Genomic DNA, 103,025 nt, shown 5'->3' on the forward strand with positions numbered 1-103,025 from the left:
CTACAGGCACCCGCCACCATGTCTGGCTAATTTTTTGTATTTTTTTTTTTTTAGTAGAGAAGGGATTTCACCATGTTAGCCAGGATGGTCTTGATCTCCTGACCTCGTGATCCACCCACCTCAGACTTCCAAAGTGTTGGGATTACAGGCGTGAGCCACCATGCCCGGCCAGCCGTATGTATGGTTTTTAATGTGAGAACACACAAACATTCTGCCAGGTGTGGTGGCCCATGCCCGTAATCCCAGCACTTTGGGAGGCCAAGGCAGGCGGGTCCCTTGAGGTCAGGAGTTTGAGACCAGCCTGGCCAACATGGTCAAAGCCTGCCTCTACTAAAAATACAAAAATTAGCTGGGCATGGTGGCACACACCTGTAATCCCAGCTCCTTGGGAGGCTGAGGCATGAGAATTGCTTGAAACTGGGAGGCAGAGGTTGCAGTGAGCTGAGATCGCACCTCTACACTCCAGCCTGGGTGACAGAGCAAGACTCTGTCTAAAAAAAAAAACAAAAAACAAAAACACACACACACAAATTTAAGCTGATAAGCTTATAGTACTTCATAGGACTTCTCCTCTTAGGAATTAATCAAACATATTATATTTGCGAGTATAATTTTTTCATGAAATAGAAAAATGTGTCAACTAGCAAAATTTAGCCAGGAGCTGTGGCTCACATCTGTAATCCCAGCACTTTGGGAATCCTAGGTAGGTGGATAGCTTGAGGCCTGAAGTTTGAGACCAGCCTGGGCAACATGGTGAAACCCTGTCTCTACAAAAAATTAAAAAATTAGCCAGACTTGGTGGTGTGCACCTGTAGTCCCAGCTACTCAGGAGGCTGACACAGAAGGATCGCTTGAGCCCTGGAGGTCAAGACTGCAGTGAGCCACGACTGCCTCACTGATTTCTAGACAGTGTCAGAGTGAGACCCTGTCTCAAAAATAGAAAAAAAAGCAAAATTTTTATTTTTAGTGAAAATTTAATTTATATAAAACATGACACAGGTTTTTAAGTGAATACACATTTATCAGACATTTTCATTTCTTTTTTTCTTTTTTGAGATGGAGTCTTGCTGTCACCCAGGCTTGAGTGTAGTGGCATGATCTCAGCTCACTACATCCTCCACCTCCTGGGTTCATGCAATTCTCAGGCCTCAGCCTCCCCAGTAGCTGGGACTACAGGTGTGTGCCATCATGCCTGGCTAATTTTTTCGTATTTTTAGTAGAGACGAAGTTTCACCATGTTGGCCAGGCTGGTCTTGAACTCCTGACCTTAAGTGATCCACCCACCTCACCCTCCCAAGGTGCTGGAAATACAGGCATGAGCCACTGTGCTGAGTCAAAACATTTTCATTTCTTATGGGCTGCTTTTTATTGATATATATATATCACATAACATAATATTTACGCTTTAAAGTGTACAAGTCAGTGGTTTTTAGTATATTCACAGATATGTGCAACTATTGCCACTGATTCCAGAACATTTTATCACCCCTTAAGAGAAACCCTGTACCCATTAGCAGTGACTGCCATCCCTCCTCTCCCTCCCTGGCAACCACTAATCTACTTTCGGTCACTATGGATTTGCCTGTTCTGGACGTTTAATGTAAATGGTGTCATACAATATGTGGATTTTTGTGTCTGACTTCTTTCACTTAGCATGTTTTCAAGGTTCATCCATGTTGTAGCATGTATTAGTACTATACTTCCTTTGTATGGTTGAACAATATTTCACTGTATAGACATATCATATGTTGTTTCTCAGTTCATCCATTGATGAACATTTGGGTTGTTTATGCTTTTGGCTATTATGAAAAATGCTACCATGAATATTCATACAGATGTTTTTGTAAGGGCATATGTTTTCAATTCTGTTGGGCATATATTAAGGAGCAAAATTTCTGGATCATATGGTAATTATATATTTAACATTTAGAGAAACTGTCAAAATGTTTTTCAAAATGGCTCCACCATTTTACACTCCCACTAGCAATGTATGAGGGATTCACTTTCTCTACATCCTTGTCAACACTTATAATTGTCTGTCTTTTATATTTTAGCTATTCTAGTGAGTGTGAAGTGGTGTCTCACTGTGGTTTCAATTTGCATTTCCCTAATGACCAGTGATGTTGAACATCTTCTCCTGTGCTTATTGGTCATTTGTATATCTTCTTTGAAGAAATAGCTATTTGTGCTTTTTTGCCCATTTTTTAAATGGGTTGTCTTTTAGTTGTTGAGTTTTAGGAATTCTTTTATTTATTTATTTATTTTTTTGAGACAGAGCCTCACTCTGTCACCCAGGCTGGAGTGCAGTGGGGTGATCTCGGCTCACTGCAACCTCAAACTCCTGTGCTCAAGGGATCCTCCCGCCTCAGCCTCCCAAGTAGTTAGAACTACAGGCACGGTCCACCATGCCTGGCTGATTTTTTTTTTTTAAGACAGAGTCTCGCTCTGTCACCCAGGCTGGAGTGCAGTGGCGCGATCTCAAAAAAAATTTACTATTTTACAAATTTAATTAGTTTAATATTTTCATATCTGTATTTCAATATAATTGGTTTCCTTTGTAATCCTACACATCTTATTTTATGTGTTAAAAACATTATTCTGAAAAAGTGTCCATAGGCTCCACCAGGTTGATAGAGGTTAAAAAACCCTGATTGTTTTTTTTTGAGACAAGGTTTTACTCTGTCTCTCAGGCTGGAAAGACCTCCTAGGCTCAAGTGATCCTCCCACCTCAGGCCCCTGAGTAGCTGGGACCACAAGGGGGCGCCACTACACTCTGCAAATTTTTTAAATTTTTAGTGGAGATGGGGTCTTGGTAAAGGCAGGTCTTGAACTCTTGGCCTCAAGCAATCCTCGTGCCTCAGCCTGCCAAAGTGCTGGGTTTACAGGTGAGAGCCACTTCACCCAGCCAAGAACTCCTGATTTAAGGAGCAATATCTGCATGGAGAAACCAGAACAGTGTCCTATGAACAAATTCCCTCAGGGGAGATGAAAGTCAGTGGAACTTTTTCTTTCTTTCTTTTTTTTTTTTTTTTGAGATGGAGTCTTGCTCTGTTGACAGTGGCATTATCTCGGCTCACTGCAACCTCCACCTCCCAAGTTCAAGCGATTCTCGTGCCTCAGTCTCCTGAGTAGCTGGGATTACAGGCGCCCACCACCATGCCCGGCTACTTTTTTTTATTTTTAGCAGAGACAGGGTTTTACCATGTTGGCCAGGCTAGTCTCGAACTCCTGACTTCAAGTGATCCACCTGCCTTGGCCTCCCAACGTGCTGAGATTACAGGTGTGAGCCACCATGCCCGGTCCCTTTTCTTCTTCTTCTTCTTCTTTTTTTTTTTTTTTGAGACACTGCACTCTGTCGCCAAGCCTGGAGTGCAGTGGCATGAACACAGCTCACTACAGTCTCAACTGCTCCAGCTTAGGTGACCCTTCTATCTCAGCCTCCAGAGCAGCGTCTGGGACCACAGGCGGGCACCACCACGCCCGGCTAATTTTTGTATTTTTTTTTGCAGTGATGGGGTTTCACCTGTTGTGTAGGCTAGTCTCAAACTCCTGGCTTCAAACAACCCACCCACCTTTGCCTCCTAAAGTGCTGGGATTGCAGGCATGGGCTGCCCCACCCTGTCAAACTTTCTGAACCTACTGTACAAGGATATCCTCAGATTCACTCAGATCTTGACAAATTATTTTTCCTGTTTAGAGAAATCCCAAGCCTACCCTTAATTTTTTTTGAAAGGAAAGATCGTTCATATGCTGAAGACAACTTCAACTTTGCTTTTATTTATTTGGACTCTTTGAATGATTTTAACATCTTTTGTTTGATTTTTTCTGTTTTTTAAAAAACTTTATTGATTTTTGAGACAAGGTCTTGCTCTGTCACCCAGGCTGGAGTGCAGCCATGAGATCATAGCTCACTGCAGCCTGGAGCTCCTGGGCTCAGGGATCCTCCTACCTCCTCCTCCCAAGTAGCTGGGACTATAGGCATGGGCTACCATGCCTGGCTAATTTGCATTTTTTTTGTAGAAACGGGGGTCTCACAGCTGGGCACAGTGGCTCATGCCTGTAATCCCAGCACTTTGGGAGGCCGAGGCGGTTGGATTGCGAGGTCAGGAGTTCAAAACCAGCCTGGCCAAGATGGTGAAACCCCGTCTCTGAGGGCAGAGGTTGCAGTGAGTGAGATTGCGCCACGCACTCCAGCCTGGACAGAGTGAAACTCCGTCTCAGAAAAAAAAAAAAAAAAAGAAACAGGGGTCTCACTATATTGCCCAGGCTGGTCTTGAACTGGGCTCAAGTGATCCTCCTACCTCAGCCTCCCAAAGGACTGGGATTATAGACATGAGCCACTGCACCTGGCCTTAAACTTACATTTTAAACTTCCAATGTGCTGATTTGGGGCTTAGCAGTCTTTTTTTTTTTTTTTTCTTGAGATGGCGTCTCACTGTGTTGCCCAGGCTGGAGTGCAGTGGCATGATCTCAGCTCGCTGCAACCTCTGCCCCCCTGGTTCAAGTGATTCTCCTGCCTCAGCCTCCCGAGTAGCTAGAATTACAGGTGTCAGCCACTGCACCCGGCTAATTTTTCTATTTTTAGTAGAGACGGGGTTTCGCCATCTTGGCCAGGCTAGTCTTGAACTCCTGACCTCATGATCAACCCACCTCGGCCTCCCAAAGTGTTGGGATTACAAGTGTGAGCCACTGCACCTGGCCTCATTTTTTTTTTTGGAGAGATCTTTGTTAATTGTTTTCACCAATGGTGAAAAAAGAATGGTTGCAGATTTTATTTATTTATTTACTTTAAAAATTTATTTATTTATTTATCTGAGATAGAGTCTTGCTTTGTCACCCAGGCTGGAGTGCAATGGCGCGATCTCGGCTCACTGCAACCTCTGCCTCCTGGGTTCAAGTGATTCTCCTGCCTCAGCCTCCCGAGTAGCTGGGATTTGGGATTACAGGCGTGTACCACCATACCCGGCTAACTTCTTTTTTTACTTTTAGTAGACAGAGGGTCTCACCATGTTGGCCAGGCTGCTCTCAAACTCCTGGCCTCAGGTGATCCACCTGCCTTGTCCTTGCAAAGTGCTAGGATGACAGGCGTGAGCCACTGAGCCTGGCCCTGGTTGTAGGCTTCAGAAAAAAAGGAATAACAATGTACGCCAGATGTAGTGGCTCACCTCTTTAATCCCAGCACTTTGGGAGACTGAGGTGGGCGGATCCCTTGAGGTCAGAAGTTTGAGACCAGCCTGGCTAACATGGTGAAACCTTGTCTCTACTAAAAGTACAAAAAAGGTTAGCCGGGTGTGGTGGTACACACCTGTAATCCCAGGTACTTGGGAAGCTGAGGCAGAAGAATTACTTAAACCTGGGAGGTGGAGGTTGCAGTGAGCCAAGATCGTGCCACTGCACCCCAGCCTGGGCAATGCAGAGAGTCAAAAAAGAAAAAAAAAAGAAAGAAAGAAAAAAGAAACACAGTGAAACGCCATCTCTGTTAAAAATAAACAAAATTGGCTGGGCGTGGTCATGCATGCCTGTGACCAGCTACTTGGGAGGTTGAGGTGAGAGGATGGCTTGAGCCCAGGAGGTCAAGGCTGCAGTGAGCCAAGATTGCATCACGCACTCCAGCCTGGGTGACAGACGAAACCTTGTCTCAAAAAACAAATAAAAACCAAACCAAAATAAAACCCACAAAAAATAATGTATAGAGCTCTCTAAGACATATTGTATAAAATAACAAAAACCTATCTGCGGAATACATTCTGTACAATCCCCAATCCCATTTATGTAATAATCAAAAACAGAGTACTGCATAGGTCTACAAATGTGTATGTGTTTATACATAGAAAGAGAACTAAAACTATATCAAACTGTGTTTTTTTCTATTTTCTTTTTTTTTTTTTTTGAGATGGATTTTCACTGTTGTCGCCCAGGCTGGAGTGCAATGGCACGATCTCGGCTCACTGCAACCTCCGCCTCATGGGTTCAAGTGACTTTCCTGCCTCAGCCTCCTGAGTAGCTGGGATTACAGGTGCCTGCCACCATGCCCAGCTAATTTTTGTACTTTTAGTAGAGATGGGGTTTCATCACGTTGGCCAGGCTGGTCTCAAACTCCTGACCGCAGGTGATCCACCCACCTCAGCCTCCCAAAGTGCTGGGATTACAGGCATGAGCCACTGCGCCTGGCCTATGTCAAATTGTTAACAGTCTTTTTTTTTTTTTTTTTTTTGAGACAGGATCTCATTCTGACACCCAGGCTGGAGCGCAGTGGTGTGATCTCAGCTCACTGCAGCCTCGACTTCCTGGGCTCAAGCAATCCTCCTACCTCTGCCTCCTGAGTAGCTGGGACCACAGGCACGTGCCACCGTGCCTGGCTAATTTTTGTAGAGGCGGGATTTCACTATGTTACCCAGGCTGGTCTGGAACTCCTGACCTCAAGCGATCTGTCCGCCTCGGCCTCCCAAAGTGCTAGGATTACTGGCATGAGCCACTGAGCCCAGCCATCAAACTGCTAATAGTCTTTCCAAGAGGAGAATAAGACTAGGGGAAGGGTGAAGTGGAAAGTTTCACTTTTTCTCTATATTCCTCTGTTTATTTAAGATTATACCATAAGGATGTACTTTTTTTTTTTTCTTTTTTGAGACAGAGTTTCACTCTTGTTGCCCAGGCTGGAGTGCAATGGAGGGATCTTGGCTTACTGCAACCTCCGCTTCCTGGGTTCAAGCGATTCTCCTGCCTCAGCCTCCCGAGTAGCTGGGATTACAGGCGCCTGCCACCATGCCCGGTTAATTTTGTATTTTTAGTAGAGGCAGGGTTTCTCCATGTTGGTCAGGCTGGTCTCAAACTCCCGACCTCAGGTGATCCACCCGCCTCGGCCTCCCAAAAGTGCTGGGATTACAGGTGTGAGCCACTGTGCCTGGCCATTATTTTTAACACTAGGATTAACTTTAAAGACAGTAGAGTTACTGTCTTAGTCCATTTTATGCTGCTATAAGAGAATACCACAGACTGAATAATTTATAATGAACACAAATTTATTAGGCTCATGGTTCTAGAGGCTTAGAAGTCCAAGATCCTGGAGCCATATCTGGAAAGGGCCTTCTTGCTGCATCTTAACATGGCAGAAAGCATCACATTGGGTGAGAGAGAGTGAGAGGGAAAGGCAGAGAGAAGGAGGAAGAGAGAGAGAGAGAAAGGGAGAGAGAGAGAGCGAGAGAGAGAGAGGCACCAAAGTTATCCTTTTATTGGGAACCCACTCCTGAGATAACTAACTCATTCCCGCCATAACAGCATTAATCCATTCATGAGGGCAGAACCTTCAGGTACTAATCATTCTTAAAGGTTCCACTTCTCCAGATTGTTGCATTTGGGGATTAAGTTTCCAACACATGAACTGTGGGGGACACATTCGAATCATAGCAGTTACCCATATAGCTATTGAGCCGAATCTTGGGAATACTAAAACTTTTTATGTTATGTTATGTTATTTTTATTTATTTATTTTTTTTGAGACGAGTCTCGCTCTGTTGCCCAGGCCGGAGTGCCGCGGCGCTATCTTGGCTCACTGCAACCTCTGCCTTCCAGGTTCAAGCGATTCCCCTGCCTCAGCCTCCAGAGTAGCTGGGATTGCAGGTGCGGGCCACCACGCCAGACTAATTTTTTTTTTTTAAATATTTTTAGTAGAGACGGGGTTTCACCGTGTTAGCCAGGATGGTCTCCCTCTCCTGACCTCGTGATCCGCCCCCCTCGGCCTCCCAAAGTGCTGGGATTACAGGCGCAAGCCCCCGCACCCGGCCCTTTTATGTATGTATGTATGTATGTATGTATGTATGTATGTATGTATGTATTTTTGAGACGGAGTCTTGCTCTGTCGCCCAGGCTGGAGTGAAAATGGCACGATCTCGGCTCACTGCAACCTCTGCCTCCCGGGTTCAAGCAATTCTCGTGCCTCAGCCTCCCGAGTAGCTGGGATTACAGGCACCCACCACCACGCCTGGCTAATTTTTTTGAATTTTTCGTAGAGACCGGGTTTCACCATGTTGGCCAGGCGATCTTGAACTCCTGACCTCAGGTGATCCACCCACCTCGGCCTCCCAAAGGGTTGGGATTACAGAACGTGTTAGGATTACAGGCATGAGCCATCACGCCCAACCAAAACTTTATATGTTATTTTCTTATTTCATCTCTCCCAGTTGATTAATTAAAAAGTGTTACTTAAGAATCTACTTTGGCTGGGCGTGGTGCTCATGGCTATAACCCAATGCTTTAGAATGCCAAGGAAGGAGGATGGCTTGAGGCCAGGAGTTCTAGACTAGCCGGAGCAACAAGGCAAAACCACCCCCTCATCCCCACACACTGCCCTATCTCTACAAATTTGCTTTGCAAATTGGGAAAACAGCATCTCATAGGATTTCTGTGAGGATTAGACAGGTTAAACATGTAATATGTGTAAGACTGCATTTTGCCTATATACATAAAAAACTGGCCAGATGCAGCAGCTCACACCTGTAATCCCATCACTTTGGGAGGCCAAGGCAGGTGGATTACCTGAGATGGGGAGTTGGAGACCAGCCTGGCCAACATGGTGAAAACCCATCTCTACTAAAAATATAATTAGCAGAGTGTGGTGGCACATGCCTCTAATCCCAGCTACTTGGGAGGCTGAGGCAGGAGAATTGTTTGAACCTGGGAGGCAGAGGTTGCAGTGAACCGAGATCATGCCTCTGCACTCCAGTCTCGGCGACAGAGTAAGACTCCGTCTCAAAAAAAAAAAAGGAGTTAACATATATTAATTTTGGTTTTTATATTTTAGAACCATAGGCTTTTTTTTTTTTTTCAAGTCTCAAACATTTTCATAAGCAGTGTGCTATGGTGCTAGTGACTAAAACATTTCTGCCTACAGGGACTGGAAGTAGGAAAACAAGGAGGCAGCGCCAGTGGCGACCAGAAATTTGCACACCAGGTACAAAGGGTATTTGTCCTCAGCTCCAGCAGAGTTTCTTTTTTTTCTCTGCAACCATGTAAGGTTCTTCTAATGCAAAAGAAAAAAAAATCTGTCACATCTAAGGACCTTGAAAAGTTTTGTTTCCCTTGAGGAATTTGATATGCTTTTTCCTTATCATTCAGAAACATCAGTGTATAGTCTGTTTTCCCAGTTTGCATTGCGCCCAGTAAGTTTCAAGCCAAAATTTCTGTTTAATTTTGGAACAATAGAAACTCCTGATCGGCACATTAAAAATTTTCTTTGATCTTGATCTTCCATACCCGTTGCTGCCTTTTATTTAATTTTACATTTCCTTTTGATTATATATCTTCCAAGCTGATTAAAATTTTCTACTAGCCAAAAGGAGTTTGAGCGAACAAAAATATTTACAGAGCCATCAGCCATCTATGAGAATACCTTTTTCTTGGCATTCCACACACTGCCAGGTGTTATTTGAAAAGTCTTTACTGATGTAATAAACCAGAAATGGTTTCTCATCGGGGTTTTATTTTGTATTTCTAAGATTACAGGTGAGAGTGAACATTTTCCCATATTTGTTAACCAGGTTTAAAACTGTTTGATTGGGACGTGGCTTATACAGGGACGAATGCAGCTAATCCGACTGAAAGACAAATGAAACCCAGGAATATCTGGTTCTTACATTTTAGCTTTGACTCCGCCCCTGGGTCCCCTCACCTACCCGGACCCCAAGCAAGCCCTTTGTGTGTGTCAACCGTCAGTGAATGGGATCTCAGTCTGAAAAGCTGGCAGAATACCGTCTTGCCCCCAAATATGTGTATTATGCGTATATCCAGTGTCTGATTGCAATGTTTATGGGAAAAAGTTCCTGAATCCTAACCAAGACTGAGGCACTGGCCGTCCCCGGGAGTCTTTCCGCAGGCGCGGCCTCTGACACTCGGCCTTCGATTGGCCCGCCTGGCCCCGCAGGAGTCGGGGTAACGCCGGCCAGCCCAGCTCGGACGATGAGAGCTAGGAGTGGCTGTTTCTGCCTTTCTCTCCCCCTACTTTTTTTTTTTTTTAGCCATAGCTATGGTTACCACGTTTCTCTCCGCCTCCCGCCACCTACCAAGAAAACGACTGACCATTGGCTGCCTTTCACCAAGGCGGTAAGTCATTGGTCTCTGGTGGGACCGGGCGCTGCCCCCTTCCCCTGTCTCCTGGGTCTCTGGAGGAGCCCAGGAAGGAGGCTCCGCTGGTTCCGCTGGGTCAGGCGCTGACGGGACCGGGCTGCGGCAATCGTTAGCGGGTCATGTCGGCCGCCCAGGGCTGGGACAGGAACCGCCGGAGGGGAGGAGGCTCCGCCGGCGCTGGTGGCGGAGGTAGCGGGGCCGGCGGGGGCAGTGGGGGCAGCGGGGGTCGGGGGACTGGCCAGCTCAACCGCTTCGTGCAACTCTCCGGGCGGCCGCACCTGCCAGGTGAGTCGTGGGACAGGGTCCTGACCGCTTGCGGGCGCGGCGGGCGGGAAGGTTACTGCTACCTTTTCTTTTTCTCCCTGGCTTTCTTTTCCTTGGGAGGAGGAAAGGCAGGCCCCACGCATAGCAGAGGGACTGGGGATCAGAGAAAAGGGAAGGTGTCTTTGAGGTCAGGGAGGGAACAGGAGCACAGCGAAGAAAAGTATCTGTGCTCTGTTGAAAGCTCTGTGCTGAGAGTTGTGTTTTCTTTTCAAAGGAGAGGCCACTGTCTCATTGACATTTCCAAATGTTTCGGTTACTCGATTCCCAATCTCTTCCCCTTCCGCAGTTTGATCTTGTAAATGAAAGACATTGGCGCCTAGCTGTGGGAAATTATTTCAAAAAGGGTGCCAAGTTAAGGAGAGAAGAGGGAAGCGCATTCCAAGGAGTGATTTTGTAAAAACTACACGGGGTGTGTGTGTAAGAGGCATTCTGAAACGGAAGAAAGGGGTGGGGGAGTGTTTGGGGAGTGTATGGGAAAGAGAACCTAGAGGATTAGGGAAAACTAGTTGGATTATTAATATTTTGGAATGTTCAGAGACAGGATAATGGTGTCTAGGTTTTAAGGGGAGAAAGTGAAGATCAAAAATATACTTAGTGACACAATTATGCTGTGTTTCCAATATAAAAACAACTGAGAATTGGAAAAATGTACCCAATACAATTATTTGACATTTTGGTCTACAGTGCTCTAGCCTTGAGTTCAGATGCTTTTGAAAACAAAATAAAATCAAGTGGATATGTATGTGTAGACAATTTTAAAGAGGTACGTTTGTAATTGAATATTCAATCTAGTAGAAGGAAGGTAGGGAATTAAATAATGCAGAGAACGTCAAATATCCCACTGGGCAAGCTTATTTTTACTATGAAAAGAACTATCAGGAATGATGTGTTAATTATTCATCGTGTTTTTTGTGAATAATATTGATTATATTAGTGATATATTTGTTTAGCTGATGAGTTTTGAGAACATGATGAATTGGTTTTTTTGAATTGTGCTTAAGACTGTGCCTTATACTTCTAGTCAAAAATTATTATTTGATTAAATTGAAGATGACAAAGGGAATTTAGCACATTTAATGAGACAATTGCTTATGTTCGTGATGAGGTTATTGATGTGTGCTAGAAATGTACATTACCCCATTTATATGCATTAAATCGAGGCATTTGTAAGTAGTCATATAATATACCAGAAGTTGGGTTTGAGACGTTAATATCAGACTGGGCATCCTAGAATTGCTAAATATATGATCTTTAACATGAAAAAGAAAAAAGGAGCAATCTTTTTTCTTACTCCCAATTAATAATAAAAACTTAGATTTTTGTGTATTGACAGCTTAGAAGATGAATCTCTTAGCAAACACTGTCACCAGTTTGCCCTCTACTACTGCAATCTTTAGGTCTTTGATCACGGATTAATTATACCATGGGCTTCAAGTAGGCATTCCTAGGTTCCTAGAACCTCCTTGGTGCACTTCCTCACTTCAACCACGTGATGGCAGTGGAAGCCATGATTTCTGCTAAGGGGCTTCAGTGTGGAGCTATTTCTGCATTCCCTTAGCACACAAGACCAAGAACAGCCATTTATCCGGAGGTAAAGATAAACGTGTCTAAACTGTGAAAATTTGTAAAGCAGGGTCATCAGTCTCTTTTTTCTGCTTCCCTTTTCTCTTGACTGACACTTCATTGCGCCTTTACTCATTCTCAAAATTGGGACACATCTGATACCTCAATGTATTATGTAGTTTGAAATTCTTTCATACCAATTCTTTATTCTGCTAGGTATTGCATTTTAAACCTCTCCCTTTTCTTGCATTTTGATAGATTTTAAAAGATTTTAGGTGATGGGAAGGAATAGGATGTCTAGGCTTGGTTGACGGGCCTTGGAGATAAAACCTTTTATTTTAAATTTATTTATTTATTTATTTATTGAGATGGAGTCTCGCTCTGTTCTCCAGGCTGGAGTGCAGTGTCGCGATCTCGGCTCACTGCAACTCCACTTCCTAGGCTCAAGCAATTCTCCTGCCTCAGCCTCCTGAGTAGCTGAAATTACAGGCGCCCACCACCACGCCAGGCTAGTTTTTGTATTTTTAGTAGAGACGGGATTTTATCATGTTGGCCAGGCTGGTCTTGAACTCCTGACCTCAGGTGATTTGCCTGTCTCAGCCTCCCAAAGTGCTGGGATTACAGGCGTGAGCCACCTCGCCCAGCCAAATTTTTTATTTTTTTGAGTGTACTATAGCGGCTGGTCGTGGTGGCTCACATCTGTAACCCCAGCACTTTGAAAGTCCAAGGTGGGAGGATCACTTGAGCCTAGGAGTTCAAGGCCAGCCTGGGCAACAAAGCAAGACCACATCTCAAGTTAAACATTAAAAAACAACAACAACAACAACAAAAAACTATAGTATAGCTCACTGTCTCTCTCTTTTGACCTCTAAATCCTATTTGTCTTTTTTTTTTTTTTTTTTTTTGAGACAGAGCCTCACTCTGTGGCCCAGGCTGGAGTGCAGTGGCACGGTCTTGGCTTACTGCAACCTTTGCCTCCCGAACTCTAGCAATTCTCCTGTCTCAGTCTGCCAAGTAGCTGGATTAGAGGTGCGGGCCACCACGTCCGGCTAATTTTTTGTATTTTTGGTAGAGATGGGGTTTTGCCATGTTGGCCAGGCTGGGCTCAAACTCCTGGCCTCAAGTGATCCTTCCGCCTCAGCCTCCCGAAGTGCTGGGATTACAGGCGTGAGTCACAGCGCCCAGCCAGCCCCATGTTCCATTTTTCATCCTTCTCTACCAAGACTTCCAGTTACTGATACTTAGAACCTTTTCTTACTTTTTACATCTCAACCCTCTATCCAGCCCCCAATGAAACCAAACAAAACAACCTGGTCTTCCTGGAGTGTTCTCATTCTCCTTCAGTGATAGCTTCTTTATCCATCCAGTTATGCAAACTTGAAACTTGGGCATCCTCCTCAATATTTTCTTCTCCCTTGCACTTCAGGTGTAATCATTTACCAAGTCCGTTTCTTTTACTCCTGCCATAACTCCAATCCACGGTGCCACCATCCCTCACTTAGGTCTCCTGCAGGAGCTTTTTAAGCAGTATTCCTGCTTCTACTCTTGCCCTTCAATTCATATAGCACACCAGTCTTTTTGCAAGCCCAAATACATTCTCATCCCTGCTCACAACCTTTTTATTGCTCTTAGGATAAGGCAAAAATCTTTAACATGGCCTCAAAGGCACTGTGTCGTCTGACTTGTCTCTAACTCTACAGTTAATCCTGTGTTACGTTCTCTTGGTCATTGATCTTTTTCTGCCCCCTTGGATGTATCATGCTTCCTCCTGCCCCAGGTCCATTGCACAAGCTTTTCCGTCATCCAAGAACCTTCTTACTCCTCATTCCATTCTCTTGTTTTAACTTCTCTTCCATTAGATCTCAGTTTGATCAAAATGTTTTTTACATGGAAGCCTTCCGTGACTTTCTGACTTGGTCTCTTCTCTCTGTAACACTCATAGCATCATGTGGCTCTCCTTGGGCATACTTTACCATTTGTGTGTGATTCCTTGATATGCATGATTTGATACTCTTGAGATGTATGTGCGTATACATATACACACATATACGTATATATATGCCATATACATATACATATATTTTTAAAATTCTAAATTAATGCATTGGCATTATATATTAACACATTAGTGTCTAGTGAGTTTGGTTAGTGTGGTTCAATCCTCTAGCCACATTGACTCTGGATAGATGGTTAAAATCAGGTTCTCTCTCTTTTTTTTTTTTTTTTTCTGAGATGGAGTCTTGCTCTGTCACCCAGGCTAGAGTGCAGTGGCGCAATGTCACTGCAACCTCTGCTTCCCGGGTTCAAGCAGTTCTCCTGCCTCAGCCTCCTGAGTAGTTGGGATTATAGGTGCGCGCCACTGTGCTACTTTTTGTATTTTTAGTAGAGACGGGGTTTCATCATGTTGGCCAGGCTGGTCTCGAACTCCTGATCTTGTGATCCACCCACCTTGGCCTCCCAAAGTGTTGGGATTACAGGCGTGAGCCACCGTGCCTGGCCAAAATCAGGTTCTTTAATGTAAAGTAGTGGATTAGACTCTGCATCCATTGCGACAGCACAAACAATAGTTTGTGAAACCTTTTTTTAAGCACTTGCCTTTCTGCTGTTTTCTGAAGTTCACTAGTGATTATGTGTTTGCCTCATAGGCCAAGAAATTAATAGCTTTTTACTCCTGGATTTTTACTAACTCATAATTTCTATACACCCAGTAATGAACAGGGAATTGTGCTTTTTGTAGAATAAGTATGCAGAGAGAGCTCAGGAGCGCGGGGTTCATGGGGCAATGGAATTCAGGTAGCTGTTGTGATTTAACTGTGTGAGTTTGATTAAATACCATGATTAGCTGGGAAAACAGTTAAACATTGTTGCTAACATGGGAACTGGAAAACTGACAAAGAAAAAGAAGGAAAAATGTAACAGTTGGTAAAGCTGGGTAAAAATAATACTGTAGTCTTAACTTAAAAATTTTAAGTAAGTAATGTGTATAAAATCCAAATGATACAAAAAAGTATATGGTAAAAGGCAAGTTTTTCTTCTTCCTTTGACCCCAGCTAATTGACTGCCTTCCCTAGAAGCAACCAATGATACATTTCCTGTATATTTTTTCCAGGTTTAGGGGGGACGGGAGGGACTTTGTGGAGACGGTAGCATTCCTTTGTTTGGATGGGTATTTAAGATGTTTACAATCTTGCTAATACAAATAGTGATACAATGAATATCCCTATACATATATAATTTTTGCACATGACAGAGTCTTTCTTTAGGATAAATTTGTAGAAGTACAGTTTCTGGGTCAAAGGATATATGTTTACTGCTTAAACTTTGATAGATTCTGTCAAATTTCAAGTTTATGTTTCCCTGTTGTTGTTCGAGTGCTGTCTTCCTTGTTCTTTTGGTAACAGAGTGGGTTATCAAACGTTATTTAAATTGTCAGTTTAATAGGAATATTTTTCTTAAGTGTCTTTCCAATAGGTAGATAAAAGAGCCATTTATTTGTTTCCTTTATCTATAGATCTGTTTATATTTTTTGTTCATTTTTCTATTGGGATGGTTCGTATTGTTTATAAAGGCGGTACCCAACCTTTTTGGCACCAGGGACCAGTTTCGTGGAAGACAATTTTTCCATGGACCGGGATGGTGGGGTGGAGGAGTGGGGGGAATGGTTTCGGGATGAAACTGTTCCACCTCAGGTCATCAGGCACTAGCGACTCAAAAGGAGTGCACAGCCTAGATCCCTTGCATGCACAGTTCACCGTAGAGTTAGCACTCCTATGAGAATCTAATGCTTGATCTGACAGGAGGCCGAGCTCTGGCGGGAATGCTCACTCGCCCACCACTCACCTCCTGCTATGTGGCCAGGTTCCTAACAGGCCATGGACCGGTACCAGGGGTCCATGGCCTGGGGGTTGCGGACCCCTGGTTTATAGGAACTCTGTATTTTAATGAAATCAGTTCTTAGCCATTGACACATGTTGCAGATATTTTTCACAGTTTTTCATTTGCGTTTTGACTTTGTTTATGGTCTATTTTTTCATCAGAAATTAAATGTTTTAAATGTTTTGTTGTGAAATTTATCAGTCTTTTCAGAGTCTAGGTTTTGTGTCACAAGAAAGGCCTTTCCTATTTTATTATTATTTCTAATTCGAATTAAATATTCTTGTGTTTTCTCCAGGTACTTCTGTAATTTTATTTTTAAGTTAAATGCACTTACCCACACAAAATGTAAGTTAAATAAAGTGTCGAGGTGGGAATCCAACTATACTTTTCTTCCAGATGGCTGCCCAGTTATGGCAGTGTCCTTCATTTAGTTCAGCTTTGCCCTGCTGATTGAAATGTTGTCTATAGGTATACTTAGTTCCTACAATTTGAGGTTATTACTGGACTTTTATTCTGTTTCATTGATCAGATTACCTATTTATACCTAATGACTCCATTCCTTGGTTATCATCTTCCCTCATTCTACTTCTCAGAGTTTTCCTGGGAAGTTTTCTTTGTTTATTTTTCTATATGACTTAGAATTAGCTAACCAAGTCCTGCTCCTCTGTCCTGTTGGTATTTTTATTGGTATTGTATTATATTTATAGATTAATTTAGAGATAATTGACATCGTTTTGAGGTTCAAAAACAGGGTCTATATTCATTTCTTTATGTTCAAGAACAGTATATGTGGCCAGGCACGGTGGCTCACGCCTTTAATCCCAACACTTTGGGATGCTGAGGCAGGCGGATCACTTGAGGCCAGGAGTTTGAGACAAGTCTGACCAACATGGGGAAACCCCATCTCTGCTAAAAATATAAAACTTAGCTGTTCTTGGTGGCAGGTGCCTGTAATCCCAGCTACTCGGGAGGCTGAGGCAGGAGAATTGTTGAACCTGGGAGGCAGAGGTTGCAGTGAGCCAAGATTGTGCCACTGCACTCCAGCCTGGGTGACTGAACAAGACTCTGTCTCAAAAAAAAAAAAAAAAAAAAAAAAGAACAGTATATGTATTTATTGTCATTCAAGTATTGTTTTGTATCTATCAACATTAAAAAGTTGTTTATTTTTTTATATAGGCCTCTCACATTTCTTATTATGTTTATTCCTTGGTGTTTATCTTGTTTGTTGCTATTGTAAATGGGGTTTCTACTACTTTCTTTTTTCTTTTTCTTTCTTTTTTTTTTTTTTTTTTTTGAGATGGAGTCTTGCTCTGTCGCCCAGGCTGGAGTGCAGTGGCACCATCTTGGCTCACTGCAAGCTCCGCCTCCCGGGTTCACGCCATTCTCCTGCCTCAGCCTCCCAAGTAGCTGGGACTACAGGCACCTGCTACCACGCCCAGCTAATTTTTTGTAGTTTTAGTAGAGATGGGGTTTCACCATGTTAGCCAGGATGGTCTCGATCTCCTGACCTCGTGATCCACCGGCCTCGGCCTCCCAAAGTGCTGAGATTACAGACAAGAGCCACCGCGCCCGGCCGGGGTTTGTACTTTCTTTTATAACTTTTATGTGGTTGTTTGAATATGAGAATGCTATTAAATTTTGAGTATTAATTTTGTACCTAGCCACGTTAAGAATTCTAATATTATCTATAATAGTTTCCCAGTTGTTTTTCTAGAGAATAACAGGTATAGCTAAATAATCATATCATTACTGAGTAATGATAATTTTATCTTCTCCTTTTCATTTTTTTTTTTCATTTTTTTTTAAATAGGCCTGGCGTGTTGGCTCATGCCTGTAATCCCAGCACTTTGGGAGGCTGAGGCGGGCGGATCACTTGAGGTCAGGAGTTTGAGACCAGCTTGGCCAATATGGTGAAACCCCGTCTCTACTGAAAACACACACAAAAAAATTAGTCGGATGTGGTAGTGCATGCCTATAGTCCCAGCTGCTCAGGAGGCTGAGGCAGGAGAATCGCTTGAACCCTGGAGGTGGAGGTTGCAGTCAGCAAAGATTGCGCTATTGCACTTCAGCCTGGGTGACAGAGCAAGACTCCGTCTCCAAAAATAAAAAATAAATAAAAATAAAATAAAATAGAGATGGAGTCTTGCTGTGTTGCCCAGGCTGATCTCAAACTCCTGGGCTCAAGTGATCATTCTGTCTTGGCCTCCCGGGATTACAGGTATAAGCCGCCGCGCCCTGCCCTCCTTTTCACTTTTTTTTTTTTTTTTTTTGAGACGGAGTCTCGCTCTGTCACCCAGGCTGGAGTGCAATGCTGCAGTCTTGGCTCACTGCAACCTCTGCCTCCCGGGTTCACGCCATTCTCCTGCCTCAGCCTCCTGACTAGCTGAGATGACAGGCGCGTGCCACTACACCCGGCTAATTTTTTGTATTTTTAGTAGACACGGGGTTTCACCATGTTAGCCAGGATGGTCTCGATCTCCTGACCTCGTGATCCACCCTCCTCGGCCTCCCAAAGTGTTGGGATTACAGGCGTGAGCCACCGCGCCTGGCCCCTCCTTTCACTTTTGATACTTATTTCTTTATTTTGTTCAATTGATTTCACTAGTACTTTCCAAAAATACTAAACAATAAGATAGTAGTGGAGCTTTGTCCTATTCCTTACTTCAATCAGATATTTTTAATGCTCTCCTATTAAGATTAGATCTGGCTTTAGATTGAAGCATACATATTTTATCATGTTAAAGTATTCAGCTGTTACTGTTTTTTTAAAGTTTTTGTTTTGTTTTTGTTTTGTTTTTGTTTTTTTTGAGGCAGAGTCTCACTCTGTTGCCTAGGCTGGAGTACAGTGGCTCGATCTTGGCCCTCTGCAACATCCGCCTCCTGGGTTCAAGTGATTCTCCTGGCTCAGCCTCCCGGGTAGCTGGGATTACAGGTGCCCGCCACAACGTCTGGCTAACTTTTGTGGTTTTGGTAGAGACAGGGTTTCACCATGTTGGCCAGGCTGGTCTTGAACTCTTGACCTCAAGTGATTCGCCCACCTCGGCCTCCCAAAGTGCTGGGATTACAGGTATGAGTCACCATGCCAGGCCTAAAGTATTTTTTTAATAAATAGAAGTAATGTTGCTAATGCCTTTTCAGCATCTATGGGAATTATAATGTAATTTTTGTCCTTTGATCTATTATTGTGGTAGATTGTGTTAATGGATTTATTGTTACTGAACCATTCTTGTGTTCCTGAATTAACTTACTTTGTCGTGGTGTATTAGTATTTTAAACGTACTGCTGGGTTCTGTTTGCTAAACTTTACTTAGAAATTTTGCATCACTCCTCATAGGCGTTTTCATTTTCCTTTCTGTTTTTTTTATTGTGTTATTTTTGTTTCCACTTTTATAAAACTATTTCAAAGCTTGCCTGCCTGCCTGCCTTCCTGCCTTCCTTCCTTCCTTCCTTTTACCTTCCCTCCCTCCCCCTCCCCTACCTCCTCCCTTCCCACACCTCCTCCCCCCCTTCCTTCCTTCCTCCCTTGCTCCCTGCCTCCCTTTCTCGCTTCCTCCTTCCCTCCCTTCCTCCCTTTCTTCCTCCTTCCCTCCCTTCCTCCCTTTCTTCCTCCCTCCCTCCCTCTGTCGCCCAGGTTGGAGTGCAGTGGTGCAATCATAGTTCACTGCAGCCTTGAATTCCTGGGCACATGCCAACCTCTTGCTTTAGCCTCCTAAGTAGCTAGGACTACAGGCGTGCACCACCACACCCAGCTTATTTTTAATTTTTTTGTAGAGATAAGGCCTTGCTATGTTGCCTAGGCTGGTTGCAAACTCCTGGCCTCGAGTCATCCTCTCACCTCAGCCTCCCAAAGTACTAGGATTACAGGCATGAGCCACTGTGCCTGGCCCTTCCTTTCTTTTTCTATGCATTTTTCCCCCTCTGTGGTTAAATGGCATTGAAGTTAAAGGTTTTGTGGAATTCCCCATGAAGTCATTTGGACCTCCTCTTTTTTAGGGGGTAGAAGAAGCTCTTAGACAATTATATTGTCCAATTATATCATACTTCTTAGTTTTTTTGAGACAGGGTCTCACACTGTTGCCCAGGCTGGAATGCAGTGGCACAGTCATGGGTCACTGCAGCCTCAACCTCCTGGGCTCAAGGGTTCCTCCTTCCTTAGCCACCTGAGTAGCTGGGACTACAGGTGTACACCACCACACCTGGCTAATTAAAAAAGAAAATTTTTTTTTGTAGCAGTGGGGTCTCAATGTTGCCCAGGCTGATCTTGAATTCCCAAGCTCAAGCAATCCTCCCACCTCGGCCTCCCAAAGTGCTGGGATTATAGGTGTGAGCTACCGTGTGCAGACCAATTATATCATTCTTTGATAGTTGGCTGCTTACAATTTATATCTTTTGGGGGTAGCTTTGATAATTTATGTTATCCTAGAAAATCACCCAATTCATCCAGATTTTCAAAATTATTTGTGTGAATTGACCAAGGTATTCTTTTATGATTACACAATTATTTCCTGGATTTGCAACTACTCATTATCATTTCTTATTTTGTATTATGTGAGGCTTTGCCCTTTCTTGTTCATAACCGGCTCTTGGATTTTTAAAACTTAGTTCCAATATTTTCTTTTTTTATTAATTTTTTTCTTTCAGTTTTCTTTTTTTTTTTTTTTGAGACAGAGTCTCACTCTGTCACCCAGGCTGGAGTGCAGTGGCGTGATCTTGGCTCACTGCAAACTCTGCCCTCTGGGTTCACGCCATTCTCCTGCCTCAGCCTCCTGAGTAGCTGGGAATATAGGCGCCCGCCACTACACCCGGCTAATTTTTTGTATATTTAGTAGAGACGGGGTTTCACCGTGTTAGCCAGGATGGTCTCGATCTCCTGACCTCGTGATCCACCCGCCTCAGCCTCCCAAAGTGCTGGGATTACAGGCGTGAGCCACCGCGCCTGGCCTCTTTTATATATTTTTTTTGTTTGTTTTTTATTTTTGAGACGGAGTCTCTCCCTTGTCACCCAGGCTGGAGTGCAGTGGCATGATCTTGGCTCACTGCAACCTCTGCCTCCTGGGTTCAAGCTATTCTCCTGTCTCAGCCTCCCCAGTAGCTGGGATTACAGGCGCACGCTGCCATGCCCCGCTAATTTTTTGTATTTTAGTAGAGACAGGGTTTCACCGTGTTGCCCAGGCTGGTTTTGAACTCCTGAGCTCAGGCAGTCCACCTGCCTCGGCCTCCCAAAGTGCTGGGATTACAGGCGTGAGCCACTGCACCCGGCATTTTGATAATGTTAAGTCTTCTAGGTCATTGAACATGTTGTATTTCCATTTATTTAGATCTTGAACTTATGTCAACAATGTTTTGGGTTTTCACAGGTCATTTATGTTTTGCCTGCCTTTCTCAATTCTGTCATCTATTAATATGTCCCTTACTATGTTTTCAGTAGTGTCTGGTACTCCTTTGTGCTACTTTCAATGAAGATTTCATTTCCGCGTTGGTTTTATTTTTCTCTTCCATTTCTTTTCTGTTCTCTGTTTATATTTCTTTCTATTGTCTGCCTTTCTAGAGCTAGAATCTCTTTTCTTTTCTGAACTTGAGACATTAGTTTTTGTAAAACCTGTTGTCTCCCACCCCCTACCACAGCCACTATATAAAAGGAATACAAACTCATTAATTAAAATTTGGATAATAGGCTGGGTGTGGTGGCTCACACCTATAATCCCAGCACTTTGGAAGGCGGAGGCGGACAAAAGGCTTAAGTCCAGGAGTTTGAGACCAGCATGGGTAACATAGTGAGACCTTGTCTTTACAAAAAATAAACAATATTAGCCAGCTGTGGGGGCACATGCCTGTAATCCCAGCTAATCCCAGCTACTTGGGATGCTGAGGCAGGAGGATTGTCTGAGCCCAAAAGGTTGGGGCTGTAGTGAGCCGAGATCATGCCACTGCACTCTAGCCTGGGCAGCAGAGTGAGATGCTGCCTCAAAAAAACCCCCAAAATTGGAAAACGTAGAAAAATTGAGACAAGGAGAAAATTACTTAAAGACAGCTATATCAACATTTTGATATTTTACTTTCCTTTTAGTTCTTTATCAAGTGTTCATCTTTTTTTTTTTTTTTTGAGTCTCACTCTATCGCTTAGGCTGGAGTGCAATGGTACAATCTTGGCTCAATACAACCTCCGCCTCCTGGGTTCAAGCAGTTCTCCTGCCTCAGCCTCCCAAGTAGCTGGGATTATAGGTGTGAGCCACTGCACCCATCCAGGAATCTGCATCTTAAGATGTTTCACGGGTGACCAGTTTGAAATTCAAAAATAAGAACTTCTTGTAGGCAGAATAAATTCTGGAGATTCTGTTCGTTTCTTTGGGTTTCTTTTTAATCATTTAATACTGTGTAAATAATTACTTATCACCTGTAGGAATTTGGGATTCTCTTAAAACTGTTCTATATTTAAATGTTTTACTCACAAGGCTTGCTTATGTTTTCTGTTATTTTATTAGGTGGAATCTCTTTCTCCTCAGTTTACCATATGAAATAACATTTTAGGTTTTTTCCTAGCTGGTGGCCTATTTTACTTCTCCCTGTTATAGCCAGGCTTTCAGAAAGAATAGACTCTGTTGTTTATATTTTAATTTCTTTTTTCTCTTCAGTCTTTTGCAGTCTCACTTCTGCCTCCATCGTTCTACTCAAGTGCTCTTACTAAGGTAATAACGTCCTAATTGCTAACTCCAGTAGATAGCTCTTAGTTTTCATCCTACCCAGCTTCTCTAGAATTTGGTTTTAACTGTCTCCTATGCTAGACCCTAGGAATACATAATTAACTAAAGTTCCTGTTCCTAAAGAGCTCTTATTCTTGTATCTCTTGAACTTCCTATTAGTTTTCCTTTATCTGCCACTTAATATTGGTATCCAAGAGTATTTCTTTTGTTTGTTTCCCCTTCTTACTCTTAGTAAGATATCATTAATGTCCTGACCAAACCTACATCTATGTCTAACCCACATCTCTCTCTCTGGCCTGTTTGCCAGCAGCCTCTAGATGTTTCTACCAACTGACTGATGAGTACCTCAAATACAACATTTTCAAAAAACAATTTCATCATTTTTCCTGGCAAACCTGTTACTTCATCCTGTGCTCCTTATCCTGACTAATTTAATGGCTATATCATCAATTTGGTGAGTCAAGCCAGAAATGTGGGAATCACATTAGATTCCTTCCTTTTACTCATTCCTTATAGAATTGGTCACAATTCGATAAGGAATTGTGTTGTTGATTCTTCCTCCTTACCCTCACTCTATTTGTCCCTTTCTACCTCTTTACCCTCCGCATTTATGTCTTTCATTTTATATTTCAGCTATACAGAAGTATTTTCAGTTAGTTGCCTTAAATTCTTGGAACAAGGTAGGTTGAGAGGAGAGATTTTTAAAAACTTGGAATTTCCTGTGCTACACTGTTTTTTGATTCTGTACATACCATTTCTTCTTTCTAAAGTGCCATTCTCCTAGTCATCTTCTTAGACCCACCCTTGTATACTTTAATCTACATAGCATTTTTTCCTATTCTCTCTTTTAATCCCAGCACTTTGGGAGGCTGAGGCAGGAGAATTGCTTGAACCCGGGAGGTGGAGGTTGTAGTGAGCTGAGATTGCGTCACTGCACTCCAGCCTGGGCGACAGTGAGACTCCATCTCAAAAACAAACAAACCCACAAATGACTTATGTGTGTCAAGTCAAAGGGACATTTTAAAATCTCCATCTGCCTTGATCTCCCTTCATTTTTAAACATCCTTTTCCCTTTTGGCTTCCTGGGTGTCAGGTCTCGTTTTCTTATGTGTCCGGCCTCATCCTTAGTCGTCTTTGTCAACTCTTTCCCTTCTACCAGGACTTTATGTATGAGAGTTCTCAATTCTTGGTTCTGTGTCCCCACCCTTCTCTTTTCAACTTACTTGAGGTGTTCTCTTCCAAATCTGTGATTTTCAATATCTATCCATATGCCAATAAGTTATGCCACTTTGTAATTTCAGCCCAAATCTCTTTTGAGGGCCATTTCCTTGCTTTCTCCATATCTACAGTTACATGCTTCGTATTTCTGAAGCTCAGCAAGCCTAAAACTGAATTTGTGATCTTTATTATAAAATTGAAGGGTAACTATTGGGTAATTTTAAGCACAGGAGTGATGTGGTATGATTTATTATTTTCTAAAGCTCCCTCTAGCTGCTGGTTGGAGAATGGCTAATGGGACATGGTAACACAGATGCATGGAGGTCATTTAGAAGACTATAGAAGTACTTTCCTAAAAAGATTGTGGTGGCTTGGACTAGGTGGTATATCAGTGGTTGGAAGTGGTTGAATATGAGATGTATTTTGAAAGTAGCATTAATAGGATTTGCTATGAGGTGTGAAGGAGAGAGAAGAATCAAGATGATTGCTAACAAGGCTAGATGCGGTGGTTGACGCCTGTAATCCCAGCACTTTGGGAGGGAGGCCAAGGTGGGTGAATCACTTGAGGTCAGGAGTTTGAGGCCAGCCTGGCCAACATGGCGAAACCCCGTCTCTACTAAAAATAAAAAATCAGCTGGGCGTGGTGGCGCATGCCATTAGTCCCAGCTACTCGGGAGGCTGAGGCACAAGAATTGCTTGAACCCAGGAGGCGGAGGTTGCAGTGAGTCATGATTGCACCACAGCACTCCAGTCTAGGTGACAGAGCGAGACTCTGAAAAAAAAAAAAAGACTCCTAAGTTTTTGTCTTGAGCAATTGGATAGATGACAGTCTCATCAAATGTGATGGAACAGATCTGAAGCAGCAGGATTGTAGGGGGCAAATCAAGAGTGTTGTTTTGGCAGTGTTAAGCTTGAGATGCCTATTTGACCTCCAAGTAAGGATATAGAGTAAGTAATCTTTACATTAAAAAAAATCAAACTCAAGGGAGATGGTGAGGCTCACAATGTTTTTTGGAATTATTAGCAAGCCATTGGACTGGATGAGTTCACCAAAGAATATTTTTAGCCAGGTGCGGTGGCTCATGCCTGTAATCCCAGCACTTTGAGAGGCCGAGACGAGGTTGGGAGTTTGAGACCAGCCTGGCCAACATGGTGAAACCCCGTCTCTACTAAAAATACAAAAATTAGCCGGGTGTGGTGGCGGGTGCCTGTAATTCCAGCTACCAGGGAGGCTGAGGCAGGAGAATTGCTTGAACCCAGGAGGTGGAGGTTGCAGTGAGCCGAGATCATGCCACTGCACTCCAGCTTGGAGGACAGAGCAAGACTCCATCTCAGAAAAAAAAAAAAAAAAAAGAATATTTTTAAAAATTGGGCAGAAGACTATATAACTCTTGAAAGTGAGAAGGAAAGGAGAAGCAAGCAAAGGTCAGTGAGGTAGGAGGAAGACCAAGACTGCTTGGTTTCATAAGAGTCAAGAGAAAAACATGTTTCAAGAAGGAGGGAGAGGTTACCTTGTCGAGAGCAAGGTAGGATAAGGTTTTAAAATGGTAGACTCAGCCAGGTGCAGTGGCTCCTGCCTGTAATCCCAGCACTTTGGGAGGCTGCGGTGGGTGGATCACCTGAGGTCAGGAGTTCGAGACCAGCCTGGTCAACATGGCAAAACCCCATCTCTACTAAAAATACAAAAAACAGCCGGGCGTGGTGGCTTGGGCCTGTAGTCCCAGCTACTTGGGAGGCTGAGACATGAGAATCGCTTGAACCCAGGAGGTGGAGGTTGCAGTGAGCCGACATTGCACCACTGCACTCCAGCCTGGGTGACAGAGTGAGACTCTTTCTCAAAAAAAAAAAAAAAAAAAAAAAAATTAACAACAACAATAAAATAAAATGGTGGACTTTGTACTACCATTAGTACAATACTATAAGTAATCTTACAGGGTATAGTAGGCCTTTGTGGGCTGAGTAGGGACTGACCTATTAACTATTTATAACATTGGAAAATATATTAAGAATTTCAAATGACAAATTGATGTAATTACTTAGAATTTTGAGGTGCAGCCTAATTTTTATTAGCCTGTATATTTTTTAAGGCTTTATTTTCCCCAAATTATTTTTAAGGCCATTCCCTTACTTTTTAAAGTAAGCAGTCCTTGTCTTCCTCCTACTTTATTGACCTTCTTTGCTTCTTTCCTTTTCACTTTCAATGGTTCTATAGTCTTCTGCCCAATTTTTAAGTGGTTTTGAACACTCTGTATCATTAGACTTTTACCAGTATCAGTATTGGGCAAGCTTGTAGAACACATAAAGGTTACGCTTACTTAAAATATGTAAGTATGATTTCCTATGATTGAATGCATACAGCTTTCCTCCTAAAAGTCTTTTTCATTAATTTTTAAAATGAAAAAACATTACATAAACTTGGTAAAATCAAATAGTATGCAAGAGGAGAAAGTGTCCCTTTCACCTGAGATCCCTCGTTTTGCAGTCTGTCTCCCTAGCAGTGTCATCTCCCTAGAGTTTCTGGTCTGTCTTTCCAGAAATAGAATTTGCATATATGTGCATATAGGTGTATGTTATCTTTATATTAAAACAGAGTGCAACAACAAAGTATTCTTTCTGCATCTGTCTTTTTTTTAACTTAAAAATATATTTTGGGGATTGTTCTGTGTTAGCACATTTAGACTTATCTCATGCTTCTTCATGGCTGAAAGTATTGTGTTGTGTGAATGTGCTGTAATTTACCAGCCACCCAATTGATGGATATTTAGCTTGTTTCTGGTTTCTGTTATTTAAGAACAATCACTGTAATGTATAGTGATAAATATTGCTAATTTGCCTTTTAATATCTGTGCTTTTAAAGTTTTCCTCAAGTTGTAGAACTTAAAAACTCACACTTATCCCCTTATTTTACTCCGCTTTCCCATTCAGCTAGTCTTTTACATCCTTATGTTTTATCCCTATAATAATATTAGCCAGGGATTTATATAAACATTTACTTATAACCCAGTAAGGGAACGGATACTATTGCTGTCCCCTTTTTTATAGTTAAGGAAGCTGGGGTACCCAGGACAAAACCTTGTCCAAGGACATACAGCTAGCAAGGGACAGAGCTAGGATTTAGACCCAGGCAATGTGGTTCTAAAGTCCATGCACCATGCTGCACTCCCCTCTGCTTCCTGTCCTTCCCAGTTCTTTTTGTTACTAGTACTGTAATTGAGGTCCTCACTGGTGTAAACTGGACTACACTAAAAATGTTTTTTTTGCTATTCCTAGTCTTACTTTCCTAACCCATTCTCTATATTTAAACAAGATTAATCTTCCTAATGCACAGCTATAGTTATGTTGCTTGTCAGATCAGAATCCTTCAGTAGCTTCCTGCTGCATTTAGAATCCAGCCCAATCTCATGCTCTTCCCTTTTATATTTGCTATATTCCATGAATTTGTTCCAAGCTTTATCTAGGATGTGAGCATTAAAGCGTCATAAGACATAATAAGACTGGATAGTGAAGTGAAATTAGAAGTATTATGACTCACAAAAAAATGAGATAAGTGATCTTTGGAGTTGAATGGTGTTTTTTCTTTTGAGTTTTTTCCCTTTTTACCCATAGTAGCTCCTGCCATATGGTTTCATCAACAAACTGTCAACTCAATTAATTTCAATCAGATGTGTAATTGATCAAATGCTAACCACAAATATTTTGGTGTCACATAAAACAAATTCCTTAAAACACACACATACACACAAACCTAAAACAGAAATATGGAATTTCTTTTTTTTTTTTTGAGATGGAGTCTCGCTCTTGTCACCCAGGCTGGAGTGCAATGGCACAGTATCGGCTCACTGCAACCTCCACCTCCCGGGTTCAAGCAATTCTCCTGCCTCAGCCTCCCGAGTAGCTGGGATTACAGGTGCTCGCCACCACGCCTGGCTAATTTTTGTATCTTTAGTAGTGATAGGGTATCACCATGTTGGCCAGGCTGGTCTCGAACTCCTGACCTCAAGTGATCCACCTGCCTCGGCCTCACAAAGTGCTGGAATTACAGGTGTGAGCCACTGTGCCCGGCCATGTTATACTTTTTAAAGCAACTTTTAAAATATCAGATATTAGATATTAAAAATTTGCTAATTAGTGACTATTATTTGCTTTTTGCTGGATTTAGTCCAATATAAGCTTTTATATCCTTCAGTCAGCTCTAGGTATTTTCTTGGAAGGCATTGCATTTGCCAAGAGAAAATGACCTGAGAGAAGGGAAAGTGAGTTCATAAAGAAAAGTTGTGTCTTCACCTTTTTTTTTTTTTTTGAGACTTACTCTGGCTCTGTCCCCAGGCTGGGGTGCAGTGGTGCAGTCTTGGCTCACTGCAACCTCTGCCTCCTGGGTTCAAGCAATTCTCCTATCTCAGCCTCCTGAGTAGCTGGGATTACAGGCGTGCACCACCACGCCTGGCTAATTTTTGTATTTTTAGTAGAGATGGGGGTTTTACCATGTTGGCCAGGCTGGTCTCGAACTCCTGACCTCGAGTGACCCACCTTCCTCAGCTTCCCAAAATGCTGGCATTACAGGCCTGAGCCATCGCCCCTGGCCTCAATTTATTTTTCTAAGTGAAGTTTTACTGGAGATAAAAAGGAAGGAGATGATACTCAATTAAGAAAAACAATCTCTGGCTATAGTTAATATTTCAAGATAGGCACATTCACATCGATACATATAAAGTACAAATGCAGGCAAGATGTTTGGTAAATCTTACAGAAAAAAACCCATGTACAGTAAAAAAAACATATATTTTAAAATGAACTTTTATCTTTTAAATTTTTCCCCTTGTCCGAAACTTCTTAGAATCATAAAATGTTAAAATTGAAAAAGACTGCTGGGCATGGTGGCTCATGTCTGTAATCTCAGGAGTTTGAGACTAGCCTGGGTAACATGGTGAAACTCCGGCCCCATCTCTACAATATAAACAAAAATGACCCAGGTGTGATGGCACATGCCTGTTGTCTCCCTATTGGGAGACAGAAGCAGGAGGATTTCTTGAGTCCAGGAGTTCAAGACCAGCTTGGGCAACATAGCTAGACCCTGTGTCTACTTCTCCCACGCCCCGCCAAAAAAAAGAGTATTTATAAGTGCTAAGCATAGAGTAGATACTCAGTATATAAAGGTGTTTGGCATAGAGTAGATAATAAATGTTGATTATCCTAAATTTAAAAGAAAGTCATTTACTTAACAAGTAGGTCACTGTTAGCTCAATGTATGCCATTGTGAAATTTTAAAAAGATTCCTCTTCCAGGTAGACATAGTCCCATGGGTACATTGGAGAATAGAGTGAAGGCTGGATTTAGCCTCCCTTAGACACTTTGCCTGGAGCTCTTGTGCAGCGATTCCAAATACAGTATTAATTTGCTTCTCTTTTGAAATTCTTTATAGATCCTGAATTGTATATAGGAGTAGGACTGTACCACATGTTGTAGCCACCTAAGTCAGAATTCTTGGATCATTTTCTCTGATTCAATAGTTCTAATTTTTTTTTTTTTTTTTTTGAGATGGAGTTTCGCTCTTGTTGCCCAGGCTGGAGTGCAATGGCGCGATCTTGGCTCACCGCAACCTCTGCCTCCTAAGTTCAAGAAATTCTCCTGCCTCAGCCTCCCGAGTAGCTGGGATTACAGGCATGCACCACCACGCCTGGCTAATTTTGTATTTTTTTTAGTAGAGACGGAGTTTCTCCATGTTGAGGCTGGTCTTGAACTCCTGACCTCAGGTGATCTGCCCGCCTTGGCCTAATAGTTCTAATTGTTAAATATTCATAATTGTTTTAGATATATCATTTTTGAATGTAAGCTATTCCATATTGGCACCATCTTTTTTTTCTTCCTTTTGGTTTTTATTCAATTTTTATACCTTTTACTTTGAGAATTGTAGATTGATTTACAGTTTTAAGAAATAATATTGGCTGGGTGCAGTGGCTCACACCTGTGATCCCACCACTTGGGAGACCGAGGCGGGCAAATCACTGGAGCCCAGGAGTTTGAGACCAGCCTGGGCAACATGGTGAGACACTATCTCTACAAAAAATACAAAAATTAGCCAGGTGTGGTGGCACATACCTGTAGTCCCAGCTACTTGAGAGGCTGAGGTAGGAGGATCGCTTGAGCCCAGGAGGTGGAGGTTGCATTGAGCCAAGATCATGCCACTGCACTCTAGCCTGGGTGACAGAGCAAGACTCTGTCTTAAAGAAAAAAAAAAAAAGAGAGAGAGAAGGGAAGGAAATAATACTGAGAGATCCATATACCCTTCCCCAGGCAATTTCTTGGAATGATAACATCCTGTTACTATTGTACAATAACACAACTAGGAAATTGACATTGATACAATCCAGTGACCTTACTCAGATTTCATCAGTTTTACACGTACTCGTGTGTGTGTGTGTGTGTATCATATTCTGTACAATTTTATTTCATGTTAGATTCGTGTGGCCACCACAGTCAAGATACAGAACAGTTCCATCACAAGGTTCCCTGGTGGTACCCGATACAGCCACAGCCACCTTCCCTGGCAAACCCCTGGTGACCACTAATCTGTTCTCTAAAATTTTGTCATTTCAAGAATGTTATGTGAGTAAAATCATACAGTATGTAACCTTTTGACACTATTTTTTTTTTCCTATTGGTTGCATGAATCAATAGTTCATGGTTGTACCACAGGTTTAACCATTCATTTCGCTGAAGGACATTGGGATTGCTTCCATGTTTTGGCTATTGTGAATAAAGCTGTTAGGAACGTTTGTGTACAGGTTTTTGTGTGGACATAAGTTTTCATTTCTCTGGGGTAAATGGCCAAGAATGTAATTGTTGAGTTGTATGGTAAGTATATGTTTAGTTTTGTAGGAAACTGCCATACTGTCTCTCAGAGTATGTGTGTATCATTTTACATTCCTCCCAGCAAAGTATAACTCATCCAGTTCCTCTGCATCCTTGCCACCATGATCAGTTTTGATAAAACACTTTGGCAACTACTGTTAACTAGTCTCTCTCATTTTTAGAAAATCAGAACTGACTTCTTACATGTGTCTTCAGGTTCTCTAGAATGAGACCTTTGGTTACTTATATCAATTTGACTTGGCAATTGGCTCTTAAATGTTTGGAGGAATTCACCAGTGAAGCCAGCTAGTATTCTTAAATCTTTTACACAATACCTCAATTTATATTTTTTCATCAATATCTATATTAGTCATTTTCTATATCCTTCATCTGAATAAGACAGATACTTTAATGTTCTTCTGGTTTTCCTTCTCTCAGCCTCCCTTCCTACCCTTATAAATATTCCTGTTGATAGCATCTGAGATTATAGTTTTGAATGTTAGTAATGTTTTTTTCCCCAGTCAGTGCATATTTAGACTTAAAGGTTTTACTGGTTTCTCTGCTTACCCTTTTCTTGGGCCTTGTTTGTTATTCTTGCATTAATTTTTTAAAAAAACAATCCAGTTATATATCTTTGAGTAATTATTTCATCAGAAGTCTGAAGGAAGCAAACTTTTTGGGTCCTTGCATATAAAAAAATTTCTTTATTTCACTCTCCTTCTTAAGCAAGAGTTGGAGTAGGTATAGAATTCTAAATGTAAAACTATATCCAAGTGTCCCAGGACAATTTGTTGAAAAGACTATTTATTCCCCACTGAATAGTCTTGTCACCCTTGTCAAAAAAATCAGTTGACACTATGGATGTTAGGGTTTACTTTTGGACTCTCAATTTCATTAATTTAATCTGTATGTCCATCCATATGCCAGTACCACAGTTTTTGAATACTGTATCTTTGCAGAAAGTTTTGAAATGAGGAAGTATGAGTCTTCTTTCACTTCTTTTTCAAGATTGTTTTGATATTCTGGGTTTCTTGCTTTTTTCCATCTGAAGTATAGGATTAGCTTGTTCATTTTGGCAAAACAAACAACAAGGTAGTTGAAATTTTAATATTGTTCGATTCTCTTTTGTGTCTTAACTTTTTAATATACTTTTCTATAATACTTCTTCATGCTTGGGCCTTAGTTTTATGCTCAATCATCTTTATCTGTGAGTCCTAGTTAGCCTTGCTGTGAGTGTTAAATCTGTTTATTGCAGCAGGTCTCCACAGATTGTGGATAGGGATGGAATAAGCAATGAGATGAAGTGTACTACTTGCCAGGCTCCTTCAGTGTGACTGTCCCCTCTTCTGCCTGGGTGTTAGTATCCCCACGGGGTTCTACCTTCTCTCTCTGATCCCAGTGTTCACACTGATTGTTCTAGCTGGAGAGTGACACCTTTGTTGTTTTTGCCACTGTTCCCATCTGGGAGCAAATACCTCTATTCTATAATGCTTGACCCAAAGAGGTAGATGGCTGGGAGGGGTTAACCTGCTATGTAACTTCTGTGCTGCACTCCAATCACTTAGGCTGTAAATGTTTAAAATGGTTTCACTTCTTCCTGCTGTCTTTTACCTTGGGGCTTAGTTGACCCCGAGAGTTGGTCCCTCCACTTGCCCTGGTCCTCTGCTCTTGGTGTGTAGGACTGTGGTGTCTTCTTTAGTCCGAATCTATCTGCTTTTCATCTTCCAGTGATTCCTCATAGTATTAGTCCACTAAGGGCATTTCTTGTTTTCTTTTAATTATGTCTTTTTTTTTTTTAATGACTTTTTTTTGTTATTTGGGAGATTTTAGGGGAAGGTGAGCTTGCTCACACTGTGCTCAGCCTACCATCTTAATTCAGCCAATGACTATGTTATATTTATAGTGAAGTAAACATAGTAAAAAAGAGAAAAAACTAAAAACTAGCAAAAAATAAAATATTGATGAAATTATTGAAGAAATTATTATTATTATTATTTTTGTGGAGACAGAGTCTTACTCTGTCGCCCAGGCTGGAATGCAGTGGCGTGATCTTGGCTTACTGCAACCTCCGCCTCCTGGGCTCAAGCAGTTCTCCTGCCCTCAAGCAGTTCTCCTGCCTCAGCCTCCCGAGTAGCCAGGACTACAGGCGCATGACACCATGCCCAGCTAAATTTTTTTGTATTTTAGTAGAGACGGGGTTTCACCATGTTGGCCAGGCTGGTCTCGAACTCCTGGCCTCAGGTGATCTGCCCATCTCAGCCTCCCAAAGTGCTGGGAGTACAGGCATGAGCCACCACACCCGGCCTATATTTTTGTTTTGAAGAGTCAAAGCTATCACGTAGGAAGGTTGGCACTTTGAATATATAAAAATTAAAACTTCAATGAATAAAAGTTCAGACCAGTAATATATTTATATGAAACTGGAGAGGCATACATTTATTTAAAAATTTAAGAAGTACCTTTGTGTTGGCGTCACACTGTTATGTTGCTGGTTTCTCTTTTTTCTGCTCTTTGGGTGAAAGAATAAAATGGGTTTTGAAGTCAGTGCCTGCCTTGATTGAATAACCTCCGCAGAGTCAACAGGAGTCTATGCATACAGACTTATGCTGGTTGCTGAGAGAGAGACATGCCAAAGAAGCCCTGAGAAGACATAAAAAGGGTTTTTTATTACAGTTTTGGTGTGTTAATTATTTTTGTTTGTTTTTGTTTTTGAGACAGAGTCTCACTCTGTCGCCCAGGGTGGAATTCAGTGGCATGATCTCAGCTCACTGCAACCTCCGCCTCTTGGGTTCCAGCGATTCTCCTGTCTCAGCCTCCTGAGTAGCTGGGTTTACAGGCACCTGCCACCACGCCTGACTAATTTTTATATATTTTTAGTAGAGATGGGGTTTTGGCATGTTGGCCAGGCTGGTCTCAAACTCCTGGCCTCAAGTGATCTGCCTGCCTTGGCCTCGTAAAGCGCTGGGATTACAGGCGTGAGCCACCATGCCAGGCCCGGTTTGGTAATTTTTAATGTTATTCCCTCAGTGTTACTCCAAAGTAGTTTTTAATATTTTTCCATTATAAAATCATATATCGTAGAATTTATGGATAACATAAAAGGGGTAATAATCTCAAGCCCAATCATAACCAGTGTTAAGACTTTGGTATGTTTCTTTCCAGTATTTTTTTCTAATCACTTATTAAAAAAATTAAAATAATACAGTATTGTTTTTCTTCCAGTCTAAAAGTAATGCCTACTCAGAGAGCTTGGAAAATAAAGACCATCATAAAGGGGAAAAAACAAAAATAATTCATTAGAACCATCCAAAGATAACTACAGTCAAGTACATTAATTTGATGTAATCTTTCCTGTATTTTTTCTGAATATATAAGAATACTTTTTTCTTTACTAAAATGGTATCATACTTTAATACTATTTTGTACACTGTATTTTTCATTTGCAATATATTGTGAATGTTTTGTCATGTTAATAAATAGTTTTGTATATACTCTTCAGTGGTATGTAGAATATGAGCATATTTAAGTATGTTTATTTAGCATACTTAACCATCCCCTATCATTGGACATTGAAAGTGTTTCTAATTTTTTACCATTATAAATAATACCATAGTTAATATCTTTGTCCATACATCTTTCCATGCATCTATGATTGTTTCTTTAGGAATAGATTCCTAGAAGTGGAATAGCTGGGTCAAAGGGTATGTACATTTTAACGCTTTTGATACATAAAAATGTCAAATTTTAAGCTAATCACTTGTTATATTCTGTCTTGTATTGCTAATTGTTTTGTGTGTCTGTCTTGTCTCCCTAATTAGAATGTAAACTTAAGGGCAAGGGAGGTTTCTTATATATTTAATGTATCCTTTGACAGTGTGGTTTACAGTTTTGGACTCTGGAGTCATCTCAACACATACTGTATTGATTTAAAACAATGGTTCTCTAGATTGTTGAATGTCATAAACCTGTACATTAAAAATATATATATACTTATATTTATCCATATATGTATATTTATAGTAGATATGGGCTTGCAAATTTTCAGTTTTTCCACGAAAGAATATTAAAAAGAAAACCAACTACCATTTTCTTATCAGCATCATTTCATAAAGTAAAGAATATTTAACAACAAAAAGGTTCTAATCTCTGAAAAAAGAGCAGGCCTTTAAATGGAACATTTTAGCTTTTTGAAAAACTTATTGCCTTGTCCATATTTTTCTCATTTTGTGTTGGACTGGTGAATCTTCACCTTAGCCTAGCAGTGGTCTGTAGACCAGCATTTGAGAATCATTGATTTAAAAGACTTAGACTATTAAAAGATAAATCATTTTGCAAAATAAATAATTCTCCTTTTCCATGAGTCTGTATTCTCTACAAAATTAAGTGCACATGTGCAGGTGATGCCATTTCATTATACAGAATCTGTATATCTCTATGTACAAATTCTGTAGTAAGCAAACTAGACCCTGCTGATGGACATCTGAATATATATTTCCAGTTGCCAAAAATAAAAACCGTTCTTTTTCTAGGGAATTTAAGACAGGATAAAATATGGTGTAGTGGGAAGAGGCAAGTTTTTAGAGTCAGAAGGCCTCGCTTGAATCCTGGCTCTGGCATTAAGTCATTTAATTTTCCTTTAGCTTCCTTGCTTGAAAAATTATGATGATACTATCTTCTTCAAAGTATTTTGGTAGCTCCTGTTACAGCAGTTCCTTCACTGTAATGTAATTATTTGTTTACACATCTGCCTTCCTTATGAGACCGTGGGCTCTGAAGAGCAGGAATCATGTCCTTGTTTTGCAATCTCAGGTCCTAGCATAGGGCTCCAGGCATAGCAGATGCTTAATAAAATGATTGTTGAATCAATACAGGATTGTTGTGAGAATTATATGAGGTAATATATGTGAAAGCTCTTTGTAAACCCTAAACATTATGCAAGTGTTAATTGTTTTTATTGTCAATAAGAGCTATCTTTGGGAGCGATCAAAACTTTGGGAAAAGAGATAATTACCCCATAATAGTTCCATTAATTTAATTAGGTTTTTATTCTATTTTATAAGAAAACATATTTTAATTGGGGTTAACATGGAGGTAATTTGCTTCCTGGGAAGGCAGATGAGCCCCTTCCCTCCCTTCCCCCATGGAAGTGCCAAGATATTAAATGTTTGTTTAATTTGGTTGCTGTTTTAAAATTTAATTATAGTAGAGTCAGCTTATTTTGTATTTAAAGAATGGTGCCCATTGCTTTATCTTCTTAACCATATAATTAATAGAACCTTGAAGAGAACAGGAGCCTCTGTTATGTCCAATTAGTTTCAGAGCTCCATTTTGAAATTAACTGACTTAAAAATGTCATCGTTTCTAATCTGTTCATAAAGCTCCTGGTGAATTTTTGCCACAAGATGGCATTGGTGATTATTGAGTGCACATACTATTGAACCAGAATTCCCAAAAACGGTGCACAAAATTGTATTCTTTTGGGGGTAAGAGTTGAAAACCTTCATCACTGCTTATATGTTAATTTAATTTTGACTTCCAAAACAGGGTTAAATGCTACTTTACGTCACTTTCTTTCTGTATTCAAGTATTGTTTTGTTTCCTGTTTTTCTGTCTTTATAACTACAGTAACTATGTATTATTTGCAATGTGTTGTATGTGTCTGACTTATTGCTGATAATTGTGGTAACAGGTAAGAAGAAAATACGATGGGACCCAGTTAGGAGGCGCTTCATTCAGTCCTGTCCCATCATAAGGATCCCTAACAGGTTTTTGAGAGGTGGGTGATAACTAGCAAGAGATCTGTGCTTCGTATGGGTTAAAGGGAACTTTGAATGAATTTTCTAAGCTCAAAACTCTGGTTTTTAAAAATCATCTAAACAGCTAATGAAACAGTTGGAATAAGAAAAATCTAGAACTTAATTTTAAACCTGTTTCTTGTTGGCCACTATTGGGATTGTAATTGTAAGTTTCAGGGAGTCAGAATCACTTAGTGTATTATTAGATGGTAGAGATAAATCATCTCACTGATATAAATGGTATTCCACAGTAGCCATATTAGAAAGAATTTTGAGTGAATAATCTATAAAATATGGATGTGGGAAAGAATTTTCTAAATATGATTCTAAGGAAGAAATAAAAGATTATGTAATGGTATAAAATAAAAAACCTCTTATGTCAAATGTCATATATTAAAAGATAAAAAAGAGAATTATTTGTTAACAAAGGGGTAATATGAATATATAAAGAGTTCTTATAAACCAATAGGTTAAAAACAAATGCCCACTAGAAAAATAGGTAAAAGGATATAGAATTATCAGTTTGTTAAAAAGAAGTGCCAATAATTATGAACAAGTATTTATTTTTACTATTATTATAAACACAACAATTAAAACAATAAGATGTTTTTACCTATTAGATGAGCAAAGACCAAAAATAAGAATACCCAATGTTGGCAAGGGTATGGGAAGATAAAGCTCATATATTGAAGGAAGTGTAAATTTTATACAGCTTTTCTGAAACCAGTTTGGTAATATGTATTAAAAACCTTAGAAATATTCATACCCTTTGACCTAGCAGTTTTTACTTTTAGAAATGTTGCATTCCTTCTACTTTTTATTTTTTCTACTAATACATACTCCATACTGAAAAAAGAAAATCTCAAAAGAGGGTTGAAAACTCTGGTTCACACTATTTTTCTAGATACAACAAATTATCACACAAGCATACTTAATGTTGTAATTTAGACTGTATTAAATTATTTACAACCCAGTGTATCTAATTTTAACTGGAGTTTTTTTTTTTTTTTAACCTAGGAAAAAATCCTGCAACTGCTATAGATGTTTCTATATCTAGTTCCTAACCTATTTTTGTCACCTGAGCTCCAGAGCATGCATAAAATCAACCATAAAATGGGTCAAGATAAGATCCTCAAGATCGTATACCACCTTTTAGCATGAGTAAATTTTGTTAGTAAGAATTAAGGACCAGGCTGGGTGGCTCATACCTGTAATCCCAGCTCTTTGGGAGGCCAAGGTGGGCAGATTGCTTGAGCCCAGGAGTTCAAGACCAGCCAGGACAACACGGTGAAACCCTGTCTCTGTAAAAAATACAAAAATTAGCTGGGCATGGTGGTACACACTTATAGTCGCAGCTACATGGGAGGCTGAGGTGGGAGGATCACTTGAACCCAGGTGGCAGAGGTTGCAGTGAGCCATGATTGCGCCACTGCATTCCAGCCTGGGCGATAGAGTGAGACTTTTCTCCATAAAAAAGAAAAAAAATTAGATGATTTTAGTATTATCCATTGTACACACATGGCCAAGCAGGCATGTCTAATTCTATAGCATTTTTTCTATTTATAAATTAGAATGCCAATTTACCAATTTCCAATGAGAAATCTAACTTGTGCTGAATAAAGCATAAATTAAACTTCATTTTAGTTATATTAATATAATTATACATACTAAATATAAGCATAATTAAGGAATTGTTTAGGGTATATAATTCAACATAATAACAATGATATAAAACACATAAACATAAAAAACAAATAGTGACATAACAGGTTGTATCTGTATGATGGGGATTTTATTTTCTTTTGTATGGTGTTTGTTTTTCAATTTTTTGATTGTGGAGAAAAAAGATTGCACAGGTAAGTTTTATACCATTGGTTATTTGTAAGCCCTCAATAGCCTCAATCAGTGGTTGAGAAAGGTGGCCCCTGGCAGTGCTGGAATTGAGGTGGGAGTTAGCATCAGCAACATCAGGATCACTAGTGGCCTTCTTTTAGTTCTCACCTTCTTTAACCTCTATGTAGTGTTTGAGGCTGTTAACTACTTGCCCTTCTTAAATTTTTCTCTTTTTTTGGGTTGCTTTACTGTATAGTTCTAGATGTTTTCTTCCTACCTCTTTGATTGTTCATTCTGTTTCCTTCACTAGCTTCTTTCTTCCTGCCCCCTCAAGGTGGATATTGTTCCAGTGTTCTGTCCTCTCCATTATCTCCTTTAGTTGTCTCATCAACTTTCACAGGCTTAAGTCTCTTCGTTTGTTCGTTCGTTCATTCTTTCATTCTTTCAGTATTTCTTGATTGCTTCCTATGTACTGTGCTAGCCTGATGATCTAAGTAATAGAGAATCAGGTAAACAGACAATTACAGAATAATTTGAGTATAATTATTTGTGGTAAGTGTTCTGATGAGGTAGCATGCTATGGGAGCACACAGGAGAGGTATCTGACTCAACTTGGCTGAAGGAGGGTGACAGAGGAGTGGCCATGAGGATGACATCACAAGGGATGTGCTTAAAGGCTGAGTAGGTGTCAGCAAAGGAGGGTTGGATCCTCTCAAACCATGGGGATCAGGCAGCTTGAGTAAAGGCATTTAGGCAAAACAGGACATGGTGTTTTTAGAGATGTAGAGAAAGTTCAGCACAGTGGGAAAGAGGTGGACAAAAGAGGCTGGAGAGGGCCCAGATCAAGTGGGCACCACCCAAGTGGAGTTTTCAGGATCAGATTTGGTTTTTTAGCTAGTGAAGAAATTTAATTAAAGGCTAATTATGAGATTATTATAGTTATCAGTGTGCAAAATGATGGAGACTGAAATGAGGGTAGTTGTAATAGGAATGGAGAATAGGGGCCGGGCATGGTGGCCTACACCTGCAATCCTAGCAGAGTGAAACCCTGCCTGTCTACATACACACACATGCACGCATGTACAATTAGCCGGGTGTGGTGGGGGCATGCCTGTAGTCCCATCTACTTGGGAGGCTGAGGCAGGAGGATTGCTTGCAACTAAGAGTTCGAGGCTACAGTGAGCTATAATCATGCCACTGCATTCCAGCCTGGGTGAAAGAGCAAGGCCCTGTCTCATTAAAAAAAAAAAAAGTAGAGAATTGATTTGACATATAAGGAAGTGGAAGTGAAATTAGATGTAGATTTTAGGCAAAGGATAATAAATTCAGTTTAGTCTCTCCAGAACAACCAATAATAGCATTAATAGCATATCCTTTAACACTCAGTCCAAGAGTATTTCCAGGGAAACTTCCTTGGCAGGCCTCTCCCCTCTTTGTTCTGATGGCACCCTCCGTGTACCTACCTATATCATAGCACTTATTGCACTGAATTGTAGTTGTTTACTTGTCTGTGCCTCCCATTAGACTGTAAGCTCTGTAAGGGCAGGGACAATAGGACAGTGCCTTTCATATCTTTACTCCAGTTTGTAGCATAGTGCATGTAGCAGGTATATCATATGTATTTGACCTTGAATTAAAGTATTGTAAAGGCCACTGTCAGAAAATAGGATGGGAGTAACATTTTATTATGTTCTCAACTTCTCTCTGGTATTGGTGACAGTGAACTAATGAATTGTTGAGAACATGAAAATGCTATTGTTCAATGCTTCAATAGGTTGTGTGGTTTTGCTTGTTTGTTTGTTTTTAACTTATCTATACTTTTGAAATAGCCACTTTGAAGCCTCATATTTTGGAATTCTTTATATCACCTCTCTTGGTTCAGATTGTAGACAGTTTCATAGGGCCCATTTTCTGTCACTAGATTCCTCTTCACTAGGTCCTACATCTTCTCTAAAACATATTTCTACCAATTAAAATTGTGGTGTAGTGAAAACAGTAATGGCGTAATGAAAACAATGGTTTTTATTATAAAATGGCAGACTTAACATACCCATTTACTTTTCCCTACTTCTCAGATGTCATTGGAAATGACAAAACAGACATAAGACAAAGAATAAATCATTGTAATTAAAAACAAAAAAAACCAAAAAAAAACAGAAAAGGGAGACTTTGAAACTAGATTACTTGTATCTGAATCCAGGCTCTGCCATTTAGCAACTGTATGACCTTGGGCAAGTTGCTTATTCTTTTTTTGCCTCAGTTGCTTCATCTGTAAAATTAGAATGATGATAATAGTATCTACTTCCTAGAGTTACTGTGAAGATCACGAGAGACAGTATGTACAGAGCACTTAGGAGAGTTTCTTTACATATAGCAAATGTTGAATTAGTGCTAGCTATCATTATTGTTATTGTTAGAATGCCAGAAGTTTTTAGAAATTTTAGGGTACCAGAAAAAATTGGAATTATATTGATGGAGGAACCAGCACAGAATAAAATGCAACCCAGAATAGATGCTCCTGTTTCATGGTGGAAGTCAGAGAGTGTCTTAGTAGGGCTCTTTTCTTAAACTCTAAGCATAGAGGTGGCAAGTATAGGAAGATGGAGCAGTTTTGGGGGAAGGTGGAATATCAGGGCAGGTAATGAAAGAATTGCCTTCAAAACAGTTACTTCCCCTACTCCTTCTCTCCCTTCACATAAAGCACCCTAGCAACGGCATTAGTTCCAGGATAAAGCCATGAGAACATTTCAAGGAAAGTAGAAGATTTGCCTTGGGGAGGATTGGGCAGGCATTGCGAGCATCGATTAAGACTGGAGGAAGAAGGCTGGGCGCAGCGGCTCACACCTGTAATCCCAGCACTTTGGGAGGCTGAGGTGGGCGGATCACGAGGTCAGGAGATCGAGACCATTCTAGCTAACACGGTGAAACCCTGTCTCTACTAAAAATACAAAAAATTACCCGGGGGTGGTAGCAGGCGCTTGTAGTCCCAGCTACTTGGGAGGCTGAGGCAGGAGAATGGCATGAACCCAGGAGGCAGAGCTTGCAGTGAGCCAAGATCATGCCACTGCACTCCAGCCTGGGCGACAGAGTGAGACTCCCTCTTAAAAAAAAAAAAAAAAAAAAAAAAGACTGGAGGAAGAGTGCACAAAGCAGAGCCTTAGCGAATGGGCTTTTGTAGTAGATGGATGAGGAGAGTGGAATGAGAGGAGAACAAGAAGAGGAGCTCTATCAAGGATCCATATGCATTAAAGGACAATACTGTCAAAATACAGCCTGCCAGTTTTGGCAATAATAAGGTCAAACTGCTTTCTTTTTCTCCACTTGTAAAGGGAAGCCTGTCTGTCAGTGTGCCACTTACCTGCAGAGACCCACACTCAGACAGACCTTCCATTTGGGTTTTGGAGGCAAATTAATACAACTGTTGAGGAAACACATGTTTCTTATAATAACTAACCAATGTAGTCCTTCATTTATTAATATGAGTAGGTGATAAAGGCTCATCATACATTTGAGGGAAACTAAGAAGAGACTAAAATAAACAAAACAGCTGCCTATGGTAGAAACAGAGATAATGAACAAGTGGAGTGGAACTTGAGGAAGTTCTAATCACAGAATGTATCTTTACAGAGCCAAGAGTGAATTAGATCCATAAATTTAAAAAAACAGCTTCCTGGCTGGGCGTGGTGGCTCACACTTCTAATACCAGCACTTTGGGAGGCTGAGATAGGTGAATCACTTGAGGCCAGGAGTTCGAGACCAGCCTGGCCAACCAACATGGTGAAGCCCCATCTCTACTAAAAATACTAAAGTTAGCTGGGCATGGTGGCAGCCGCCTGTCATTCTAGCTATTCGTGAGGCTGAGGCATGAGAATCACTTGGACCTGGGAGGCAAAGGTTGCAGTGAGATGAGATCGCACCATTGCACTCCAGCCTGGACAACAGAGCGAGACACTGTCTCAAAAAACAAAACAAAACAAAACAAAAAACGCTTCCATGGATAAAAAGTAATGATTAATGAATTAGTTTTATATTGAAGAATTGATTGCTGAAATTAAAACTCAGTTGGAGGGTTAAACAATACACTTAAGACCAGTTACTTTTCATAAAAATAAAATAGAGGAAATTTGCAGACTATAAAGAAGACCTACAGATAGAAAGTACATGAGGAAAATTCATCCTTTGAGGATAGATCTGAGTGATCAAGTACCCATTTCACAGGAGTTACAGAAGGAAAGATCAGACAATGGAAGGGAGAAAATTTAAAAATCTGAGTTTTGGCCAGGCACGGTGGCTCACACCTGTAATCCCAGCACTTTGAGAGGTCGAGGCAGGTGAACCACGAGGTCAGGATTTCAAGACCAGCCTGGCCAATATGGTGAAACCCTGTCTCTGCTAAAAATACAAAAAAATTAGCCAGGCGTGGTGGCAGGTGCCTGTAATCCCCGCTACTCGGGAGGCGGAGGCGGGGAATTGCTTGAATCCGGGAGGCAGAGGTTGCAGTGAGCTGAGATCGTGTCACTGCACTCCAGCCTGGGTTACAGAGCAAGACTCAAAAAAAAAAAAAAAAAAAAATCTGAGTTTTCACATATAAAGGGCACGCCTTTCATGTATAAAGGACCAAACAGGAAAAAATGCAAAAACAAACCAACAGAAAGTACCTCCCTATACGTTACTAAAGTACTTACTATTTCAGAGGTAGAAAACAAGTTACATAGACTCAAAACTGAAAATCAGACTGGCATGGATTTCTCACCTGCAGCATGGTTTGCTACAAGATAAATGCCTTCAGTGTTCTGAGGGGAAATTATTCTCAAGACAGAATTCAGTACCCAGCCTCACTAATGTTTATGTGGGGGGTCAAAATAAGATTTCTGAAAGTTTGTGACATACCCCATTTTGATAAAATTACTTGAAGATGTACTCTGGTAAAATGAAAAATCCAGGCCAGGAGTGGTAGCTTACACCTGTAATCCCAGCACTTTGGGAGGCTGAGGCGGGTGGATCACGAGGTCAGGAGTTTGAGACCAGTCTGGCCAACATGATGAAACCCTCTCTCTACTAAAAATACAAAAATTAGCCGGGCATGGTGGCGGGTGTCTGTAATCCCAGCTACTCAGGAGGCTGAGGCAGGAGAATCGCTTAAATCTCCAGGAGGCAGAGGTTGCAGTGAGCCAAGATCGTGCTACTGCACTCCAGCCTGGGCAACAGAGCAAGACTCCATCTCAAAAAAACATTATAAGAAAAATAAAATACACTTACCATTCATTAAGTGGAAGTGGATCATCATAAAGGTCTTCATCCTTACTGTCTTTACACTGAGAAAGCTGAGGAGGAAGAGGAAAAGGAGGAGTTGGGCTTGCTGTCTCAGGAGTGGCAGAGGCAGAGGAAAATCTGCATATAAATAGACTTGTGCAGTTCAAATTCATTTTGTTCAAGGGTCAACTGTATAACATTCTGTAACTAAAATTAAATTGAGAGTTGTACTAAAGGTCCTAGAATTTTTTGTTTTAAAATTTACAGGTGTAGTATTATCTACTTACTAAAAGAAAAATTCAAATAATACAGAAATACATAGGGGGAAAAGTCAGGATCCTTATTGCAAGCATATATAACATTTCTACAAATCAATTTCAAAAAAGACAGTTCAATGAGAGAATGTATGTAAGAGGCTTAAGCAGGTGTTCTTAATCTGTTCTTGCACTGGTATAAATAAATACCTGAGACTGGGTACTTTATAAAGAAGAGGTTTAATTGACTCACGGTTCTGCAGGCTGTATAGGAAGCATGGTAGCATCTGCTTCTGGAGAGGCCTCAGAAAGCTTTTACTCATGGCAAGAGGCAAAGTGGGAGCAGATGTCTTACACGGCAGGAGCAGAACCAAGAGGAGTTGAGGGGAGGTGCTATGCACTTTTAAACAACCAGATCTTGTGAGAACTCACTCACTATACAGTACCAAGGAGGTATGGTGCTAAAGCATTCACGAGAACTTCGTCCCCATGATCCAGTCACCTCCCACCATGCCCCATCTCCAACACTGGGGATTACAATTGAACATGAGATTTGGGTGGGGACACAGATCCAAACCATATCAGCAGGCATTTCCCAAAAGAAAAATTCAAATGACCAATAAACATGAAAAGGCGCTCACCCTCATTGCAATGAGAGAAATGAATAGTAAAACCACGAGAGCTCTACAAACTCACAGGAATTGGTAAATTAAAAAGACTGACAATGGCAATACCAAATATTGGCAAGGACATGGAACAACAGGAATTCTCACATGCTGCCCTTGGATATGTAAAGTGGTACAACCATTTTGAAAACATTTTGGCTTTACCAAATGAAGGTGAAGATTTACATACATTAAGATTCAGAAATTCCATGTTTACATTTATAGCCAACAGAAATGCGAGCCCCTGTGCACTTGCAACATGTGCAAGAATGTTTGTAGCAACATTAAGAACCACAAATTTGAAACAACCCAAAATGCCTCTTCACACAACTTAGACTGGATAAATAAATTGTGACATATATTCATACAAATAAATAATATTTGGCAAGGGAAATGAACAGACCACCTCTTTTCCCCTAGAACAGGGATGAATCTCAAAAACATAATTGTGAATAAAAGAGCCCGGAAAGAAAATATACTATATTATTCTACATATATTATTCTATTCAAATACACTTTAAAACTAGGCCAAAATAAACAGTATTGTTTAGAGATGCATACCTAGGTATAGTAAAGCTATAAAAAGACAACAGATTTTTATGATTGCCCTAAAAATCAGGAAGTAGGATACTCTAGAAGTGAAGGGAGGTTGGAGGGTGTGATCAAGATGGGCAGTCAAAGGGTTTCTGGGTGCTGGCTGTATTCTGTTTCTTGACCTGGGTGATGGTTATATGTTCCTATTTTAATAATTTATTAAGCACTTTATGCAGTATTGTGTTTCTTGAGCTGGATGGTGGTTACGTGTTCTCTTTTTAATAATTTGTACATTTAAGGCTGGGCGCAGTGGCTCACGCCTGTAATCCCAGCACTTTGGGAAGCCAAGGTGGGTGGATCACCTGAGTTCAGGAGTTTGAGACTAGCCTGACCAACATGGTGAAATCCTACCTCTACTAAAAATACAAAATTAGCTGGGCGTGGTGGTGCATGCCTGTAATCCTGGCTACTCGGGAGACTGAGACAGGAGAATCGCTCGAACCCGGGAGGCGGAGGCGGTGAGCTAAGATCACGCCGTTGCACTCCAGCCTGGGCAACAAGAGCGAAACTCTGTCTCAAAATAAATAAATAAATAAATAAATAAATAAATAATTTGTACATTTATATTTATGTAAATTCTAATGCATGCCATATTTAACAATAAAAGGAGTTAAATTTAAAAAGCAAAGATCCTGCCTCACATCTTCACTCAACCACCATTAACAGGCGAGTCTTTCCAGATGTGGTTCTTTCTGAAGAGTGTTGAAAAATAAAAGTTTATTTTTCAGCAAGTGTTAGGGGTAATAAGATACAGATCTTTGTAGGGGAAAAAAGAAAGCTTATTTCAATAAAATCAGAAGAGTGGGAAAATAAAGCGAGAAAGAGCGGTAAATAAAAAATACATAAGATTGCAGGGACAAATCTAAATAAGAAATCAAGATCAAATGGACCTTATCTGTGGAATGTATTTAGTTTACTACTTTAATAGGCTTAAAGAAAAATTGTGACTTTGCTGTATTAAATAAAACATTTAATAAAATTTGATATTTAATGTGTTCATTTTGTTACAATGCATCCAGTACCCTTATGACATATGTGCTTTTCTGTATGTTACATTTGAATAGAAACTTTGTGTTGGGTGCACAGTGGCTCATGCCTGTAATCCCAGCACTTTGGGAGGCTGAGGTGGGAGGATCTCTTGAGCCCAAGAGTTGGAGACCAGCCTGGGCAATACTCTGTCTCTAAAAAAAATTCAAAAATTAGCCGGGCGTGGTGGCACACACCTGTGGTCCCAGCTACTTGGGAGGCTGAGATGAGAGGATTGCTTGAACCTGGGAGGTCAAGGCTGCAGTGAGCAGTGATTACACTGCTGTGTTCCAGCCTGGGCAATAGAGCAAGACCCTGTCTCAAAAATAAATAAACAAATAAACCCCACATCCATTCCTGGTAAGGGAAAACATTCTTACGCATCCAGGGATAAAAGAAGATTTATTTTATGACAGAATACTATAAGAAACCAGTAGTAAATATCATATATGATGTATCATTTATTGATAAGAAACCAATAGCAAACATAATACATAATGGCAAAACCTTACCAGTGTCCTCATTAAAGTAAAAAAAAAACGAGACAAAGATGTCCACTGTCATCTCCACTATTCAACCTTGTTCTGGAGTTTTCAGCCAATACAGTAGAAGACCAGGAAAATGAAAAAAGAAGTACACATATTGGAAAAGAAGAGTTAAAGTTGGCATTAATAACAGATGATCTGATTGTCTACCTATAAAATTCAAGATAATTCATGATAACTAATACTAGAGTTCAGAAAATTGGCTGGACAAAATTTAAACTTGCAAAAATAAACCACCTTCCTATATATTAACAGCAACCAATTACAAAATAAAAGAGGTATCTAGTTACAATTGTATGGAAATTTATAAAGTACTTAGAAATAAAAAAACAATGAAACTTGATGAAATACAAAACTAGCTGGGCGACCAGGTGCCATGGTTCATGCCTGTAATCCCAGCGCTTTGGGAGGCCAAGGTGGGCGGTTCACCTGGGGTCAAGAGTTCAAGACCAGCCTGGCCAACATGACGAAACCCAGTCTTTACTAAAAATACAAAAATTAGCCGGGCGTCGTGGCGCACGCCTGTAATCCCAGCTACTCGGGAGGCTGAGGCAGGAGAATTGCTCGAACCCAGGAGGTAGAGGTTGCAGTGAGCCAAGATCGCGTCACTGCACTCTAGCCTGGGCGACAGAGTGGGACTCCGTCTCAAAAAAGAAAAAAAAAAAAAAAAAAAAAAAAGCCAGACGCAGTGGCCCGTACCGTAGTCCCAGCTACTCTGGAGGCTGAGGGTGGAGAATGGCTGGAACCCGGGAGGCGGAGGTTGCAGTGAGGTGAGACCGCGCCACTGCACCCCAGCCTGGGGGACAGAGCAAGACTCCGTCTCCAAACAAAACAAAACAAAAACCCTTCCCCGGGAAAACAAAAAACAAAAAAAAAACAACAACAAAAAACTAGCTGGTTGAGGTCGTGTGCGCCTGGAGTCCCAGCTACTCCAGACGCTGAGGTGGGAGAATCGCCTGAACCCGGAGGCGGAAGTTGCAGTGAGTCGAAATCGCGCCACTGTACACCAGCCTGGGCGACAGAGCGAGTCTCCTCTCAAAAAAAAAGACAAAAGAAACTACTATACTCATGGACATCAAAAAAGACAAGAATAAATGGCTAGGGATTATGTTCCTTAATGGGTTATCCCAGATAAAATCCTCAAGGGACTTTTTAAAAATAGAATTTTAATTGCCATAGAACTTCCAGTTTAATTGCAAAAATTGCAAAAATGGTAGAAATTCTCCTGTATCCTGGCCGGGCACGGTGGCTCACGCCTGTAATCCCAGCACTGTGGGAGGCCGAGGCGGGTGGATCGCTTAAACTCAGGAGTTAGCCGCCTCAAGACCAGCCTGGGCAACGAGACGAAACGCCGTCTCTACCAAACATACAAAAAAAAAAAAAGCTGGGCGTGGTGGTGCGCGCCTGTGGTCCCAGCACTCATCAGGATGCTGAGGTGGAAGGATCGCTTGAGCTCGGGAGGTGGAGGTTGCAGTGAGCCAAGATTGAGTCATTGCACTCCAGCCTGGGTGACAGAGCGAGACCCCATCTCAAAAAAAAAAAAAAAAAGAAAAGGAAAAAAATGTCTCCTGTATCCTTTACCCAGATTCCCCAAATGTTATTTTGTCTTTCACTTTATCCTGCTCCCTCTCCTCTCTCCCTTCCCCCCTTTATACACAATACGCACATACATATTTTTCTGTTTCAACCATTTGAAAATTGCAGACATGATGTCTTGCTCTCTCTCTCTTTTTTTGAGACAGGCTCTCACCCTGTCGCCCGGGCTGGAGTGCAACAGCGCCATCTCAGCTCACTGCAGCCTCCGCCTCCGGGGTCTAAGTGATTCTTCCGCCTCAGCCTCCTGAGTAGCTGGGACTGCAGGTGTGCGCCACCACACCCTGTATTTTTTTAGTAGGGTCAGGGTTTCACCGTGTTGACCAGGCTGGTCTCGAACTCCTAATCTCAAGTGATCCACCCGCCTTGACCTCCCACAGTGCTGGGATTACAGATGTGAGCCACTGAGCCCAGCAGGTCTCTTTTTTTTTTTTTTTTAATTTTTTAAAATTTAATTTTTTTTAGAGATGAAGTTTTGTTCTGTCACCCAGGCTGAAGTGCAGGGGTGCAATCATAGCTTACTGCACTCAAGCGATCCTCCAGCCCACCTCAGCCACCCACGTAGCTGGGACTACAGGAATGCGCCACCATGCCTGGCTAATTTTTTTTGGCAGGGTCGGTACAGATAGGGTTTCACTATTTTGCCATATCTCTTTATGTCTGTGTACCAAAGTGTTTGCTCCTGAAAAACAGACATTCTCTTCCATAACTGCAGAACCTGTATCAAAATTAGGCATCAACACTGATTATTAACCCTATAAATAATGGGTACAATTAATACTAGTATATAAGTTACGGACCTTGTTTCAGATTTTGCCATTATTATTTTGCCACTATCCTAATAATGTTCTTTTTGTTTGTTTGTTTGTTTTGAGACGGAGTCTCACTCTGTTGCCCAGGCTGGAGTGCAGTGGTGCAATCTCAGCTCATTGCAACTTCCACCTCTCAGTTTCAAGCGATTCTCATGCCTCAGCCTCCCAAGTAGCTGGGATCACAGGTGCCCACCACCACGCCTGGCTAATTTTTGTATTTTTAGTAGAGATAGGGTTTCACCATGTTAGTCAGGCTGGTCTCAAACTCCTGACCTCAGGCAATCTGCCCGCCTCAGCCTCCCATAGTGCTGGGATTACAGGCATGACCCACCGTGCTGGGCCAATAATGTTCTTTAATAGCAGTAGAAAATCTGAGATTGTGTGTTACATTCTGTTGTCATGTATCTTTAGCCTCCTTCAGTGTTGAACAGTTTCTCAGCGTTTGTCTTTTTGACATTGATATTTTTGAACAGTTGCAGGCTAGGTATATTGTAAAACGTCCCTTTGTTTGGGTTTCTCCCCATTTTCTCATAGTTACATTCAGCTTATATATTTTTGGCAGGACTATCACTGAAATAATATTGTGATCATCTCATTGCACAGGATGTTGATTGATTTGTCCCATTACTGGTGATGTTAATTTTGATCACCTGGATAAGATGCTGTCTGTCCATGGAACTTTTTATAGACTTAACAAACTCATTCTAAAATTCATTGCAAAAGTAAATGGAGAAAAATAACTGGAAGTTTTTGGGAAAAAGTAATACAAAAGGGAATTTGTTCTAAATATTGAAAGATAGTTCAAAGCTATAATAATTAAAACAATGTGGTAATGAGGGCCAGGCATGGTGACTAACACCTGTAATCCCAGCACTTTGGGAGGCCCTGTGGTAGGAGATGCTTATATAACCAACAAGTAATATTGTGGGCTGGTGTGAATGGATTGCTTTGGTCTGAGCAACTTGGGCTCTGGGAGTAGTAAAAAGTTGTACCTGCCGTTTGGGGGATATGGGAGAGCTAACTGGATCAAACTTCCTTGGCTTTCCTTGAGGCTTCTAGGTCCAACAGAAGACCTGTCTTTTGTGGTAGAGGTAATTGTGGCCTTTATATTTGGAAAGAAGTAACCAGTTAAATTGATTAATCATTTAGGCTGTTCGATATTTATAACTAATGAATACTTTTAACAATAAGTTTTTTTTTTTAATGGCCTCACCACAAATGTTCATTAGCACATCTGTAGGTGGCTACATCTTGTAAGTAATAGACTTACTAAGCAATAAATGTTATGTACTACTTTATTTACAAGCTTTTGTATTTAAGCTTCTGTGATGGTTTTATATATTTACATATTGTTTATATATATTTACATTCATATATTCTTAAAGAGCAATAAATTTTGTGTCCAAGGGGATTAGACCTGAATATTGGGATTTTCCTAATTCTACTCTAGAACATGTCGATTTAGTATATGGTAAAGGTGGCATTTCAAATAAGTATAGGAGGGGTGGCTTTCTTTAAGTGGTTTGGGGACAGTAGCCTGTTTATTTTGGGAGGAAAAATTAGAGCCCTACCTTATACAACACACAAAAATATAAATTCTGATGTATTCAAATTCTGAATATAAAAAATCAAAACATGAAATTATTCGAAATAAATGAGAATATCTTAATCATTTTATAATGATGCAGAGGTGAATGAAATATAGAACAAGGGAGCTGTAAAAGACAAGATTGAGAGACTCAACACCTCTGTATGTTAATAGATGCCGTAAACAAAAGACAAGGAGCAGGCTGGAAGAAATACATATAAAATAAAGAATTTGGGGCCGGGCAAGGTGGCTTATGCCTGTGATCCCAGCACTTTTGATGGCTGGGGCAGGAGGATCATTTGAGCTTAGATTAGAAGTTCAAGACCAGCCTGGGCAACATAATGATGCCTCATCGCTACAAAAAAAATAAAAGAAGTAGCTAGGTATGGTGGCTCATGCCTATAGTCCCCACTACTTTAGATGCTGAGGTGGGAGGATCACTTGAGGAAGAGAGGTTGAAGCTGCAGTGCGCTGTGATTATGCTACCACAGGTAGGTCTCACTCAGCCTGAGCGACAGAGTAAGACCCTGTCTCAAAGGAAAAAGAAAAAAAAATTACACAATGGTGAGAAGACAACCTAATAGATCTAAAAAGTAGGCAAAGGAGATGATCCGGCAGTTCCAAAAAGAAGAAATACAAATGGGCCAATAAACATGTGAACTAGTAAAATAAGGGAAATGCAGATTAACCTGACACCAATTTATACCCATCAGATTGGCACAAATTTGAGAAGGCTAAAGAAAGCATGAAGAAGTAGGCACTGGCATAACATTGCTGGGAGTAGAAATGGGTCCATTCTATTTGGAAAGCAGTATGGCCCTATAACAGTATTGTATCTATTAAAAAATTTTTGTTTTGTATTTTTTATTTTTTCTATAAAAATTTTAAATGCATATTCCTTTGACCTAGAAATTCTACCTCCAGAAATTCTCATACATTTGTATACAAATATATGTAGAGGAAGCTTTGTTACAATATTATTTATAATAGTGAAAACACTGGAAACAACTTAACCTTCTGTCACATTATCTCAGACAGCTAGCTTCTTTCTGCCTTTGGGCTAGAAACTAAAACCCATTTCCCTGGTTACCGTAAGTTCCTGCTTGCTCCCTCGGTAAAGAGCAAGTCCTTGTGACATGGAAGAGAGGATGGGTCCCACATCACAGGGACATAATCCTTTAGCTTCATGTTCCCTTCTGGATATTAAGTGTTTATACCTGTGAATACAGGTTCTGTTTTAATTTTTTGCTTTTACATTTTCCACTGGGAGTTCCTGAATCAGGTAAACGAATTCTATGGTAGATTTTATTAGCAGCAAGTAATTTTTAGGAAAATGGGATTTGCAGTTGGAGAATTTGGGGGAGGATTTAGAGAGCTACTTTAGACCCTGAAACACAATTTCAGTTTTGTCAAGGTTGAGGACCCTATGCTATATTTCACCTAATAAAAATTAATGCTTAGTCTCCGTGGCATTAACCCAGACAGACAAATTCCCATGGTTTATCCAAAATGGAATGGCTTTTTAATATGTTAGTCACTCTTGGGTTATAAATATGAGAAAGAAATCTGTAGTTACTGGCGAGAGAGAAAGAGGAGTTGCATTTTTACTCTCAGCTATGAGATTCCTTGACAGGATGTTTAATATTTATCAAATATTGATTAGATGCTCTTTACCCAATAGTGTGATTTGCAGAGATCGTGAAATTATTAACAGAAGCCAACAGTTGGGCTGGATCAGCACTGTGTCAGAAATAGGTAAACCACAAAATTAAAATTTTTCCAGTACCCACATTTAAAAAAGTAAAACAGACAGGTAACATTAATTTTAATATTTTTATTTAACCCAGTATATTAAAAATATCATTTCAACATACAATCAATATGAAAACTAATAATTTCACATTCATTTTTGGTTACTAAGTCTTTGAAATCCAGTGAGTATTTTACATGTAAAGCATAGTTCAGTTTGGACCACCCACATTTCAAGTGCTCAGGAGCCATATGTTATGGCTCATGGCTACTGACTTGGGCTGTGCAGGCTGGACTGTAAGCTCCCGAGGACAGAGGTAGTCATTGCCTTATCACTGTATCCCCAGCACCTAGCACAGTACATGGTACTTAGTACATAGCCAGCATCCAATAATAACTTTTTTTTTTTTTGAGACGGAGTTTTGCTCTTGTCACCCAGGCTGGAGTGCAGTGGCACGATCTTGGCTCACTGCAACCTCCGCCTCCCAGGTTCAAGCAATTCTCCTGCCTCAGCCTTCCGAGTAGCTGGGATTACACCTGCCTGCCACCACACCTGGCTAGTTTTCGTATTTTTAGTAGAGACGGGGTTTCACCATGTTGACCAGGCTGGTCTCAAAATCCTGACCTCAGGTCATCCACCCGCCTTGGCTTCCCAAAGTGCTTGGATTACAGGTGTGAGCCACCATGCCTGGCCCAATATTTTTGACCTGAGTGAGTGAGTGAGTAGAGAAATACGAAACCGTCTTTTCACAGACCCCTCAACTGTGTAATCCATGTGAATTGTATTTGTCACAGAGATAGTTGGCAATAAACTTATAACATCACCTTCCCTGCTGTACAGCCATTTAGAGAAAATGTAGAATAGACTGCATTTCTTTTCATATTTGCCCAAAAGCAGCTTTAAAAATTATCTATTGGCTTCAGGTAATACAGCAAATGACAGAGATTTTTAGAGTTCCTGTCTGCTGACCATAGCAACTCTGTTAGATTTCTTCTTTAAATTTGTCTTGCTAATTCTTAGAAAGAAGCATTTGTGCCTTGAGAAGAACATTGCATAATCCAACACCTGTTCCTTTAACCATGTATCTGTTAGGCATAATAATACCAAAGTCCACTGAGAGTTAGACACTGTTTTAATCTTCCCTGTCGCTGTTTACTTTGGCCTGACGTTAAAGTCAACCAAACTTTTAATACCTGTTTTAGGTACTAACTGTTTTAGGTGTTGTGGGTGATACAGGATAATTATTATACATGACCTTTGCCCTTGAGGAGCTTATAAACTGTTTGGAAAAGAAAAACAAACTGACAAAATGCATAGAAAAAATTAAATGCCAAATAAGTTGATTCCCGGTTCATTTAGTGTTTGCTGTGTGCCCGAGGCTTGGTTATAGAAAGGTAAATACAAATGTATTCCTTTTCCCTTAAATAGCTCACAGCCTCCTAGAAAGTTACCTGTATAAGCCAATAAACATTTCAACATGACAAATCTAACAAATCTTTGAAGTGCAGTAATAATATCCCAATATGCAAATGAGGAAGCTGAGACTAAATGAAGGTCAGTGACTTGCTCAAAGTAGCAATTAGAAAGAACCTAGATTCAAACTTAGACATTTATAGGAGCTCTTATTTTTTCTTCCACACCACACTTTCTGTTTCAAGAGTCCTAAAAAGAGAAACTGAGTTCTTCATTTAAGGTAAATAGTAAATTTGCCAACTGATTATAGTTTGCCTGATATTCATGTATTTACATAGTTAAGGTGTGATCTTATTAATTGTACATGTATACACTAATATATGAGTAATATGGTACTGAACTGGAAGGGTTCATTTGATGAAAAGGGTGGTGTGCACTAGACTTAGGTATTTCCACAAGTAGGGATTGATGGGTAGGTAGGTAGACTAGGCCAAGGTGTAAGGGAGGAACTCTGGGATTTCCAAGCAGAGAGAAGTATGAGAAACTGACAGTAGGACAAGGTTAGTAGGAGAAAAGCTCTAACATTTTGGGCAGGGGACTTGATACTTGAGTGGTGAGGAACCATCAAAGACTTTCAAACACGACTAACAGGTTGGACGTGAGTAACTCAGTGATTCACTGTTTTTTGTTGCTCTCAATCTGTGCACAATTTCAGCTCTTGTTTAAAAATATAACCTTAGAAAGTGGGATTTTGATTTTAAAAAGTAAATATAGAAGGCCTGTATTAGGTTGGTAATAAATGTATAACATGTTTATTAGGTGTCTAGTGTTGTCCTAAATATTAACTTTATACTAGTATCTATTACCAACATAAAAAACTACGTTCATCTTTAGGGTCACAACTATAGTAGCTTCTTATTCCATCCAATATGTATTTAAGCATCTTTGGTTCTGAAGTTAGGCAAGGGTTTGTATAGATTGATATAAACATTTTAAGGATAACAGAAACTACAATAAAGTTGTTTTTTTTTTTTTTTACTCTAAAATAACCTTGAAGTAATTTTTAGTAAACTAGTTGAGACCGGGTGCAGTAGCTCATACCTGTAATCCCAGGATGTTGGGAGGCCAAGGCAGGCTGATCACCTGAGGTCAGGAGTTCAAGACCAGCCTGACCAACATGGAGAAACCCTGTCTCTACTAAAAACACAAAATTAGCCAGGCATGGTGGCGGGCACCTATAATCCCAGCTACTTGGGAGGCTGAGGCAGGACAATCGCTTGAACCTGGGAGGCAGAGGTTGCAGTGAGCTGAGATCACGCCACTGCACTCCAGCCTGGGTGACAGAGTGAGACTCGGTCTCAAAAAAAAGTTGATATAATTTAGACTTCAGGACACTTTCAAATTTAAATTGTAGGAATAGCTTTTCTTAGTAAAGCTCTTAATAGGATGAAAGATGCTCTCTGAGATAAATATAAGGAGATTCTTTGTTAACCTCCATAATATCCGGGATGTTATTTAAAGTCAAAATTTTACTGTAACTCCTTAACAGCCAGTTTTCATTTTAAGTGTATAATTATATCTTGTGGAAAACTCATAGATTTTGTGTGTGTGTATTTTTATTTATACATGACTCATTCATATTCGTGATTATATTTATTTAGTTCTCTAATATTCACAGTTTAATTTAGTTGGCCTGTGTTTTTTTCTCCTCTAAGGAAATAAGAAAACTTGTCCTGTTAGCTTTTGGATTATTAAACCTTTCCTCCCTCTTTTCTTGAAAATTTCAAGTTGTCAGCCATTTTCTTGAATTTGTCATGCTTTTTACAGTTATCAAAATCTGAAGGTAGTCATAAAAAATAGAAGTAGAGACTAGCTCCTTAAAATCTTAAGTAGTATATGTGCATAAGAAGTATTATTAGGAAGTATATCCATGTTATAAATCTAAACAAATAAGAAGTATATCCATGTTATAAATCCTTCCTGATCCCCTTTTATGGCTAAAATGGCTGTTACCTAATTTTGTTTGTGCTTTTAAACTGGTAGGACACCTGTGGAAAACTGTCCTCTTCTCTCCTAGGCCACAGACCTCCACCAGCACGAAGTGGACATCGTTGCGTGGCAGATAATACCAACCTATATGTGTTTGGAGGTTATAACCCAGATTATGATGAATCGGGAGGGCCTGATAATGAAGACTATCCTCTCTTCAGGGAACTCTGGAGGTATCATTTTGCTACAGGAGTATGGCACCAGATGGGCACAGATGGCTACATGCCCCGGGAATTGGCATCTATGTCACGTGAGTGCAAGCAGTTCGTAACTCCTGACTTTATGAAATGTCTGAGAAGCCAGGTTCAATGTCCCATATTCCTCATTAATAATTTATAACACTATAATGTGATTTCGCCCTGTGGGTGGATAGGCTTTTTACTAGGGTAATAACAGTATGGTGATTCCAAATTATTTGGGTCCTGAGTTTGAATTCAGCTTGTCAGGTGAGTTTTAGCTTTAATTTCCTAACTTGTAAAATGGGATTAATAATATCTTAGAGGGTTCAATATAAAGTATCATGCAGTAGAAGGTCAACAAATGGGGCTTATGACGATGACAGTTAATAGCTGTTGAGCAAAGTACAGGCATACCTCAGAGATGTCCTGGGTTTAGTTCCAAACCACCAAAATAAAGCAAGTCACATAACATTTTTGGTTTCCTAGTGCATATAAAGTTATGTTTACACTATGCACTAGTCTCTTTCATGTGCAATAGCATTATCTCTAAAAAAGTACATACCTTAATTAAAAATACTTTATTGCTAAAAAGTGCTAACAACCATCTGAGCCTTCAGCGAGTTGTAATCTTTTTGCTGGTGGAGGGTTTTGTCTCGATGTTGGTGGCAGCTGACTTATCAGGGTGGTGGTTGCTGAAGGTTGGGGTGATTGTGGCAATTTCTTAAGGCAACATTGAAGTTTGCTGCATCAATTGGCTCTTCCTTTCACAAAAGATTTCTCTGTAGCATTTAATGCTGTTTGATAGCATTTTACCCAGAGTAGAGCTTCTTTCAAAATTGGAGTCAAGTCCTCTCAAACCCTGCCACTGCTTAATCAACTAAGTTTAGGTGATATTCTAAATCCTTTCTTGTCATTTCAACAGTGTTCACAGCATCTTCACTAGGAGTAGATTCTATCTCAAGAAACCACTTTCACTGAGCACAGTGACTCATGCCTGTAATCCCAGCACTTTGGGAGGCCGAGGCAGGAGGATCACTGGAGCCCAGGAGTTGAAGACCAGCTTGGGCAACATAGTGAGACCTTTTCTCTACAAAAAATAAAAAAATTAACCAGGCATGGTGTTGCACGACTGTATTCCCAGCTACTTGGGAGGCTGAGGTGGGAGAATGGCTGGAGCCTAGGAGGTTGAGGCTGCAGAAGCTGTGATCATGCCACTGCATTCCAGCCTGGGTGACAGAGTAAGACCCTGTCTCAAAAAAAAAAAAAAAAAAGAAAAAGAAAAAGAGGCCGGGCATGGTGGCTCACACCTGTAATCCCAGCACATTGGGAGGCTGAGGCGGGCGGATCATGAGGTCAGGAGTTTGAGACCCAGCTTGGCCAACATGGTGAAACCCTGTCTCTACAAAAAATACAAAAAAAAAAAAAAAAATTAGCTGGGCATGGTGGCAGTCGCCAGTAATCCCAGCTACTCAGGAGGCTGAGGCAGGAGAATCCCTTGAACCTGGGAAGGCGGGGGTTGCAATAAGCCAAGATCGCCCCACTGCACTCCATCCAGCCTGGGCAATAAGAGTGAGACTCCGTTTCAAAAATAAAAAAAATAAAAAAAATTAAAAATCTGTTGTTTAGTGTAGCCACTTAGCTAGATCTTCTGGATAACTTGCTGTAGCTTCTGCATCAGCACTTGCTGCTTCACTTTGTACTTTTATGTTATGGAGATGGCTTCTTTCCTGAAACCTCTTGAACCAATCTCTGCTAGCTTCCAACATTTCTTCTGCAGCTTCCTTACCTTTCCCCACCTTTATAGAATCGAAGAGAGTCAGGGCCTTGCTCTGAATTAGGCTTTGGCCTAAAGGGAATGTTGTAGTTGATCTTCTGTCCAGACCACTTAAACTTTCTGCATATCAGCAATAAGGCTGTTTTGCTTCCTTATCATTCGTGTGTTCACTGGAGTAGTACTTTTAATTTCCATCAAGAACTTTTCCTTTGCATTCACAATTCGGCTAACTGTTGAAAGAGGCCTAGCTTTCGCCTGCCTTTGCTTTCCACATGCCTTCCTCACTAAGCTTAGTCAATTCTAGCTTTTGATTTAGTTAGATACGGTAGACTCTTCCTTTCACTTCAATACTCAGAGGCCATTGTAAGGTTATTCACTGGCCTAATTTCAATCTTGTTGTGTCTCAGGGAATAGGGAGGCCTGAGGAGAGGGAAAAAGATGAGGGAATGGCTGATTGGTGCAGTCAAAACTCTCACAGCATTTATTAAGTTCACTGTCTTATATGGGCGTGGTTCATGGCACCTCAAAACAGTTACAACAGTAACATCAAAGATCGCCGATCAGTGCTGGCGTGGTGGCTCAGGCCTGTAATCCCAGTAATTTAGGAGGCCAAGGCGGGAGGATCACTTGTGGCTAGGAGTTCAAGACCAGCCTGGGCAATGTAGCAAGTCCCTGTCTCTTAAAAAAAAAAATTAGCTGGGCATAGTGGCCTGTACATATAGTCCCAGCTACCTGGACATCTGAGGTGGGAGGATCACTTAAGCCCAGGAGTTCAAGGCTGCAGTGAGCCATGTTCATGCCACTGCACTCCAGCTAGGCAAGACAGCAAGACTCCAACTCAAAAAAATAATAAATGAAGGCTAGATGTGGTGCCTCACCCCTATAATCCCAGCACTTTGGGAGGCTGACATGGGTGGATTGCTTGAGCTCAGGAGTTCAAGACTAGTCTGGCCAACATAGCAAAACCCCATCTCTACAAAAAAATACAAAAGTTAGCCAGGCATGGTGGCACACACCTGTAGTCCCAGCTACTTGGGAAATTGAGGCAGGAGGATCACTTGAGTCCTGGAGGTCAAGGCTGCAGTAAGCCGTGATCGTGTCACTGAACTCCAGCCTGGGTGACAGAGCGAGACCCTGCCTCTCAAACAAACAAACAAAAAAAGAGTTAAAAAAAAAAAAAAAAGCCAGCTGGGCGTGGTGGCTCACGCCTGTAATCCCAGCACTTTGGGAGGCCAAGGCAGGTGGATCACCTGAGGTCAGGAGTTCGAGACCAGCCTGGCCAATGTGGTGAAACCCCGTCTCTACTAAAAATACAAAAATTAGCTGGGCGTGGTGGTGGGCACCTGTAATCCCAGCTACTAGGGAGGCTGAGGCAGGAGAATCACCTGAACCCGGGAGGTGGAGGTTGCAGTGAGCTGAGATCACGCCACTACACTCCAGCCCGGGAGACAGAGCAAGACTCCGTCTTAAAAAAAAAAAAAAAAAAAAGCCACTGAAATAACATAGGAGCACTATTTTGAGAGAGAGAAAGAGCATATGTATGAGTGAAGAGAATACGTGTGTACAGTGTGCATGTGTATGTTTGTGTGTGTGGTGGCAGGAACAAAAGAGCTACAGGAGGAAGAACACCAAAGTTACCTGTAGGATATTGGTGTGTTTTGTTTTATCTGGTAGAGGATTAAAATGACAGAAACCATAATTGTAAATTTAGAAATCATTCTCCTGGCAAAAACAGAATGTCCCTTTAGTCCCTTTATTCTGAGTCCCCTCGGGTCTTTGCTAAGGCAAAGATGATACTTCATTTTTCTCTGCTTTGCTGCATGCTTGAACTGTCTTCAGCAGCAGTGGTATACTGGGTAGACTGTAGTTCATGGAACTCAATATTGTTATACACAGTATTTAGTGAATTCCATAAATATGTATTGAATACGTCATATATGCCTAGCAATGAACTATGTGATAGAGCCCATATAGTGGAATTAGATCTTTTTCTGCAGAACTTTGTAGTATAGGCTATGTATCCCTTATCTGAAATGCTTGGGACCAGAAGTGTTTCACATTTCAAAATTTTTTTTTAAATATTTGCATTGTACTTAGCATACCAAATCCAAAACTTTGAAATCCAACATGTTCCAGTGAGCATTTCCTTTAAGCATCATTGTTGGTGCGCAAAAAGTTTCGGATTTTGAATTAGATTTCAGATTTTCAGATTTGGCACGCTCAGCTACTAGTTAGATGTCAGTGGTTTGAGCTATCTTATGAGATCATTAAAGCAGATATGTGTAGCTTCTCAGATATTCTGGGTTTATGTGGGAACAAATTGCAGGTAGCCATTTGTGAACAGAACTTGTGCTTCTCCTTCCTCAGTTGTGCTGCATGGAAACAACCTGTTAGTGTTTGGAGGTACGGGCATCCCATTTGGAGAGAGCAACGGCAATGACGTCCATGTGTGTAATGTGAAGTATAAGAGATGGGCTTTGCTCAGCTGTCGGGGGAAGAAACCCAGTCGTATATATGGACAGGTACCAATCTGTGGCCAGTCATGGTGTATTTGTTCATATTTTTCTAGTCTGGGGATGGTGTTAGAATATTTGTAATTGTTACCATTTTATTTTAATGGAGAAGAGTTCTTTGTGGTTAGTACTTGATTTTTTAGTTCTGATATGAAATTATAATTTGCAAATCTGGTTACTTGCCGTGTTCTTTTCTTTTCTCTTCCTTTCTTTTCTTTTTTTTTCACTTTCTGTTTCTAATTCAATTTAGGTCAGGATGTAGACCTGTATGGAAGTTCCTTTAAATGTTAGAACCCCACCTCCACCTCTACCCTCACCCCCCGTGAGAGATTGGGCTTCACTATGGTCTGGGTCCTGGTCATTTTTAGAGTGATTCTTGAGTAGATGAGAAAGCACTTGGTGAAGAAACTTTTACATGGATCTGAGCTAAAACATACATTATGTAGAGATTAGTTTAGGTTCCAGCGCTTCAAACCTTAGGTCTGAAAATTTATATCCAGAAAGATAGGGAGCAACCCACCATACATCAGAGACTCTTTGAGAGTTTAAGCTTAAAACAACCAAGCTTTGACTTCTTTCTTGACTCGCTGGCATTAGTACTGATAAACAGCTTCTGAGCTTAACTTCAAAGGAGCACATACTGGATAACTTTGTTGCTTCCACAGGAGGCATTTAAACTTAAGAAGTGGCCATAACAATAGCTGAAACTTTCATTGAAAAGGGTCCAGTGGAAAACATCAGATTCCTTGAACTGCTAACTAGGGTTTCTACTTAGCAGATTGTGGTGGCTTATTTTCATATCTGCTGCTTCTTGAGAGCATTTTTCTTCAGACTGCTTATAAAGAGAAGCAGCTTTCAACGGAAATGCTATGCCCATGGGCTAGAAATTATTTGATCAGCCAGGACCCTTAAGAATCATCTTGGCAGGTAGGACTTGCTTTCCAGTTGAGTAAAGCTTCACCTTTCTAAAGGTGTTTTCCAGGTTCTTAAAATAATCTCTGGGTTCTCTAAAATCTTTATTCTTTTAAGAGTCTGATACATTAAAAGATTAAAATACAAGAGAATTTCATAAAACCTGATTTGGAGGTATCTGGTAAGTTTACATTCTTTAATCAAGTGTTAACAAGTCGGTCTTATTCACCTTTCCTTGTTATCCAGGCTATGGCCATCATCAATGGCTCCCTTTATGTCTTTGGAGGTACAACCGGCTATATTTACAGCACAGACCTGCACAAGTTAGATCTCAATACCAGAGAGTGGACACAACTGAAACCAAACAACCTATCCTGTGATCTACCAGAAGAGAGGTGAGGTTCTAGGATTCAAGCATATTTATTCTTTCGTGCTAACATTTGACCTCTTTCAGAGTGTTGGCAATATGAAGAAAACCCTTTGGCCCCAGTTAGAATAACTAACTGGCTGTTGGATGTTAGATCTCAGGTAAATAGTAAAGAAAGGTCTATAGTAAAAAAAGTTCTTCTGGTGAGGAAATAATATTTCCTTCTAAACTATAGAATTTTTTCCATGTCATTTCCTCTTATACTTTAGTCTCTCTGCATTAGGAAGATAGTAACACTTTGAAGAAGAAACCAGTGGTAACAACTATAACCAAATTTCATATTACAGACAAAACAGTTACCGTCCAGTTACTTTTTGATTTCCCTTTTTTTTAAGAAAGGGTCTCACTCTGTCACCTAGGCTGGAGTACAGTGACATAATCATGGCTCACTGCAGTCTTGACCTCCTGGGCTCAAGGCATTCTCCCATCTCAGCCCTCCGCCCAAGTAGCTGGGAATACAGGCATGTGCCACCACGTCTGGCTAATTTTTTGTACAGATGAGGCCGCACCATGTTGCCCAGGCTGCTTCTCAAACTCCTAGGCTCAAGCGATCTGCCTGCCCTTGGCTTCCCAGAGTGTTGGGATTACAGGTGTGAGCCACCAAGCTGAGCCTGATTTCCCTTCTTAACTTGCATATTAGAATTCTTTGGCTCATTCTCTCACAGACATATCTTCAGTACAGGGTACAGGGCCATCCCCACAGTGATGCCCAGTGAATGTTGATTGGATAGATGGAAGGAAGCTTGCATGGATGGATGGGTGATGAATGATGGATGGATGTATGGATGGATGGATGGATGGATGGAAAGGTCATTCATTTTAAGTGCTGTGTTAAACACTCAAACATCACATGTTCTCTCTAGTTGCCTTCTAGTAGCAGATCTATATCTTTCACTTTTCTTTCCTAATAGCAGTTGCCTCTTCATAGAATTAAACTCACTGTGGCTGGGCGCAGCCTGTAATCCCAGCACTTTGGGAGGCTGAGGCAGGCGGATCACGAGGTCAGGAGTTCGAGACCAGCCTGGCCAACATGGTGAAACCCTGTCTCTACTAAAAATACAAAAAAAGTTAGCTGGGTGTGGTGGTGGGCACCTGTAATCCCAGCTACTCAGGAGGCTGAGGCAGGAGAATTGCTTGAACCCGGGAGGCAGAGGTTGCAGTGAGCTGAGATCACGCCATTGCACTCTAGCCTGGGCGACAGAGCAAGACTCCGTCTCAAAAAAAAAAAAAAAAATTGAATTAAACTCACTGAAATACTTGAAGAGATTTTTTTTTCCCCTCCAGTTTGAAAGCAAAGACAGTAAACCATTTTTTATTAACTCTATTTAGATGAATCCAGTGCTTCTTTGTTGCCTCTTTAAACAAAATAGCATATAGGTGCTAAGGAAGAATTTATCTTAATTGTAGACTGTTAGTGGAGTGATCATTGTAAAACTACCATAAGAGGACTTGGGAGTTGGCCTCTAACTGGAATGATTTTGATGTAGTTTATTTTATCAGCCACAAGGCCTTCAGGTAAAGAAGGCAATAGATTAAGTTTTCAAAGCATTTTCACATGGTTGCTTTCTTTAAGTCATTTTATGGACATATCATAAATTATTTTAGCTTTTAGCTAGACTGCCTGGATGAAAGTTCTGAGGTGTTTTATGTTATATCCACAGTTCTGTGTAGCATAATTTTCTGCTAAATAAGTATCTTAATTTGCAAACTCATAGTCTAAGGTCTCTAAATGTAGACAGATCACTTTTTAAAACTATGTAATAATTTCCCCTTTATACAAAGTTATCACAAAAGATTATAGAAAATTCTACAAAATACAAATTAGCAAAATGAAGAAAATAAAAATCCAAGTCTAAACTCAAAGATAACCAGGTTTAATGTTTTGGATTATATCCTAATAGCCATTTTCTGTACATATTTATGTATCTATAAATTTTTAATGCAATTGATTAAAAAATAATGACACAAAAAAGTTCTCAATACATTAACCACCATCTGGTGCCTACTCTGTTACTGGTTGTATACTAATCCATTTTATGTATATTCTGTAAGTCATATAACCAATTCACTATTGTTAAACACTTAGGTTATTTCCAATAATTTATTGTTATAAATAATGATGTAATAAAAAAACCTTATAGCTAAATCTTAGGTCATTTTTCACTTAATTATAAATGAATTTTATTGTAAATTTTCAGATACCGACATGAAATTGCACATGACGGGCAGAGGATTTACATCTTGGGAGGTGGTACTTCCTGGACAGCATATTCCTTAAACAAGGTATATTTTTTTAAAAAGAAAAAAAGGGAGAGGGAGAAGGATAGAAAGAGTCTTGCGTCAACCAAGCAAGATAATTCTGTTACTTTGGATATTTTAATTTTTGAGCACATTCCTCATTAACACCTATTTTGTGTTGGATGCACTTTATAAGGTCAAACCCTGTGCCCCAAAATGCTTTCAGTTGACAGGTGTTATTTATCACACACTGAAAATACTTTATAAAAATTATCCCCTTATGCTGGAAAAGGAAAGTGACTAAAAGGAAGGCATAGTAGCTTGAATGGAGCAACTAATTAGAATTGGAACCAGCATTATCAGAATGTCACATCCGCATCATCATCACTGCTGTGTATATAAAAAGAACAGGCTTGTTTAGGGTTGCACGTCATGAACTTGAGAAAGCTGAGCTCTAAAGGGCTGTTATTCATCCATCCCTGTGGCATTTCTAAAACGTCATAGTCACACATCCCAGGGGAACCTAGATTACGCTGTAGAGCTCCTGGACTGCTTGGAACCTTAATGGTCTTTTTCAAGTTTTGTCAAAACTGAATTCCCACATTCCCTTACAAACACTTGCTTTTTTCTGTTATAAAAATGATACATGCCGCTTGTAGAAAATGTGGAAGTTGCAGAACAACATATACAAGAAAATCAAGCATCACATGCACTGCAGCTTCTCATTCCAACCTTTTTCTTCGTTTTTTGCTGTGAATTTTAAAAAGTGGGCTGGGTGCGGTAGCCCATGCCTGTAATCCCAGCCCTTTGGGAGGCCGAGGCGGGCGGATCACCTGAGGTTGGGAGTTTGAGACCAGCCTGGCCAACATGGTGAAACCCCATCTCTATTAAAAACACAAAAAATTAGCTGGGCGTGTTGGCGGGCACCTGTAGTCTCAGCTACTCGGGAGGCTGAGGCAGGAGAATTGCTTGAACCTGGGAGGTAGAGGCTGCAGTGAGCCAAGATCACGTCACTACACTCCAGGCTGGGTGACAGAGTAAGACTCCATCTCAAAAAAAAATAAAAAATAAAATAAAAATTGAAATCATATATGTGTTTAATTTTCAACTGCCTCATTTAATGTTTTCCCTTGTATTTGGAAAGATCAGAAAAAAAGCAAAAGAAAAGAAAGACTTTTCAACTAAGAATATATGTTTATGCAGGCTGCTGCTGTTAAAAGTCCAGTTTTCTGTATGGAAAATCACTGTACCTTCTGCTCAGTTTTGCTGTGAACTGAAAACTGCTTTAAAAAACAAAGTCTATTTTTTAAAAAATCCTTTTTCAGGCTAGCTAAAATTACAATTATTTATGTATGTGTATATGTTCTTTTTTTTCTCCAAGATCCATGCATACAACCTTGAAACGAATGCCTGGGAGGAAATTGCAACAAAACCCCATGAAAAAATAGGTAAATTTAAAGTATTGATTAATTTATCTTTAACAAACATGTATTATACTTTTACTCATTTTGGAAGGAAAAAGTAATTTTACTGAGTTATATGGCAAGTTAAATACCTGTTGGGCTGGGCGCATTGTCTCACGCCTATAATCTCAGCACTTTGGGAGGCCAAGGCTTGAGCCAAGGAGTTTGAGACCAGCCCAAGCAACATGGTGAGACCCTGTCTCTACAAAAAATACAAAAAAATTTGCTGGGCCTGGTGGTGTACACCTGTAGTCCCAGCTACTCCGGAGGCTGAGGTGGGAGAATCACCTGAGCTTGGGAAATAGAGGCTGTAGTTAGCCATGATTGAGCCACTACTCTGCAGCCTGGGCATCAAAATGAGACCCTATCTCAAAAAGAAAGAAAAATCTGTTGAACTGGTATTAGAAAATACTTGTATTCCTTAGCCCAATTATAATTTTTCCTTAGGGCTGGGCGTGGTGGCTCATGCCTATAATCCCAGCACTTTGGGAAGCCGAGGTGGGTGGATCCTTTGAGGTCAGGAGTTCGAGACGAGCCTGGCCAACATGGTGAAACCCCATCTCTACTAAAAATGTAAAAATTAGCTGGGCGTGGTGGCATGTACCTGTCATCCCAGCTACTTGGGAGGCTGAGGCAGGAGAATTGTTTGAACCTGGGAGGCAGAGATTGCAGTGAGCCAAGATCACGCCACGGCACTCCAACCTGGGAGACAGAGCAAGACTCTGTCAAAAAAATAAATAAATAAAAAACGAAAACAAAAACTAACAAAAAAACACAGTAATTCTCCTTAGCGATTGAGCAAAGAGACTTTTAATCCTCTTTGTTGAATTCTTTGGCAGAAGTTGGGAAATATGGGTGATATAAGAAATTGGAGCCTAAATAAAGATTTACCGGCTGGGTATGGTGGCTCATGCCTATAATCCCAGCACTTTGGGAGGCTGAGCCCAGGAGTTCGAGACCAGCCTGTGCAACATGGTGAAACCCTGTCTCCACTAAAAATACAAAAAATTAGCTGGGTGTGGTGGTGTGCACCTGTAGTCCCAGTTACTGAGGAGGCTGAAGTGGGAGGATCATTTGAGCCCAGGAGGCAGAGGCTGCAGTGAGCCAAGATTGCACTGCTGCATTCTAGCCTGGGCAACACAGTGAGACCCTGTCTCTAAATTAAATAAATAATAAAGATCTACCTATCTCCTTGTGGGTAAGAGGGCTTGGGAAAGCCACTAGCAACTCCTGTCCTTTCCCTCTTTGTTTCCGGCACCTTAGCATTGTACTGTTATGATGAGAGTCCTGATGGCTTTTGAAATAAGGAGGGAGTGGAAGGACTAGTCAATGTTTGCTTAACATGTAACAAAGGGATTGTTTTGAGTTACACGTAGTGTGTCTTTCACTGTGTTATATCAGTGTGGTTCCCAGTCTTTCTGTAAGTAATGGAACTTCTGTGTTTGTGTGTTTGGCAGGCTTTCCTGCAGCCCGAAGGTGTCACAGTTGTGTTCAAATAAAAAATGGTAAGGATTCTAAATAACATTTTGCTTCCATTTCTGTAATTGTATCTTCTGAAAATGTCTTATTTCCTAAGATAGCCCCCTCAAAAGAGGCTCATAACTTTGAGAAAAGTCTATTTCTTGTAAACTTAAAGGGAAATTCATAGTTATGCCTCTGTCAGCCGTTTTCATAATGTAAACTAGTATGGTGTTTGGGTTCCTTCAGTTATTAGAGAACTCAAAAAATGGTGATAAATAAGCTTTTATTGTAGCACTTGATGTTTCAGCATCCCACACCTCAACAGATGTCTGTGGTTATGGTGGCTAATACTAATAATCTTGACTGTTTATACTGTAGAGACCTCAGCGAACATTGTATTAAAATTGTAATAACTCCTTCAGAGTGTTATTTCATAAAGTTGATTCTGTTCTCTCTCTGATGCCAAATGGAACTCTTCACTCATTCTTTGGCCATATTACAACAAAGGCATTGTATGGCTTCAGAAAGCAGCTGCAGCTACTTTAACTAAATGTGATAAGTGACTCCTCTCTGGATAACCTTCCTGTCTTTTAATTTACAACTTATTTCATCGTCTGATATAGCTCTTAAATTTTTTCTGGGAGGAAAGCATGTATAAATGAGTTAGATAGCCTGTATGCTTTTAGCAACTTAGTTCAGATGCAACTAGGATTATTCTGCCATCTCTAGTTCAGAGGGATTTTTTATTGTGCTCCTGCTTTCTGGATAAGATTTATAGATAATGACATTGCTCACATTTCTCTCTGTGAGAATGGAACTGTACTTTCAGTTTTCCTTGAATCCTAGCCAAAAAAGTTTCCAGTGAATTTTATAGCTTAAGTATTGGCTTAAACTTGGTCTAGACCTGAGTTAAGAAATTTATTCATTTAATTCTTTGAGGCCAAGCACCATACAAATAGAATTCAACCTTAGTTCTAGGCATTTCGTTTGAAGGTTCACATAGCCTTTGTTACAAGTTATCTAATCAGTTATAACTAACTGATTTTACCAGAAAACCCACACCTTTCATTTTGGGAAAATTATTCCTAATAACTGTACAGATCAAACAGAGCTTCAGTTTGTCCTCTTCTCGCTGAAGAAAGCTTGGAAGAGCCTCTTTTGTGTTCCTAAACTGAACATTGCAGTGAAGTGAACGTTCCTCCTCAGGTTAAATGTCTACATAGAGACTTTAGTCTCTACGAGCAGATAAATGTATATTCTTTCCAGGACATTATTTAAAGAAGAGTTTGCAAACTGGTGGCCTGCAAATGTGTTTTGTTTGGCTCATATGTGTATTAAAATTTTTTTTGAGGCCAGGCATGGTAGCTCATGCCTGTAATCCTAGCACTTTGGGAGGCTGAGGCGGGAGGGTCACTTGAGCCCAGGAGTTCAAGACCAGCCTGGGTAATATAGTGAGACCTTGTCTCTTAAAAAAAAAAAAAAAAAAAAAAAAAAAAAATATATATATATATATATATATATATATATATATATATATATACTAGCCAAAACTTAAAAATCAAAATGTTTCATTTTTAAAAACATAACCAGATTTCCAACTTGCCTTGAAAAAAATGGACGATCTGGCAATTGCCAGCCTTAAGTCTGTTATAGGACCGAACAGCTGGGGCTGCATAGCTGTCGCCTCTTTTAGAGCATGAGCATTTCTGTCTGTTTTCCTGAGACTTCTGTTTGTTTATCTTCCCTAGACCCCCTTGCTCATTTACTTTCTGTGCCTGGAATCTGTAGGTATGTGTTTGAATTTGGAAACTTTGACATGAAGGCTCCTTAGAGGCTTGCATTCTTAGTCCCAGGGAAGACCCTGACATAGCATCTCAGTTCTGTTGAGGGACAAGACAACAGCATGAGAGGCTGCACAGCAGAAGTCGTCTGTGTCATGGGGCAATCCACTTCACTGGCCGCATGTCAGCTGGCTGTGTGACCTACTCTAAAACACTCCATAGCTTTGGCTCTTTTCCTTTGTGTGATCTTGGCTTTCTCTTTTCTTCATAGATGTATTTATTTGTGGGGGCTATAATGGAGAGGTGATCCTGGGAGATATCTGGAAGTTGAATCTGCAGACTTTCCAATGGGTGAAGCTCCCAGCTACCATGCCAGAGCCAGTTTATTTTCACTGTGCAGCTGTTACACCAGTAAGTTTTTATTTTCATATCTTCCTTATGTAGTTACAGATGATAAGGAAATCTTTTTAGAGATATTAGCAAGAAAAAAAGCCAGATATAGGCAAACCTTAGATGATTAATAACATATTTTTAAAACTTCCTTCCAAAGCTAGGCCCTCCTCTAAGAAAAGAGGAGAAAAATCATCACACCCAAATTTGAGAGAATAACATAAATGTAAGAGAAATGCTACCTGTGGCATTCCGGCCCTGACCGTGATGTCAAAGGTGTTTCCTGGGAGGGCGGAATAGTTTTACCCGCTTGATACCATATTATTGAAGATCCTGCTCATTTCTTGAAGGCAAAGGCCTTTATTTTCATCTTTGTATTCCCAGTATTTGGCATCTTGGATACTTAATATAGGTTTAGTTTAATGTTAGTTAATAGTGAAATTGTTTGTTGTTGAAGTAAAAAAAAATTCATATATATAGGCCGGGCGCGGTGGCTCACGCCTGTAATCCCAGCACTTTGGGAGGCCAAGGTGGGCGGATCACGAGGTCAGGAGATTGAGACCATCCTGGCTAACACGGATGAAACCCCATCTCTACTAAAAATACAAAAAAAAATTAGCCGGACGTGGTGGCGGGTGCCTGTATTCCCAGCTACTCTGGAGGCTGAAGCAGGAGAATGGCGTGAACCCGGGAGGTGGAGAGCTTGCAGTGAGCTGAAATTGCACCACTGTACTCCAGCCTGGGCGACAGAGTGAGACTCTGTCTCAAAAAAAAAAAAAAAATCATATATATATATATATATATATATATATATATATATATATAGTTTTTCCCTTAGTAATTCATTAATTATTTAAACCCTCTTGATCTCCACATGGTATTGGGATCAGTGAGGAATTCTTGTTTCATTTCATTTTGATTCCATCTACTATGCTTTTTCCCCACCGAGTCTTCAGCCTTGTATGTTTCTCTCCCGTTTGAATTTGTCCTCTTTTGACTACTCATAGGCTGGTTGCATGTACATTCATGGAGGAGTGGTGAACATCCATGAAAACAAACGGACTGGGTCATTGTTTAAGATCTGGCTGGTGGTACCTAGCCTGCTGGAACTGGCATGGGAGAAGCTGCTTGCGGCCTTCCCTAACCTTGCAAACCTCTCCCGAACACAACTTCTGCACCTTGGACTCACACAGGGACTCATCGAACGCTTGAAATGAGGATTTCTGGACTGTTCATTGATACTGGAAATGTTAATTTAAAGAGACTCCTTTATTTATGGGCAGTGTAGAATGTGCTACAAAGAGGATTGGTTACCCTGATCAAGGCCTTATTTAGAAAATACATCAGATGCCTTTCTGTAAATTGGTTTTTCAGTTTATGGACATCTCACTTTCCCACGTGCTTCCTTCTTTGCTTCTTTTCCTCCTGACCCATTACATGCACATGTACTCACATACTCCCTCTTCCTTCTCGATGGAGTTAAGGGAAAGCCTGAAAGTACCTTAATAATGTTATTAATCAAGACAGATTCCTTTTTAAAGGAATTCTGAACAGTTCCATGTCACACAATATTCTAGAAATTAAAACATCATCAACATAAAGAAAAATGAAATTAAAAAATTTTTACATCTAGCAACAGCAACAACCACAAATTTAGGGGAAGCTGAGAAGGCTAACCTTGGGAATCTTGCAGGTTATACTTAAACCTAGATGTTTAACTTAGTGTTTTCAAGATGTGTCTAACTGAGTAGTAGCTGGGTCTGATGGCAGCAGTGCTTGCCATCTTGTTGCACAGATAACTCAAACCTACCCTTTGGCTTTGAAGGAAGGTTAAGCAGCCCAGCAACTCTTGGTTAGTGATTTCTTTCTCATCCTCATGGTGCCAGCAGTGGTTAGAGTTGGCTTGTCAAAAGACTTACGTGTGTGTCGTGGTCGTGCTCTTTGTTGTTGCTCTTAGAAATTATGGCACCAAGAATGTTTCAAACGGAAAAACTTGTGGTGGCCAAAGTTCTTCATTCTGGCAGTTTTGAAACTCTCTTATGCTTATTAATGGTTTTAAATATCTCTTTGACTTCTTCATGGGGAATTGTAGACCCTAAGTATGTGGTGTAAATGCCGTGTAACATGAACACAAGCTCCCGAGGGAGGCCAGAGAAGAGCCAGGCAGAGAAAACCTGCATCCTCTGGGCTTGTTAACTTGGCTTCCACTCGGGCTGTGGTCTTTGGCTATCATCTTGGCCATTTCCTTTTGAGAACTTGTTTCTTTTCTAATCTCTGGGCCAGGTACCTGCCATTTTCTCAGGCAGTTGGTCCTTGATTTTTCCCTTAGCTTGTTGCCTTCTTTTCCGTCTGCTTTAATGTGCATGGTGCTGTGAATAATTGTCTAGTAATTGGATACAAGGTCTTGGGGGTAAAGCCACAGGTCATCCTTCCTGAAGAACCAAGTATCATTTAAAAACTAGCATGAGGAAGGAATGAAACTGAGTAGCGTTCATTTTGTGTGTGTGAAATTTTAGTTCTGGTTTGTTTGATTTGTTTTTTTTTAATTCTAAAAAGAATGACATAAATTTTTACTCGCTTTGCCATCTGGCTGCTAGGGGAGCTGAGCAAGAGGCTCACCATGCGCATGTGTAAGCCGCAGGTGTACTCAAGGTGCTGAAGGCGTGCAAGGGGCAGCGCTGGTCCTCCTGGGGCCAGCTCACAGCAGGAGACTCGCATGGGAGAGTTGGAACACATCTTTCCTTTAAGTGCCTCTTTTTTCACCTAGCTTTTAAAGTTATTCTTTTTCCTTCATCCCAGAAGGGATCTCTTTAGCTTATGTGTGGATTTAAAATGACCTTTGAGCTACGGTTAAAAAGCTACCATCTGGTGTTCAGTTCTGGGAAAGAGAAAACCGCAGCCTCCAGACATGCTCCTGATTTCTAGGCCTTATCATACCATCCCCTCTGTGATGGGTTGAGTTCATGGAGCCTGTATTCTGGGAAGTCTTATAATAACCACGCACCTGTGAACTTGGGTCCTTTCTGGGGAGTGAGGAATGTGGGAGAGAGGCAGAAAAAGGAGCAGCTCCTCTAGGGGCCCATCCTCCCACATCTTGCCATTACCAGTCTGTGTAGCACTTAACCTCCTGCCACCACTGCCAGGCTTGCTCCTCCGTTCTCTCCCAGAGCAAGTCAGTCTGAGCAGCTCCATTAGTCCAAAACAGAGCGTTGCTGCATGACTTCAGCCTGGCCTCTGGATATTTGGTGGAAATATATTCTAAATTGAACAAGCCAGGCTGTCCAGGGTGGCAAGAGGATTTTTGACCTGGATTTATACAGGGACCAAAGACTGAATGCTCAGCCTCTGTGCTTAGACTTTCATGGTCCTTAGGATAGAAGTGACTCTCTAGCCCTGCTACACCAGAGAGCTGAAGAGAGATGTGGTCTGGTTCCATCCATACTTGCTGGCATCCTTTGTTAAGCCTTCTGAGGGCAGTCTTCTTTGAGGTAGACCTTGGAGGCCTGACATCGAAGACCTGTGTGTTTTATTTTCATAAAAGTATATATCCTTGGTCTAAAGTGTCTTCTTTTAATATAACCCTAGTAAAAATGACATGGTATGACCAGCACTGAGTGCTATAGAACCACACATGTGTACATGTTCTGGATGCCAAATGAGACTGTGTGTAAATGACTAAGTGTAGATAACTAGAAATTAGATAGGGGTCATCAGGCGTTTCGGTATATCTATAACCAGCACTTGGAATTCCTGACACTGTTTACTTGATTTAGGAAAGTTTATGCCTGCTGCTTCTCTGCCTCTTTGAGGTACTCCCAGCCGTCTTACTACAGTCCTGTAAATTTAAGTGCAATATATAGAAACATATGGATATATACAGATTATATATAGGGTGTAACTATAAAGCAGGTAGACTACTTTTTTGCATCTTGGGGAAGTGAGCTCACTACTTTAGGGTCAAATTATGCCAAGAATTTTAGATGTGATCAGCTGGCTTAAGCCAACTCATGTCATGATAAAGCTGGATTTTCAAGTCCATGTTTTCTTACTCCAACTCTTAGGGACTCATTGTTCCTTAGGTTTGTTAGAGTTGAGATTTTTTTTCTCCCTGTCATCTTTGTACTCTCTCATGTTTGCATGTCTTACATTTTGTTGCCGGAGAACAAGGAAGTCCATCTGTAAGGAGTTTCCTAAACGGAGAATTAAAACCTAGTATTTAACACTAACCATTCTCCTATGTATATACTAATTTATCTGGGAATGTAATACTTTATTAAATGAAGAAAATGATGCTTTCTTCATTTAATATTTTCCATATCCTGGAAAAACTATAAACTGACACAGAATAGATTGAAATCTTAACTGGGGCTAAACAAAACCCTTTCCATTGGCAGAATCTCCTTTTTTCAGGGCCATAATGACATGATGTAAAAATTTGCTTTAAACCATTCATGCCCTTAAATAGCTAGATTTTAAAGCATAATAAGCATATTAACATTTTTAAGCAAAAGATACGTTAACAGTGACCTTTGGTTATCCACAGTAGCAAGAGTAAAGCACAGATCATTGAAATCCATAGATAATCAGTGAATCAACTTTTCTACCAAACAATAGATTCATTTACATTTCTTTTTCCTCCCTATCCTTTCCTGTAAGCACCTGTTTTTCCATGGAATGGGGTTAATGAGTAGGTAGAAAAGGAAAAGGAACAATCAGTAGGAGCTGACAACCAGTGACCATATAAGCAGATGATTGCCTGTAATTAGTCAGGCTGAACAATTAAGAGTTGAATGCTGAAATTAGGAACCACAGGTGGTAATCCTGAGTAGATGTAACTCTTCAGCGTCATCTCCTGCCCTGAGCTCCAGGCCATCTCTCCTCTAACCACCAAAGAACTCTTAGTACCTACGGGAAGGAAAAGCTGTGTGCGACACAGAGGAAACTCCATTATTTGAACACATTTCTTTGGCTCTTGACAAATACTTGCTTTTCCTCTAATCTTGCAAGAGCTATGGCTCTTCTATTTTCCAATCACACAGCTTGGCATGTAGGAAAGGTTGAATGATCCTCTAAGACTGTGTTGGTCTTCGTATTCTGTAAAACCCATTTTTTTTGTGTGGTCTTACAGATGTTTAGAAAGTGGCACAGGTTACTGAATTGTCTACCTGCCAGCATTCTGATATGGCACAAAAAGCTATTTTCCTTTATTTTTTGTATTATTTTTTATTTTTCTGGCATTGAGCTCTAGGGTGGATGAGGGTTTATGGTCCTCTGATCATAAGTTCCATTCTAAAAACTGGTCACTGTTAGCTGAAATTGCTTTGGTTCCCCAAATGCCTTGGAACTCCAGACGCACCCGCAGGGCCTGAGGTAGGCTTCATAGAGTTCTAGGACTTCCGTGTGCGTTGCCACCAGATCCTGCCCAGCAATGGCCTTTCCCTTCTAAGGTCATTAGATTCAGCCAAAAGCGACCTCTTCTCTAGTCTGGTGTTACGAACAGAAGTTCTGAGTTGTGCTACAAAAGTAGTTCCATCTTTTTGGTGTAATTTTCATGTTTTTAATTTGAAAAAAAAACAAACAAACAACTTTTTATAAGTTTTTTAAGGGCCCTGCTTAGTCAGTGTACAGGGTGGAGTCAGAGGCAGTTTTCAGAAAAAAACAAAAAACAAAAAACAATTTCACCAAGCAGTAGTAATTGTTGTTTTACTAGTTATACATTTAGAATATAAAGGAGGCATCAGAAAACACACTCTCTAAGGCCACTTCCTTGTGCACAGAGTCTGCACAGGGAGAGCACAGGCATCTCCCTGGAAAAGCACCTGCCAATGACGAATTTCATGGAAGAACCTAGGCAAGAAAGGAAGCCTCTTTCTGAGACACAGTCTCTGAGAGGTGAGCCTAGCTTTGCTCTTCCTACAGGGTATGCTTGGGCCATACACAATGCTCGCCTTACTTTAAAGCTATTTTGCCACAGTCCTGTTAAATAGTGTGGACGTCCTTTTGCAGTCTGGTGTGCATGCCATATGATCAGGACAGCTTTTCCACTTTACTCGGTTTCCTACAAGCAAGTAGGAAATACAGTGAATTTACCCTAAAATGTCCAATCTGTATTTATGTACCTTGTCAGTGTTTTGCTGTTGGTTTTCTAAAACAATCTGATCAATAAATCTTATCCAAATCAATTTGGTTCAAGTTCACCTTGATTGTCTAATGGTAATTTGTGTGTACGTGAGCGCACCTATATGACAGAAGCGTCAGTCCTACCCACCTCCACCACCCCCACCAGGCTCAGCTTTTCTCTGTAATATCTGTGAGTCATCTGCCTTCCACCCCCACTCCACTGTGGGTTCTTTATCTGCTCACTATCTGGAACTCCTGGACACACAAGAGTTCCCTCGCCAGCACACTGCTCCCTCCACAAAGACATCAGCAAGGGAGCAACTGTCGGGCAGCCCACACTCCCTCTCACCGCCCCACCCCACGTTCCCCAAACCACTGCTAGACAAGTTTGTATAGGTATATCAAGACTTTTCTGAAGGGTTGGAAGAGCTACAGATAATTCAAAGGGAAAATGTGAACCTGTATATATAGTCATATGACTGTCTTTATGATCTGAGGGAAGAGCCCCAGGAGCTGCTGAGCCCTGTGCAGGGGTCCTCTGGGGGTGAAACTACACTTCCTAGCTCTGCCCTTGGTCTTCCAGATGCTTCCCTCACCAAAACAAACCTCTGTTTTATGATGCTGTGATCTCTAATCCTCTAATCCTTCTCCATGCAGTGCTTTTCTCCATGTCTGTTTAGTCCAGAGTAGGTAGGGAAGGATACTCCCAAGTCTGGTCACTTTTAAGTTCTCCCTTCTAGAACTGAACAGATGCCTTGTATTTTTCAGTGTTTCCATTGGTTAACTATTGGATCGAACACACCTTCCATGGACAAATAATCTTAGATATTACAATATACATCTACAAGGAAGAAGAGAAACAATTTTTACCCATTCATCCACTTTACAGTTAATACTTTATTATGCAGAGCAGTCTTCTTTCCTTGGGTTTATTTCTCCTAACTATAGTCCTCTCCAACCTACCAGATGTAAGAAATGCACCCTATACCTTTCAGTCTTCAGACCAGCCAGAGCTTTGAAATGGGCTCTTATGTGCATCTGATTTGGTTCTTAGATAAGGCATCTAAGACCCATCTTGGCCTAGTGGGAGGAGTTTCAGTGGCCTAGTTGGTTTGCGTGGTTTTGTTCTTCCAGTTTATGTGTATATAATTCTAGTTTGTTAAAATGATGTTGTTAAGCTACTTTAACAACAACCACGTTCTGTTGTAGTTAATCTTCTGCAGTAATTGCTTGAGGGAAGAAAACATTGGTAAAACCATCCAGTTTCCCTACTGCCTTCAAATGAAAGGCCAGGTTCTAGCCCAGTGCTAGAGCAATAAAGCTTTCTGCAATGGTGGAAATGTTCTGTATCTGCACCATCCAATATGGTGGTAGCCACAAGCCACATGGGGCTTTTGAGTACTTCAAATGTGGCTAGTATGGCTGAGAAACTGAATTTTTAATTTGATTTAATTTTCATGTATTTATAGGGAAATAACCACACATGGCTAGTGGCTACCTCTTAGTGCAATTCTAGGAAGAGATGACCTGGGGGTTAGGAGACAAGGGCTCTGCTCTTGGCTCAGTCCATAATAGCCCTGTTCTGTATGCAACTTGCTTTTCTTTGGGTCTTGGTTTACTTATCTGTCAAATATGAGGAGGTTGGCTAGATAATCCCCAAGATCTAACATTCTTTATTTAGGATGTTTGGCCAAAAAAGCCTGCAGCATAATGGTGAGTACCATAGGTGTGCAGTGCTAGGACTAGAGTTACCTCTTAAACTCGATCCTGATCTTAAGATCACTGATCCCACCGTGGTGGGAGGTCTGCTGCCCGCTCCAGGTGGTTCCTTAGTGAGTGGCACAGTCAGGATTTCCACTTGCATAGTGCAGGCTCCAAGAAAAAGTATTGAAAATGGAGTAGGGACTAGAACACGGCCACTGCCAAGCCACCTGTAACCCACTGGTTTCAAAACCATGATCCATACTTGTTAACAATACAGATTCCTGGGCCCAAACCCCAAGGATTATATTTTAATAGGTGTGTATTTTAATAAACTCTTTTGTTGATTCCAATTCAGCTGGTTTAAGACATTTGGGAACCCCTGACCCACAGCTGAGCTAACTGGCCAGTGCCGGCCAAGATGAGAGATTTTGTTACCTTACTTTTTATTGTCATATTTCATTGTCCAGCAGGGGACTTCACTGCAAAGGCCAGAATGAACGTTTCCCAATCCTTGCCCATTAGAACTCAGTGGCAGACCAAGTACACAAGTATTCTCCGCTCCTTCTTGGAGAACCACTAAAATAATAACAAAATGGCCCTAGTTTCCTTTTCTCTGAAATGGGGCTAACAATAGTAACCTCTCTCCATACTATCTACTTATTTCATACTGTGTGGCTGAAATAAGTAGATATGGGTAAGGTACTTCAAATGACGCCTGGCATATAGTAAGCATTATGGAGATATTCACTGTGATTGCTCTCTAGTTGATGGAATAAGAAATAAAAGTGAAGGCCGGGCATGGTGGCTTACGCCTGTAATCCCAGCAATTTGGGAGGCTGAGGTAGGCCGACCACCTGAGGTCAGGAGTTCGAGACCAGCCTGACCAATATGGAGAAATCCTGTCTCTACTAAAAATACAAAATTAGCCGGGCATGGTGGCGCACGCCTGTAATCCCAGCTACTTGGGAGGCTGAGGCAGAAGAATAGTTTGAACCCAGGAGGCAGAGGTTGCAGTGAGTCAAGATCACACCATTGCACTCCAGCCTGGGCAACAAGAGCGAAACTCCAACTCAAAAAAAAAAAAATTTACTAAAAATTACAAAGTTAACCAATAAAGAAGAAACTAAATGTAGGACGAGGGAGGGAGGGTGGTGATGCAAGTGAGCTGAGTCCTGCTCTCCATAGCAGGAAGGGGATAAACAGAATGTCTCAGATTGAAGCAACAGCCAGGTACACGTGTAAATTAGAGAGTAATGGTGGATATCAGGCCAGGCATGGTGGCTCACGCCTGTGATCCCAGCACTTTGAGAGGCTGAGATGGGCAGATCACCTGAGGTCAGGAGTTTGACACCAGCTTGGCCAACATGGCGAAACCCCGTCTCTACTAAAAATACAAAAATTAGCCGGGCATGATGGTGGGTGCCTGTAATCCCAGCTACTCGGGAGGTTGAGGCAGGAGAATTGCTTGAACCTGGGAGGCGAAGGTTGCAGTGAGCTGAGATAGTGCCATTGCACTCCAGCCTGGGTGACAGAGCAAGACTCCATCTCAAAAAAAAAAAAAAAAAAAAAAGGTGAGTATCCAAAAAAAAAACAGCTGCAAGAGCTCATGGTAGTAAGACAGGTGACGACACAGAGGGGCTGTGGCAGTGACTGCTGGTTTTTGAGTGTGATCCTGATTTTTTGTTTTTTTACTTTTTCCACCTTCCTAAAGCAGAACCTTCTGTAGCTCTTTCAGTCTAGCTCTTCTTCAGAATATGGCGAGTCTGAGTCTCTTCTGACCACATAAGACGGGGCGATTCAAAGCACGCAGCTGGAGTATTTGTATTTTCAAGTTCTTCCCTGATTCAGCTGCAACCTCACTGGTACTTGGGAATCTTTGGTTTAAAAGCCAATCCTAGAGGCTAGTGGAAGGAAAAAATGGAAGAGAGGGAGGAGGTTTTTAGAAAATACACACTCTGTCAAGTTTTAGGTGTGGGGTTTTTGTTTGTTTTATTTGAGACAGGCTGTGCTGCCCAGGCTGAAGTGCAGTGGCTCGATCACAGTTCCCGGACTCAAGTGATCCTCTTCCCTCAGCCTCTCAAGTAGCTTGGACCACAGGCATGTACCACCACACCTGGCTTAGCTGTGATTTTATCCTGTTGCCCAAAGCCTATTCCTTACCATCCTGTCCATTCATAAAATCAAGCAAGAACATTATTGTAGAGCAGAGGTTTTTTCTTTCATCCACAGCCAGGTGAGAGGAGGTAGTTTTGAGTGACATACAAAGCCAACCCAGCCAATCTGCTCACCCTACGCTGGCCTTGCAGCCTCAAATGCAAAAGCAAGAGGCTTCTCAGATTCTCCAGCAGACAGCTCAGCAGGGGAGCTCAGCAGCCCATGCAGGAAGGTAGGTGCCAAACACCACTCAGGGAGGTCAGGAGCCACCACAGCCCAGCTCCAGGACTTGGGAAGAGAAGGCAGAGACAGCTGGGAGCTCTGGCCACTTACTATTTGGGGGCCCCACAGCAGGCCAGGAGCTTTAGAGTATTGCAGATGACATCCATGAAAAGAGAAAGCAGCTGCCATGCAGCCTGTGTCATCTTAGAGGGGTCAGACTGGTCAGTTTATCCTCCTTGAACCTGCCACCTAGAACTGCAAGGCTCTGGGAGTGGAGGAGGCTCTCACCATGACTGCTTAGGATGTGTTCAAAATCCCCACCCCACTGTCAGGGAGCAAACTTTGTTACTCTCCCAGCCCCAGAAAAATACATCCAGGCCATCCAGGCATCTCCTGCACCTGGGTTATTTACTACCCAAACCTCACCTTGAAACAGCTAAGATCAGGTCATGGTTCGGGATGTCAGCCTCTGCCTGGGCTCACCCTGCACTGCACAGGCTTGCTGCCCACAAAGACGCGGTTTATAAGAACAATAGGCACGGGGGTGTCTCAGAGCTACTTGCATACTAGGGCATCCAGGACGAGAACTCCAGCTTTACACTGGATCTAACCCCGGACCCCAAACACACACACTACCCCAGAGCCCAGCCTCTGCAGCCCCTGCCATGTCAGCCAAGCATTTTCAGTTCATTTTCTCCTCGGCAAGCCTGTATTGAATCGCAGGCCTAGAAGTTTTATCCCCGTTTCACAGATTGGCAGGCCAAGACAAGACAAATTCAGTGATTTGCCAAGGGCCAGAGAAGGGAGTCCAAGTCTGCAAGCTTGCAAGGTCGCGTTCATGAGAACTTTCATCCTCCTGGGACCCGGCGGCAGGCACATGGGCCTGGATAGTTACTGAGAAAATTCTTTCAGAAGGGCTTTCAGGGATGTGAAGTCACCCCTGGCTTCCCGGGATTCGGGGTTGGGAGCAGCCGCGCAGGGGCGGTGAAGCCAGGGGCCAGGGCGGTCCGTGCTGCGGGCGGCTCCCCAAGGCCCGGTGCGCTGGGCTACCCGCCCGCTGGCCATGGACTTGCCGCCTGCAGCGCACATGGCTGGGGAGGAAGAGCCGTGGATTTCAGTCTGTACACCCAGACGACTAAGAAGCTGCCTCCCGCTAGCGGGGAGGGGACTCGGCCGGGAGGTGGCCCCCGCAGCCCGGCGCCGCCGCGCGTCCCATCCTCGAGGCCACCGTCGCTCACCGAACATCTGGCACGTGCCATTGGTGCTGGGGTGCTGCGTGAGCGGGCCCTGCCTTCGGGAAGCTTCCATAGGGGAGGAGGCGATCGATCAGACCACAGCAAACGAGCAAGATGACCACAGTGGCCCATGGAGGGGGAATAGGAGCTGTGTGGCGTAGAAACAAGGAAAGCCTCCCGCCCGGTGTGCACGGGGAGCTAGAAAGTGTGACCAGAGTGTTCGGGGCAGGGACAAAACCCAGCTTCTGGTGTCTTCTGCAAGGGGAAGAAGCCTTGCGGTGGGAGCCAGGGGAATCCCCGCGAAAAGGCGGCCCCGCACCTATCCCGGGGCTGGGACGAAGGGTTTGGCTTCTCTAAACGCAGCGGGAAGCTTTAAGCCAGAGCCACACAGAGCATCCCTGTAGCTGCCGCAGGAGAGTGCCCGGGGGTCCCAGGAGGGCGAAAGCACCTTTGGGGCCGGGACACTTCTGCTCCCATCACCCCCGCCCCAGCAGGGCGCCCCTGTGCGGGGAACAGCCAGCAATCAGGGACAGCGCCCCAGGCCCCGAGGCCGGACGGAACTGGGGAGGGGGCGCTGGCCAGGGTGGTCTCAGGCCCTCCCCACTAAAGCCAGCTCGGCCCAGGGCCTCCCTGCGCAGCCCAGCGCGCCTTGTCGGAGAGGCTCCTAGGACCGGAGGGGAAGCCGCTCTGAACCGGAATGATCTGGTTTGGAGCGGGTTGGCTCCCTCCCTGCTCCCCCGCCCACTGCTCTCCCTCTCCTTCAGCGACGGGCTGGTTTTTGCCGCAGTCCCTGACCAAGGTAAACAGGAGGGAAGAGGAAAGAAGGCTGTTTCCATGGCAACCCAGAGGATAGGCGCTGTGGCTCTCCGGGATATGCGGGGGTGACTTCGGGGAGAAGAAAAGGCTCCCCGGAAAAGCCACAGGGAGGACGGACCCTCCCATGCACACGGTGGGGTGCGTTCAGAAGTGGGGGGATGGAGGGAAAAGGAGAGGGGTCAGGCACCCTCGGTGAGGTGGAGAATTGAGCAGGGGCCTGGGGACACAGAGACACATAAGGGCCAGGGGTCATACCGAAAGTGCAAGCACACACGCTCTTCTGGCCACTCAACCCAGGGAGCAGAAAACAGAAGTGCCAGAGCTCTCAGAGCTTCCGAAATCCACACCTCTCTGGTCCTTTCCAGAAAACCCTTCCAGGGGGCAGCTCAGCCTGGGGACAACCACAGAAGTGGGACCTGGGCCCAAAGACAGGTGTCACCTGAAACAGGCCACTGTTGTCCGCCTGCAGTATGCTGGGAGGACCAGCTCCCGCTCCACCCTGCTCCCCCTGGGAGGAAGGCTGACCCCTGCGTGGGAGTGTGACTGCTGGAAAGGCATCCTTGCTGCAGCTGTGAGTGTGATGGGACAGCAGAGTCACTCCTGCATGGGATTCTAGGGCTGGGGGTCCCAGAGGGGTGGCCTCCGCCCCTCCTGGGGGCCAAGGACTGTCACCATGTCACTACGGCACTCTCCAGCTGCTGACCAAAGCCCTCGCTAACCACAGCCCTGCCATACTCTGGGTCTTTCCTCTGGAGCAAGGTGAAGAGACTGCGCGAGGCGTGGAATTGGGAAGCTCTTCTGGTTTTATTAAAAACTTGTTCCACCACAGGAGTCAGCCTGGCCACTCAGGTGTGGGGCGGGTCTCTCCTCATTTAGCTTTCACCTGCGTGCCCAGGGATAGGAGAAAAACGGCACAGAGGGAGGTTGTAGGGAGTAAGCATCCTGCCCTGGCAAAGCTGAGTGAACGTGGGTAGCTTCAGCCCAGTGAAGCAGCAGCAGGGACGCCTGTGGGAACCTGGGTGGAGGTGCCTTCTGACCTTGGTTTGTCTGGGCCAGGGGGCGAATGCTTCTGGCAGTGGAGCTTCCAGGCCCGGAAAACCCAGGCCTCTTCTCCTCACGTGGGCCCTCAGGTGCTTGTGGACTCCCGGAGACAGAACAGAACTGAGGGTGGGAGGGCCTGCTTTTGCCTGCAGAACACCCTGAAATGTCCCATTTACCCAGCTCTCTCCAGGGCCTGCACAGTCCAAACTTCTCTGGCCTCAACTCCTACCACTGTGCCTTTGCTCACTCTCGACCAGCCACGGTGGCTTCCTTGCTGCTCCTTGAGCGGTCAGGCGTGCTCCCTCTTTCTGGAGGTCTCCTTCTCCAGTATCCACATGGCTCTATGCCTGGCCTCCTTCAGTTTTTTAATGTGGTCTCTGAATGAGGCAGGGCCAGGGCTAGGGTGAGGCGAGTGAGGCAGCAAGGGCTTTCCTGCCCTCTCTGGTTAAAACTGTATACTCTTCCCCTCTGCTCAGGACTCTCCACTCCCTGTCCTCTTCCCAAAGAATGGAACACCATCTTGTTTAGTACACACCTTGTTTATTGCCGGACTTTCTCCATTAGAATGGAAGTGCCATGAGGACTGGAATCGTCTCTGCCTTGTTCTTGTTCTGTCTGTATTCTTTAGAGCCTAACACATAGTAGATGCTCAGTGTACGCTGTCAGATGGAGGGGTGGATGGGGGGATAAATGGGGCCATGGGGTCAGTAGGCTGTGTCCTTCCCCAGTTCCCCTTCCAACAAGTGGGAAGTGTGCTGCGGCCTTAGAAGAGGCTGGCAGAGTGGCATAACACACTCCTGGTGAAGCACACGATGTGAGGCACAGAGGTTACAACTAAAAAGAAAAACAGACTGGCCTTAGAAAGGTAACGAAGGTGGATGCTGTTACTGCCACCAGGCCCAGTAGCCCCAGCCAGGCTTTAAGAGTCCTTCTATATCGACCAGGTGAAGTGGCTCAAGCCTGTAATCCCAGCACTTTGGGAGGCCAAGGTGGGCGGATCACTGGAGGTCAGGAGTTCAAGACCAGCCTGGCCAACATGACAAAACCCTATCTCTATCAAAACTACAAAAAAAAATAGCCAGGCGTGGTGGCACTTGCCTTAGCTACTTGGGAGGCTAAGGCAGGAGAATCACTTGAACCCAGGATGTGGAGGTTGCAGTGAGCTGAGATCGGGCCACTGCACTTCAGACTGGGTGACAGAGCGAGACTCTGTCTCAAATAGAAAAAAAAAAAAAAAGAGTCCTTCTACATGACAACTGCTAGCACAATTGGAGAAATTAAATTCATCCTGAGGCCAAGACTCTGCCCGCTGGGAAAAGCAGGGTGGAGGGCAATAGCCCAGGTGTGCTCCCTGCCCCTACCCCACACCAAAGACTTTTGGGGATTGTGCAGGGGCAGTGGCAATGAGGCCGCTCTCTGTGGGTTCAGCCCAAGTGGGATGTGCTGGAGGCCTCCACCACTACCGATGGGCTCAGCCTGGCAGCGCACTGGGAGGGGTTGGGGGAGAGGAAAGAGGGGAGAAGACCCTCTTAGAACCACACTAGCCCTTCTGTCAGACAGGCAGCCCTGACACCTGCACCGGGGCTCCGTGCTCCTGTCTGCTTCCTGTTCCTCGCTGTGTGTAACCAGCAACAACAGGTTTCAAAGTCCATCCGTCAAAACCCCCACTTGCAAAGGGAGTCACCTTCAATTTCCTGCCCGCCTGCCTCTTTCCTGATTGACCTGATAAATTCAGGACAGCTTTTATTGCTTTTGGCGAAAAACTGCCATTAAGATTTACAGAGCTGAAAGCTGGTACAATGTAATCTTCACAGTAATTTACACAGTGAGTTTCAAAAGATGAAAAGTTAGCATTTCAGAGGTAATTTCATAAAAAGGATTATCAGATTAATCACTATGTCAATTTAATAGCGGTGTCTCAAATAATTAATTTGCTTTCTTGAAGTCAGCAATGCAAGAAAGGACTCTAAAAGGAATACAAATGGCTGTGTCAGACAGTAAGTATGTGTTGGGCAATTGATTTTGAGAGAATTCTTCTTGGAATTACACCGGTGGAATGTCAGGCGCGGGCTCATTGGCACAGAGACAAAACCAGAAAGTGAAAAGCTCTTGGTACGCCCAGGTCTCCCGAAGAGCCTTGGGACGTGACTGCTGGGGGCTTGTCTGTACCCACAGAGCGAAAGCTGACCTGTCACGTGTTGAATTGTCCTGTGTCACCTGGAAAATGTGTGTAACCAAGCAAGCCACTGACAGGTTGCTCTAATGGGAGATCCAGGTGTGAATTGCAGCCTGCTTGTGAAATTACCCATGGGTGCTCCGAGGTGGAATATAATCAATGCCTGGGCTGGTTATAAACACAGCCCTCCCTGTTTCATAGCAACACAACTCCAATCAGCTGCCACATGGCAGGGCAGGGCTGTGTCCGTAGTGGATGCCATGGATTGAATTGTGTCCCCCCCATCCCCCCCCAAAAAAATATGTTGGAATCCTAGCCTACAGAACCTCAGAATGTAACCTTATTTGGAAATAGGGTCTCTACAGAGGTAAATTAAAATGAGGTTCACGCCTATAATCCCCGCACTTTGGGAGGCCAAGGTGGGCGGATCACCTGAGGTCAGGAGTTCGAGACCAACCTGGCCAACATGGCGAAAACCCGTTTGTGCTGAAAATACAATAATTAGCCGGGCGTGGTGATGCGCGCCTGTAATCCCTGCCACTTGGGAGGCTGAGGCAGGAGAATTGCTTGAACCCGGGAGGCAGAGGTTGCAGTGAGCTGAGATTGTGCCACTGCACTCCAGCCTGGGCAACAGAGCAAGACTCTGTCTCAAAAAAACAAAAACAAAATGAGGTTATTAGAATGGGCCTTAATCTAGTACGACTGGTATCCCTATGAGAAGGGGAAATTTGAACCAAGACACACACACAGAATACCATGTGAAGATGAAGGCAGAGATCTGGCTGACAGGTCTGTCTATAAGCCGAGAAATACCAAGGCTTGCCACTAGACCACCAGAGCCAGGAGAGAAGCGTGGCAGATTCTCCCTCACAGCCCTCAGAGGAAGCTGACTCTGCTGGCACCTTTACCTCAACGGCCAGGCCCCAGAACTGTGAAATAATACATCTCTCTTGGTTGAGCCACTCAGTGTGCGATACTTTGTTTTTGTAGCCCTAGGAAACTCACACAGTGGGGCCTCGTGGAAAGAGTCGACTTGAGTGTCTTTGTTCTTCATGTTCCTATGTTTCTCTAAACTTTTTTTATACACAGGCTCGGGGCAGAATGTGAAGATATGACACATCTCAGTAGGAACAAGCATATTCTCTATGTTAATCACTATTTCTTTTTCTTTCTTTTCTTTTTTCTTTTTCTTTCTTTTTTTTTTTATTTTATTTTTTTATTGAGACAGAGTCTTGCTCTGTCACCCAGGATGGAGTGCAGTGGTGCGATCTTAGCTCACTGCAACCTCCCCCTCCTGGGTTCAAGCAATTGTCCTGCCTCAGCCTCCCGCGTAGCTGGGATTACAGGTGCCTGCCACCATGCCTGGCTAATTTTATTTTCTTCTTCTTTTCTTTTTTTCTTTTTTTTTTTTTTTGTATTTTTAGTATAGACGGGGTTTCACCATGTTGGTCAAGCTGATCTTGAACTCCTGATCTCTGGTAATCTGCCCAAAGTGCAGAGATTACGGACATGAGCCACTGCACCCTGCCCACTATACTTTTTCCTAAAGAACTGAAAGAGGGCACAGTGGCTCACACTCAGCACTTAGGGAGACATGCTGGTGGATCGCTTGAGCCCAGGAGTTCAAAGCCAGCCTGGGTAACATGGCGATACCCCATCTCTATAAAAAAAATACAAAAGAGTTTGCTGGGCCTGGTGGTGCACTCCTGTAGTCCCAGCTACTTGGGAGGCTGAGGTGGGAGAATCACTTGAGTCTGAGAGGTCAAGGCTGCAGTGAGCCAAGATCACTCCACTGCACTCCAGCCTGGGTGACATGAGCGAGACCTAAAGGAAAAAGACTCAGATTCTTTCTCCTGGGGTTGCTGACCTAAGGCTCTGAGCCTGGAGCTGACAGGAGCCCTGTGACCTCTGCCTGGGGACAGCCTGCCCTAAAGAGAACAAGCCAGCAAAGCAGAGTGGACTCTGGCGACACATGCATACCTGGATCCACACACTTGGCCAGGTGTTTTAGCTGCACAAGCTCTGCAGAAAAGCCTCCTTGGCTTTAAACAATACATGGTTTTGGGTCTCAGCAATTCGGCTTAGAAATGTAATATTCTGGCCTGGTGCGGTGACTCACTCCTGTAATCCCAGCACTTTGGGAGGCTGAGGCAGGCGGATCACTTGAGCCCAGGAGTTCAAGAGCAGCCTGGGCAACATGGCAAAAGCCCATCTCTACAAAAAAAATATAAAAATTAGCTGGGTGCAGTGGTATGCCCTTGTACTCCCAGCTGCTAGGGGGCTGAGGTGGGAGGATTGCTTCAGCCTGGGAGGCAGAGGCTGCAGTGAGCCGAGATGGCGCCACTGCACTTCAGCGTGGGCAGCAGAGTGAAACCCTGTCTCAAAAAAAAAGAAAAAAAAAGAAAGAAATATTTTGGTCCTTGCCTTCCTCCTCGCCAAAGAGAAAATCCACACTCAAAAGGTTGTGTTAATCAAGCACAAGGATAAAGTCAGGGTGACCAGGAGAGTGCCAGACCAATGGTAGGTGTTTGATTAGATACTCCAGGGGCCACTGATGCTACATTTAACAGCCTGAAAGGAGCTGTGGTGCCAGCCTCCTGAGTGGCACCACCCACCCGGCTGCCTCCAGCCCTCGCTGCCATTACAGGGGTCTTTTCCCAGGGTGCTCTTCTCACTCTTCGGGGAGCAGGCTGTCTCCTCAACACCATCTCTTTCCACCAGTTTGGCCTCCGCCATCTTTGTAGTCTGGATTGCTCCCTGGGAGGATGACGGTTAGTCCCTTCAGGAAGGGCACCAGTGCCCAAGAGGCTGATGACCCCTGGGGTCTGTGTGTGACACCCAACCTGTACCCAGGGTGAAGCTTCCGCGGCTGAGGAGCTTCCATAGGAGTCTGAGGCGGGCAGCAGGGTGTAAGGGGAGCCAGCCTAGTTGGCTTAAGGCTGCTAGCAAGCCCTTCAGTGGGGAGATCTACCTCCAACAGCTTCCTCCTCAACAGTCCTCTTGGGGAAGAAGAGCCCAGCTGCTCCCTTGCTGTGCTTCCAAGAGCAGAGCCCAAGCCCCAGCTGTGGTTTCCACTCTGCCGCCCCGTCCAGTCTTCCCGCCTGCCTTGGCCTCTTTTTCACAGGGCCACACCAAATGGGGCAGGGGCCACTCCACCATTGCCAGAGGAGAACGCATGGGAACCTTCCATGGAGGCACTGCCCTCCCGGCTCCAGAAGCCTAGGCTCCCTTGCAGTGGCTCCTTGAAAAAGGGACAGCCAGCACGAGCCACCAAACCTCTCTCCTCTGCTTGAATGTCACCGTGGGCAGTGTGCCTCTTCCCCACCTTTCCACCATAGACTTAGGTTCAGACTCTCCCTGGTGAGAGCAAGGTGGCTCCAGGAAGAAGTGTAAATCGTAGACTTGGGCTTGTAGGAAGAATTAGAACTCTTTTTTTGTCTTTTCCACCAGCATAATTTATTTCCTGCTCCCAGACTTCTGCACATTTCTGCACTGGGGGCCTCCTGTGGTACCTTGACCTGCCAGCCCTTCCTGAAGATGCTGTGTCGTAACGTTTAGCCTGGAATAGGGGACAGAGGGCTGGCTTGGGGCGGCAGCAGTGGGATGCAGGAAGCAAACGGTATTTTAAACCTAAGCTGCTTAGGGGCATAACTCTTCCTCATTTGGAAAGTCTTTTTTTTTTTTTTTTTAAACTTGGGTCCTCGAATGGTGGAATTGCTCACTCTTCCCTGGGAGGAAAGTCAGGCCCAGATGGTGTCATCCATTTCCCATCCAGTCTGGCAAGATCACAGGAAGGGCCAGCTGGTGGCTTCCTTGTTATTGTTAATTTTTTTTTTTTTTGAGAAGGAATCTCGCTCTGTCGCCAGGCTGCAGTGCAGTGGCACGATCTTAGCTCATTACAACCTCTGCCTCCTGGGTTTAAGCAATTCTCCTGCCTCAGCCTCCGAAGTAGCTGAAGTTACAGACACGCACCAGTGTGCCTGGCTAATTTTTGTATTTTTAGTAGAGAAGGGATTTCACCATGTTGGCCAGGCTGGTCTTGAACTCCTGACCTCAGGTGATCCACCCGCCTCAGCCTCCCAAAGTGTTGGGATTACAGGCATGAGCCACTGAGCCCAGCCTAACTTTTTTTAACGTTCTACTGATTAAAGTTTTGAAATTTTGAGAGGCCAGATGGGAACCAAATAATATGGCCCTTTTGGTTTTCTTTTAATGAGACCAGGTTTGGGAGAGACCTTGGAGAGACCCGAGATGGTGAAGCTGTCTGCTGGGTACCCTGGGACCTATTGCCCAGAGGGCTTGGCAAGCCGTGAGTACTTTCATCCTCCTTCCTACAGGGAGTATTGCCTCTGTTTTTCCAGAAGATTCTTGTAATGGTTTCTGTAGGACCGTGCACTTCATAGGCTTCAGTTAAAATTGGACTCAGCTTGTGGGTGGAGAGACTAAAGGCTTGTTTGAAGACGTTTGATCCTGCAAGTCCTCAAAGCCTCCTGCTCCCCCGGGGCGGCTGGGCACATGAATATGGAGAGCGGCATTGAAGATGTGCTGTCTCCTTCCCAGATCCTGCTGCCTGGGGACCAGCAGTGAGGCCCTCTTCCTGCAGAAGGGCACTCTCAGTCTTGCTGGGCTGGAGGAGGAAGCCACGGGGGTGGTGGCTGCAAAGGGCTGGGCACAGAGAGAGACCTGGCAAGGTGACCGGGGGAGGTGACTGGGCTCAGGCTGGCACCTGTCCCACCTCACTGTCAGCCAAGCAGATGGAGAGGTGGGTGCTCTGCCCATTGCAACCACCTGCCCTGCGGCCTCTGCTGTGCCCGTTTCTGCTCTGGGTCTGCCAGCAGGACCTCAGCCCTCATCCTCATGTTCAGCTAGTGAGGCGGGGGGAGGCGGTCACCCCAGGCAGGTGTGGGTGCAGAAGAGGCAGCCGCAGGTGTGGGGCCATTGCAGCAAGGGGCCCTGCCCTGTCCCTCCAGGAACTCCCACGGGCTCTTAGAGTCTCTCCAGGTTGTCGCCATTTCACTTCCGCCTGCAGTTGGGCATGGGCTGTGTACGGAACACACATTAGACCCTGGGGAACAAAAAGGAAGCAAAAACAGGAAATGTGTCTGCTCTCAAGGATATTATTAAAATGGTGAGAGGCCGGGCATGGTGGCTCACGCCTGTAATCCCAGCACTTTGGGAGGCCGAGGCAGGCGGATCACGAGGTCAGTAGATCGAGACCATCCTGGCTAACACGGTGAAACCTCGCCTCTACTAAAAATATTTTTTTAAAAAATTAGCCGGGCGTGGTGGCAGGCGCCTGTAGTCCCAGCTACTTGGGAGGTTGAGGCAGGAGAATGGTGTGAACCCGGGAGGCGGAGCTTGCTGTGAGCTGAGATCGTGCCACTGCACTCCAGCCTGGGAGACGGCGTGAGACTCCATCTCAAAATAATAATAATAAAAATAAAATAAAATAAAATAAAATGAAATAAAATGGTGAGAAAACACAAATCTACCCACGAGATGGCCTGAGAACAAAACGCACCCAGTGGCCGTGATATTCATGCTACTTAAACCAGAAGGCTTCAAATGGGCACAGTGCAGTGAGGCTGAGGGGGCTAATCAGAGGAGATATTAAATGTTCAAGAACACTAGCATGCAAGAACAACTGTGACCCAGGGAGATGTTTGCTACCAAGTACACTGCGGGGCCCCACCACCCCAGAAAGGTGCATCAGCAGGTACTAAGGAAGACCGGGCCATGGCTCCCCGAGGTCGCGCTGTGTGAACTCACCAGGTGCAGTTACCGGGAAAGCTTGTTAAAAAGGGCAGGTTAGGAGGCCCCAGGCCTACAGGTTCTGATTCAGTAAATCAGCATGGGCCCAGACCTGCATTTTAAGGAAGGGCCACAGGTGGCCATGCTGTAGGAGGGGCCGAAACCACACTTTTTTTTTTTTTTTTGAGTCTCGCTCTGTCGCCCAGGCTGGAGTGCAGTGGTGTGATCTCGGCTCGCTGCAGCCTCTGCTTCCCGGTTTCAAGTGATTCTCCTCTCTCAGCCTCCCTAGTAGCTGGGATTATAGGCGCACGCCACCACACCGGACTAATTTTTGTATTTTTTTTTTTTTTTTGAGACGGAGTCTCGCTCTGTCACCCAGGCTGGAGTGTAGTGGCGCGATCTCAGCTCACTGCAAGCTCCGCCTCCTGGGTTCAGCCATTCTCCTGCCTCAGCGTCTCCGAGTAGCTGGGACTACAGGCGCCCGCCACCACGCCCTGCTAATTTTTTAAAATATTTTTATTAGAGACGAGGTTTCACCGTGGTCTCGATCTCCTGACCTCGTAATCCGCCCGCCTCGGCCTCCCAAAGTGCTGGGATTACAAGCGTGAGCCACTGAGCCCAGCCTAATTTTTGTATTTTTAGTAGAGACGGGGGTTTCACCATATTGGCCAGGCTGGTCTCGAACTCCTGACCTCAGGTGATCTGCCCACCTCGGCATCCCAAAGTGGTGGGATTATAGGTGAGAGCCACCGCGCCCGGCCTCAAAACCACACTTCTAAGAAAATTGCTCTTAGTTGTTCTTAGGAAGGCACCAAGGCCCTTCCCTGCAGCAGTCCTAGGAAATACTGTACATCAGGTTTCCCTTAGGGAACTCTGCTCCAGGGCAGTGCAGGCACAAGCCGCATTGCGTCATATCACACAAACACGCCACAGGCCACACAAACCACATCATACACGCCACAAGCCACACATACCACATCAGACACACACATGCCACAGGCCACACACACATCACACACACACACACCACAGGCCACACATCACACAAACACATCACACCACAAACCACACACACCACATCACACACACACCACATCACACACACCACATCACACACACCACAGGCCACACACACATCACACACAAGCCACACACACATCACACACACACACCACAAGCCACACACACATCTCACACACACATCACATACACACCACAGACCACAAACCACACACAAGCCACACACACATCACACACACAAGCCACACACACAAGCCACACATACCACAAGCCACACATACCACAAGCCACACATGCCACATCATACACACATCACAAGCCACATACACCACAGACCACAAACCACACACAAGCCACACACACATCACAAACACACACCATAAGCCACATACACCACATCACACAAACACACACACCACAGGCCACACACACCACAAATAAAAAACCACACACTACAAGCCACACATACCACAAGCCACACACACATCACACACCACAAGCCACCCACATCACAGAAACACACACCAGAAACAACATACCACATCACACACACTACAAGCCGCACACACCACATCACACACACACACTGCAAGCCACACAAACATACCACAAAACACACACCACACAAATACACATCACACACAAGCCACACACACTGCAGACCACACACACACACAAGCCACAGATACATACCACAAACCACACACACCACACATCACACAAACACCACCCAACACTCACCCATACACCCTGCTAACCCCCACACACCATATACCACGCATACACATTGGAGCTACACATACCACATACACCACAAACCAGAAACACACACACACCATATACACAGCCCCATACATGTATTGCACACACCATATGCACCACACAAATACACCCTCACACCCCTCTACACACCCCACACCTACACAAACCACATACACCACAAACCACATACACCCCACACAAACATACGCACCATGCACCACACACCACACCCTCACACTGCAACCACATTCCCCAGATACACCAGAGGCCCATGGCCCCCTGCCCTGCGTGGGAGTCCGTGACGGGGACTTAGGAACTGTGACTCCAGGCAGGGCACGTTTGCCACGCACGCAGGCAGGCAGCACGGGCAGGAGCAGACAGTGGCTCACTCAGCCCGTTTTCGCCTTTGGAGACAAACTGCGTCCCTGCCTCCTGAGGGCTGTGCTGTGCGGAGGAGCAGAGGCCCCTGGTTACGGCCCCCTGACTCAGAGCCGGGGATTTTTGATCTCTTTTTGCAGACGGAGAACATGGATGCGGGGAAGAAAAGAGTTCAGCCAGGGGTGGCAGCCACTGGGCCCCCAGCAGACTCTGCCTGCGGTCCCCACTGGGAGTGGCTCCGGCGGGGAAGGGGCTGGCGCGCTGGCAGCCAGGGTCTTCCTGGGGGGCACTCGGGCAGAGGCCAGGGCCGGGCCAGACCACACGGACTCTTCCCTCCCCACCCCAGCCAGGGCAGAGAAGCTTCTGGCAGGAGAACAGCAAACCTAAGTGACCACCACAGGGGTGTGAACCTCCCCGGCCTCTGGGGCCATGGGGGCAGCCGCGGAGAGGCTGGGCCTGGCGCTGGTACCCGGGGAACCGCCTGGCTCCAAAGAGCAGCTCAGAAAAGTCAGTGGAGCCAGTTCCTGAACAGCCACGGGGACCGGTAGGAGGAAGGAGGAAGGAGAGGCCGTTTTTGACCTTCCTCCCTCTCCCTGCCTGGTCCAGGCGCACAACGGCAGCGGCCCGTGTGGAGGGAAGGGTTTAGGCATAGGGCCCCTTACAGACCTGCGGGTCTCCCTCAGCTCCAGGGAGGCGCCGGCCTCGGCCTGCCGTCTTCTCACGGGTCCCAGGCCCTCTCTCTGCCCACGGCCACCCTGCCTCCCTCCACCTGCGCCCTGTCAGGCCCTCTCTCCAGAGCTCAGGGAGATGCTGTGGGGGAGGAAGGAGAGTGGCAGTCAGTTCTGCAAAGCATCTTCTAGAAAGGGGCCACAGAGTCCACCGATCAAGGGCTGTGGGCACCCAGGCACTATGGGCTGAGGGTCCCTGGCCGCTTGGCAAACACCTCACAGCTCTCGAGCCCACGGGAGCAGGTGAGAAACAGTTGCATTTCTTTTGCCCACGACTCCCCATGTTACAGGAAACTAGTGATCATCGGCCTCCATGTCCTCAGTGAGGCAGGGACAGCTGTGTTGGTGTGGCCCTGGAGCCTTTGGGGAGACCGTAGCAGGGCCACACTGCTTCAAGGTGAGACAGAAAAAGGTGCCTTCTCACACCTGGGCTTCCAGGTTCTAATGCATACACATGAGAGCTACACATACCACATACACCACAGACCCAGGGCGTGGGTATGGCCTGGGCTGTGTGCTCCACCTGGGGGCTGTCCCAGGCCGGGGCAGTGCTGCCAGGGTGTGAAGGGGACACGGTGCCCAACTGCTTCTGCTTTGCTCACAGCTCTCAGCACCTCAGGAGCCAGAACCCCTCAGGGTGTGGTGGGGACGGCAGGGGGGTGGCGGGCAGGGGTGTGGTGGGTGGTGGGGAGGGCCAGGCCTGGTCAGAAGCCAGGAGGCGAGCCAGGCCCGAGGCTGACACCAGCCGGCTCTGGGCTCCAGCCAGGAGCAGGTGGCCATGAGAAGCCAGGCTCCCTGCCCCTCCTCGGGAGGCCCCGCAGGAGCCCTGGCACCTTTCCAAGTGCCAGCTGCGCAGCCTGGCCCAGAGTCCGGGCCCAGGAGGGCCCGCAGTGCCTACAGCTGCCTGGGGACCACATGCGTGACTGGCTGGCCCCCTGCTCATCCCGCCTCTCTCCTCCGCCTGGCTTCGTGCCACCTGCCTGCCCTCGGGGACAAGCGTGCCCATCTGACACTTCAGCGCCTGCCCATTCCCCGGGACCAGGCCATCTGGCCTCGCTGCTGCCTCTGCTCTGTGCAACCCCCATGCCGCAGCCCATCGCCTCCTGCTCCAGCCTCCGCCAGGACTGTCCTGTGCGCCCATCAGGGTGTCCTTGGTACCTGGCTGGCAGGCTGTGCCCAGCCAGGAAGTCCTCCCGTAAGCTCTGCATGCATCTCGGTGCCAAGGGGCACAGCCCTCAGCACGGAGGTGGCCGTGGAGGGGATTATCAGAGCGCAGGGGCCCAGCTCTCCCTTGTCAGGCCACTGTCAGGCCTTCCTGTGACCCTCCCAATGGCGTGACCTCTTGTCTCTGCTTTGACCAGAGGCTGGAAGAAGAGTCTGACCCAAGCAGGCCACAGGAGGTGCAGGGAGGGTTAGAGGAGCCAGTCTGGGGGGGAAAGCCAGGAGGAAACAAGCCCCCCAGCAGCGCCGCCAGGGGGCGTCCTCTTGCAGCAGTGTCCTGAGGCCACGCTTCTAGAAAGGCCTCGAACCCCAGCACCAGCAGGGCCTGGGCACTGACAGGCCCACTCTGGGCTTCTGGGCCGTCTGTAAAACAAGACAGTCCAACTGTTTGATCTCCAAGGCCCCTTCTAAGCTTTTCTGAGCTGTGACAAGGACAAAATCTCACCAAAAAACCTGAAGCAGCTGGAAAAGCCAACGCTACTGGCATGGGGTGCTTCATATTGTAAACCACACCTATGTGTGTGATGTGGGGTGGGCCACAGAGGTGTCTTCACAGGCCTGCACCCAGCCTGCATGGGCCCTTAGGAGGGCTCTGTGCTGGGTGTAATGCCCTGCTGTGGCTGTCTTGAAATTCTTGAACAGAGGGCCCCACGTTTTCATTTTGCTCTGGTTCTCTCGCAAATTATGTAGTTGGCACTGGCTAAAAATACTTGGAATGTTGTTCCAGAAGCACTGTGGACATGTCTACATTGTTTTTGCTCTGCAGGATTTATTGAACATTTCATTTCCAGTGCCTGGGGAAGGGACAGAAGATGAATCAATTGGCTGGGTGCGGTGGCTCACGCCTGTAATCCCAGCACTTTGGGAGGTCGAGGTGGGCGGATCATGAGGTCAGGAGTTTGAGACCAGCCTGACCAACATAGTGAAATCTCGTCTCTACTAAAAATACAAAAATTAGCCGGGCATGGGTGGTGTGTGCCTGTAGTCCCAGCTACTTGGGAGGCTGAGGCAGGAGAATCGCTTGAACCCGGGAGGCAGAGGTTGTAGTGAGCCGAGATCGCTCTACTGCAGTCCGGCCTGGGAAACAGAGTGAGACTCTGTCTCAAAAAAAAAAAAAAAAAAGATGAACCACTTAAGGAAGCACTTGGTGAGAGCAAGAGGTTTCAAGGGAACTGATGAGTCCTCCATCCGCAGCAGTGACCATCCCCAGAGTCAGGTGTAGCCAAGGCTCTGTGGGCTTATTTAGACATCTCCTGCGGGGTTGGACTGCTGCTTTTGATTCATAGCCATCCTCTTCTTCCTTTGTGTTAGATTCTTAGCTGGACACGGCCACAGAGAACCAAAATTACTTTGCCCAGGTTCCCTTGCAGCTATAAGTGTTCACGTGAACAAGTGCTGGCCACACGGGATGTACGTGGAAGCATCTGCCACCACTCAGGAACCTTCCTTCAGAAAGAGCTGGCGTGGGCCTGGCGCGGTGGCTCACACCCGTAGTCCCAACATTTTGGGAGGCTGAGGCAGGAGGATTATTTGAGCCTGGGAGTTCAAGACCAGCCTGGGCAATAAAGCAAGAACCCCATCTTTACAAAAAATACAAAAATTAGCTGGACATGGTGGCATGTGCCTGTGGTCCCATCTACTCCAGAGGCTGAGGCAGGAGCATCACCTGAGCTCAGGAGGTTGAGGTTTGCAGTGAGCCGTGATTGTGCCACAGCACTCCAGCCTGGGTGACAGAATGAGACCTTGTCTCAAAAAACAAAACAAAATAAATAAAATTTAAATTTAATTAATTTTTTTTGAGATGGAATTTCGCTCGTTGCCCAGGAGGAGTGCAATGGCGTGATCTCGGCTCACTGCAACCTCCACCTCTGGGGTTCAAGCGATTCTCATGCCTCAGCCTCCTGAGTAGCTGGGACTACAGGTGCATGCCACCATGCCCGGCTAATTTTTGTATTTTTAGTAGAGACGGTGTTTCACCATGTTGGCCAGGCTGGTCCTGAACTCCTGACTTCAGGCGATCCACCTGCATGGGCCTCCCAAAGTATTGGGATTACAGGTGTGAGCCACTGCGCCCGGCCAATTTTTTTTTTTTTAAACAAAGAGCTGGTTTGTATCCTTCCTTCTGAGTTGTATTTTTGATCTATAACTTAGCAGGAAAGTTTTAAACCCTTAAGACTAAAGGAGTCGGAAGAACATGTTATTTGTTGTAACAATTCACAGTAGAAATTTTCGTTAAGAGTGAATTGGTTGCTTTTTACTTTTTTGTTTTTTAATCCTGAATATTCTTTTCTTTTTCTTTTTGGGACAGAGTCTTGCTCTGTCACCCAGGCTGGAGTGCAGTGGCACCATCACAGCTCACTGCAGCCTTGACCTCCCAGGCTCAAGTGATCCTCCCACCTCAGCCTCTGTGGTAGCTGGGACTACAGGCACGCACCTCCCCAGCGGGGTCTTCTTGCCATGTTGCCCAGGCTGGTTTCGAATTCCTGGGTGCAAGTGATCTGCCTGCCTCCACCTCCCAAAGTGTTGGGATTACAGGCCTGGGACACCGTGCCCAGCCTTCATTCTGAATATTCTTGACATGGTTGCCTTTTAATGTTCAGTTTTTCAAACAGGAAGTTGAGACTAGTGTCCCAACTCTAAAGGTGATGCTCGAGGAGGGGAGCAGGTAATAAGCAAAATCTCAGGTAGGTGCAGAGAAGAACTGAGCAGAGCGAGGGCGGTGGTGTGTGTGTGACAGGGGCACCATTGTAGGGTGGCAGGAAAGGGCATGAAGGGGTACTTGAGCAGAGACCTTACTGAGGACCAGAAAGGAGACAGCTGAGGGAAAGGCACTCCAGGAAGAGGGGATACGTTCCAGTTCTTCTGCCAAAAGTAGAGCTTTCCTCCTTAAGGTTCAGACTCGCATTTCCAACTCTCTGTTGTTATCTCCATGTGGATGTTCCAAAGCCGCTCAAATGCAACCCGTTTAAAATTTCTCTTCTGCTGCAAACCGGTTCCTCTTCCTCATTGCTCTGTTGCTGGTATTTGTGCCACCCTCTTCCAAGTCACCTAGATATGTGCACTGAGCTCCCAAGTTGTGACCATTTGTCTTCCACAGATGCTCTCCAGTATTTTTTTTTTTTTTTTTTTTTTTTGCCGCCTCTGCAGCCCAGGCCCTGGATGACTGCTGGGGCCTCCTCATGGGTCTTCCCAACTGCTCCAGCTCTGCCTTTCTTCAGAACTGCGGTGGGTCGTCTCCCTTCAGCACTCTTTCAGTTAATGCTGTGCTCAAAAAGCTCCAGAGTCTCTCGGAGTAAAGTCAGAAATCCTGAGTCCAGCACCTGAGGCCCCCTCTTCCTTCCAGTGCTATCTGCCCATGCTCCTCTAAACCCATCTCAGTTTGGATTCTTAGCACTTTTCTAAAGACATCTCTTCCTTTCCTGTCTTGAGCCTGCTTCTTCCTCCTACTGAAATCCAAATATCACCTTTTTACTTTTATTTTTGAGATGGAGTCTCACTCTGTCACCCAGGCTGGAGTGCAGTGGCGTGATCTCAGCTCACTGCAGCCTCCACCTCCTGGGTTCAAGCGATTCTCCTGCCTCAGCCTCCTAAGTAGTTGCGACTACAGGCGTGAGCCACTGTGCCCAGCTAACTTTTTTGTCTTTTTAGTAGAGACGGAAACCGGTTTCACCATGTTGGCTGGCCAGGCTGGTTTCAAACTCCTAACTTCAGGCCTCCCAAAGTGCTGGGATTATAGGAGTTTGCCACCACTGCACCTGGCCCAAATGTCACCTTTTTAATGAAGTCTCTCCTGTCAGCTTCCCACCCAGCAGTACTTTCTCTCCCTTTGACCTATACAATTTAATTTGCACCACAATATTTTTTCTGGAGCTTTTCAATTATAAAAGCAATATAACATTGAAATATACTTCAAAAAAAGAAAAGAAAACGTAAGGACAATCATGCATATTCCCACTTCAACAAGTGAGTTCACATTTGGATATTCTCTTCTAGTCCTTGGTGATATGCATGCATATTTTTACATAATTGTAATCACAGTAGACATACAACTTTGATTTGTTTTCACTTCTATCCAACATTTCCCCATCTTTCCACATAGTCTTTTCAGAGCTGCAGAGAGTTTTAAAAAGAGGTCAAAATAAAAATCCTTAAGTGATGATAACATCTCAAGATCGTATCTCCTAGAGTTTACATATAATTTATTATTTTTTTTTTTGAGATGGAGTTTCACTCTTGTTTTCCAGGCTGGAGTGTAATGGTGCGATCTTGGCTCACTGCAACCTCTGCCTCCTGGGTTCAAGCGATTCTCCTGCCTCAGCTTCCCGAGTAGCTGGGATTACAGGCGTGCACTACCACACTCGGCTAATTTTTGTATTTTTAGTAGAGATGGGGTTTCACCATATTAGCCAGGCTGATCTCGAACTCCTGACCTCAGGTGTTCCAACCGCCTTGGCCTCCCAAAGTGCTGGGATTACAGGTGTGAGCCACCCTGCCTGGTCTACATAGAATTTATTAAACCATCTTATTACTGGACATTTGGATGGGTTTTATTTTTAGCTATCATAGACTGGAAGCTATTTGAAAGAAAGAAGGATAGATCTTACGTTTTCTTTGTATTCCTAGCATCTGGCAAAATACTTCAATCAGTATTTATTGGATTGACTGGGTGTGGTGGCAGGCGCCTGTAATCCCAGCTATTCCGGAGGCTGAGTCACGAGAATCACTTGAACCGAGGAGGCAGAAGTTGTAGTGAGCAGAAATTGTGCCACTGCACTCCAGTCTGGGAAACAGAGCGAGACTCTGTCTCAAAAAAAAAAAAAAAATTATTGGATGTATGGGTAAATAAATGAATAAGCACTCACGACGGACACCTTTAGGCATAACTATTTTTTTCTGTTGAATATTTTCCTAAGGTAAATTTTCCTGAGATCAATGAGACAAAGAGTATTAATTTTTTTTGGCACTGTACATTATGGCAGATTGTATTTTCCAAAAATGGTCACACCAATAAATGTTCCATCTGACGTGCTGTAATGTGGCACATTCCTCCATTGAGTGGTAGGGGTCTGTGTTCCTTCCCCTTGACACTGAGCAGTTCTTTGTAGCTGCCTTGACCAACAGAATGCAGTGAAGAAACATGGTACTTCCAAAGCTAAGTTATAAATAAAAGGCAATATGCTTCTGCCTCTCTCTCTCTCACTTTCTCAGGACACTGGCCCTAGGAACTCAGCCACCATGTTATGAGGAAGCCCAGGCCCTGTGTGGAGGCCAAGCGTGGGTGTTCTGCCAGTATCTCCAGTTAGGCTCCTAGTCAGTAGCTAGCATCAACTGCCAGACCTGTAAACCTGCAGACATTGTGGAGCTGACAGACAGGAGCTGTCCCCACTGAGTCCTGTCTGAATTTCTGGTCCATGGAGAGAGGTACTAAATGGTTATTGTGGTTTTGGGGTGCTTTGTTTAAAGAATTCACGCAGACCATTCAACTGGAAGCAGAGTGTCATACTGAATTTAATTTTGAGATGGAAGCCACGTAACACCTTCTCAAACCACCAGGTTTGCGGCCTGGCAGCTTAGGTTCAGATTTCCGTCTGCCAAGTCTTTCCCGAGTCAGGGGACTCCTCAGGCTGTACCGTGGATGACACTCCTCCCCACTAGGAACACAAGGGGCCTTTCTTCGGAGGTGGAGCTCATTAAGCTGGTGCCAGTATTCTGGGCCAAAACTATCACAGAGCTGCCTGATTCCAGTCTCCACACCATGTGTTTGAGAAAGAATCATGCCTGGCTGCTGCTCCTGAGAAAACAAGTTTTGCCCCCAATGGAGCTGATCACCACCTTCTAACTTTCCTCCTATGGGATGCAGTGCATGAAAGCAGAGTCTGATTCGGGATTGTTATTTTTTTCCTTCAAGTTTAGAAATGGTAAAGGAAGGAGACTGTGTTTTCTTGGTACACCAGAAAGCCCAGCCTTCAGGCTACAAGGGTGCTACTGTCTATGGCGGGGCAATGAATGGCCAGGTCTCGGGAAGGGAAGGACAGAGGGAGCAGGAGGCAGACAAAGCTGGGCTAGCACAGTTGGGGTGGGTGGGTGTCAAGGCCGTGAAGATCTGTAGCTCAGTGTGATCCAAGGACGAGACAGTTGCTTTACAGTGCCAAAGGGGCCACTTCCTACTTTTATATGAATTTGCTTTTTCCTTCACCTAAAAGCAGTCCATTCATTACTTTCACTTTGAGCTTCTCAATTACCTCTAGGTATGAAGAGTATCTTATCACTTATTATTTTTTTTAGAGACAGGGTCTCACTATGTTGCCCAGGCTGGTCTCCAACACCTGAGCTCAAGTGATCCTCCTGCCTCAGCCTCCCAAAGTGCTGGGATTACAGGCGTGAACCACCACATCCAGCCCATCTTATTTTATTGGAAATCAGTGTAGGGCTGGGTGCGGTGGCCCATGCTTATAATCGCAGCACATGGATCGCTTGAGGTTAGGAGTTCAAGACCAGCCTGGCCAACATGGTGAAACCCCATCTCTATTAAAAAATACAAAATTAGCTGGGTGTGGTGGCAGGCATCTGTAATCCCAGCTACTTGGAAGGCTGAGGCATGAGAATTGCTTGAACCTGGGAGGCAGAGGTTGCAGTGAGACGAGATCACACCACTGCACTCCAGCCTGGGTGACAGAGCGAGACTCCGTCTCAAAAGAAGAAGAAGAAGAAAAAAAAAATCAGTGTGAGAGACTGGTTGTCCTGCCCCAATTAATGACAGAGCTTAGTCCTCCCACTGAATGCTCAGTGCATTGAGGCCAGTGGCTCTTCTAGCCAGATTGATTTTGAAATACTCATTTTGGTTTGGGGCAGAAAAGGACTTACAAATCTCATCCACAGTAGTGCCTGGGACTGTCTGCATGTAAGTTTGCTAAGAAATATCCTCAGGGTCGCTGCTGTCCCCTGTGGGGCGGCAGGGCTGTGGTGCTGTTCTCCACACCCATCCTGCTGTTAGACTCTCCTTCCTAACTCCCACTGAGGTGCCGCCTCTGTGGAATCCATAATCTGTCCCATCCCAGGTCAATGCAGTTCAGTGTGAAAACGTAATTATTGATGAACATCCAGGGATCAAATTATAATGTGGCTCAGAGCTAACGCCTAACAATCCTGCACACCCAGCAGAAAGCTACTGGCATACCCAGTGAGATATGGCAGTGTCACTGGGGTCCAAGAGGCATACGTGCTGATTGTACAAAGCCCTCTCATTCTAACTGGGCAGACAAAGCCTCACATGGGTCCTTCCCTGAAGCCTTCCTGCCAGAGAGCCCAGCCGTGTGCTGCTTATCCTTGAAGACTTTTGATCTCATCCACGTCTAGGGACAGCTGTGACTAAACCCACCCAGAAGGACAGGTAGGCCAGCCAGCCCCTCCCGGCCCCCGCCACTGGTCCCTGCAGCATTTGGGGCAATGTTGTGCTGTTGTACATAAGTGCAGTGCCCTCACCCCCAGGTTACTAAGGAAGACCCCCGAAGCACTGGAATGAGTTTCATCATTTTCCTAACACCTTTACTTTTCAAGCAGTCCCCCTGCTGCGGCTGTCCAGGCCCAGGAGTGCTTCCTCCTTCTTAGGTCTAGCCACAAAAGGAAAGCCAGTGTGCTTGGAGGGATCAAAAGGTGTCCTTTGGAGGAGAACGTGAGGCTTTCCCAAAAGGTAGTTTTAGCCATTGACAAGTATACTTGAACAGCAGCACAGCTCAGACTAGTAAGAAACTCAGTTCTTGTGCAAGGATAAGACATGAGGACCTACTGTTTGACTAAAAGTCACTTCTGAATCCATTCATGTAGCTGTTGAGTGCCAAAGGAGGGGCACAGATCTAATCACTCAAGGGGAGAAATGACTGCCATCTGGAGTGGTCAGGACTAGCTCCAAATAGAAGGTTTAATTAGAGGAAGTCTCAATGCAGGGGAAGACAGTAGATTGGGAGGGGGCATCTCCAGAGAGTGATCAGGATGAGCAGGAGGTAGCATAGAGAGAACCCAGCAAGCAGTGAGCAGCCTGCACTGGCTGGAGCCAAGGGTTTAGGTGCATGAGGCCAGGTTGGGGCCAGATTGTGTGGAGCTTTAAATGTCAGGCTAAGGAATTTATCAGGGGGATGAAATGATCAAACAGGTGTTCTAGGAAGATGAATTTGAAGAGAATGTGCAGGATGAATTGGAAAATCTGGAAGTATGGCAACAATTCGAAGGCTGTGAGATTAATTAGGCTGTTGCAGTAGTCCTGTGTGGGTTGATAAGGGTGTAAATGAGCATAGTGGTGGCAGAAATGGAAGAAGTGCAGCTGCAAGAGACATTGTTAAGAAAGAATGGATGAGGTTTGTTGCCTGATTGGATTGGGGACCCAGGGAGCTCCAGGAATCAAAAGATGACACCAGAATTTTGAGCATCGGTAACTGGTAGTACAATGAACAGAAAAAGGGATGTAAGTAGAGGGAGCTGATTTGAGCAGATCTGAACTCAGTTCCAGACACGGAGTTCACAGAATATCCAAGCGGAAATGTCTGACAGGTAGATGGAAATCAACACTACAGCTCAGGAGAAACATTATGCTTGAAGATGAATTCGGGAGTCAAAGGCAGAGAGGTGATAAATGAAGTGGAATGAATGAGATCTCTAAGGAAAAGCATATACAGTGAATCAGAGGACCGAAGACTGACCTTTGAGGAATGTGTGCATTTCAATGTGCGCATTTCTATTACAAAG

General features: G+C 43.6%; 1 protein-coding gene across 2 annotated transcripts; it reads left to right on the forward strand.

Moving 5' to 3' along the window:
• The first annotated feature begins 8,826 nt into the window (after nt 1–8,826).
• On the forward strand, nt 8,827–75,140 carry KLHDC10 (kelch domain containing 10). Of its 2 annotated transcripts, XM_003813484.4 has the most exons (10): nt 8,827–10,404; nt 36,340–36,426; nt 55,849–56,070; nt 60,141–60,295; nt 61,445–61,593; nt 63,824–63,908; nt 65,245–65,311; nt 66,784–66,831; nt 68,840–68,979; nt 69,966–75,140. In XM_003813484.4, exons 1-10 carry the CDS (start codon nt 10,239–10,241, stop codon nt 70,173–70,175), a joined length of 1,329 nt encoding a protein of 442 aa, XP_003813532.1. In that variant the 5' UTR covers nt 8,827–10,238; the 3' UTR covers nt 70,176–75,140. The 2 variants fall into 2 exon arrangements, with proteins under 2 accessions (XP_003813532.1, XP_008964285.1); XM_008966037.6 differs by lacking the exon at nt 36,340–36,426.
• Nucleotides 75,141–103,025: the final 27,885 nt, after the last annotated feature.

The sequence above is a fragment of the Pan paniscus genome, chromosome 6 (assembly GCF_029289425.2).
Source record: "Pan paniscus chromosome 6, NHGRI_mPanPan1-v2.0_pri, whole genome shotgun sequence".
In the NCBI taxonomy this organism is placed as follows: domain Eukaryota; kingdom Metazoa; phylum Chordata; class Mammalia; order Primates; family Hominidae; genus Pan; species Pan paniscus.

Bases quoted from the DNA above. Each gene is read 5' to 3' on its own strand.
- KLHDC10 (XM_003813484.4), top strand. From the start codon at position 10,239: ATGTCGGCCGCCCAGGGCTGGGACAGGAACCGCCGGAGGGGAGGAGGC. The intron at 10,405-36,339 runs GTGAGTCGTGGG...TTGTGGTAACAG, and splicing joins CGGGCGGCCGCACCTGCCAG to GTAAGAAGAAAATACGATGG. The intron at 60,296-61,444 runs GTACCAATCTGT...CTTGTTATCCAG, and splicing joins CCAGTCGTATATATGGACAG to GCTATGGCCATCATCAATGG.